The 118,221-nt window shown below is 30.0% G+C and overlaps 7 protein-coding genes and 3 pseudogenes across 9 annotated transcripts; 4 read left to right on the plus strand and 6 right to left on the minus strand.

Moving 5' to 3' along the window:
- Window positions 1-10,566: 10,566 nt before the first annotated feature.
- LOC114425883 (probable protein phosphatase 2C 65) lies at window positions 10,567-14,619 on the plus strand. Its single transcript, XM_028392849.1, has 5 exons — window positions 10,567-11,129; window positions 12,202-12,540; window positions 12,653-12,767; window positions 12,845-13,068; window positions 13,866-14,619. The coding sequence occupies exons 1-5, from the start codon at window positions 10,920-10,922 to the stop codon at window positions 14,280-14,282; spliced, it is 1,305 nt and encodes a 434-aa protein (XP_028248650.1). The 5' UTR covers window positions 10,567-10,919; the 3' UTR covers window positions 14,283-14,619.
- A 488-nt stretch (window positions 14,620-15,107) lies between these two features.
- Window positions 15,108-18,233, minus strand: LOC114425569 (aldose reductase-like). Its single transcript, XM_028392515.1, has 8 exons — window positions 18,055-18,233; window positions 17,404-17,454; window positions 17,197-17,270; window positions 16,955-17,042; window positions 16,652-16,858; window positions 16,138-16,209; window positions 15,802-16,044; window positions 15,108-15,378 (listed from the first exon to the last, which is right to left on the minus strand). The coding sequence occupies exons 1-8, from the start codon at window positions 18,196-18,198 to the stop codon at window positions 15,289-15,291; spliced, it is 969 nt and encodes a 322-aa protein (XP_028248316.1). The 5' UTR covers window positions 18,199-18,233; the 3' UTR covers window positions 15,108-15,288.
- Window positions 18,234-21,709: 3,476 nt separating this feature from the next.
- On the minus strand, window positions 21,710-27,978 carry LOC114425922. The gene is made up of 6 exons (XM_028392903.1): window positions 26,942-27,978; window positions 24,227-24,282; window positions 23,896-24,126; window positions 22,786-23,074; window positions 22,200-22,396; window positions 21,710-22,114 (listed from the first exon to the last, which is right to left on the minus strand). Exons 1-6 carry the CDS (start codon window positions 27,839-27,841, stop codon window positions 21,961-21,963), a joined length of 1,827 nt encoding a protein of 608 aa, XP_028248704.1. The 5' UTR covers window positions 27,842-27,978; the 3' UTR covers window positions 21,710-21,960.
- An 11,301-nt stretch (window positions 27,979-39,279) lies between these two features.
- On the plus strand, window positions 39,280-48,738 carry LOC114425578 (annotated as a pseudogene).
- Window positions 48,739-50,441: 1,703 nt separating this feature from the next.
- On the minus strand, window positions 50,442-53,412 carry LOC114367330 (BTB/POZ domain-containing protein At3g19850-like). 2 transcript variants are annotated; one of them, XM_028324495.1, is made up of 3 exons: window positions 53,280-53,412; window positions 52,013-53,165; window positions 50,442-51,036 (listed from the first exon to the last, which is right to left on the minus strand). In XM_028324495.1, exons 1-3 carry the CDS (start codon window positions 53,306-53,308, stop codon window positions 50,686-50,688), a joined length of 1,533 nt encoding a protein of 510 aa, XP_028180296.1. In that variant the 5' UTR covers window positions 53,309-53,412; the 3' UTR covers window positions 50,442-50,685. The 2 variants fall into 2 exon arrangements, with proteins under 2 accessions (XP_028180296.1, XP_028180295.1); XM_028324494.1 differs by having other exon boundaries at window positions 50,443-51,036; window positions 52,013-53,149; window positions 53,280-53,411.
- A 4,908-nt stretch (window positions 53,413-58,320) lies between these two features.
- Window positions 58,321-66,406, plus strand: LOC114425358 (peroxisomal nicotinamide adenine dinucleotide carrier-like). Of its 2 annotated transcripts, XM_028392253.1 has the most exons (12): window positions 58,321-58,580; window positions 60,767-60,946; window positions 61,014-61,115; window positions 61,200-61,274; window positions 61,591-61,721; window positions 61,857-61,911; window positions 62,794-62,946; window positions 63,401-63,469; window positions 63,558-63,665; window positions 63,802-63,870; window positions 64,316-64,370; window positions 65,573-66,406. In XM_028392253.1, exons 2-12 carry the CDS (start codon window positions 60,860-60,862, stop codon window positions 65,761-65,763), a joined length of 1,095 nt encoding a protein of 364 aa, XP_028248054.1. In that variant the 5' UTR covers window positions 58,321-58,580; window positions 60,767-60,859; the 3' UTR covers window positions 65,764-66,406. The 2 variants fall into 2 exon arrangements, with proteins under 2 accessions (XP_028248054.1, XP_028248053.1); XM_028392252.1 differs by lacking the exon at window positions 58,321-58,580 and having other exon boundaries at window positions 60,729-60,946.
- A 5,998-nt stretch (window positions 66,407-72,404) lies between these two features.
- Window positions 72,405-77,048, plus strand: LOC114425555 (E3 ubiquitin-protein ligase RNF4-like). Its single transcript, XM_028392499.1, has 6 exons — window positions 72,405-72,547; window positions 72,659-72,895; window positions 73,054-73,120; window positions 74,703-74,788; window positions 75,805-76,046; window positions 76,710-77,048. The coding sequence occupies exons 2-5, from the start codon at window positions 72,668-72,670 to the stop codon at window positions 76,042-76,044; spliced, it is 621 nt and encodes a 206-aa protein (XP_028248300.1). The 5' UTR covers window positions 72,405-72,547; window positions 72,659-72,667; the 3' UTR covers window positions 76,045-76,046; window positions 76,710-77,048.
- A 6,271-nt stretch (window positions 77,049-83,319) lies between these two features.
- LOC114425840 lies at window positions 83,320-90,573 on the minus strand (annotated as a pseudogene).
- Window positions 90,574-91,477: 904 nt separating this feature from the next.
- LOC114368570 lies at window positions 91,478-94,457 on the minus strand (annotated as a pseudogene).
- Window positions 94,458-109,782: 15,325 nt separating this feature from the next.
- On the minus strand, window positions 109,783-112,670 carry LOC114367597 (ammonium transporter 3 member 1-like). The gene is made up of 3 exons (XM_028324787.1): window positions 112,036-112,670; window positions 111,019-111,304; window positions 109,783-110,542 (listed from the first exon to the last, which is right to left on the minus strand). Exons 1-3 carry the CDS (start codon window positions 112,630-112,632, stop codon window positions 109,977-109,979), a joined length of 1,449 nt encoding a protein of 482 aa, XP_028180588.1. The 5' UTR covers window positions 112,633-112,670; the 3' UTR covers window positions 109,783-109,976.
- Between the last annotated feature and the right edge of the window lie 5,551 nt (window positions 112,671-118,221).

A 118,221-nucleotide genomic window follows, 5' to 3' on the forward strand; every position in this document is an offset into this window, starting at 1 on the left:
GCTTGTTAGCAAAGGTAAAGCAATATATGAGATTGTCATTAATTAACGCAGCAATGTGAGACTTCACCAGTGCTGTTCTATGTGACATCTATTCCAGTAGTGTGGTTGTTAGAAGGCTATTTTAGGGTAATAACTATTAAGTACTATTAAGGTAGTAAGCACTATCATGATTTTCATGGGACACCACCCACATGGACGACATCAAAGTTGCAACACTGACAAATTATTGTTCAAATGCTCTTTACGACACAATGAAAGGTTAGAAGTGTAGACTTATTATCTATTGAAATGTTGCATTTTAAAAATAAAATAAAAAAAGAAGAAAAGTTTTGTTATCTTGCATTGAACAACCATGCAACTACGATGATTCCAGATTCATTGTATGTTATTATGTTAATGCAGTACTTGAGCTCGCAGATATAATCCCCAATAATATCTTCTTCAACGCTTCCATATTTAGAGATATTTAGGATAGCATCGTAATTAATGGTTTGAATAGAGATATTATAAGAGTTGGTTTGATATCGTTGTGGTGATGGCGGAATGCTATAATGATATTCTTATAATCTAGCAAAGAGTAAATGCTTTTCTTCATTACCCTTTTTTTTTCTTTCCCTTTCTTTATTTTGGATACACTTTCATGGTGGGCATATAGACAGGTTCGATTGGCTTTTGAAATAGCGACACACAACGAGTCTGTGTGGGGTTCTTACTTCTTGCAAAGGCTCTTGGTAGTTGAAGAGAGACTAAATGCACGAGAAAAAAGATCGCAATGTGTGACTCTCCATTATTTATGACAGCGAAAACGATGACCAAAACTCTTAAGTGTGAGTTGCAACTTAGCTGGATGTATATTGATTACAATCAAGATTCCACATTGAAGCGAAGCACATGTTAAGTAAATAAAAAAAGAACACTAGAGACAAAACATCATGGAAAAAAAAATCTTGGAATCCTGTCATCATCTGTTGCGAGAAAGAAAGTTGGGAACATGGTTTTTACAGTGTCTTAGCCATGGAATAATGAGGCGTGTTAAATGGCTTGGTTCGATCTGACCAACTTGGCTACTTGAACCAAATTAAATCACGCTGATTCGATTTTCTTTTTTGAATCAGATTTGACCTAAACCAAATTAACAAGACTCGACCCTTTATTAATTTGAATATTGTATTTATGTTTTACAGCCTGATCGATCACCTTACTTAATCATCCATTTTTTATTTATTTTATTTGTATTATTCCTTTTCTTTTACTATTTTTTAAAATTAAATTGCTTTAAGCTCTAAACTTGGATTTTAAATAAATTTTAGTTTTAGATTGGATTTGAATTATCTGGGGGAAAATATAGGAATTTTAGATTTTTTTAAAAAAAATTATACTATTTCTCATAAACATGCCAAGGGTCATGATTGTATTAGTTCCTTCAAAACGGGTATAAAAGAAAACTGATAGAGCTGATGCTGGGAATTAACCTACTTTTGTTGGTAGATCTCTGGACACTTTGGGTCATCTGTGTTGGACCTAATGGGGGTATATGTGAATGGGGGGATGTGGTTTTTATAGTGAGTGGCCATTTTTTGTGGTTCTCATTTCACAATTCCCTGATTTCCCATGTGTCCTTTGACTTGAGAGGGTTGCATCTATTGCATTTTCTTGTACTGCCCTTCAAATGACAAATGAAATATCAACTAAAATTTTCCTTCTTAGGAGTACTGAATTCATGAACTGATCAAGGAATACCAATCATTTGGAAAGTTATTTACAACTGGCTAATGTTTTTTTTTTCTTCTTCTTATGGTAACAAGCATTAATGCATAAAATGATAAAACTTCTTAACTAATGATGTCACGGGTCGGGTAATAACATGTTACGATTAAATCAAAGTGTAGGTCTTTTCCTGAAAAGGTGATGATAGAGCATCTTGAATGAACTATTGTGACTTGTGATCCATTTTTCCGGTTAAATATCCACCAATCTAATTGCTGGGCGTTGTTTCAACATCACTATCATGAAAGTACGACTCTTCCACTTACCATTCTCTTAACATTGGTTGGTTATTGCGTCTTTCACGGACTTTGCAGCTGTTGATTTTGGATTATAATTGTAGTAATTGTTATCTTCCCAGTGACAATGATCTTTCTTCCTATCAAAACTTGTGTGTGTGTGCATGTGGTCAAGCAATCACGAAGGCCAAATGAAAGAAAAGCAAATTTTAATCATGAAGCTTCGAATCTCGACCAGCAATGTTGAAACACAAGGATAAGTTTGTTTCACAAAATTTTATTAAATTCTCAGAAATGTGAGAACAAAAATATATTTTCTCATTTTTTTTTAAGGTAACAAAAAATATTATTTAGCGTAAATTATTTCCAGTAATTTAATCGTACATATTTTTACATCTTTATTATCACGTAAGAGAATGGGAATCTTACATTCTCATGGAAACATTTAAAATAATTTCTCACTATCTTCTTGCTCAACCCATTTATTTCTATTTTTATTTCACATACCGTTTTGCAATTAATTAAAAAAATTATCTCTCAATCATATCAAATTGCCTTATTCTTTTTACATGTATATTTAATTTTCTTAATTACTTATAGTCGTATACGGTTATACCTTTGATCTATCATCTTTTATTTCTATTTCTAAACTAAACTTCAATATGTTTTTTTAAAAATAAATTATCACTAGTTAAAAACAATTTTTTTTTGGGTAAAATATAACTTTAATTGTTCGTTGTAACGATGACCAAAATATAATCTTTACTTGTTTAGACATCCTTTATTATATACTTTTCTTTCAAAATATATGTTTTCATTATTATTTAAAATTTTATATGTTTTTAAAAACTTATATCATTAATTACTTATAATTTTTTTTTCTAAGTTAGTTCCACTCTTTTTTCATTTCAAATGTCAACAAATTTTAATTTAAATTAATTCCTTTTATAAATTTCTTAAAATTTTGCCTTTTCTTCCCTTAAATTTGATCTACTTAGCTTTTTTTCTTATTTATTTAAATTAATTAAAAACACATCTTCTATGACTCTAAATTGTGATGAAGCGTGTTTCCAGTCCAGGGGCATTACGTCTTGTGTTGGTTTGATCAGAATATGTGATGCTGAGTTCTTTGGAGGTTTTGCATGTAATCTTGGACAAGCCTCTGTTTAATTTTTAATTTATATTTCTAAAATTTCACGTAAATTAAAAAATGACATTGTAATGTATAAAAAACTGACTAGTAGGTTGCTAAAATTTATATTTTGAAAATGAATTTGCTTCTTCTAAGGTAAGAAGTGCACTTCATAGAATAAAATGAATTCTCAATTAACATTTACTCTATATATACTTTCTAAAGAAAATCAAATAGGAATAATGATTGTGAAAAAACTGATTGTGAAAATTATGCTAATGTAATCATGTTTATCCATCTTGCGGATGCACTGATGATAACTTCTTGTGTCCTTTTCCTTGTTTTCATATCTATAATAACCCCAAAGACTAAAACAAAAAAAGTAATGCTAGGTTGTTGACAATTATGTATGAATTTTTTTTATATGTAATTTTTGTTTTGCTTGCCCACCCCACTAAAAAATATTCTAGTGTGAAATACATGAGTTCACTGTTGAGTATTGACTATTGAGAAACTGGCAAGTGGGATTATTAGACCTTTTTCATGAACCCACTATTATGTTGTTGGACCAATATTCATTAAGGCCATAAATGGTCCTACGCTGTTTCTCAAATTCCTTCCATACTATAAGTTGAATTATTTTCTTGGTGATTTCTCCATACGTGAAAAAATAATCAACCTCATGGTTACAATTAAAACAAAAATTTTATTCGCCCAATCATTTCAACTAAAATCTATAGACGTATACTTTGAATTTTTATATTACATTTGTGATACATAAAATATTATCTATATTAGAGATAATTGAATCTAACCAAAATACAAAAAATATTTTATCATAGAATTATTTAGGATTATAAGTTGGACTAACTTATCTTTATTCTAATCCAGTAGGAAATTTTGATAAGAGTAAATATCATATGTATTTACAATATAAAAAATTATATTATTATTCAATTATAAAAATGTTATGTATATCAGTATATGCTACCTCCATTTTAAAATGATTGATGTTTAATATTTTTTTACACATGTTATAAGAACAATAATAAATAAGTTATTTATTGAAACAATTTACTAAAATATTATTATTGAAATAAATTACTTATTGATAGTTAGTTTATTTAATAATTAAATGTAGTCAAAACCACGACAAATTAAGGTTCATAGACAAATATGTAGTGTTGTAAATCTTACTTTGGCTCTTACTTCCGGCTAGGCACAAATACAAAAATGTATTAAGGATGAGAGAATTTTTTTTTTTCCTTCCTTTCCACTTATTTAAATATCTAACTTCTAACAAATAAACTTGCACATAAATAAATATTACTATTTTACACATGAGATTAAAACTATTTTTTAGTTTTAATAATAAAAATGAGGAAACGTAATAAAAAATTGTATCACTGAACAGATTTCTATTTCAAAGGATAAGAAGTTTTATAGTTCTGTAATCATTTATGTATTAACTTCTGTAACCAAACATCAAAATCACATATTTGCAACAACTTTTCATGAGAGGATTATAATTGTACACATGGATGACCACATCACAGATAGAGTTAGAACGAACAGACGATGGACAAGCTTGAACCTTCAAATCTCACACGAGGAGTATGTCTCATGGAATTTGAATTTTATTAATTATATCATGACACAAACAATCTGCGTCACAAGTAGAATAGTGAATCTCTTTGCAGTATGGAACTGGTTCCCTTTCATTATTTTGATCATAACATTGGATAAAGGCCCTAGACAAACGCGTGAGTCTTTCTAAGTTTAACCATTAGGTGGATTTGAGGAGTGATCCTATATTCCTATATATTGACATATTAATCTTGGTCTGTGGAGGGGGATGTATATTATTTGCCATTTCTATCTACTGGCTATTGCTCTATCAAGCACCATCATTATATTAATCATGTAAATGTTAATATGTTAAATATAAGGTTCTGAGTTGAGGGGGGCTAAGCTTGGTTGACTTATCAACCTTTTGTGCTCACTCGTGGAGGCCTCACCAAATTGTGTTTGTATGGTATATGACTAAGACGTAGTTGAAAGTCCTCATGTTCAATTTTATAAAAGATAAACCAATAAGATACTTATTTTGTTTGACAAACATCAAAGGAGTCCTCATATATATGATTGTTAACTTACATATGCATGTCCTTTGAGAGCAACTACCAACCCAATCGTTAGACCTAGGTGGCCAGGAAGAGTTCATCAAGATTAATTTGTAGACCACCTAAGTCTCTCAATCTTGCAAAAAAAGGCAATCAATGTTTAAAAATATCACACCAATATTGATCATAACACCATCATTCCACACCATTGACAATACCTTCAACAACACGTACGTATCACAAATCTCAATATTGCTAAGATAAGTAATTTCATTTCTAATTGTTCTCTCTCAAATTTTATGCTAAATCTGCACCAAGTTGCGAGTCAAAACTTTTAATACAAATTGACCAACTCCTAATTAAGTATAACATCTTTATCCATTATCCATTCAAGCCATAAACCTACAAAAAAATTTGCCAACCATGGTTGAAAGACATCGTTAGGTAATTAGAAGCTCCTAGTATTTTGAGTTGAGTGACAATTCACAATACAAGTACCTAGCTTGAACCAAGATGCGGATTATCATTATCGTACATTGCAAATAACAAAGTATCAGATAAATTTAATAAAAAAAGAAGATATTTTCTTATAAAGGGAACAAAGTATTAGATAAAATTTAATAAAAAAAATAGACAGAACTTTACCTTAAACAAAGGGATACAAAAACTCAGAAGTTGAAGATGTGAAAATTAACAGAAAAAATGATGGATTAAATCGATCACATAATCCTATTGAAAAATTTTACGATGAAAAAATATTGAGATTTTAAAATAGCAAATATTTTATCATGTGGCATATATAAAATAAGTAAGCATATATAAATCACGCGCTTTCTTTAATCCTAGATTTTTTTTAGTTTTGACTTTAGTATTTTAAAAGATTGAAATTAAATCAAACAAATTGAAATATTAGAATTATACATGGATTGCGTTGGATTTAGGAAAAAAACAATTAACTAACAAATACGTTTTCTTATTAGTTATATGAAAATTTGGAGAACATTTTGACCTGAAATAATTTTTTATTTAAATAACCACTTTTTGAAGGCACTCAATTATTTCTATTAAATGCTTTTTTTTTTAAATTCTTTTATCTATTGAGTTAAAAAAAATCTGCTATCTATACTCCATGATATATTCATAAAAACAAAACCAAAATCTCTAAGAGACATTGCAATTAATTAGAATAAGTCACCACTTTAGCATGTAAAATTATAGATAGAATGTTATTAATTTAGTCTTTAAAATTATTAAAATTATTCCTACGAATAAAGACCATCAGTCAATTTAGATCATATTTTTGATAAAACTAATTAAAAATTTAACTAAAAACTAAAAAATTGATTGACAGTTGAAATTTAAAAGCTGAAAAATTAACTTATTAATTTATAAGTTTTTAATAAAATTAATTAATTGTTGAAGTAAATAAAAAATTTAAAACGATATAAAAATAATAAAATCATGATTTATTTTTAAAAAAATTGATAAATATATTAAAAATAAAAATAAAAGAAAATATAAAAAGTTACAAACTAATATTTTAAAAATATTAATTTAAGTAGTGTTTCAAAAAAAATACTAAAAATTACTAATATTATGTTTGACAAAAACATTTTAGCTAACTTTTAAAAAAACATGACATACAGAATAATAAAAAATATTATTTTGAAACTTTTAAAGTTGATTAAAATTAAAACTGATATTTTTTTATGAGATTAAACCCAATATTTACCATAAATTCATAATAACAAGAACAAAAATATCTTAAACTTTAGAAACTAAAATAGTTATTTCCTCCCACCAAACCATTTGCGGAATCCTAACTTTTTTCAACATCATGCGCAGAATGAAGTCCACGCTGACTTTCTTGTGTCAAAAGTAACATCCCATTCAAGTCACAGATAGATGCAGCTCAGTGGACAAGCAATGTGATGTGGCCTCTGCACTTTGAACTCGTCTATGCACTATCAAATTAAACACCCTTTAATTGGAAGTCACCATCTCTACATTTGTATTAATGCTTATGTATTCCTAATTTGGTATTCATTGGTCAAATTTATTAGTGTCAAGAAAGGAGGCGACCAAGGTGGGATAAAGCAACAAACTTGATCGAATTTATAACAGGTTTCAAGTTAAGAAAATAAACATTATACTACCTAAGCATTACACTAACAATTATATTCAAGTAATGATAATTTTACAAGTAGGACATGATTGAAATGTAATATTAATCAACATAAATTATAATAGATTTAAATATCTTATTTGATTCCAAATAAATTTTCTTTTGAGATGGATCCATAATATTTAAAAATTTTGATACAAGATTTCTAGGATTAAAAAAAATTTGTTAACTGATAATCTTCTGAGTGTTAATTTGATATATTTATGATGTCACGTTAAATTAAGTGATATCTAAATTGATTGTTATTTGACATAACATTATATTTTAATTAAATTAAAACAAAAAAAATAAAAGATTAGGATTCTAATGTGTAGTGGTTGGAACAACCACAGTGGTTGAGGAAGCAACCATGGTAATAATGTCAACTTGAGACCGTTGTGTTCACCGTGAATTGGCTGCAACCACTTTTCAGACCCAGAAACAAGTTAAACACTAGATATCTTATGCACTCAAAATCCTCTTGGATAAGAACCCATCTAAACCCCATTGTCAAAATATGATTTTGAATTCAGGGACTGTGTTTCCAATCTCAAAAAACAGACCTTTTTAGAGCAACACCATTCCCCCTCTTTCTCAGCACCACCACCAACCCACCCCTCTTCACCACTCCTTCCAAAATCATCACCCCCTCCTCCAACATTGCCGCCATCCCCACGACACCCCCTTCCATCAACCTCTGGCCGACTCTTCGCCAACACTCAAAGGAACATTAACCTTATCATTATTTTTCTTTCCATTTCCATTTCCCTTGAGCTTGTTGACCAAAAACGATATCGTCATTCGCATGCCTTCTAATGCGGCTTCGTTGGTAACTCTCTTGTTGTGTTTCCCTATAACCCTTTCTGCTTTGAAGGAGATTCTTTGCTCACAACACCACGCTGCTATCATGTTCCCTAGGACGCCATTGGGGATTAGGTCAGTGTGACAGGGTTTCACATCTTACATGTCACGTTTAATTTCAAGTGATATTATAGATAATTTGTTGATGTGTCAAGTTAACACGAAAAATTTATTAAGAATTAAATATAAAATTTAAATATATATTAAGAATAAAAAACATGTTTAAGTTATTATAATATTTAATTTAAGACAAATAAAAAATTATAATATCATTGTCACCTCTACTCATTATTATTGTTATTCTTATCATCATTGTTATTATAATTTACAATTATTTTCAGTGTAACCTTCTTTGTATTATTATCGTTATCATTATTATTATCATTATCACCATCATTTCATCATTGTTATTGCCGTCTTATTTAGATAATTAATATAAAAAAAAATATTATAATAATTTTTTTATTATTAATTTTGTTTGTGTTATCTATAGTGCATCAAATAAAGCACAAGATTAAAAAAAAATTGTCCCGTAGCACTAGTTTGAGCGTTTGTCATATGCTTTTTTGTGTGTGTGTGTGTTGTAACTTAGTGTATATCAAACACACCATATCATGGGAAGATCTACAACTGATGTGAAAAATTTGATAAAAAATTTGGCCCTTATATGTTGGTGAAATTATCTCAAACAAAAGGGGAGAAAATGTATCATCTAATGGTGGACCATGCATGCACAGTCTCATGAGCATAAATTGGGATGATTGTGGTGGTGCATGCTACACTAACAATAGGCGGACCTGTATGATTTTCAATTCCTATAAAGTTCATAAACGATTTGTTTTTGTTAAGATACATGGACATTACTATATCTAAATTTTGATACTCCAATGCCTTTCTGAATAGATATGCTTTCCAACTTTTTCTTTTAGCAAGTGAATTCTTTAACGAGTCTTTTTTTTTTACAGACGTATAGTGTGTTTGAGTGTGCGTTTTGGTTGGACGTGACATGAATCTCCCAAAGCAAAACATATTAGTTACTCCATTAAAAAGAGACTTTGCCATGGAAAATAAAAGATACGTGTGTCGCATACTCTTTTGCAAACACGTAGTTAAATGAGTCTTTTAATCTCAGTTTTTTATGGTTTTTCATTTGAATTTAAGGACCGAGAATGAGATTGATCAATTTATTCCCAAATAAGAAAATGATTCTCAAATAATACGTTCTATATAAAATTATATATTTGAATAGAAATAAGAAAAAAAAATATTTTTTGTTTTGTTAGAAGAGATAAAAAGAAGAAGAAGAAGAAAGACAACAGAAAAACAGAACTGCAAACGAATCAAGTCCTAATAAGAAATTTTGTCTGAGACTCAAATAATTAAATAAAATTCTTCAAAATATTACAAGTTAAAACGATGATGATGATTTTTTTCAAAGCTGTTATAATGTTTTGACTGCTAGCTTCAAAGATGTTACAATAGTTATTTACAAAACCTGTTTTTTTTTTAAGTAAAAAAAAACCATTTTTAAAAGTAGGAGCTTATTTCTAAAATGAGGAATTAATGATATATCTGTCCTGAAATTATCTTAAATTTATTTTATTTTAAAGACAAATGATTTTAAATGAATTTTATTCTGTAATAACCATCTTGGTTATTAAATAAAGTTCCTCAACTGTTTGATCCATATTCTCGCGAGCATTCAATTATTTATATAAGTTTCTAAATCTTTATAAATTTAATTTCGGTCACCATCTATTAATTAAAAAATCATTTAATAAAATTATTAAATTTCAAAATGATTAATTTTAAAGTCACTGTTAAAATAGGAGAAACAGAAAAATAGTCAATGATGAGCACGAATATAGGATTACTTATATAGGTTAATTACATTAATTACACGTGAATAAAAGATATCGTGTTATCTGAATAATAAATAATGTGCCTATAAACCACTATTATTAATAAAATCATAATATTAATCCTATTTTTGACCATTATATAAAATAAATTTTAATTAGTTCACGGTTTAAGAAATATTTATGTTAAAAGCATATAAATAAAATATGTTGCTATGAGGGAATATATATTCAATTTCTTTAAACAAGATCTTATTTTTTATAATCTGTCAAAGATCTTATTCCATATATAATTTTAAAATAATTATTATCAAGTCAATAATTTTATAATATATCAAAATTCATTATTAGACTAAAAGTATTTTCTAATCAAATCTTTCTCTTTTTTATATAATAAAGACTTTGACTTTTGCCTGGGAGGGAAAAAAAACAGACAACAGACGAAACCACCCAAGAAACAGACAATTATATGCATAGTTTCAACTTTTGTCTCAAAATGCCAACCTCTTTTCCCTATCCTTCTTCCATTTGTGTATGTTCCAACTCCTCCCATGCATTTTTGGCCTTTTCCACCTTCTCCTCTCTATGCATTATTTTTCCGTCACCTTTTCACGCCTCTTCATCACTCTGAATTCTGACCCTTCATACCTTCAAAAAAATTCCATTCTTCTTCCATCCCTCGCTTGTTTTCTCCAAAATATCATCTGGGTATTCCCTGGAATTTAGTGGGGTGCCTTTGTTTTCTTCATCGGAAATCGTTGTTGTTGGATTCCAAGCATGGGAGGCTGTTGCAGCCACGATGTTTCGGTTCGAGGGAAGGTGGAGAGCGAGATGGATGATAGAGAATATGAGTATGATTATGAAAATGATGTGTCTTATCAACAAGGTGGAGCATTGGTCAGGTTAAGAGGTTCCTCTAGGTTTGCATCAATGTACTCCCAACAAGGCCAGAAAGGTGTGAACCAAGATGCAATGACAGTTTGGGAGGTATGATTCTTTCTCCATGTAATTGTTTTCATTTTGATTTCGATTTTTCTGGATTTATTTTCATTAATTTTGATGGTTTTTTGTTCTTTTTTGATAATTTGTTTTATTGGCTTTTAAAGTTTTCAATCAACTCTTGTGGCCTGGGTTATAGTTGTCTCTTTCGTCACGGGCTTTTGTTTTCATTTCATTAATCATCGACTTTTTGGTGAATTTAAGGGACATGATTCTCATTATAAGGTTGTTTATTGCAGAAGTAATTACCTGTTTTCACAATTATGGGTTGTTTTTGCTCACCACTTTTTCTCCCTCTTTATTCTTTTGTTTTTCATGTTATTTTTTTTGGGGGAGGTTTCTCTGCCTTAACTATCCTATCAACATGACTTTATTATACCCATGTTCTGTGTCTTCTCATCCTCTGCTTTTTTGTTTTCTTTTTTTATTGAACTAAAAACATGAAAATTCGTTGTCACTAGCCGGATACAGATTTGAAGTTTGTAAAAATTAATATCCTTGTCTGCACTTTGTCCTTGATCCTTAGTTTGTGTACTTTTTGCAAATCTTTAATGGCAGCGTGATAGTTGTCATGATTTGGAAGTTATTCAATTTCGACCATTCATAAGTTTTTTTTTTTCTATAAGCCAAATATTAAGATGATTTATGAAGAAGATTGTTCTGGTACATCAAAAAAGCCTCTCCTCCGTTAACCCACGGAGGCATCTTTTAAAGACAAAACTTTAAGACCCATGTAAGCCAAAGTAGTCAATACTTCGGATGCGATGAACCTAATAATGCAGGGGACTTAAGGTCGAAACAAAGATAAAAAGGTTGAAAAGCAACCTGCATGCACATCTTTGAAGTTGCATTGTTCTTCCCTTGGATCAGGGGAATTGCTACCAAGATTCTTGTTTAATGGCCATTTCTGGCCTTAATTTTTTTTTTAACTTTGTGATTCTAATAATGAAAGAATTGAGTTACTCCATGTCTCTATTCTATGGTCTTTATTATATCATGATGCTTTTTAATTGATGAAACATGTGGCTTGGATTAATGTTTGATATGGTACATTGTTTAGGACTATACTGGAGAAAAAGATGTGATCTTTTGTGGTGTGTTCGATGGTCATGGTCCTCTAGGCCACAAGGTTTCACAATTTATTCGAGACAATCTACCCTCAAAACTGTCTGCAGCAATAGAAATTTCACAACAGAAGACAATCAAATACTATGATGCCAATGATGCAGAAACTGGTAGCTTTGATGATGCCTACGATGACAATAACCACAACATGTCCCTTGCTTCATGGGAGGGATGCTTGCTGAAATCCTTTGATGAGATGGATGAGTACCTTGCTCAGGAAATTAACACTGACAGCTATTGCAGTGGTTGCACAGCTGTGACATTAATTAAACAGGTATAACTAAACTACTGCATGTCCACAATAGCATTACCTACAAGTCAAACACTTTAGTACTATGGAAATAACAACATGCACCACTTTTGACTTTTCCACCTAAAATTTTCAGGGTGACCAGTTGATAGTTGGCAATTTGGGCGATTCTCGTGCAGTACTTTGCACAAGGGATAGGGACCAACTCATTCCTGTTCAACTCACTGTTGACTTGAAACCGGATATTCCAAGTAGGTCTTGGTTTTGGCCTCTTACAAGACCATCAAGCCTTGAGTGTAACCTGATTTTCTTATTCAATTTCTCTCAGGTGAAACCTCAAGAATAGTTAACTGTGAAGGAAGAGTTTTTGCAGCAGAAGAAGAACCAGATGTGTACAGAATATGGATGCCTGATGATGACTGCCCTGGACTAGCCATGTCAAGAGCCTTTGGGGACTTTTGCCTCAAAGATTATGGCCTCATCTCAGTTCCTGATGTGTTCTACAGAAAAATTACCCCTCAAGATGAATTTGTGGTTTTAGCAACTGATGGGGTAAGTAACATTACACTGTCACCTTTGCATACTTGAACTTGAATTCTATTATACAAATCTCCAGTCCTGTACATAAGAGACAAAAGAAAATATTTTTCTTGGTCCTAATTATAAAAAATATAGAACTACTTTCAAGTGTATTTATTTTTTGCCCTTAATTAATTGTGCCGTCTATTATTGATATGCACCCATTTTCCATGAAAGTGGGTGTATTTATTGGACTATCAACAAAACAAGGTATATTCATTGATCAAGAAAATTATCTTTTGAAAAATAACCACCACTAAAATCATTTAATTGTCATGGGTAATTTTTGAATAAAATTATTATTTGACATTATTAATTAAAATTAAACAATCTAATCACTTTTATTGGTTTTGATAAATTAAGTATTTGCTTCTTTTATATATAAGACCTTGATAAATTAAGTATTTGCTTCTTTTATATATAGGACCTATATATTAGGACAAAACTTAGGTACAGTTCCTTAAGTGTTTTTGGTACAGATCTCCAATCAGAATTGGAGATTCACTTCTGTGTTACCTTTAAATGCAAATTGTTATTATACAAATTACCAAGGTGAAAGGCCAATTTTAATTAGAGAACAACACCAAAAATACTTAAAAAACAGTATACAAGTTTTGTCCTGTATATTCCTGATTATTGTTTCACTCAATTCATATATTTCTCTCAATGCAAATATTTTACAAAAATCATGCAAGCAATAAAACAAGCCTTTCACTGAACTAATTTTACAAGCATCAATTTGAGGGACCAAAACTTTCTATTTTCTACAGGTGTGGGATGTGCTCACTAACAGTGAAGTGATAAACATAGTAGCTTCAGCACCAAGGAGGTCCATTGCAGCCAAGTTGTTAGTGAAGCGTGCTGTTAGAGCCTGGAGATACAAGTATCCTGGTTCCAAGGTTGATGACTGTGCTGTCATATGCTTGTTTCTGGATGCACAATCTGCTCTATCACACTCACAATCCTACAGTAATAGAAAGAGTAGACAGCGCAGCAAGCACTTGAATCGCACTAAGTCCACTAGAAATGAAGACAATGAAACTGTATATGGCAAGGTTGGGGTGGAGCTAGATGAAGAATGGAAGGCCCTTGGAGGGTTTGCAAGAGCCAACTCTTTATCAAAACTTCCACGCCTTGCTAGGGGTATGAGTAAACGGCAATCATCTAAATACTATATACCAAGTTGAATTGAAGTTCGCTAACAAAAGGGCCTTCTGAGAAGAAAATAAGGGGTCAAACACTCAAGTTGGACCTCAAGTCTTATATTTAGAAGGAGAAAAAAAAGGGGTTGAAGTTTTTAGGATCACGTGTTTCCCTTGAAATGAGTGAAAAATTTGATGAGCTTTATATGTAAAGTTATGTTTAACATTAATTTCACTCAATTTTTAAGATACCAGACAGCATATACCTCAAAAGATGTAATGGTTGTGCCTTCTCAAAACATTGGCAGGGACACAATTGACTAATTATTTACCATTTATGACTGCATTCAATGGCAATATTTTATGTCTTATCCGTTTTATAGATTGAATTTTTATTGGTAAGACTTAAGAGTAACTTTACCAACTCTAGTGGCAGTTATCTTGGTTTCATATTCTGCCTGTGATCTGAACGTGCCAAATGGTCTTATTAGATACTCTGTATAACAAGTTCCATGAATATTTTTTGCCACAAGAGTTCAAGAAAAACTGAAGGATGTTATTCATTTTATTTATTTGTTTTGTAAATTAAGGTATGTTGATTCCTTTTGTATGGCATGCCCACTAAAGAGTATAAATGATTGTCTTTTGACCATAATTGTGGTGGTTTCATAAAGAGTATTAGAAATTTAGCTTTTTCTTTTAAATTTTGTCCACTTAAATATTGATTTAAGACTCAAAAAAACCTTCTAGTGGATCAAATCACGTACAGAACATTCGAGAAAAACAAGTCATGTCCAAACATAAATTTCCGACTAGTTGATCACACAGAACAGGCATCACAGTTTTAATGTTTTATGGGGTATCACATACTAATAGTTAAGTAATTATAGCGTTTTATGGATAAGAAATTTGTACATAGTGCATGAAATTCATACCTATGTGAACGACCTGAAACCTTTTATAAGAACCACTGGTACATGAATCTAATGCTTAACAGTGCCTTGAAAAAGAGATAAACAAAGTGTGGCTAGGTGCATGTGTGAAGTGTGGACTAATCTTCATGGTCCCAAATATCTTCCACACTCCTTAATGGCCCAGCGCTCTTGTTCACAAAGAGGTCTTCACCATCCAGAACTCTCCTCTGCAATGCATCAGTAACCAAACAAAGATGCACTTAGGTATGATGAGTTCAGGGTCCACATGAAGGATAAAGTGAATAAACGTGTAAATTGCAAAAGAAAAAATATAAAGCAAGTAAATGTCACATTATACATTTACCCACTTTCAAGAATTTAATCTTTGCTTGAGATAATGACAATTTTTTACTTGCAAATTCAAATCCATGTATCACCAATATGTTATATGACCCTAAAAGGAATGAACTGTAGTCTGTATGCATTAAAATTTTGAATAGTGTCAAGTGCCAGGGACCACTCATATCTAATATAATAACAATGATAGGATATTCTGACAAAAATTTTGGGTGTTTGGTGTTTTGCATTTTTGCTACTAGACTAATATGTACTAACCCAATGACGAGAAAACCCAATGTTAAATAGCCTACCTGATCAGGCATGTTGCTAAGGGTCTTAAAGTCTCTTTCTGGAAGTTCCCAATTGAAAACACTGACATTCTCCATGATCCTATCTGGTTTTGTTGATTTGGGGATGACACTTGTCCCTCTCTGGATGGCCCACTTCACCAACACCTGCCCTGGATTCTTGTTCATCTTATTGGCTATCCTATCAACCTTTTGATCATTGATCAGATCCCTTCCACCGTCTGAAGAGCCCAGTGGAGAGTAAGCCTATTCACCAATTTTTGCATTTCAATCATGACCCTTTGTCATAAAAAATCAAAACTAAAATGAAGCAAATTAAACTAGCAATGTGTTGATTACAGTAACATGGATGGCTTTCTTCTTGCAAGCCTGAAGCATCTTATCATTTCTCCATCCAGGATGCATTTCCATCTACAACAAAATAGCAAATACACAACTTTAGAAAGAAAGAAAAACAAGAGGTGGTTGTGTACAATTATCCATACCCAACCTTTGGGATTGTTCCTTCCAAGGAAACAAAATTTTAAGTGACAAAAAAGATTGGCTTAAATATGTTTTTTCCCTCCTCAAATTTAGATCATTTTTGTTTTTCATTTCTCAAACTTAAATTTATTTTTTTAGTTCCTCAATTTTTAAAAATGCTCTCTTTAGTCCCCCAAGTAAAAAAAAATTCTCCACAAATTGCATATTCTAACCGCCACAAATTAGTCATGAAGGACTAAACAGAGCATTTTTCAAAATTCAGGGACTAAAAAAACAAATTTAAATTTGAAGGACCAAAACTAAAAGTAATCCAAATTTGCGGGTCAAAATGTATTTAAGCCAAAAATATTTTTAGATATATAAATTTCACCTGGCAGACAGAAGGCATTATTTGAGCAATGCTCATCAGCTTTTCGAGCTTTGTAAGAGTGAAATTGCATATTCCAATGTCTCTGACAAGGTTTTCCTTGACAAGCTTCTCCATTTCTCTCCACACCCCTTCCATGTCAAACTCTAATACTTCTCCTTCTTTGGGGGGTCTGCTGGCACCATCTTTCAATCTAAATGGCCAATGAATCTGCATTTTATACATTAGAGCCTCTGTGTCTGCTACTACACATATCAAACCACATGCAAAAATAGATGCAATTTAAGCATAATAGAAGTTCATTACCAAGTAAAGATCAAGGTAATCAAGTTGGAGTTCTTGAAGGGTATTGTTGATAGCAGGTCTAACCCTTTCAGGGATCAAGTCTGTGCACCTAGTAGATGCAAAATTTCCCACACACACACACACACAAACAAACTACCATGAGAGTTTCTTTCAAATGTTGAAGCAACATTATTCAAATGAATTTAGCATGATGACCCAAAGAGTTTGTATTAATATGATCTACATCTATTAGGTTAGATTACCATAGTTTGGAGGTGACAAATAGATCCTTCCTTTCCACTCCTGCTTGCATGGCAGCTTGGAGTGCTTGTCCAACCTATAAATTGATAGACGATTAGGACAGGAAAGAATGGTGGCTTAAATTTATTTTTATTTTATCAGCAAAAATGTTAATTGTTAATTTGTCGGTGGTTTAAATTAAAGTAAACTATTAGGAAACACAATCTTACTCCCTCTTGAACTCCATACTGCGAAGCAGTGTCTATGTGTCTATAACCGGCCTGCAAAAGTTCAGATCATACAAGAATCAGCTCTACAAGAATGGGAAAAACTAACTTGATTTGCTTTTTTCATTCTAAAAGTTTTAGGCAGAGACTGCTTTTAATGTTGGGCCTGTGAATGTGGGGTAAAAGGAGTGTTTATCCAAGCAGAACAAAATGAGAAACTCATGATCCACAAGGAGATGTAAAAAATCTGAAGGGAATGTTAAAGTAAAGAATGCTCTTTAAATCTATAATTTCTTTTTTGGAATTTAATTACAGCACTTATCCTGATCTGTTCCACAAAAATATAGTGTTGTTAATGGAAGATACCAACATTTTCCATAGATTGATAGAGAATTTTTATTTGGGTGTTTTTTTTCCTTCTTTTCACATCATAGATTTGTTACATACAATACAACTCCTTAATGAATTATTTCATGGGATAAATAAGCTTTTGTCCACTCAAATAACACCATCAACATATTCTCATTTATACCAAAAGCTTTATTCATTAACCTATGTATAATGATCACACACCATACCCAAAAGTGAACCAGATGTTCCATAAAATGCATATATAAACAAACTTAAAAAAGTGAAACCAGGCAATGTTATTACCTCAACAATGGCAGTGAACACAGAATTGACGGCTTGTGAACCAGCCTTCCATGTGCCCAATCCAACAGCAGGTATGGTATGACCACTCAAAAGGGTAAATGACTGTGTCTTAGGTTCATGTCGCTTAACAACAACCTGTGCCATCTTACAATTCAATGTTTGCTAATAAAAATGGTGTTTGTTTCTTTTGTGACATATTATTATACAAGAGACCATTTCTAAGTTCCCGAACATTTAGGAGCTGAGTGACACATATTGACCAATTTGCATGCAAGACACGTTCACATCACTTGTTCCATTCTAAAATTACTAGGCCAACTCTGTTACACGTTTCCTAATTCCTTTCTCTCTTTGTTTTTCTTCGTCGACACTGGTTGGGAAACCGAACAATGAAAAGTCTATAGTTTATGTTAATAATTATAAAATGTTATCCTATTTTTAATGTTTATGATATTTATGATGATATTAAAGGTGATTTGTGTTTAATTATTTTTATTTAAAATTAATTTTTATGATATAAACTTATGTGTTTGATTAAAGGAAAGAAATATAATTGATGAAAATAGAAGATAAATAATTAGAGAAATAGAAATAAATTAGAAATAAAGTATCAATAAATTATTGGTCTAAATGATAATGATATTGGTTTTCTTTAAGTAAGATCTTATAATAATAATATGATAAAAAAAAATAGAAATAAAGTAAGATGTTGGTTGTTTGATTTAAGAGAAATAGGTAAAAAAAATCATAAAGTTATAAAAATACTAATATACTTTTATAAATGTGTCTTTTTTTATCAAATGTGGGTCAATTTTATTGGTAAAAAGGACAAACGTAAATTTTTTTGCACTAAGAGACATGAAAAATTGATTGGTAATATATATATATATATATATATATATATATATATATATATATATATTCAACTAAATAAGAGAAAATATATTTTTCTTTTCTCGTATTTTTTTTCTTAATTCAAATAGACAATTAACATGAAGATATTAGACATGAAAATATTGCATGATGTAAATTTTGATTTAAATTTGTGACATCCTTTAAGCTAACATACATATAAATAAGAAAAATATATAAAAATACATATAAATAAGAAAAATATATAAAAATATGAAATTTAATTAAATCAATTTTATTCAAATAACTTAAATGAATTCACGTGGAAAAAATGGTCGCATTCGCTTCATTGATATTAAATAAAACTTATTAAAAACATCTCTGGCTCAAAACAAGGTCGTCCAAGTTTACAAAAGAACTGAAGTTAAACAGCGGAATAAAATAAAGTAAAATACATGTTTGGGACATCATACAATTAAAAGAGAAACTCATGCTCGAACGTCACATCCTATCATAACTATGTCTAAGTCTTCTCTTGCACGAAGTTCTTTACAATCATTCATCTGGTCATCTACTCTCACGAACACAAGGTTTCAGACCATCACAAGATCCAAACACAAATAACACATAGAAAGTGAGTTATAACATTTCTAAATAAAATACAGATAAACAAAGACATAATCAAAATACATTATAAAAATATTTATAAATAGCTCAAGTTAATACAATTCACATCACTTCACCACTTTATCACTTAAAATTTGTTTTTCAATCACCAATTACATTACACATGAATCATACACTCAAGTCAAGATGTAACAACACTCACCAATTTCATAATAAACAATTCACAGGCGTTATGTAACAATTATACTAAGACTCAAGCCTATATGCAATGTAGTACCATGTCAGTGAAAAATCACATTGGAGAGCTTAAGAGTACATAACAATACTTGTCACACAATGGATATGTCATATCACTCTCACTAAGTAAAATCACAAGGTGACCGATCAGAATCACTCTATTTTGCGAGAATGCTTCAATCATATGGGATCAACATAGGCTTAAAGAAGCATTCAAATCGAGTATATTTACCCCTAAGACCTAGACTCCGAAGAATTCGTTAGGGTTTCGCAAACATTGTCCATGAATTATACAATACCCACGACTCCCAATTGTTCTCAAACAGGTTTAACATATTACGGTACAACTTAACACATTGGGTTCCTAACTTGGAACCCTACACTTTCCTTTTAACACTTCACGCATAAACATTTTTCTCAAGGTAAACATTAGTCGGGTTATTGTATAATTCACAACTCACAACACAAGTATTGTCACTTCAAGTATTAACCATACACTTATTCACAATCATATCTCATATTCACAATTTAACATCTCACAATGTCATAATTCACCATTGCATGTTTACGTGTATCTCACGAATTAACACATGTTCAACTTTGCACTTATACTCAATCTTAATAATAATGTTATAATCTCAAAGTAACATGTTATCTCACAATTCATCATATATTCAATTTATCAATTACTCACAATTTCATGATTCCAATATAACAATTTATCATGCTAATCTAGTAAATTTTGCCCAAAATACAAACAAATTATACTAAAATGTTTCTCACAACATGGAGAGTAAAACCCCTTAAACAATTTTATATAATCATATCAAAATCAAATGAATAAAAATCATAAGTAAAAAAAAACATGAAAACACCAAGAGCACTCAATTTTATCAACCAATTCGCATCAGGACATCAATTGGTCTGTCAAACACAATAATATTGTAATTATAATCGTAAAGGAAGAAGTATAATTCAATAAACATCCCAAAATAAACTTCAATTTAATCCATTAAGGATTCCTACACATGTTCATTTTAACCCCAATTATGATAAACTTATTCCTTACCTCTAAGCAAGCTCACGTGTGTAGCCCAGAAGCCATAGCGGTGTCTCTAACGGTTTCCTAAGATTTCTCAAGCTTTTCCTCTGATTGCTCTGCTAGGGTTTCCAAGTATTAGAGAGAAGGAAGAGAGATTGAAACCTCCATTTCATTGTTTTCATGCGAGGGACATTTCTCTCACCACAAACATTATTTCACAAATCCCAACGGTGGGGATGCAAAAATGAGTTCTGAACCTGGTGTTCAAATTTTACGACGATCGAACGATTAACGAATTTGGGATCGTAATTTTACTAAGATAAGGTGGTTTGAATGTATACGAGAGAAAAAAAGAGTTTTAGGAGAGGGAAAAGAGAAAATGAATTTAAAAGGAAAAAAACATGTATGTACATGTAAAAATTATGTCTCTATTTATAATAAGGGTATTCTCAACATATTATTTACATTATTTTTTTTTATTTCATTATTTTATAACAAAAAAACTATATTTTACTCTCTATCAATAAAATATATTTTTTGTTTATTTTCTTAGAATATATATTTATTTTATTCACCTTAAAATCATTATTTTAATTAATAAAACTATTTCTCCTTATTTATTTAATTACAAAAATCTCATCATTTTTCTAAAATCCTATTTATTTTTAAATAAATCCTTTTTAATTAAGAAAACCCTTTAAATTCAAATAATACTTTACATTTATCTTATCTTAAAAGAAATAAGTGGGATTCAAAATTAATAACTTTGTGTGAGATTCTTTCTTGTCATCTAGATGTATATATAGCTATTTCCACATCTATAAGAACTCGTCGTATATATAGCTATTTCCACAGCTATATATATCACAAAATTTGTGTTTACTTTGCTCACTTCAATTGTTCCTTTAGACTTACCTTTGCCAAACAATATGATCTACAGTTTCTGCACATCATTGATGTGCATCAGATTTTGGCTTACAAAATAAACGATAGAAAAAGTAATGTCACCTATGTTCTATGTTTTGGCATCACTATCAATCAAAGTCTCTCCTTTATGACTCGTTGACAAATCAAAACCTGGGTTATATACGACAAATATCTGGTAAATTCAGCTGCTAAATGGGGTGGATCATTCGGTTCACAACAATTCAGGAATTTATTGACCAGTCATAACTCATGTAAGAGATATTAACATGACCACCATCACCTAAGAGATGTGTCAAAAGACCTGCTTTATTTGCATCCAAGAAATTTATTATCCACTTCAGTATGTTTCTCTCTTGTCCGAAATCCGCAGAGTACCTGCCAATACGAACATTTCTTCTTAAGCAGATTGCTAGATATTGAAAATCAAAACCAAGACTGCAGAAATTCACAAACTGCTTACCACTTGAAAATCGGAGTGAGATGAATGGTCCTCTTCTCCAAGTCCACTTCAATTCCATCATTCTCAAAAAACTCTCTAGCAGCACTTCTCAATTCTTCAGCAACTCTATAGGGTGAGAAAAACCTCACCTTTGGGCTCGATTTTGTGCCATTACAAAGTCCAAAGTGAACTAACGGATTCATTTTGACAAGAGCATGCTGTAGTTTGGTGGGAATAAGTTAATCTTTCTTAATGACAGGAAGTTATTACTATGAGAAAGGAATTTACTGGGAAAACACACACAAGTTCAGGCTGCAGCATTGGTTTAATTTTAGGACAACATTTAGACCAAGTTCCCTGTATCCTTGCCATCAAGTTCCCTAAATCTAAAAATAATTAATTAATGATATGTAGATACTTTTGTTAATTCTGCAACACATTATATTTAATGTCAGAAAAACAAGATTCCATATGCCATTGTTTAGTTTGAAACTTGATGGAAAGGATATAAGGAACTTGATTTTTAAGTTGTCCTTAATTTTACGTGGTAATTAATAACCAACATGAAATTATCCAAAACTCTATAACATATAGAAAGACAGCTTACCTCTAAGCGCCTATCTCCTGTGCCAAAGGGCTTGATTAAGGAATATGGTGACCTACGATTGCTTCTGAGGATACCATTTTTAATTGCACCAAGAGAATAAGGATGCCCTCCAATCAAATAGTGAAAATCAAAGAAGGATTTCCTATTAATTACACCTTCTTGACACCCTACTCTAATGATAGCATGGACGATCATGGCATTGTACAAATTTATGAAGAAAGCAAGCGTCTCATTTTCTGATAGTTCCAAGAGATTCACCCGCTGAAGATCTTGGGTCATGTTTACATACCTGTGAGTTAGGAAAACAAGAAACTAACTTTAGATATGTAAAAGATGATTACCTTTGGCACTTTGTTCTTATCATGTTCTCTGTAGGTATATATCAGTAGTACATGCACTTGATAAAAAGTTAACTACACATTCTTACCAAGACAATGGATACAGATGCAGGGCAAAAAAAATTTTTTTTGCAGACAAAAGTCATCTTGTTTGAGCTGCTCTATTGGGAAGTATTCCTAATCATACTGTTAACACTGTATCATGCTTTGTAATTATTACTTCATCATCAGGAAAAATATTTTGGCACCACAGTCAGTAAAAAAATCTAGATTCCTTTCATGTTTAAGCAATGTAGAAATTATAAAGTAGTAATGTAGACAGGAAAGAGTTCAAAAGTGGGAAATAGACACCGAGAGTCACATTGCTAGAGCCACAAAATCCAGGCATTTGTCTTAATACATTCTCAAGTTGCTCATTGGAAATTAAATTACCAAGCAAACTAAGTAGTATCAAAATTGATGAATTCAACCATAAAACTTTATTACCAATTTACAGGGTAATAAATAAGTAATACAGCGAAAATCAGTAATTAGATAGCCCAAGAACTTGTCAAGTCCCATGTAATGCATCCATAATTAACTCAGAAAGGTATGTGATCTCTGATAAAATTATATTTCAGCAAGAAATAAACTTAGAATGAGCAAATAAGTGGTACACAGGGATACAAAAGTCATGCAGCCTTGCAACATGCATATTGAATAAAACCACAGAATGTTTTGCATTCACAACATGCACAAAAATATACAACTTAGTGTATTGTATGTGCCATACCTCCGAAGTTCTTCGCTTTTGCTAATGGCCACATAATCAACATGTCGCCTGTCTTCAGAAGCAAAAGACTCAAGAATGGCACACATAATCTTGGTAAGCCTATCACACACTGCAGCTGCAGCCTTCGGTTCACTATCATTTGTGGCACCGCGGAAGTTAAAGCATTTGGAGATAAGCGGTTCGTGCTCAAGGAATCTATAGAAGTGGTTTCCTTCCTCAAAATCATTTTTCCTAGAAAAGAAAGAATAAAATTAAGGAAGGAGTGTGGCTCGTATGTTAAAATGCACTTGGAGTTTCATACTTTCATCAGTTTTAAAAGCTCTTTCCTTACCCGAAAACATGATGGATAAAGTGCTTCTTGCATAACTGTTTTCCAATCTCAACAGCCTAAACATTTGTTTTAGAATGAAAACCATTTAGGGGATACGTTATGGTTAGAGAAACAAAATTGCAACATAAAAAAACAATGTACTATCAAATTCAGAAACTATAAATTATTACAGTCACGTGCCAATTATAAATCAAGCAATAGTAACAATCATTGGCCTTTTTCTATTATGAGATGAATATTGATTAATCCTGCACAGGAAAAAGTAGCTTACTTTACAGATGACTGGTAGGATTTTCTTAGTCAAGAAGTTAAAGAGAAAAAGAGAAAATATAGAAGCGTTTTGAAAATAAAATAATATAACGGCTGAAAATGTAGAAAGTTAAAGAGAAAAAGAGAAAATATGACTACACACTATCTGTTAGAAAATTTAGCAATTAACATAATCCTAGTGACATTTTCAACAATTCAATCATATGCAATGCGCCCAAGCCGAGACAGGGTAGACCGGAACTTGTGCACGTTTGGATTGGAAACATTTAATTTTTCTCACAAGTTAAAAGTAACTTTTAAAAATAATGTTTTCAAAAACTTATCCGAATGAATCCTAATTTTGAGCTGTTAAAAAGTAATTAACATGTATAGGTCGGTCATAGTCTAATAAGAATAAAAAGTTTAGTTACTATTGCAGGACTTAGGATTCAGGATATAGAGTTAAGGTAAGGGTCTGATAAAAATAAAAGACCTTTTTTTTACGCAAAAAATAGATAAATAGACTAGTTGCGGTTATAGATGAACTAAATAAATTAATCAAATCAATCCGTAATAGCAATAGTAGTGATTAAAAGTTTAACCAATAAATAAATAACGAATTTAATTCGAATAATTTTGCAAAACGTTTCACATTATTCTTGGATTATCATATCATTTAATGAATATAATATTTTATATATTACCAAACTATTATGTAATATAAAATATATATATATATATATATATATGTCATAATTAAATCGAAAAAGTAAAGAAGGATTCAAGATATAGAAAAGAAAATTTGAATAGTTTTGAAATGTACAAATTCGTCTTTTTCCATATTTTCTGTTTTCAAAATGGTGATCTATAAATTGCAGTGTACAAATTCGTCATAATTTTTTATGTTAGACGTATGTCCACTACTAAATTTCGAAACAAATTTATAACAATTTAATGACACACGAGGTTGGTTTAGGTTTATAACTATTTATTCCTTAATGGGTATCATAATTTATACTTTAGTTTATGAATAAATTTTCAGTTGACAAAAAATTGTTAACTAAATCGATATTTAAACTTATTTTAAAATATTGTTACCAAAATATAAATTAAAATAAAAAAGACACTTCCTAAAAAAACACTAATAAAAGTCCAAACAAACAGAAAATTCAAATTTATTACCAAATCAATCCTTACTGGTTAAGTAAGATTAATATAATTTCAACAAACACGACCCAAGTGTTGCGGAATAATGTTGACGATTAAGACAAAATGTAAAATATTATTTTAAACGTTAAAAAAATCAGTATCTCAAAGTCAAAATGTCAAATCAAAGCCGTAGGATTCTTTACATCTTAAATGAATTTTAAAATAGTTATTAAAAAGTTAATAAACGTGCTATTGTTTATGAAAAAAAATTATTAGATAAAAATATAGAATTTTTTTAACACCTACGTATTCTAATTAAATTTATTTATTTTTATCTATAAAAATGGTATTAAAAAATTTATAATATTTACCCACTTAGTTGAGCAACTGAGTTAACCCTCATTGATTAATTGAATTTATTATAAATATGAGAGAAGTCATTTTTATATTATTTTCTTACAATAATTTTATACAAAGAAAAGAGGTTAAATAAATGATTTTTTTACAAGAATAAATTATTTTTTTCTTATAGGGTGTTCATGAGCTAATCTAATCCAATGAGAAACAAAAAAATGATCCAAAAGATAAAAAGTTAAACGAATTAAAAATTTAAAAAATCAAAATCTTTAATTATATTGAATCAAATTTTAAATTTAATTTTCAAAGTCTATCCAATCCAAATCAAACTTATATATATATATATATATATATATATATAATTTGATATAAATCAAAAATATTAATATAACAGAAATAGAATTATATTTTCATTTTTATTTCTTATATATTTATAAAAATATAATGTGACTTATATAATTTATAAGTATGTATGACGTATAAATGAAATATCTTATATTTCAAATTATTTTTTTATTTTTTTATTATATTTGTTATATCTTATCATTTATTTACTATTTTCTAAAAAAATGATTAAAACAAAAAATCTATCCAATCGGATTAAAGTTTACTTATCAAGTTGGTACTCAAATTATTTGAAATGATTTTATTTGATCTCAATTTTTTTAAATAATTAATTTGGTTTTTAAATTCTTAAAAACAAATTAATTTGGTACCAGATTTTTAAGAACTCAAATACCAAATTAAATCATTTAAAATAATTTGAGAAACAAAAATAATTCAATTTTAAAATAATTTGAGAAACAAAAATAATTCAATTTTAAAAACTTGAGATGAAATTGAACTTTTAAAAATTTGAAAATAATGGATTCATTTAAAATAATAGGGGCAAATTAATAATTAAGAAAAAAAAACACTCAAACTCAACTTACATTGGAAGGAGCATAGCCATCAACTTACATTGGAAGGAGAATAGCCATGGTGTCGAACGAGAAGCTCCACCAACTCGCTCCCCGCGAAGCAGTTCCTTGCAATTTTCATCTTTATCAACCGATCCTGAATTGGCAACCTCTGCCTCAAAACCCTAACCACCTTCCCAATCTCCTCCTCCGGCATCTCCTCCTCCTCCGCCTCGTCGAATCCGTACGCCGGCGCCGCCGGCCCTTGGCCACCCGCTTCCTTCAGCCGCCTCTCCAACTCCTCGCCGCCGTCCTTCCTCAGCGCGTTCAGCTCCACCAAGCCTCCGATCAGCCTCTCGCCGAAGAAGATCTTCGGCACCGTCGCGCTCCCCGTTCTCTCTCTCAGCTCCTTCTCCCGCTCCGCGAAAACGTCGACGTTTATCTCAACGAACCTCAGCGCTCTCTCTCTGAAGAACCTTCTCACCGCACAACACTCTCTGCAGTTCGAGCGCGAGAAGAAGCTGATTTTCATTCGCGCAAGCGAATTAGACGACGCGTCGTTTTTGTTTTTCACCGTCACGAAGACCTTTAGCCCCGACAGGTTGAACTCCGTCACGCCGTTGTTGTCGTTTTGGTCGTTGATGGAGTGCTTCAGCGTGGAGATCCCCTTGCTGATCGCGGACGACAGGTCGTTGCTGCGCTTGCGGAGGAATTTTCCGAATGTGGTGGAGGAAACGACGACGTCGTTTTGAGTGTAAGTCGTTCTTGGAGGCACTGGCTTTGGGAGAAGTGAATGTGGCTGCACGATTGAGAGCGTGGTGGGAGTAACGGACACGTGACCGTTTTCGGTGGGAGTGTTGGTTTTAATTTTCCGGGGGGAACTCGACGACGTCGTTTCCGGTGTTGTTGTTTGGTTTGGAGTTTTTGGAGTTGGTTCTTCTACTACTTCTTCGGAACCCATTGTGTTGTGGTGTTGGAAAGAGAGAGAATAAAAAACAGAGTATGGGAAACAAAACGTTGTGTTGTGAGTGAAAGATAGCGAGGAAAACGAGGTAGGAGTGAAGACGAGCAAAATGGGATTATGGCGTGGGGTTTTTATTGTGAAGGATTTGATTGGATTTAGTTAGGTGTGTTTTTGGATAAATGTTGGTAAATTAATTTTGTAAAGAACAATGATATAGAAATATTTTATTATTTTAAACTTCAATAATTCTTAACTCTTTTATTTTTTTATAATATCATAAATTTTATTTCATCTATATTTTTTTTGTTTTTTTTTTACTTTTCTTTAGGTGTTAAATAGTATAATCAATGTTGAAGTAATATATTTTATAAAAAAAATTGATTAAATTTAATTTTAAAGTAATATGATTTATTAGATGATTTTGGTTTGAACTAATTTTAAAATAAAATTTAGTACAAATTTTCTGATAAAAACTTTAAAATTACTTTAAAATTCTAGGTTCAAGAATTAATTTCAACATCTTTTCCATCTTATAATTAAACATGTGAAAAATAATCTAAATTAATTATAAAATCACAACCAATTCTACAATGTGAAATCAAATGTCCACTCAGTATAAGAATTTGATAATAAAATGTAAATTGGTGACAGAATTTGGGATGTTGACAAATGTTAGTATGGAGTTTACGAGGAACAAGTCGGATATCAGAGACTGACGTGGTTTCGATGTGTAGAAGGTTTCAAATTAACCAATTTGAATAAATTAATAGAATTTATTAACGGATACTTATTTTTTTAAAAAATAAAATCTTAGTGAACTATGTTTGCAATGTATTTTGAAATAATACAACCCTAATTTTAGAAAATAAGTGCACATATGTTAGAAAAATCTTAAATTAATTGATCAAGAGAATGGGAATTGTAAATGATTTGAGATGTTTTGCATTTAAAGTAGACGATTTTAATAGGTGTTGAATAATTTCTTCAAAGTTCAAATTATAAATGTGTAGAGGTATTTGTGTTTTTAATCGTTATCTTTTTTTATTTTTTCTTTTTGGCACACCTTATTTGGTTGTTGAGTTATTTAAAATCATTAACAACAGTAAAGAAAAAACTTTATCAAGCCGTAAATTTTTCATTAACAAATTTTAATACAGCTATATTTTTTAAAGAATAAAATATTTTTGAGGCCCATTTACATTTACATATTTGAAAAGTATTAATTTGATGCTTATAAAAATAAAATATATTTTTTTATGATTCTCAACAATAACTCCATTAAATAATTTCTTTGCATGACTTACGAATTTTATTATTTTTTTTCTCTACCTTCTCAAACACAAACACACTTAAAAGATACCAAAAACTCACTGTTATTACATATCACCCTAATCTCAACACAAAGTATGAGAAAATCATTCAAGATGTAACAAAAAATTATAATTTTTGGGGATATTTAGCCAAAAAAATGTTTAGTTTATCTTGTGAGGTTTTAACCATCATAAATGATTTAATTCATTTGTAATTAAAATACATGTGTAAGTTTATTAGTCACGTCAGATTACTGTCTAACTGAACTATGACTGGACTATAAGAAATATGTTTTATTACTATAGAAACCAAATTAATACGAAAATTTTTATGATAACCAAATTAATACTTTTTAAATTTTATAGGGACTTCAAACATATTTTACTTTTTTTTTAATTTGAATTCAAGGCTGACAGGTAAGTTATAATTATTCCATTTCAACTTATCCATGATTATAGTAGTTACTATTAATTATTTTTAATTAATATTTGACAAAGTTTTTATTAAATTAATTATTTAATTAATAATTTTTGTTTGTGTTTAATGAAAACATATTTTTAATTAAAAATTAATCAAGCTATAGAGTTGGGAGATCATCATAGGATTCAAACACAAACCACACATCTGGAGTGTGAGCTATCACATCTCTAACTAATAGAGAGAAATGAGACAATATATATATACATATCATATAAATGAAATACAACTTATTTCAACACATCTCACGTCATTCCATTACTTATCACGTAACATCACATTTCCACTATACGTCTCACACATTTTCACATCATTCACGTACTCAATGATTAAAACACAATATCACTCAACCAATCAATATCGATCAATACACAAGCGTTATGCAACAAATATATTAAGACCCAATCTTATATGCAATATGGTATCATGTCACTGAAAAATCTAATTGGGACTTGGGAGTCAGAGTACATGACAAGACAAACCACACACTGGTAAGTCAGGTCAGTCTCACTAGGTAAAATTATAGGAAGACCAATCAGGGTCACGTTATCTAGCGAGAATGATACAATCATGTGGGATCGGCGTAAGCTTAAAGGAACACTCAAACTGGGTGTATTTACCCCCAAGACCTAAACTCCTAAGAGTCCGCAAAGGTCTTTCCCTCCTGATTTAGATCTAACCCATAAAATATTTTAGCACACAGACTATATCTATGAATTGTACAAAACACACGACTCCTCAATTGTTTTCAAAATAATTTTAACTCGTCACGCCTCAAAGTGATTAATCTCGTCGGATTCCCATAATGAATCCCATCACAAATACTCGTCACACATTAACTTGTCACCCTTAAAGGGTCTTACAGTTGTATGATTGCAGAGTTCATAACTCACAAGTCAATATATACAATATCTCAATACACATGTATCTCATAATTCATCACATATTCAATTTATCACTTACACACAATTTCAATCACAATTTCATGATTCCAATATAACAATTTATTATGTTAATCTAGTAAATTTTGTCCAAAACACAAACAAATTATACAAAAATGTTTCTTACAATGAGAAGTAAAACCCTCAAACAAATTCATATAATCATATCAAAATTAAAGGAATCAAAATCCAGGTTCAAAAACACAAAAAAAAAACACCAAGAATACTTAACTTTATCAACCAATTCGCATAAGGACATCAATTGATCCATCAAACACAACAATCTCATAATTATAATTATAAAGGAAGAATTACAATATAATAAACATTTCAAAATAAATATCAATTTGATCCTTTAAGGATTTCTACACATGTTCATTTTAACTCCAATGACAATAAACTTGTCCCTTACTTTTAAGTGGGTTCACGTGTGTAGTTCGGTAGCGATAGTAGGATCTCTAACGGTTATCTAAGATTCATGTTACTCTATTAGAATTTTCAAGTATTAAAGAGAAGGTGAAGGGATTAGAGCCTTAATTTTACTGTCTCCGTGTGAGAATCATTTCTCTTCCTACAGACATTATTTTGCAAATTCTAATGGTCAAAATGTGCGAATATGATTTGTGAATATAGTGTCCAAATTTCACGATAATGCAACGATTAACGAGTTTAATATTATAATTTTATTAAGACAATTTTGGGTGTGTGAAAAAAAAGAGGGTTTTGATCCTTTTAGAAGAGGAAAAAGAGAAAATGAATTTAAAAAGAGAGTATAGAGATGTATCGTATAAGTAAAATATCTTTATTTACAACTAGGATAATTTCAACCTATTTTTTACTTTTATTTTTTATTTTAAAAAAAGAAACTATATTTTATTATTCATCAAATAAATAAAACATGTTTTTTATTTTTTAAAAACACGTATTCATTTTATTTATTTTAAAAAATTTAAAATTGAGTCTTATGGATAATAAAAATATGATTGAAAAAAATCTATAAAAATAATATGCTAAATTCTTTAATAAAAATTAATTAACAATAAAATCAATAAATATTACGTAGAATAGGTTCCTTCTAAAAGGTAATGAACGTACACATCATAACGGAACCACAACCACCAACTGATGCTGGCCGGAGACAGCACCTAACGAGACAACAGAAAGGCCCTTTGGTCTCAAAGGACCAAGATACCCTTTGGGATGATGCATCCAAAATCCAAATGTCCAAAGAAATTGAAAATCGAAATGATCACGTTTTCTTGTTTAATTTAATTTGGTTTCCAGGTTTTATGTTCAAAATGAAATGAAATTAAATCCAACGCCAAGTTATTAATTTTTTTTTTCTATTTCATCCTCGTATAAATTTTAACTTGAAATACGAATTTGTTTTGTTGTAAATCTTTTTGTATTGGAGTTTTACTCTTTCCTTGAATGTGAACTCAAAATATCTTTCTACTGAAATTTAAATACTGATTTCTTTATATGTTGAGATTTATTTCAGGGATTAATTTCAAACAATTTTTTTTTATGATCACCGACATAAGAATGGAATTTCTCACCATATATTAAAGGAAAAATGTTATCTCTTAATCATGTTACATTATTGTAGTCCTTGAAATGTTATTGAATGTACTTTAGAAAACTTAAAATATAATTTTAAGTTGTTTGAAATTTATACCGAATTATGACATATGATAATATTTAATATTATAAACAATTTTTTTATATTTATTATTTTTTTATATTTTATTTAGTAAATATCATTTGTTAAGTAAAGAATTTATTATTAGAAAAATGTATGTAATGTGTATTTCTTTAGAGTTTTAGTCTTTTTTATTGTTGTCAAGTTAAAATATTCTTGATTATTTGAAAGATAAAATTATTTTTTAATCATGTTACATCATATTTTAACTAATGAAATACATTTGTTTGATAAAAAATAAAATATTAATCATTAAAAAATTAAAAAGTATAAGACAAATTAATGAAATAATTAATTCAATTTTGAAATCATGCTCAAAATAATCTAAATTAAACCACAAGTTTTTTAAGATCTTTTATGATTTTATATCACAAATTTGATTTAAACCAGATCGTATGATTTTATATCACAAATTTGATTCAACTTGAAACTAAGACCCAAGCCAAATAACAATGGATGAAAGTATTGCATTCAACAAGGGTGTGTTTGTAATTTTACTATCATGGAATGTGGCGATAATCTAGGGAGATTGGACTGGTTGATTGAGTTCCAGTGTTGACAGGGTCAAAAAGGAAAAATACCCAAATTACTTTGATTTGGGTCCAAGTGGGGACCTTATGTGAAATTAGGACTTCTTCCATTTTAATTCCTTTTTTCTTAAGCCACAATCAAAGGTCAGCACAAAGATTTGGGGGGTCTCAACTCAACCAACAGTATCATAGAAATGGGTTTATGTTGGCCCCATGGATTGAGACTTTGAAAATCCTCATTTAGGTATTGCTATTTTTATTATTTTTTTATAAAAAAAGGAATTATTTTATTTTTTAATGTATTAATTAACCAGAAATGTTAAAAATTAATAAGTAATATAGACCATGTTACACAAAACTAGACAAAAAGTTAACTTAAAACTAAAAAGTTATTTGAAAGTTAAAATTTAAAAAATTAGTTTATTAAATTATAAGTGTTTGGTAAAATTAATTGATAAAGTAATTAAAAAATGTAAAATGTGAGAAAATAATAAAATTATGATTTATTTTAAAAAGGTAACTAAAAATTTAAATAAATATATTGAGGATAAAAATATAAAAAAATTAGAAATTAATTGAAATGTTTTGCAAATATAACCATATAATGGTAAATGTAAAACCTCTGTTATGCATGACTAGTTTTTTTCTTCAAGGAAATAAAAGTGTATTTTAATCGAATAAATTAAGATTAAATAGTGTAAAAATTGTTTATATTGTTAAAATATTTAAATCGAATTCATCTTTCTTTTATTTGATGAGTATATTTTAATTTTAATTGATAATACACATTAAGTTTACGAAGAGAACTAAGTTTGATTCTCATAATATATTTTTGAAAAGAAATAAAATATCTGAAGGTATCACTTACATTGTCACTATGTGTGTAAGTGTATATATAATATATAATTCATAATACATATGCCTGCCTCCGTATCACAATATTTAAACTTGTCTATAATTGATCAATGTTATTAATTACTCCACCAAATATATGTAATATATAATTCATAATACATATGCCTGCCTCTGTGTCACAATATTTAGACTCGTCTATAATTGATATAATTGATCAGTGTTATTAATTACTCCACCAAATCAATTTTAAACCAAAACCAAAGGTACACATTTAGTGGTAATCAATTGAGGGATAAATGCACTAGAAGAATCTTCCCGTAGTTATAAAAAAGAATTTGACATGGAGAGAAATAATACTAACATAAATCTAAAAACAAAATTGAGATAATTTATTTCACTATTTGACTCTTTTTTTACTGCCACTATTTGACTTACGTTCTCCCAATAGTTTAGATTTTAGGTAGCATTTAATTCAAATTTTTCGTTGATTTTTAATCTCCAGGACATATAATATCAAATATAAAAATCTTTTATATTATCAACAGATATAATTTACACTCTTTTTTGTAATAGCCTTTTTATAGATGCATGCTGGTCAAATTATATCATTTAAATTTAGATTGGTTGAATTAGACATATCAGGTTTTTTTTTTTAAAAAAAAAGTCTATAAAAAATGTGACAAACAAACTATTATTGGGACCCAAGTTCGAAACAATACAGTAGTATTATTATTTTTTGACGGAAGCAATATCAAGCCATTTAATTGATTATTAACTGCTAAATAAAGGAGGAATTTGATGATAAAACTTGGGACTAGCAGAATTAGTAGCAATTCTTGCAAGAAAATGAACAATTGCATTGGCTTTTTTCTGCACAAACTCTACTCTAAAGTTAGGATAAAGGAAAAAAAAAAAGTCTAACACATCCACATGCAATCTAATGTAATGGATCATAGACTCAGTTCAAACAAGTTAGACTAAGGGCATTTGATATTGTACACAACTAGTTTGTTATACATCTCAAATATGACGTGTCAAACCTAAATCAGCAGCCCCATTCAGGGATCGAATCAGCCCCAAGGACAAGGCAGTAAGTGGTTAAACATTAGCATTATTAAAATATAATGAAAGAAGGGTTAACACAAATTACAAAAATTTGAAGAAATAAAGTAATAAGTTACGTATCTGATCAAAATAAAACCTTAATCTAAATTTTATCAAACACTTCATCCATTTCCAACCAACTTGTAGTTGTTGCCAACACCGTTTAATGATTCCCTCGCAGTTCGCAATAAAAAAAAAATGTAAAATCTAAACCTTTTTTTTATCAAATTGAAATGGTCATATATAGCACATTTATATCTAACATGATGTGTTTATTTATTTCGAGTATTATACTCATATAATCAAAGGATATACAGAGACTGAGCCTGCTGGTGGGCGATATCCACCATTTTTTGGGGATATGTCCACTAGATTTTTATAAGACTCATTCCTTGTTCTTAAGGTTATAAACCTACTCTTCAACTTAGTGATAAGCATGAACCAACCTTCTACGGTAAGTATATATTACCAAGTTAATGCCATTGTATCTGGTACTAGTATCATTGAGCTTTGTTACTAAAGTAAAAAATAGTATCATTATAAAAGTAATGTTTTTTACTAAGACAGCTTTATTTCATTTTTGTGTAATTTTTTTGTTGATAAGAATGTAAGATAATATTAAAGGATTTATAATAATTCATATATCTTACTTAATCAACTCAACTAAATTTTTTATGTTATATCAATTTAGTACATGTTTGAATTGATAAAATTGAATGGAATTGTAAATAAAATAATAATAATTATCATCATCATTATTATTATTATTATTATTATTATTATTATTATTATTATTATTTGGCTCATTTTAAATGTTTTGGAATGAAATATAGTTAATTTGATAAATATATTTATCACATGTATCTTTATTCAGAAATATGTGAATTTTGAATCTTATACAATTAATAATATTAATTTTAAATTGTTCGAGAGGAATACTGATTAACGTGAGCATCTTTTTTAATCTAAAAAAAATAAATTTTAATTGATCGTATTACGGGAGACTAGCTCCTTATATTAACAAATTATCTTTTATTTCATAAAAATATTTTTTTAAATTTAAATCATAAAATGGCATTAATTTATTATTTATTAACTCGGGTATTGTTTTATTTAAGCTTCAAATAATAGAATAAAAATTTCTTTTATTTGATTTTAAAATAGCGAAGTGATAATATAAAAGTTGTATTTTATTTTATTCCGACGTATAATCACACCTCATTAATCTACTCCATCACATGTTCATATTCTACTTTATTGTGCATGTGAATGTGTGCGAATTGTGACTATCATATCACTTACATACTCATGTGGATTGATAAAAAATCATTTAAAAATATTTTTATTATTATAAAGTAATGTTGATATCAAATACTCATTCAACAGTCAACACCATTAACAGCATGTAAAATATAAAAATCACAGTGTCATCTTTTTATTAAGCTCTACCATTTAAAATTATCCTTAATTTATAAAAAAAAAAGTGCTTCATTGAGTCGGGTTTCACTAAAGGCACAGTCTTTAGCTGCAGGCCTGTGTTGGTGGGCTTGATTTCAAGCCTAGGAGGGAGACTGAACTTAGCCCACGCTACAAAATTTAGAACTCATAATGTTTAGGCAGTTGCTTTTAGCACGCTTATATTACTTTCTACACCCCTTCCCATTTTTCTTTTAATGAATTTTACACAAATAACCTTACTAACATTACACTATGATTATGTTCAGTAAAACTGGCTGGAAGCTGAAGGCTGTGTTCAACAAAATTAACTGAAAAACTAATTTATTAAATTATAAGTGTTTAGTAAAACTAATTGTTTAAGTAATTGAAAAGTGTAAAATGATGAAAAATAATAAAATTTATTTATTTTGAAAAGGGTAATAAGGAAATTGGATAAATATATTGAAGAGAAAAATGAAAAAATATAAAAAGTTAGAAATTAGAAGTTAGTATTTTTAAAAATGCTATTATATTTGGCAGGACAATTCAATTAGCTTCTAGCTTTTTTTACAAGCTAAAAAACTTGTTTGACTGTTCCATAAATAAATTTTTTAGTAGCTTCTAGTATTTTTTGAAATGCTATTTGAAATAGTGTTTTTAAAACGTTAGCTTCTGGCTATGTAATTAGCTAAAAAATTAGCTGGAAGTTGGTAGTTGAAAAATTAATTTATTAAATTATAAGTATTTGATAAAACTAACTGTTGAAGTATTTTCCATTCTTATCCTCAATATCCTTATCCCCTTTCCTGATTACCCTTTTAAAATATAACATGTTTTTTTTTTGTCATTTTACACTTTATAGTTATTTCAATATCTTGTTTTACTGAACGCTTAATTCAATAAGTTAGTTTTTCAACTTTCAGCTACCAACTAGCTTTCTAAATTCCAGTTAGTTTTGTCGAACATAGTCTAAAAAATTAGCTGAAAGTTGAAAAATTATCTTATTAAATTATAAGTGTCAGGTAAAACTATATGCTAAAGTAGTTAAAAAGTATAAAATGACAAAAAAAAATAATAAAACATGATTTATTTTAAAAGGCTAATTGGGGAAATAGATAAATGTATTGAGGGTAAAATAGAAAAAAATATAAAAAGTTAGAAGCTAACATTTCAAAAAACATTAAAAGTTAGTAAAAAAAACTTGTTTATCAAACAGTTAAACAAACTTTTTAGGTAGTAAGAATAGGTAAAAGATAAATTGAAATATTTTGTTAAACATAATTAGAAGTTAGCGTTTTACAAAATACAACTTTAAATAGCTTTTAAAAAACACTACAAATTACTAAAAAAATACTTAAAAAAACTTATTTAATAAACAATCAAACCAATTTTTTAGATAAAAACTAACTTGTACAACATAACCTATAAAACATCGGTTCACCTTCATTCTCTTCTCAGTTTTAGTTCTTTGGAAATATATGCATTTATATGCATTCCAGATTTATATTCTGGATTAATGTTTTTTAGCAATAAAATGTGTTCCGGAAGCTAATATTGAATTAACTCAAGGCATAATACTATGCTATTGCAGTAATATCACTTTAATTGTAATCCGATTGAATTAACTCAAGGCATAATACTATGCTATTATGCCCCAACTGACAAAAATCTTTGATCTTTGCAACAAGGAACAAATATTGTCCTCATCTTTATGGGCTTAAGAACTTAGTCGCACGATTCGGTAGGCTTGTGTTTCTTTGCATATATGTGGTTTAATAAACCCTAAACCTATCCAAACAAACAAACAATCGATTTCAGTTAACGACGAAATTAATAAACCATTAAATTTTGAGTATTTGTTACTGATACTCATAGTTTGGGCAGAATTGTCATCTCAACTTAGGGATTTTATTTAGATGTTTTGTTTGAAATTAGAATTATTCCTCCCTCCATTCGTAAATGAAAGATGTTTTATTGTTAAAAATAAAAAAAGTCAGATAGACTTTTTTTTAATCCACAAAAATCAAAGAAGATAAATTAGAAAATTTATAATAATTCATAATATTTAATGTATCGAGGTAAACTTTTTTAATTTAAATTGACATATGTTGATGAATTTTCTATGAGATATTAACAAAAATATTTCAAAATTTGCCTTAAATAAATTTCATCTAATAGATTTTTTTAGTATCGTGCCTATTAATCTTTTCAACTATTACCATTAATCATTCAATAGTTACAAGTAATATTTTTGAAGAGTAAGGATATTTTAATAAATTTATTTCAACTACTACCATTAATAATAGTATATATTAGTATTTTAACATGTGCAATACACAATATAAACAAAAAAACACGTGCAACGCACCATATAAATTTTATAATAAATAAATAATTTTGAATATATAAATTACATTAAAAACAAATATTTTTGAACATGTAAATTATATTATATTTATAATAAATACTTTATATTATGATACAAGGTTACTTTTTTAGTAAAAATTGAAGATTATTTTTAAATATTGATAATTTATTTTTTAAAATATTTAAAATTAATTTATAAATAAAGATAAAAACGATAGATTAAATGAATAAGATGTTAAGAAACTTTTCTAAAAATATCATGGTTGAAAAAAATTTAAAACAAAAATATGATTTAGAAATGAAATCCTACGGAAAGTAGTTAGTCATGTTCCTGACAAAAGCTGATAAATATTTTTCAGGTACAACGTGGTGACTCAAAAAATTATAAAATATCTCTCATTGAAAAATAATTCATTTAACATGGTTATTCTAATTTATATATGATAGAGATATAAAAGATTCATATGTTAGAAATATTTATTTATTATAAATTTTAACTATAAATTAATTTATATATTAAAAATATTTATTTATTGTATATTTTAATTATATAAAAATAAACATTCATTCTGTTAAAATACTTGTTGTGTTATTATACTATTAAATAGCTAAACTAATGTACAATAATTTTTTTTAAAAAGAAGAATGTTAGGGTGGCATGACATCAATGATTGGCGCATAAATGAAAAAAAATGAAAATGGTTATTGGGATTCGCACTCACGCACTGTTGCCAAATTCCAATAGCCACAACATCCATTCAGTTTCAACCATTTTTCATGGATGAAACACCCCCTTCTGTTTCATGCCTTTCTCTGCTTCCTTGTTGGTTGGAGCTCAAACTCATCTCTCTCTCTGCTTCCTAGAGAGAGAAAGTCAGAATCTGTTGTAACATAGCAAATGCCAACCTGGTTTTGTAGTGGCACTGCCACCACTGCAGCCACAACAACTTCAACAGTGTCTGCACACATTTCCTCTGAGAAAAGGTACCAGCACCACCAAGTGTGCACCAAAAGTTGCTAACTTTTGTACCAATTAAGTTTCCTTCTATCTCCTTTTCTCTCTCCACGTAGACACTGATTTGGGTTTCGTTTGTTGAGGCTTCAGGACTTGTCTTGCACCTTGCCCTCGCCATTTCTTAGCCAAAGTTTGATTTTTTAGCAGTGATGCTTGTAGTTGAACTGGGCAAGATTTCATTTTTTTTGGCTGTGCATTTGGGGATCTGATTCTCTCTGGATTTTCTTTTCCTCCAAGAAATTTGAATGATTTTGGTATTGGATAATAATGGTCAGTGAATTGGTGCATGCTTTGTTTGTTGGAAAAATGCTTCTAGAAACAAACCATTAGGGAAAAGTAGTGATGGCTGCAGGGTCAAACACTGGTTTTCACTGTGATGATATGAGTTCTGCTTTGAACTGGCATTGGGATGGGTATCTTTTCAGTCTGGTGTTGTTAGTAGCCTACCTGAGATGGTTCCAATGGGGAATTATTTTGGGTTGAATAGTAACTCCTCTGGGATGATGATCTATTCTGGGAATTCAAGCATCATTAACAATGTCTATGAACCTGTCACAAGTCTACCTAGCAATGCATTTGGTTCTTCTCTGCTTCTTGATTCAGTCCCTGGACTGAGGCATGAAGAAAGGTTGGCTGCTGAGTGGTCTGTTGATGAACAGTGCAAATTGGAGGAGGGCCTTGCCAAGTAAGTAGTTTACTGTTAGTACTTAGGACTGTTTGGGCAAGCTTCTTTAGAAGTACTTCTAAGAGAAGAAAATAAGAATAAGATAAAATGAGCTCTCCTTTAATTAATTTGTAGAAGCTCTCTCATATAGTTTCTCTAAAAGATGAGAGAATATTTACAAAGTTAATGGTTAGTTAATGGAGAGTTCATTTTAACTTATGGAGAAACTCATTTCATTTTCTTCTCCTATAAGTGTTTCTAGAGAACTCATTTTAGTAGTTGTCCTTAGTTGTTATTATTATTAGAATTTAATTTATGCGCACCGTCAATGTAAAACATTTTTACATTGACATCTGATAAGATTTGATAATTTTACCTAGTCATTATTTGTTAATAAGATGTGATAATATCATGATAAGGTAAATTCTTATCCATTAATACGATGTAACAATGAGGTAAATTCTTATGAGATGTCTGTGTAAAAGTATTTTATAGTGAAAGTGTATGTGACTCTTTGTTTATCTTTTTTACTACTTTACAAATTTGTTTAAGAAAGATGGCATTAATGTTCAGTGAACTTCTCGTTTTGTGGAAAAAGAAAAATTATTAGAGAAAGGAGAAACACAGCTAGAGGGAGGACAAGAAATTGTAAAGGAAAGAAAACATTAGATACAACTAGGAATGTGGAAAAACTCAAGGAATACAGCTATGATACCTCATTTCTATGCATATCAGAAGGAGCCCCTCACCTTAGACTATTGTAGAACACCAAATAGAAGGCACAAGCACAATCATATCCAATTCAGCAAAAAAAAAAAGAAGCACAATCATATCCCGAGTAAAGTATCAAATTAGTCTCTCACTTTTGGAGACACTGTCAATTTGGTCCCTGAGATTTAAAAAATGTCAAAATGATCCTCGACTTTATATTCCGTTTGCCACGTTAGTTCTTGTCGTTAGTAGTCTCTTAACACCATTAGTAAATGTGTGATGTGCCACGTTAAGTGCCACCTGGACGCACACGTGAAACTTCCACATTAGTTTCTTCTACTTGTCACGTAAGGAGGGACTAAATTGACATTAAAGAGACTAAAATGACATAATTTAGGTGATCATTTTTTCTCCTAAAATGTTAAAACCCTTACGGCTACTTTAACATTCACGCTTTCATTCCATTTTTCCTCCTACTCATACTCTCATCCAATTCTTATTCTTCTCCTATTCATCTTTCTCCATCTTTGTAGTTCTTCTTCTATTATTTTATGGTCTACTATGTCTGCTAATTCAAGCACAAAGGGGAATGCCACGTCAAACCGTCTTTGCTATTGTCGTAAAAGAGCTACCATTCGAACAACAAGGACGGAAAGAAATAATGGGAGACTGTTTTATGCTTGTCCATTACCACAAGTAAGTAATGTTAATGGTGTTTTTTGTATTCTCAAATAGAGAACACTTCCTTCTCTCAAAAGCTTCACATCTCACACTACACCATTACCCTATTCTCAATAACCTCTTAAACCAAAATCCCAAACCCTTCATTCTCAAAAACTACTCCAACGGTTTAAACGTAAACAACAACGCGTTTGAATGATATAATGCCGGTTCAACTACGCTGGTTCAACACGAGAAGACCAAATGCAGTGAAAAACAAAACCCTTACCTCTACTTGAAAGCACCGATTGCATCAATCAACACTGGAGGGTGACGATGATCGACGTGGAACACACAAAAGCATTGATTGCGTCAATGAAGGATGACGAAGAACGGCATCCACCACTACTGGGAGAGCGATGATCAACGTGGACCTAGCACAGGAACGCTATCCTTCAACCAAAGGAGGGGGAAAATGGTGAGAGGGAATTCATCATGTTTTCAATTAGACGGAAAACTATTAGGGATCAATTTGACACTATATACAAAAATTGACTCTTCATTTTCCAATATAACATTTAAAATTATGTCATATTAGTCCCTATAATGTTGCATTGCTTATTTTCCAATTACGCTTGCCACGTGTGCGTCCAGGTGGTGGCACTTAACGTGCCACATAGGAGACTACTAACGGCAGGGACTAAACGTGACAAACGGGAAGGATCATTTTGATATTTTTTAAATCTCAGGGACCAAATTGACAGCACCTTCAAAAGTGAGGGATTAATTTGGTACTTTACTCATCATATCCTAACAGGTTTAGGGGCATGAACACATTGCTTTTCTTGCTGTATCTTCATACCTCTGAAGCTATGTTCTATTTTGTTAATAATACTTATACTTATCTAGTTATTTTTTGTGACAGTATTTTCTTTTCTATTTTCAAAAACCAACTTTATATGCCTGCAATGTGTGCTCTATTTTGAACCATAATTTAGAGAATGCTTCAAATACAATAAGTCAACTGCTGACAATTCTGTAAGTCATAGCTTATCTGTCATGTGAACAAGGGGAATTGTGGGGTCGCTGTTCACATTTCAGATCTTAGATCAGCAAAATTTTAAGAGTCCTATTAAGAAATAAGACGGGTGGGTTGTCTGCTAGGCCACCTATTTTGTTTTCTGAAACTGCATGCTTTCCTTATATAATTTCTGATGTGATGTCCCAAAATTATTTTCTCAATTCCTGCTTCAAATTCTGCTATTTTTTCATTTTCTTTTCTCTTGTTTACATTTGGTTAGTCTTATTCTTTTCTCTTCATTTAGAAGTGCTTAGATTAGAATGTTTGTGCTATTGGCACACAGTATATTTATATGCTTGTGCTGATGTATTCTTTCTCTTTTTATAGTTTGTATTGCATAACTCATGTTTTCTTTCCATTTTTCTTCCTCTATCGTGGCTAGATATGACGATGAGCCAAGTTTCATGAAGTATATCAAAATTGCTTCTACATTGCATGATAAAACTGTTCGTGATGTTGCTTTGAGGTGTACGTTTATGACTGTAAGCTCTGTTTCTTTTAACAATACTTTATGTGGAATACTGTATATGGATACTTTTTTTTTTTTGGAAATGACTGTACATGGATGCTTATGTAAGTAGTATATTAAAATCTATATATAGGATCTTAAAATACTGTTTAAATCTTTTTGCAGAGGAAGCGAAGGAAGCCAGAAGAACCCATGGTAAAGATGGTTAACAATAGGAAGGTATGTGAAATTTAGGAAGCTGATGTATGTATATTATGTTTCTTATATTTTAGTGTTTCTTGAAGAATAATCTAGTCAATCTTATAAAAGTATAGTCTCTCTCTCTCTCTCTCTGTTCATCCATTTTGATAAAAGAAGAGTTGATTGGAAGAGGAAAAAAATGTTACAAGGTATATTTACTCAAAGAAACAGCATAGGAAACTATGCATGCACCTCCATTGGAGAAAACTCTATAGAATCCTAAGCAAATATCAATAGGGATGCCATAGAGTTAAAAAAAAAAAGGCCAATAGTTATGCTATTATAGCAAATGCTTCCTTGGATGTTGGTGATAACTTACAAGTTATTATGTTGCAAACCGTAGACTGGACTATTGTTTATATAACATTGAATCAATTAATGTCTTTAGGATTTAGTGTTGATTGATGAACCATTATTCTAAAATCATGCTTCTTCAGGATAAGCTAGTGAAGTCATCTTCAAAGCAATATTGTCAGTCAACTCCAACCCCAAGCATGACCACATATTCTCTTATATCAAACCATATGAACAAAAGTCAAGGGATACCCTGGCAAGATGGTAAGTATATCATAAGTTCTCATCATCGTGAATGCAACACCAGTCTCTTCGATTTTGAAGTTCCCATTCAATTTGGTCAAGGACGAACTAAAAGCATAAACTATTAGGAGGAAGCCCAAAACTGATTTTATAGGTTTAACATGCATTTTCTTGTGAAATCCCTTTGTGCTTGAAGCATCAACAATGCATGAGTCACTCTATTGTTTGATAAAACTTAATTTAATTTTGAAGAATGGGGGTTGAAGGAAACAAATTCTTAAGTACTTGGTCATAGAAACTCTGTTACAATGTCAAGGAATACTTCCCCAAAAGTTTAAGCTATTAGCTCGAAGCTTAGAAATTGTTTTTACATGTTTAACAAGTTTCAAAACTTTAATTTAAATTGTTTGTCTGGCAGTATGAGAATCTATTTATATTTTATAAGCAGTTAACAAATCTTTGCAGAGGAATATGTTTGGTGCATTTTGTGACTTTTTTTTTCTTTATTATTTCAAGCTTGCTGAATTACTGAAAACATGAAAAAGATGGCATAAGATACTGAAATATTAGGATGCACGAAATTGCACATTCAATGTACAAATTTATCTGCACATTTTCTACTAGTGTGTTATTCCCCTTTTGTGTTCAATTTTTTAGGAGGATTGGTACATTGCCTTCCTCTACTATTTAACTCATCATATACTCTTCATTCTATTATAGAAGAAGTGCTGATAACATAGTTGGTAGTTAATATACAATTTGGTCCTTGAAAGTGGCAACTTGTGTCTCTTTGGAGTTTGGTCTTTGAGAGTTTTTATCTATACAAAATCTTTTGAGTTTTGAGGCTGAGATTGTTTACAAGTTGACAACTTTGGAGGGTAAACTTGGTAGAAAGTTGACACTTTTAGGGATCAGTTTATATAGACATGCACTTTTAGGGATCAAAGTTAAACATGCCACTTTCATGGACCAAATTGTATATTGACTCAATAGTTGGAGGAGAACCTACTTGAATGGTAATTTCCCCCTAGAGTATGTGTGATCAGATTGGACATATATAGCTTTTCTGAGGTGGTAAAGAGAGAGTAAGAATAACCTAATGTTTTTCAACTAAGGAGGAGGAAACTATGCACTTATGCAGATTTCTGACTATGAAGAATGCAGGTTTTTCTCCAACAAAATGTTTGATGAAGAAGAAAGAAGTTATCTTGTGGGTTTTGCATTTTAGAATTATATGCCTTGATTGACAGGTGCTTGCCCTATAAACCCTCCTGATGAACTCTGGCTTTACTACCAGATATTATCTTGTATGCATGCATGTTTTTCTTTTATTTTTCTTACAATATAATCTTTTTCGCTAATTGTTATTAATTCTACTATAGTCCATAATTATATATTGGAATTATTGAAAAAATCATGACGTGTTTCTAAAATGAAAATAACTAAATATTTGGTCCAATTTTTTTTCCTATTCACTGGTATTGTGCTCCGCTTGTCACTTTTCAGCATTTGGTATTTGTGGATAGAAAATAAAGCCAATTTTTTTGACAAAATGTTTCTCCTTTTTCATCTTTCTGCATACCTAGTGGTTTTCTATGCTTGTTTGTCTATGTCAACTCACTTTTTTTGGGGGGGGTTCATTTTTTTTTTCTTGTTTTCTTTCTTTCTACTAATTTATTTGTTTTTCTAGAAACTACATATTTTTGAGCTCTTTTCAGTAATATTTTTCTGTTGAAATTAAAACATATACGGAAATTTTGAATGCATATTGGGGCTGTTAGAAATATGAGACACTAAAGTCTGTGAAATACAAATACTTCAATATTAAATATAAAAATTGTAAATCTAACTATAACTATGTCTTTTTGGTAGGCTTGGGTGTAATTCATTATACTTAAAATTCTGTTACAGTTAGATGAATTACTCAGCTTATCTATTCTATTTTTCTTCTTAGTTCCCCAACTCTAGTCACTTTATATACTCAATATCACTCTCTTCCTAGATTTTATTGTCTTTCTTTGTGGCAATTACCTTCTTTTTTCCCCCTCCATTTTTTATTGTCAGGAATTTCTGGTCCTATGAGGCAACTCTTGGAGCAAAATGCTCAAGCATTTAGTCAAATTTCTGCCAATTTATCTACATCGAAGGTGAATATCTCAACTTTAATTATTATTGGTGTTTGTTTGTACGTTCCTAAATACTGGTGCAAAAGATGATTTATAAGCCTTTTAAAATGCTGTAAAATCTACTTCTGTTGCTAACGAATAATTTAATGGTTAAAAATTAACTATATGTGACATTGCACCTGCCTATCAGTTCTCTGCTGATGATTAATTGATGTCTTATATAGGAAAAGAGAAAGTTGTTGGACATAGAAGAAAGGTATCTATTCACCTAGGATATTAAATGGTTATCAGTTACTGTGTCCATGGATACAGGAGATTGGAAAACTGCCTTAATTGCAGTCACCCCTAGCCTATCTTAGTTGTGGTTTCGGTCTCTTTGGGGATTGCCTTAAGTGTAGCCTCAAGGGTGATGGTTTACTCCCACATCGATTAAAAATATGACTTAAATAGAGCTTTTAAAGTTTGGGCAGTCCTCACCGGCTCGCCCTACAAGTCAGTTTTGTAGGGTTGAGTTAGACCCCAAACCCAAATTTTAAGACAGAATGATTGAATTGTCTTTGTAAAGCATTCTTAATGCATGGAAATGCTCTGATTTTTTTTTTATTTTTTTTTTGTAAATTTCCAAGTGTGCCTTTGATTACTGTGGACACTTATAGCATCAATGACCGTCTTTAAACTCACTTTTACATTAACATAACCTTGTTCTGCATTCTATGATCTGAAAGAGTGATTCAACATTCACTTTGTTTAAGGGGTCAAACCATCTGAACCTTGGACAAAATAGTTGTAGCTTGCATTACAACAGCAATATGATAGATAAGCTTCAGTCTGTTATAAGGTACTGGGGGAAAAACATTAAATGTTCATAGTTATTGATAATCTGATTTGATTAACAATTTGTTGGTAAATAAATTCATAATTTCTTCATTTTCCTTTAATGATGTAAGTTCTTTCAGTGCATATTCATGTTCTCATCATATTGTTCATATATAAAATAGTGTTTGGCCTCCAAGCTGTGCTAATGATCACATTCTTTTATAAACAGTTTCAGGATAACATCGACCTCTTTTGTCTGACAAGGCACAATATTAATACCGTTCTTAATGAGTATGTAATGTGAATATTATAATAAGTTAAATATTAATATCATTCAAATCCATTTTGTTTAGAGTTTGATTTGATGTGTATTGCCTTTTGAAGTTTGCTCATTAAGTTTGTGCAGAATGAGAAAGATGCCGGGCATAATGAGCCAAATGCCCCCTTTTCCTGTTTCCGTTAATGAGGACCTTGCAAGTAGTATATTCCCCAATAAAACTGAGGTAAGCTATTGGGTAACTAAACTTGTTTCATGTATTCCTTTATTCAAAGTATAGAATCATGCTTCCATGTGTATTGTTAAACTCATTGTCCATATACAAATAGCAATAGTTTGAACATATAGAAAAATGGAAATAGAGAAAGCAAATAAATCATGAAGGATGAAGTTGCTAACCAAGAATCACAAATTGGGTTGATTTTTTTTACTCATGATCAGAGAGTAACGTTACTTGCTAATATGCGTTTCATAAGGGTTTTTGGTTGGAAAAATTGATTATTACATATTTACATATACCCATCACAATATTTGTATTTTGTAAAGCAAAAGCATTGATCTTTTCTTGTCTTAATGTAACGATATACTTGATCTGTCTGGCTGCAGTAAAATATTTATAAACCACAATAAGATTCAAATTACAGTTTGGTTTAGTTTGGAAATATTGAAGTTTTTCAATATGGAGTAATTGAAAATGGTTGAGTCTTAGTGTGGCCTAATAATCACTGTTTAGTGTTATTGCTGTCACAGCTACATTGCCAGAGCTTCTTTTTTGATGATTCTGGTAATTCTTAGTTTCATTGAAGATGGATAAAATATCCATTATACATTTGAGCTCTACATCCTATACCAGACCTTTTTTCTTGTTCAATTTTGGTTCTTAAAATGCTCTTATTTCAGTTAGATTTGTGAACTGAAGTACAGAAAGTCATGTATAAAAGTTGATTAGTTATTTATTCCCAATTCAAGGCAGAAAATTACTGACCCCATTCAAGATTGCCAATTGAAAGTGCACACTAGTTTGGAGATGTTGACATTTTTGTATGGAAATCTTAGCTGCAATATTTTTGGTGCCACATGCAATTGAGGAGCTGCAGACTAACTGATATCACACTATCTCAGGTCTTTCCAGAGTTTCTCATCCATGTTTGATCTTCTCTCGATAATTTTATTTTGTTTGTTGGTAAATTTGGACTCCTGCTGTAATAAACTAAACATTTCCATTGCCAGAAAAAGAAAAAAAAGGAAAAGGATAGGAAATCAATTGGCAATGGTTTGAGCTTATTTACCATTCATTTGGTTTTGGATTATTGGTAATTGTATCATGGGTAATGAAAACTGATGTAAATCTATGGTGCTAGTTAGCCACGGTTATTAGCTGTTTTGTAATTTGTATGGGAAATCATTATTTACATCCTTGGTTGTACATGAGTGGAACAAAATGAGTCATTTGCATTTTGTTGTACTGCCTGACAGCTAACAGCTTCTGCCTTAAAGGGTCAACAATTTAATTGACACCCATTTTGTTGGATGTTAAATATATGATTTTGACATGCTTATTTATTGTCCTTTTTTTTTCTTTCTCTTTGATGCTAAAATTTTTAACCCTTTGATGAGCATTAAGGAAAGTGGTTAGGAATAAAAGCAAGCAGATTGGTGGTAGTGAATAAATAAAATTGATTCCACCAGAAAGCACCATATCCAACCCTTGTGAAGGAAAATGGGTTAAGTTCTCACGGGACTAGTATAGTTGGTTTTTTGCTGGTGGGATTATGTCCCGAGCATCATTAATATTTTTGTAACTCAAATATTTAACTGGTTAATGAACTATTCTATCAAGACGTTGGGTCTATTTGAAGGGATTAGTTTCTCATATTGTGATAAACCAAGATTTGAATCTTGCTAAGAGATGTGTTTATTTAATGTCAAATCATATCTTGAGTAGGATTACCTCAAGATACATGCGAGAATAATAATAAAAAAATGACAATTTAGGACAAACCCAATGTGGTTCAGGACATATTGGGCCAAATTTAATTCGGAAAATTATTTGTCATTGCTTTTTTAAACATTTTTTGGGTATTGCTATTAGCACTGTCACTTTTTCTAATGTCACCTGATCCGTAAGTGTTTCTTTTTTAAAATTTTGAAAATATTGTGACTTTCACATTATTAGTACAACGCTCTAACCAACTGAACTAATAGATCAATTATATTATAAAATAAATAATGTTGTTATATATAACAGTAAAATTTCTAATGTATATTTAATGCTAATCATACAAGTTATATCAAATTAATTGTCACAAAACTTATTATTATTTTTGGGAATTTTGGGAAAATAGTGTTTCTTTTTTTATTCATGATACCACTGGGCCATTGTTTCATTACGGAAAACTTTGGAAATTTAGTTTTTGAATTATTTAATTAGATTTTAGAAAAAAATTCCTGAATATCAAAAATTGAATTTTAAAATTTAAATTCGAAAATTATGAAAATAAATTGACTTTTTGAAAACTAAAAGTTGCAAAAAGTAACGCTCCTACGAAATTATATAGCCAGCTTAACCCTTTTTGTGTGCCGACCAATCTCTGTGTTTTTTTTGGGTGAACTCAACGATCTATGTGGGCTGACTTATTGAATTGCAATTTCTTTTCACATTCTTACAATAATGAGAAGCTTTTACATCCCTCTCTATTGGATGTTGAATTATGAAAAGTGGAATTTACTTTAAAGGATAAAAATATGAAATTGATTAGAAAATTAAAGGATAAATTTTTTTAGCACTTTATAATTTATTTTACCTATGTATGCTGATCTAACCAAGGTTCCTCAAGGCTCAAGCCAACTAAATTTTTGTACGATGATGAGATAAGTGTTGGTCTTAAGCCTTGGAAAAGGTGTTGGGTGTGTTAAAATACTTTTAAGTTTTAACCCTCAAGTTAGTCACTAGTAAACTAACATAGAGTATATAAAAAGTGTCTACTAGATAATATTCACACTTAAATACAAGTTTGTCATTAGACTCAGTATATGTATTACTGGATTCAATTTCTTTAAATATTGTAAATGAAAAAAATATGATTGGAAGAAAAGAACTTTACTAAAGATGATTAGTTAGGACTAAGATTAGTTATCAACACAATCAATAAGTACTCCGTATCAATAATATGATAACAAAGAAAAATTACAAGTTTGTTACAATTATGACATTAATTAAGTACAGCCATGAGGTAATTCCAATAGAACATATGTTACTTTTACTGCTTGAATATTCTAATGTGAAATTATGTATGAGGTTCCAAATACTTGTATCACAATGTATATTGTGTATGAAGGAAGTTCCATGATGCAATATTGAAGAAATCTTTTCTATTATATGCCATTGAAAATCAAAACAAAAGAATTACATATTTTTACAATCAAAGAAATATCAATGTATTTTGGATATTGATAAATGGTTAAAGAAAAGCACATTTTTTTAAAAATCTTGGCTTGCATAAGAGATTAAGACATTATGGTTAGTGAAACCTTGACATCTGAACCTTCATTTCCTTGCACAATATCTCCAATTCCTTCACTCTCCATTCCATTCTCTCAAGGTTTTGTCGCATATCTTCTTTCTCTTCCAAGAAGCTATCTGTCTTGTCATAGTGCAAAATGATTTGGGAAGGGTTTATGATTTCACTTTCCTCAATGATTAAGTCACTTGATGGAATCTTGGTTTGTTGAGAAATAAGAGCCTGCATTGCTATCATTGGAGGTATTCTGGGGTTCTTTGCAAGATCCTTACACACCTCAAAGCTTAGTTTATTGTAATTAAGACATCTACACAATCTTGACCTCTCCTCAAATGCCAGCATTGGATGCGACTGCAATTCATAATTTGTTCTAAAATGAGAGAATTTTATACGATTGTGGAAGTAAAAACTTGGCAGTATGGAAATGTAACAAAACCTTGCTATGTAAAATTCTATCAAGGACTTTAGCAATGTTTTGGATGTAATTTCTTTTTCTGCTAAGGTCAAGAGATTTTCCTGTATAGTACTAGCTTGGATGGGACACACCTTGTGTTCCAATCATGCTATTTTATTAATAAATTTTTCTTTTGGCCTCTTAAAAAAAATATTCTATCAAGGACATATCTAAGAGTTGGAAGAACCAAAAATAGGGAGAAAATTTGAAAAATTTAAGATGACATTTTATAATTATTAACATCATCAACATGGAATATAGAATCTACATTTTTATATCATTATTATTATTTGGGTAATACAAAAATAAAATTTCCATAGACCACTTTAATAAGAAGAGTTTAATTTCTATATAGTGTCAATGTAACATCACTGACAGTGTAATTCTATAGACAATTTTTGTAAATGAAAAAAAAGAAAGAAAATTCAATACTCTACCCATAATTTTTGTAGCTATCCTGAGGAATTTCATCATCTAGAATTGATTTTGCACTTAAAAAGTTGTGTGGATAGCAAGATACGAACAAAAACACACATACTATAATAATGCCAAAACCTGTCAAAGTTACAGATAATAAGAACAAAAGAAATTATAGTAATGTCAACATTTGGCCGAGGTCACTTCCCATCTGGTCGGGGCACTTCCCCTTATCTATTATTTTTGTTAGTTTTAGAAATTTCACAATTTCACAATTCTTATGGTTCTTTAGAAAGTTAATAATGCATAACAGGTGCAATAGAAAAAGGGAATGCGACCAAGGGGATTACTTAGTTGGTTAGACATGATGTGTGAGTTATTGTAAATCTTCTATACTTTGTCTTTGATTTTTACTAATAGTAAAAAAAGAAAAGAAAAAAGATATGTGACATTCACCTGAAGATAGATGTCAATGGCTCTGTACACCCCGTCAAAGCGATCCCTAGCACAATCAGGCAAACATTCAGCAACTGCAAGAAATTTAGTGACCTTGAGGTTCTGATCAGGGGATATCTCAATCAAATACTTGTCAACTAATCTACCAACTTTTTTCAACTTTTGTACGGACACCCCATCAGAGCCATTTATATCAACAAATTGTTTAATCAGTCTTATCACAAATGTTACATCATAATATAGTCCCATATGATGCCCAGAGACTAATAGATCATCCAAAGTTGCCTGCTCAAGCACCCCCCCAATCAATTTCTCAATTTCAATTCTGTAATCTCTACTCATACCAAATCTTGACACAATCCTTAATACCCAAAAAAGGCCTCTACAAGAAAAACTCTTGTTGCCAACAAATATGACCCCATAAACAGCTGTTTCTGCTAGACCAGCATACTCAACACTGTTGTTGCAATTAACCTCTCTTGTTGGAGTCACAATTTTCAGATAATGAAGCAGAAATATTGTGAGAGTTGAGTTTTTGTTATCTGTCTTGTAAGCTCCAATAGTTTGGAGAATCTTCTCAATGATCTTTGGGGGTAAAGTAGCCAAATCCTCAAACCACCATGCTTTTTTAGGCAAAGTTGACTTTACAGTCTTGGGAGTAGCTTGTGTTGAGTAAGAAAATCTCTTGGCAGAATTGCTTTCAGGAGATGATGGGGATGATGAAGATGAGGAGGTGAAGAGGTTCGCCTCAGGATTTTGATCCATTTTTGCCAAGAGTGCACCAATAATCTTCTCTAATAGACCATAGCTATCAGCATGTGCGTAAAATAACTCACAATTCTTGAGACTTACAAGTATTTCATTCCATGTCCAGTAGTGGATTCCTTCAAGAAATGTTTCTATTTGTTGCAAGAGATTGTTGGTGAAGACCTCCTCAGTCATTCCAAGATAAAGGCCACAGCAATGGAGGATAAGCACATTGGACACATTGATAGGGATTTTGCCGTTGTTGTAGCAGAATCTTGAAACCAGCTCAAACCCTTGTGGCCCTCCAGGGAAATCATTGATTTCAATGCACATTCTCTTTTCATGGCTCAAGATTTTCTTTATTCTTCCACAGTATTTTGATATGAACTTCTGCAAAATAAATGAACTAGATTGATTCACCTGATGAGACATTTGATTCTGCATCATTTTTCCTTTGAATCTAACAAATGTTAGTAGAGGATGAATAAGAAAAGAAGACACTAATGAATTCCTAGAATACCTTGTCCAAAAGGAATACTTCCTCATCATTGATGTGGATTTGCAAGTCACTGTGCTTCGGCATAGCTGCTACTTCTGCATTGAGCAAAGACAGAGGAAATTGTCTTTTGGGAAAAATGGAAATGAATGATTATATATTATATATGTTTACATATGTACGAGTGAGAGGAATATCGGCTTTTAAATCTTATCATGAATACTTAAAACTAAAATATGTATGTGAGTTTTTTTTTTTTTTTTTAAGTTAAATTTTTATGTACAACTAGTGTAAAAAAATGTATTCTATCAACCAATCAGAATGTATAATTGATATAATTATTATAAAAATCATTAATTTTTATCATATATACGATTGTGATTGTGATTAATATAAGTATAAAAACTATTGCACTATTAATACGTGTATTATTTACTCTTTTTAAAATGTCACGCAATTGTTTTAAGTATTTGTAGGACTCTATTCTTTTCTTTTCACTGAATAATAACAACCAATCAAAATCAAACTATGAACAAAGTTTTGGCTACAATTACCCAATACAGAGTTACCTATTCAATAATTTCATTGAACCCCATTTGTTTCTTTTGTCTCTTAATTATTTATTCTCAATATAATATTTTATTTTGGTTTTCTAATGTATGTGCATCTCTACCGTGCGTCCACAGTATGATGTTATATGATTTTGGCTATTTCAAGATAGATTCCATATGAGTGACAAGTTCTGAAGCATTATTTGTAAACTATTGATGATGCAGGGAGTGTGTGTTATTTAATGTTCATGTGGCTAAATTGTCCTCTTGTATGAACAAGTTGTCCTATATTGCCAAATGAGATAGATTATAAAACAAAATGACAATGATTTTTTGCTGTTGAAAACAACATGTTGGGGCAACGAATGGCAATGTAGTATGTGAAGGTTTGTCTGACAGGGTCAGCAGGTCAAGAAGTGTGATTGTTAAATAATTTTCAGTTGTGTGTCACGTATGCATGCCTTGGCTTTGGAGTTTGGATTTACTTGAGTCATATATGTACTTCCTGAACATGTGAAGATGGACATTAAAAGTGGACCCTGGGATCCATTATTGTTTCTTAAAGAAAGTGAAAAGAAAATATTGGTTTAAAAAAAACACTAAGTATGTTTTTGCCTTTTTGGTAGACCAATATTATATTACTACTTACTAAGTTAAAATAACTCTATGATAGTTGATTACGAGTTTGGTGGTTACAAAAAAATATACAACATACAGTTCTTGCCATATATCTAATACTACTATAAGACTAGCAATTTCAGATTATTTCTCAAATTTTGTCCACTAAACTCCACAATGTCATACACTAAGTTTATAGTTGTGATTAGATTAAACGGAATTTCACATACATAAAAATATTTTATCAAGAAAAATAATATTGATTTCAATTTTATACATTATCAGTTTAAAACTTACACGAAAATTTAATCATTGTACCACATTATACTATTTATCAATATGACGTGGTGATATAATAAATTTTTACTAAATGTGTGTATAAAAATATTCATACTACACAGTATCTTATAATATCCATATAGAATATTTATTAATTTTGTAGACAATTTTTTTTAAAGAAATCTAGTCAACTACCTTTAACAACATAGTGTCATTTACCTTACCTTACTAATTAATATCTTTTAAAATTTATGAAAAATATGTTTTAGAATTTTTTTAGTTGCTAGTTTCATGTGAAATAAATCTGTTGAAAAAGAAAAAAATGTAACATATATGGTTTAGTTTTTATACATAATTAATATAAAAAATTTCACTAACAAATAATTAGAAATCCTTTTTTTCATAAAATAAAAGTAAATTTTTTTATTATATATTATAACTTATGATTAAATAATAATATACAAATCTTTTATATTGTTAGAACATAAACTATTGATTCTATAGATAAAATAACTACCTTATTTTTCAGCATGTAAAAGTTTAAATTGGGAGAAGGTTCACCCACATAAGGTAAAAGAAAATTACTAGTTTCAGTGAGGATTTTTAGTAATAATAATTAATATATATATGGCTTGGTTATTGGTTGCCCCGCTTAGCAGCCGTTTTAAAAAATTGGTTTCACATGAATGTCTGCCCACACCAATTGGGGAAGCTATGTTTCCTGTTTGAGCATTGATATTGATATCTAAATTTATTATAAAATTCTTAATACTTGTGAATAGTGATTCCTCTGTATCAAGATTCGAATTGGAATCCTAAATCATCACGAAGATATATTTCAACAATTTTTCTATAAAAAGACATGGTAACTTCTACGGGCTTAGCCCATGAAGATAAACCGTTCGGATCGGTCATGCATCATGGTAATTCCTGTTTTAGCGTAAAGTTCCCCTTGAAATGATTTCTTGTTTCTAGTTTTAATTATTTTTAAAAAATCAAATCAATTTTATTTATTTTTTGTTTTAATATTTAAAAAGATATTACAAATGAAAGATAAATAAAATAAGTCAACCATTTTGTCTTATCAAATAATGACGGTGACAAAAGTAGTGGTATGAGAGTGACAATGACAATAGTGGTGACGATAGTAATAATGGTGGTGATGCCAGTGGTGGAGTGAAATGATAGTGATGATGATGACAATAGTAATGAAATGGTGAAGGTAATAGTAATGGAATGGTGATGGCGGTGTTTTAAAAACCAAACTGACCTGACCGGTTGGACTGGTTTGACTGCGATTCGGAGGTCTGGTTGGGTCAAGTTTCCTATTGGATCGACCTTGCGTTGAACTTGGTGTAATCCGGTTGTGTTTGCAGTTAAACCGATCCACTGGCCCGAGCCGAGTCACACCCAAGGGAAGAAATGCGCTAGATCATGCAGATCAATTAAGGTTGAGTATAAAATTTTAATTTTTTAAATAAAGACTAGGTCATGTGGGTCAATTAGTGATCCACTAGTTCGGCCATTGACCTAGTGACCCAATGCCTTGGCTAGGTCAATCACCAGTTAGATTTTTTAAATTATGGTAGTGGTGGGGTGGAATAGTGACAATGACAACGACCATGACGATGAAGGCGACAAAATGGTGATGGCAATAGCAGTGGCAGCAACGCTGACGATGGTAATAACGATAGTAGTGGTGGTGGCGGCGATGACAATGGTAGTATTATGCAATAGTAGCAGTAGCGACAACAACAGAGATGGAGGCAACAAAATGATGGTAGTGGTAACGACAATGTGTTGGTGGTAGAGGTGGTAAAGACAAGGTGTGATGGTGGTGACGGTGACAATGGTTGTGTTAATGGAATGATGTAGGTGATAGTGGTGGTGGCGACAAATGTGTGATGGTGGTGACAATAATAATAATTGTGGTAATGGAATGGTATAAGTGATAGTGATGGTAGTGATGGTGACGACAAAGGTTTGGTGGTGGAGACAACAATAATGATGAAATGCTGACATTGATGGTGGTGTGTTGTGGTGTAATGATTGTGGTGAAAGCAACAACTACAACAGTGATAGGGGTGCCGGTGGTAGTATGATGATGGTGGTTAAAATATATCTTTTAAAACTAAAATCCAAATTTACAATTTTTTTCTTGGTTTTGATAATGAATATAAAATTGTTTTGAAATTGAGTTAAAAATTATTTTACTTTCATTTTTGCAGAATGTGTTTTGTTTTAAAAATTGTATTTAAAAATAAAAAATAAAAAATTTACAACTACCACGGGGCCTAAATTTATTATAAGATTCCTAATACTTGTAAATAGTGATTCCTTCGGGTCAAAGTTTGAATTGTAATCTTACATTATCTTGAACATATATCCCAACATTTTTTTATATAAAAGGATATAATAACTATTCTTATGTGAGGCTTAACCCATGAAGAATGTGAAGCAACCCAAACCACAACCCAAGAAAATTAATAACCAATAATTACTTCTTGCACTTCTAGAGGACAAAAAGTCGGGTATACAAGGTGGGAAGATAGCATTAGGAGGAGACAAAAGAGAATCCATTTTTCAGCTAATAAATTTATGAGCACTCTGATATTTCTTCTAAATTTTGTTTATGCTAGTTTGAGCGTTACACTTGGGCTCCGACAACATGTTCGGCGGTGTCTGAGGTGTTGTTCATGTATGGAGGAACTCGTGGTAGAGTGTGTCGGAGGAGAGACGGTAGAACTGGGAGAGGAGGGCAACGTTGATGGTGTTGGAGACGATACTGGGCAAGGAACTCACGAGACACTTCACCTTCCAAATTGGTGTGAGGAAGATGAAAACTGAGGGAAGAGATGCAAATCTGGTGTGGTGTGGTTATGTGGAGGTTGGGGGAGGGGGTTCCAACATTCTCCAAGAGTATCATATTCTAGAAGAATAAAAGCACACATGATGGATAAGTAATCTAAAAAATTATTTCAGAATATAAAAAAATTCAGCTAGTAATTAAGAATTAAGATTAAACTTTGGGTCTTGCTAACTAATCAGTATCTTCTTAGACTATTAGTTAAAGAATTAAAAGGAATAAGTATTTATTCTAAAATTTTTAGAAAAGCAAAAAAGATATCAACATCATATTTTTTTGTATTTCAATAAAAGTATTTTTATTTTTTATTTTTTAATTCATGTATTAAGAATACTAATTAACATTTTTGTTAAACTTTTATCAGATGCCTTTTGGATTAATTAATGGGTTATTAAGTAAATCATTTATAAAGAAATTAAGTCAAGAAGACTTCACTCAAAGGATATTAAAGTGAAACCATTGACAAGATAATCAATCTTTTATTATGAGTCTCATACCCAAGATTAATTCTAATCAATGAAAAAAATAAAAATAAAATCTACCTTTCCCAAAATCAATTTTATCCACAAGAAAGTTAATTTAAAGAATACATAATTCTAATCAAACAAATGTGAGCTATAACCAAACACAGATTATTTGACGTGAATTTGTTATAGCTTAACCAGTAGTTTGAAGTTTAAGGTGTGAATGTACAGCTGTACAACTGTGTTAAAAAAGAGTGATTTATTATTTATAATGGTACTATCTGGTTCAAACAATCTCCAATGCAAAATACAAGTAGTTTAGGAAAAAAAAAATCGAGTTATTGTACATCCAATTAAATTAGCCACAAACACGGTTAACATGATTTTATATCGTTTAGAAACATGATGTCACGGCACTAACCATTTTATCAGGAGAAGCAACTGCAATTGCAATACAACAAACCAACAAACGAGAGAGAAGCAATCAATTCAACAAAAGCGCGGGCAACGAGGGTGCTTTAATACTGAGATTTATGCTGCACATTAGGTATCTTAAAATTTGGTTCTATAGATATCATACATGCTCATTGAGTTTAAGCTATAAAATTATATGAATTACTACAGAATAATTAATGAAGGAATAGAATTATCATTTATCAGGCATGATATATTGTGTGGTAATTCTCAGGAATTGAATTATTAATCCAGTTTATCGTGATCATTTAAATTCTGAATAGAAATCTGTTATAAGAAAGTATAAAGGAAGAATATTAGACATGCTATAGGGGTTTCATATTATCTTTCTCTAAAGGAAGGAACCTTGTAAAATCTCTGCTGGGACACTGACTTTTCTTTGCAACACTGTGCGGTATGTTGTGTTGACTTTACATGTATTTGAGTCAAGAAGTTACTTTTGGGATGAAAATTTAGGACTCTGTTCTTGTTGTGTGATCTTTTCTATTTTTGCTTGATGTCGTGGACTCTACTTTTTTCTTTTATATGGTATCTTAATCTGTATTGTGTATTGGTGCACTGGCTATATCATAGGTTATAGAAAGTAACAGAAGGTGTTTTATTCAACTCAAAAGTTACGTCCATCACAAAAACTGAAACAAATGCTATCATCTAAAAGTATTTGAAATAGATGCTATTATCTAAAAGGAAATCAGCAGAATAATAGAATCATAACAGCATGATATGATCTTATGATGTAGCCAGTGCACCAATATTGTGTCCAAACGGTGATGGCAGTATAGTGTGGGTATTGTTGGCTTCATTGTTGACAAAATGAAAGTTCTGGTCATTTGATTAAATAAGTAGTATGTGTGAGGTTTGTTTGATAGATCCAAATTGTTCTTAGATTGAATAAATAAATGCAAGAATTTTCTAATTAATGAATGATTAAGTGCACACCATACCTGAGTGGTGGCTCCAGCAAGTGATGTGAAGCAAAAGAGATTTATGGATAATCCCTTCCTCGCTCTCACATGCTGTCTTTGAAAGGTAAGCTCTTGATTGCAGCAATTATATTTTTCTTATATTTAGTGGTTAAGTGATACGTGATGAAGGAGTTTTGTTGTTCCTGTTAGCCTTGACCAGACCAGTTCATGGACAAATTGTACTGACTAGTTGGTGTAGTCTAGTTCTCAAAGCCACAAGTGTGTGTACATATATTTATACATGTGTAACTATGAATATATTTTATAGACTCAATTCAATTTTAAGCCTACAACAAATTAATCACGATCATCTCTTATGATCACATTTTTTTTATATCACGTTGCTTAGATTTTCTTACATGTTTGAAGATATCATTCACTTGCTCTGTTAAATTTTTGTTGAATCCTGACCACCACTAAAATTATTCAGAACAGAGGTGTATGCTTGCAAACAATGCATATTCGTTTCACCTGAGATGAATTCGTTTCACCACTTGCTTAGATTTTTTTTTTTTTTTTACATATCTTAAGTGGGTCACACTATTAGATATTACTTATTTTTATTTTTTACAACTTAAAACAGTTTTCTCTCCAATTCAACAATTTTAAAAATTTATTCAATAAATTCTTCGAATAACTACATATCATTAACATTAATTACTACTATTTTTTTTTTATTATTATTTAATTAAAAAAGTTTGTCATGTCCCAGATTTTTTTGACACCTGTACTTATATAAACACCTTGTGCTTAACAAGTTCTTAATGAGAAACAGGTCCTGTAGAAGTTCTTATTAAGCACCAGCTAGTTCTCAACCGAGAAAAAAAGAAAATAAGCACCTCCCATTGAAGGTGGCCTTAGAATTCTTACAAGTAGGTCTCTAGTATAAAATACAATTGATGCAAAAATAGCAATATACATCATAAACCATAAATATAATAATACACAAATCATTAGAAACCTAGTGGCACCTCCCCTGGTGATCTCCATGGGATTAATAGATCTCTTACGCTTAGCTTATCCACCAAAAACAAAAAACGAAAATAATAATATAATTTACAAATTTTGTAACATTCTAAGAATGTGTATTAATGCTGTTTTCCTAATTTCTACCTGGCGTCTAACTACCAACCACCATGTCAGCTCGACAGTTAACACCACAAATAATAATAACCGTATTTAACTAACTAGTACTAATAAAAAAATAGTTTCACTGCAAGACATTTTACTATATGAATTGTGAAGTCAAAGTCTTGTCATTTTCTAACTATTTTTCATATCTTCTCTTTAGCAGCAGAAGCATGTGTGAATTGAAGCTCAAATGAATTAAGACTAAGGAAACAATGAAGAATTGAAGAAGAAGAAGAGGAGGAGTTAAAAAACAACCATGTCAGAATCAAACGCAATTGCAAATGGTTTAGCTGGTGCAGGTGGTGGAATTATTGCTCAAATCATAACTTATCCTCTTCAAGCGGTACTCTCTCTTTCTCTCTTTGCTTCTCTCTATGGCTGTGTAACCAATTCAATTGCAATTTTTTCAGGTAAATACGCGCCAGCAAACTGAGAGAACACTCAAGAGGAACAAGCAAAGTTTTACCTCCAACTCAACCACTGCTCCTGGCACTCTTCTTCAGATCTTTCAGGTTCAAATTTTGCTCTTTTCCCCCCTCTTTTTGTTGGTTCTGTTTATGATGGTATCTTGATTATTGCTTGTGACCCTTTATCAGGTCATTGGAACTGAGGGTTGGGGTGGACTCTATAGTGGCCTCAAGCCTTCTCTTCTTGGAACTGCTGCTTCTCAGGTAATCAAGTTTCACTTTTTAACCAAACCCTATAATTGAGTTGGATGCAAAATTCAAGGTTTAAGACATAATAGACAAAATCAATGATGGTTTGGTCTAACCAGAAGGGGCTAGCCTCCTACAACGTGATGAACAAGGTTAAAACCCACCAGTGAGAAGAATATCCACATTTAGTAATCGACTGTGTCTCAAACAATATTGCCTCTGAAAGAGGATTTTCTTGGAAAACCAAAAACAAAAAAAGACATGATATATGATGTGCTTTTCAGTGAGTTGTGGGGTTGTTATCTAAATGCTTATTTTTCAATGCTTTCAGGGCATTTACTACTATTTCTATCAAGTTTTTAAGAATAAGGCAGTGACCATTGCAGCTGCGCAGAAAGTGAAAGGGCGTGGAGATGGTACTGTTGGGATGTTTGGTTGGCTTGTTGTGGCTGCAATTGCTGGGTGATTACATCATCATGCCACTTTTATTTGAATTTTGCATTTCAGAATACTCATGTTTGTGTTGTGTTTGTGATAGTGAACCTAGCTTCTATTTACTTGATTCATATTCTTATTGCAATTGTCCTATTTCTGCAGGTCCCTGAATGTGTTGTTCACAAACCCAATATGGGTTTTGGTGACTCGGATGCAGGTGCTTTCAGATGTTTCCATTTTCTTCTTGGACTATTTTATTTGAAGCTTTGCAGTTTGTAAACACAATTCTGGTTGCTTTTCATTTGAACTTTTTTGTTTGTGCCATGAGTGTGGTCTATTGCGACTGATCCATATTAGGTGTATCGATGAGTTTTACATTGGGTGTCAAGGGCCCAATGAAATCCTTCTCCTTTACCTTGGCTTGGTCTTTAATTGAGTTAAATAGTGTTGTGTGATCCATGTAACCAACCTTACCTCTAAAGATAAGGATTTTGTTGTTTTTATGAGTGTAGTCTGTATAAGTAAACACAGACAAATACAAATTCACATAAAGATTCCTATACTTTGGAGGGTACGTTCATTTACATGGATGCACATGTTTTCAAGCTATTCCATGTACAACCTGGGTTGTGCTACTTAAGTGTAACAAAAGTTCAGTACTTTTCACATGGAAGTGCCAGGTTGTGGCATAAAACCAAAAGGAGGAACGATCCATAGACTTTGAATGTTAGATTTCATCTTAAAACCATATTCTGCTGCACTATAAAATTTAATATGGTATCAGAGCCATATTCTGTTTCTGTCCGGTGGGTGCCGCCAGCCCTCGCTTTGTGGTGACGAGCCCTGGCTCAAGGGGGTGTGTTAAGAATAGTCCCTCATCGGGTAATTCATGAACATGATAAGTGCTTATATAGCTGGGTAGACCATCCCCTTATGAACCGGTTTTTAAGGGGACCTTTCGGATGCCTTTGCTGCACTATAAAATTTGATATTGAATGCTTAAAACTTGTCAGTATCGATTGTCCTGTTGATACACACAAACTATACATCCATGTTTTGGGTCCAGTGTCAATTATGTGTGATTATATTTTGATTCTAGACTCATACTCAAGCACAAAGGAAAATCATGGAGGAAAAGAAAGAAGCTTTAAGGAAGGCTGCTTCTGAAAGCACCATAGCAGACTCAACATTGCAAGACAAATTGGCTGAACTGAACTCTATAAAACCTCGGCCATATGGAACTATACACGCAGTTAGTCTCTTCGATTTTCACTTTAATTCTCTGATAATAACTTATTCTATACATTGGTCAGTGATTCAGTGTAGATTTTCTTCTTGTTCTTGGTCCTTTTCCTCCTCTTAATCACTAGACTTACTGTTGAAACAACAAATTTAAATTATAAGAACATCTTTTGAGCTTTATTTTGCCAAATCTTAGAAAAAATTAGCTTTTTTATTTCGGGAAATGATCTATTGTTTCACATTCTGCATGCTCCATTATCCTTGTCAAACAAAAAATGGTGAGTTACCTCCTGCAATTACTTTCATGTTGAATTTTAGATATGTTATATTGTTTTAAAAAAAAGATTATTAATAGGATTGTCCTGGCAGTTTCATTAATACTATGCCTAAGATTGTCTTGTTTCCTTTTACATAACCACTTACACTTTTGTTCATGCTGATACCAATCTTTGTTTTGGTTAAAGGCTAACGAAGTCTACAATGAAGCGGGTATAGTTGGATTTTGGAAGGGAGTCATCCCTGCCCTTATTATGGTCAGCCTCATCATTTGCTTTATTTGATGTATCAAGTTCATGTGAAATATTTATATAATCTCAATATGTATGGGAATTTTCATTACAGGTATGCAATCCATCAATTCAGTTTATGATTTATGAGAGCTCATTAAAGCATCTAAGGGAAAAACGAGCTGCTAAGAAGCAAGGGAATACAAGTATATCTGCTTTGGAGGTATAAAGTACTTTTAAATGAAATAAGTGGAAAGCATGTTGTAGGAGAACATTTTAATTTGTTTTATGCCACATGTTTGTATATCTTCCCTAGCTGTGCATATCAGTAAATAAGCATCCTCCTGTCCTTTAAAAAGGTCTTTTTGGTGGGAGCAATAGCGAAACTTGGAGCTACTGTCTCAACATATCCATTACTAGTTGTCAAGGTAAATTCTCCAATAGTTCCTTCATTTTCTCCTCACTTATTATTTACTATTAAGAAGATAAAACCTCATCAAGTGGTCATTAGTATAGGGCATACTTCTCAACCACTTCAAAGTAGATATCTCATCAATAATCAAGCATTGGTCCATTTTTGTATTAAATAGCTTTTCATATAAATAGTTCAAAAATGCGAAATTTTCAGCTATCCTGGTATGTGATTATTGTTTTACATTCATTCCATGCAAATGCAATGCCACCATATTTTACTCTCTTCAAGTCTTGCTTGCTGGAATCTGTATGTAGCTAACTATTCAGCATGTAAATGGTCTGGCAACATAGAGTTTGATCTCTTGCAGTTTTCTGCAGTCTCGAGTCTTAAACGCACATGCATCATAACACTGTTGTAAATACCTGATGACTCATACTACTACATGTGTCTTTGAACAGTCAAGGCTTCAAGCAAAACAGGAGATTGGTGGAAGTAGCTCATTAAGATACTCAGGTTTGCATTTAGATAAATGTGGTATAACTTAATTTGCCTTCAGACATTTGAATATATTTTTCTTTTGTTTTATCCTCATACATACAATATCTGGTTGAAGTGATCACTGATCATTAATTTTCTACTATATGGTAAATGTTAAAGCTATGGTACCACTAGCTTTGTAACTTAAACTTCATTAGTTGGTGTCGTAAGTGACCTATATTTCCAGCAACATTAGAGAGGAATAAAAGGGGAGAAAAAGTGCTATTTGTTATTTTACTTAATTGTTGCCTTGCAAGAAGAGTATTGATTGAATTTATCATCGTGACAGAGGTATCTCATTATAAAGAGGATTTTGTTCTTAATTACAACATGGTTCAAGTGATCCTGGTACAGTCACTGACAATCAAGCAATTAGTGATTTGCATTTGATGGTTTCCTAGAATTTCTTTTCTACTACAAGGTCTGATACCTTGATTTCACAATATATCTGCATCGTAAGAACATTGGCAATGCCTTAAGAACCTCTGGATCGTTTTCTGTACTTTCTATGTATCATTTTTTTAAAAAAAAAAAAACTTATATTCGTCTTAGAGTTGACTTCCTTCACTTCTTTTGATCTAGTTATACTTTTGAAAATTTATGGTTGGATTGGATTAGCATTCTTACTGAATAAATAATTATTGACATGATTTGTTAACACCATATTAATGCCTTTAGAACTGAGGTTACAAACCGGGCTGACACAAGGATAAGGCTGTTCAAACTCTAATTTTAAGCTCACCAACAAAAAAAATTATTTTACTATTAGTATTTATACAACTTCAATCATTAGCTAACCTAATGCAGTGGCAACCAGAATGTGTTTTTCCCCTGATTTTTCTGGAGACTGAGTTTCGATTCCTGCTTTAGCAAAAGACATTTATTTTTTTGAAGACCTTGATTTTTCTGTTACTCTCTCAATTAAAAATGTCGTCTCTCAAAATTTGCTTTAGGCTTAAAAATATGTCTTGGTTACAAACTATGCAATTATTTTGATTCATAATCTGCATATTTCACGACAACTATAGTGCACTATTTCTTTATTTTAATCTACGAACTTCTGTGTCTTTATGCCTGTCATTACTATCTTGAAAAATCATACCAAGGAGGAAAACAATTATTCCACTAATTCACTTTGTCAAAGTATGTCTTTCCCTTTTCTAAATCTATAAATGCAGGTACTTTTGATGCGGTACTTAAAATGATCCGCTATGAAGGATTACCTGGCTTTTATAAGGGGATGAGCACGAAGATAGTACAAAGTGTTTTTGCAGCTTCTGTTCTATTCATGGTTAAGGAGGAGCTTGTTAAGGCTTTTATGGTTCTGGCGGATAAGAGCAAAAAAGTTGTATCAAATATAAGTAGTTGACTTTCTTCTTTTGGATAAAGAAAGTAAAACAAGTAGTTGACTTCTTTACCATATCAAAGGGATAACTTCCTCTCGGTCTACCTCTTACTATTGGTTATTCACAGATTGTGGTGAGAGAATTATGAAGTCTTCACCAAATAATGGATGAAGCTAACTCCAGTATTCCACTAGTCTAGATGAGCCATCCTCTCTGGACATATGTTATCTCTTTGAAGTGCTGCAGATCACTTTGGAAACTGTCACATAGTTGGTGTTCAAGATCCAAGGAACTGTCTAACTCTTAAAACATGAAAGTGGCTTCCTCCAACAGCAGATTATTCTTGTTTTCAGTAACTGCAGCCCTTTGTGTTCTGAACTTTCATTACTAAGTTTGCCATATATCAGTGTATTTCTGAGTTTAAAAAGCATTCTTTTCCAAAAAATTAAAAACAAAAAATGCATTTATAGATAATTCTTTAATAAATAAACAGACTACCATTATGCTAAGCCATTGAATTGCATGTATGTTGGTGCAGAGAAGTTACTATGTCATCATACAATATACAGTGGTAGATAAAGTTTTTATTTTTTTTCATTTGCAATGAGTTGTTTATGTAGCTGAATCTTGAGTGAGAGGAAAGTTGGGAGTATGTTTGTTTTAGTTGAATGTGCTTGATTGAGAAGGGTGCAACACACTAGAGGATATTACCTTTTGTCTCCATATATTACTAAAATATAAAAACTTAACATATAAGGATATCTAAGTTAACTATGCAGAATTCTAAAACTATTAATCAATTACATAAATAAATCTAATACAAAGTTCTTGGCACTTACATGTACAAAACATAAGAAAAAGGGATACATGAAACATAATCTAACTCCCACGCATTGAAAGGTACCAATTATACTAATCTTCCTCCAAGCAAGCAGTTCCATGCTCCAAGCTTCTCCCATGAAGCATCCATCTCTTAACCTGTAAAAACATGAAACTAAAATGAGACGCAATGTCTCAGTGAGTGTTCTAAGAACTCTTTGTTGACTCTTTGTTCTAGAGATCCTTTCCTTAACTTTCATTGCTTCTCCTTCCTTTTCTTAAAGCTCACACTTAGGACTATCATCTCATCATAACATCACCAATATCTCCTTGGACCTTACCTCAACCTTTACTTAGGCACCTAGAGTTGACCTCCTTGACCAACACTAAGGCCACTAATCTACTAAAGCACCTAAGCATCACTCTTACTCTTTGACCAACACTAAATAAAATTTTAGCTTTTTCTTCTAATTTTGTGCCTTTATTAGGATTTTTGGAACACCAAGAGAGGAAGAGGAAGTTGTCACAACAAAGAAAACTTGTCTAGAGGGTGAGGTCATTTTGAATAGGATATGTGGCAGCTCAGGAATGGAGGAAGAGTGTCCAAATCATCTTCACAGCCTGCCCAATGAGTGTAACTTGTCCAGCGAGCAGAACAAGCTGAAGAGTGACTTTTGGAATTTACAAAGAACTCTCCCAGTGAGTCTTACTCGCTCAACGAGTATTGTGTTCTCTAAAGTGATGAGACAACGACATTGGGCCCATTATAAAAGGGGCATTCCCTTAGGGATAAAAAAGAATCAACTTAGGGCACATCGAGGTGCGGAAATACAAAGCACTCTAGGCTTCTTCCTTGTTCATCACCATTTTCTCTCCTTTCATTCTTGTATTTCTCCATTTTGTAAGGCCTCTCATGATAATAAGAGACTAAATCACCCATTGTTGGGGGCTTGGTGCACTAAACACTCTGATGTAATTATCTTTACTATATATTCAATGTTATTGTTTTTTTTTTATTATTGTCTTGTTATCGTTTGATTATCCATATGCATGTTTATATAGTGTGAAAGTCATTGGAAAATGCTATCACTACTAAAAACTAAAAGTAGCTTCTAATGAACTCAAGTCTAAGGATAAAATGATATTTATTAGCTATGTTTTAATCCTTGTTTTGATCCAAGTCATTTGGCTTAACTTGCTAAGAGATTAGGAGTTAAGTGATTTAGGCCCTTCTCCTAGAGGAATCTTGATTAGGATTTTTTGTGGATTAGGATAACACTTGAATGAATATTGAGTAGTGGAAAATCATTAATATTGCATCAAGAGTGATTTAATACGGCCAAGCACCCAACGACTTCACATATTCTGCACTTCCCCTATTTTTGCCTTCTAAGTGTTTGTGTTTTTTTTCCTTTGCTTTTGTAGTTGTGCCTTGTTTTGACTTATTATTTAATGCTTGCTGATTTTATGATACTTTTAATTTTTGCACTTTAGTTTCAAAAACCAATCCATCATTTATTTCCATTGCTTAGAATTTGGTTACACAAAGCTATTTTGCACAAACAAAGTCCCTATGAACATGACATTCGGTCTTACTGTGTATTTACTACTTGCGCGATTTGGTTCACTTGTCAATCATTTTAACACTCGATCAAAAGTGGTTGAACTACCTTCTACTATCGAAGGAGTTCCTTTAAAACATTTTTCCTTTATCGAATAATGATTGAGTTTGTCCTTCTTTACGAAGAATTCCTTCTTCCTTTTGAAGAAGGTTGTTTTTCCCCATGGGTGTTTGAGTGACACTCCCTTCACTCACCTCTAGGGGAGCCTTTTAGCACTATCTCTTACAACTTCTCTAGAGTTTTCTAACTTCTCTTTCTTGGAATCATAACTTTCTCTTTGAAAAATCTTTCCTAAAAATAAATTTTTTGCAAACCTTTTAATAAACTCATCTCTCCTTGGTGACCTACATGATCCTTAGCCCTTTTGCACACCATTGTATGTCGAGCGTGCAACTTTTAGACATGACTTGTACTGGGAAGGTTTCACCCTATGTCACTAAGGGGATATCTTTTCTAAAACCTTTCTTGAAACTATAATATCTTAGGGAAAAATCTGTACTTGTTTGTAAGAGAGAGGGGATGCGCAAAATGGATGAAAATAAGAAAATATTGGGAAAAAAACAATTTTGGGATGATAATCAGTGGCCAAAATGTTTAGGGATCAAAAACATAATTATAAAAAAAAATTGATGATTTTCTTTTTTACAATTAAAAAGTTCGATGATTAAAACATATCGTTAACTTAATTTTTATACATTATAGTTAAGAAAAAAAATTTATTCCAACTTAGACGGTTTAATTGAATTTCAGAGCTTAATAAGGACAGTCTTAATTGTATTGATTAAAGAGAATTTAATATATCAAAATTAATTAAAAATTGAACTAAACTGCCTAATTTATAAATTTATATAGTTTTACACATTACAGTTAAGATTTTTTTATTATTCCAAAATACATGATTTAGTTGAATTCTAAAAACTGAATAAGGACCATCTTTAATGTATTGATTAAAGAGAATTTAATATTTAATATATTAATTAAATTATAAAAATGAATTAAACTGCGTAATTTATAAATTTATATAGTTCTACTTCTATATATACATTACAGTTAATCACATGATTTAGTTGAATTGTAAAAGAAGAGTATGGACTGTCTTTAATGTATAAATTAAATAGAATTAAATATATTAAGTTAATTAGAAAAATGAACTAAATTTTCCTATTTATTTATTTTTATGCATTTTAGTAAAATTTTAAATTCTGTAAAAAAAAGTAAAATTTAAAATAAAAATTATATTCAGTAATATGATTTTTTTGCAGCAACAATAATAATAATAGAACTTAACTAAATTGATAGTGTCAAAATTTTGGCAACCATTCAATCACACATTATTATCGATGATAATTTTTTATTTTGCATGATAATTATATATTAAAAATCATGTACAATATATTTTTTTATTAGTTGATAATGGAAAAAAATTTATACCATCAATGAAGAAAAATTAAGTTCATACTAGTAACGTATTATTTATTAAGAAGATAGTAATTAACGTATTCTTTAATCACATTTAATAAATTTGAGGCTTAATTACTAATTTGATTCATTTTTTTTTAACATGTTCAATTAGTTGCCTCTCTTATTAAAAAATTCAATTAAATCCTTTAATTTTAAAATATATCTTACTATGGACCCCTCTTTCCAACTGATCGAGGCTAATGCTATTAAGTTATGAGTTCCGGCAATTTAAATTTAGGAATAGTGATGGTTAAAATTGTTACTATGTTTATTATTATTTTTAAATTAAAAATTACAATAAAATAATTTTTGTTTACTTGATTTTTTTTTAAAAATTAATTATTCTAAAAAATATTTTTTCTTAAAATAAAATTTCCTAAAAAAATACTTTTTTTTCTCAAAATATGATATGTATATCTTTTTCATGGAAAGACACCTTTATAAATTTCCATTAATAACAAGGGAAAATAATGGCTAGATATCCAAATTCTAGTTGGTGACTACTTTTTTTTTCTTTGAATAGAAAAAATAGACACACTTTAAAGATCCTTTTACTTCTTTATAACTAAATGTAATTAATGTCTATAAAATACATTCAATATTTGTTACACAAAATAAATAAAACAGTTAATAGGAAAATGTTATAAAAAATTTAGATACATTCTAATAAAATTATATTGTATTAAGAAGATATTAAAATAAAATAAAATATTTATTATGATATTTTTCGTAAAATATTCCAACAAAAAGATATCAAACATGACTTATAGTTATTAAAATTTCATAAAATTATTATTATCTAAAAATATTTTTTTTCATTTATTTATCATAGTTAATTATTTTTAAAACTATTTATATATATTTTTTTGAAAAATTACAATCTGATTATTTCCATATTTTACTTTTTTCTCTAAGTTGACCTTAAATTTTTTATACTCAATAAATATATATATATATATATATATATACACACACACACCAAAGCTTTATTCACACCTTAGAATTCAAGAAGAATTGTCTTTAATGAATAGATGAAAGAGAATTAGATATATTAATATAATTAAAAATAATTAAATTGTCCATATATATTTTTATACATTTTAGTTAAGAATTTCTTTTATTCCAAATTACATTATTTAGTAAAATGTATAGATTAAATAGAAGAAATTCTAAGAACTACATATGGTCTGTCTTTAATGTATAGAATAAAGAGAATTTAATATATTAAGTTAATTAGAAATAAATTAAAATTTTCAATGTATATAGTTTTTTTATATTTTAGTTAAGAAATTTTTTTATTCAAAATTACATGATTTATTAAATATTTAAAATAAAAATATATTCAGTAAAATTATTTTTTTAGAAAACGGAATTTTTTCTTAAATTTTTAAACTAAAAATGAATGTCTTATATGTATAAATTAAATATGATTTAATATATTAAATGAATTATTTTTAACTGTTTAAGAAAGTAGAATTTAATTATATTTTATATTATTAATTAAAATATGTTTTTATATTTTATTAAATACCTGGTCCTTTTTTTAATTCTCAACATTGAATATTAAATGCTTTTAATAAAACTGAATATGACTTGCAGTTTTAAAATTTTAATAAAATTATTTTTCTCTAAGAGTAAGTTTTTAACTTTGCATTTTGTTTACCACAACTAAGTATTTTTTTAAAAAACTATTTCTAAGAACTTTATTTAGAAAAAAATGCAAAATCTAGTTATCTTCCGATTTTATTTTTCTAAATCCTCCTTAAAAATTTATTTATTTTCCTAATAATGATATATTTTTTTTTCATGACTACATATCCAAATTCTAGTTGGGATATACTTTTTGTTGTTTGAATAAAAAAAGGGGTAAAATCTGGAGTACCTCTAAAATAGGAAAAGTATTAATTTGGTTTTCATAATTTCTTTTGCATTAATTTAGTTCTAGTAAAAATAAAATATATTTTTTATGATCCTTTTGTGATAATTTCGTAATTTGACGTATTTAAAAAAATTATATGTGTAATTTGATTACAAATAAATTATTTTTTTATGGTTAAATCTCCAAAATGAATTAAACAATTTTTTTAACTAATTTTTCTTCACAATTGTATTTTTTTTGTCACTTTTTAGGTAATTTTTTTTTTCATATTTTTCAATGAGAGGAAATATGAAATAATAATATGTTATGGTGTGTTGTGAGCATGTTTGTAAAGATAAAAAAAAAGATTAAGTCTATTACCATTAAGGATCATAAAAAATATGCTTTATTTTTTATAAGGCTTAAATTAATACAAATTTTTTTATGAAAACAAGTTAATATTTTTTAAATTTTAGATGACCCTAAACATATTTTATAAAAAAAATATACACTTAAAAAGATAAAAAATAGAAATGTAAATACAGTAAATTGAACAATAATATATATCTTATAAATTTTCCTACAAATCTTGTCACTACTCTCTATGAATAAAAGTATTTAATGTCTTAAATTTTTTAAATACATTCCATATTTTTTACACAAAAGAAATAAAACGGCTAGCTAATGAAAAAAATGTCAGAAGAAGAATCTAGATAATATACTCTAACAATTAATACAATGTAGTACAAAAGATAAATAAAAAAGCAATAAATAGGAATGAGTAAATATTTAAAAAATATACAAGTATTTTCAAGAAGACTTTTTCATTCATTGAAGAGCAGAGTGGTCCAACGTCACACGCGTGTTTCTCACGAACACAAAGTGCCACGTCATGGCCATCCGTTCGTTCATGTTTGGGTCACAACAACGAGACACTCCGCATCCATTTTCTTTCCCTCTCTTCTTCTTCCTTCTCCTCTCCTCTCTCTCTCTATATATATCTCTCTTCACTCTCCACAATCCCACACCCAAGCCCCTCTCTCCGAAGTACGTTTCTCCTTTCTCCTTTCATTCACCTTTTCGAATTCTCCGTTATGCGTCACCATTTGCATTAGAATCTCTCTCACCTTTCTATGCTTTCTGTTTTTAATTTTCCAGGTTGGGAACATGAGTTGGCGGTCGGTGAGGGGAAGCCGTAAGAGGAAGATGGATTTCGAACTGGACCTCAACCGTGATCCGCCGCTGGTTCGAGAAGAGGAGGAGGAGGAGGAGGAGGGGGGGCCCTCAAGGCATCAGCAGCACCACCACCACCAACAAGAACCTCAAACTCCCATTGTCGATGTCGACGCCATTGACGACGATGTTGTTGAAAGCTCGCCTAGGTCTTTCGCTCAGGTAATTCAATTTCATTCAACTTCTTCAATTCATTTGATTGTAATTTTGTTTTTGTTTTTTAAAATTGTAGTTCTTGTTGCCTACTGAAAATTAAAATCGTTTTCTTTTTTACTGGGAAGTACTAATGTGCTCTGTTTGATTCTGTTTTTTTTTTTTAGGCTAAGAGCAATGCTGATGAGAGGAGGAGAGTTCGCAGGAGGACGACTATTGTTGATTTGGACTCAGGTACCATTTCATTACAATTTTAATCCACAACAATGTTTTTTTTAGTTGTTGTTGGTGCTGCTTTTTACTCTGTTTTTTTTTTCGTGTGTGTGTGTGATTCTGTGTGGATGTTGCTATTTTGATGAGTTTGAATGGCTTGGCTTCCATTTCATTACAAAATTCACATGGTATGTGGTGGTCTACTATTTGTGGCATCACTCTGTTGTTTTGATGAGCAAAATTGTGTTTTTGAAGAAGAAAACTGTTTTTAAGTTTGAGTTGGCTTGATAAACCAGTAGATTGTCCCGATCTGGGGGTCTTGCCTCATCAAGGAAGTAATTAGCCTTAATTGAATTCACTTTTTATTTCGTCACAGGGTCAGTTTGGAATTTATATAACTAGTTTTCTGCCATTGAAAGCAAAACATTGTTGTGATGAAATATTTTGTGTGAATTTATTTTTGAAATGAATCTGAATTTTCAGATTATTGATAATTCTTAAACCCATGTGGATGTGGGTAGCTTGATGAGCTTGAATGAGTTCCATTTCATTACAAAACAATCATAGATTTTGGTGGTCTACTACTCATTATAGTACACTCCACTTTTTCTTCAATGTGTTGTTCTGGTGAGCAAAATTGTGTTTTTGAAAGCAGAGAACTGGTTTTTGGTTGAGTTGGCATTTTAACCAGTGGATTGCATTTGCCCCTGGCTTGGCCTTGCCTCATTGAAGAAGTAATTAATCCTTCTTCTTATTTAAACTGGCTGTTTAATTTGTCACGGGGTCAGTTCAGAAAATAAGTAACTAGTTTTCTGCATTCAAAGTTAAACATTTTCTCTTTTGGCTTTGAAATTGAAGTTCTTGTTGATCCTTTTGTTTTTGGGGATATTCTTGTTCCAGGAAAGATGAGTTAGGTTTTCTTTTACACGGTTTTTAGTTCCCTATTCTCATTTTGAATTTTAAAGTGAAGGGGATTGTATGGTACAATTCATGTTCATAACAATTTAAATAAAAATGTTCCATAAACTACATATATATACATGTGTGTGTGTGATTGGCAAAAGTTTGTTATAGTTGAACCTGGTATTTATCCAATGAAGGCTTCTTGTTGAATTGAGGACAATGAATGATTCAATAATTTATGTTTGTTTTAAGTTCATTTGTCTTAAGTTCATAACTAAATTTTATGTGTGAGGCATGGAGGCCTGAGCTAATCCTAAAACTAACACAGAAGCCGGTTGGGAGCATCAACTTTCATTATGTGACCTGGTTGGCTTGCTGTGAATGGATTGCAAGATGCTCTTTTACTTTCATGAATGTTCTGTGTCATAGATGATGACTGGGAACACTGCATCTCCATTTGAAACATTTTGTGCATTGCATCTCTGAACATGCTGCTTTTTTACTTTCAGGATCAGTGATATTATTTTTCATAGATGTCCATTCTGGCTTATTTAGATCAGGCAAAGTAAAGGAAGCCATATTTATGGCCTCCAAACAGGGAAGAAATGCATTAGGAAACATATAAATGAAGTTATCTATTTCTGATATATTCTTAGTATTATTGTGGTGGTTGAACATCTCTCATTCATGATTATTGCAGAAGATGGGACCAGAGGAGTTCCTCAAAACCAAACAATCATCAATGGCGATCTTTATGTAAATTTGGCCAACAACAGCAGTTCTGCGGTAATAAAATCCCCCAAACCAAACTTTTCCTTTGTTTTGCTATAGATATTCAAATAGATACCAGATGGGAATTATATTATTAATGATGTGGAGTTGAGAATGCTGTGATTGAGGACAATATGATGGAATTTTGCATTAGATGGTCTGGTTATGTCATGTGATTTAAAAACCATAAAAGCCCCTGTTTATATATTTATTACTACACATTAATACCCTGTTTAGCCTTGATCTTTAAGCATCTAGGGATTCAACTTTTATTTTAAATAATTTTGGTTAGAAGAGACAATGACACATACAGTTTAGCCTTGTTGAGATTGTTATATCACAATCTCTAGTTAAGGTTACTGTGACTTATTGCATAGTTGTATATGTAATTGCTTCTGTGGCCGATTAATTTCCCTGTTTTACATCTTTTGGTGATCCCAAAGAACTTGACAATACTAGATAGGGAATGGGGAAATCCAACCTGCATCACCCATCTTGGGGGGTCTCAGGCTTACCTCTTAAGCCTAAGCTGCAGATAAAAGATTTTATGATTGGTTGGTTGGTTGGTTCATTGAAAACTTTTTTACTTGTACATAATGCAAAGTCTGCATCTTGAGATTTCTACATGGTTTCATAATTTTTTTTTTGTAGTACAGCATTTCATACTTTCAATATAATTATGACTTTATGGTTTTTGTTAAAATATAACTGGATTTTGTACATCCTTATGATGTTTTATAAGACCCTCAGGATCAAAATATGCCATTCCTTTTACAATTCCCTCACTTTAATCTTAATGGCTTTGTTTTTGTTTCATTCTCTTTTCTGCTGCATTGCTTGAAATCCACAAATTTTTTTTGTAATTTATCAATTTAAGGTGCATCCTAGTAAATATCTATATCTAGCTTATTTTAGAATACAAATTTTATCAGTCATTGATGTTTTGCCACTGCATCAAACATATAAAGAACTTGCAGTTGATTGCAGACATTTGCTTGAGTTCAAATTGCTGACACTTTTTCCTTTTGCAGAGTGAAAATGCTAAGAAGACACCTGAACCTCCCAAGGAGCCTGAAGCTCCTAAGGAGCCTGTTTTTAATTGCCCAATATGTATGTCCCCTTTGGTTGAAGAAATGTCAACAAGGTGTGGTCATATTTTTTGCAAGAATTGCATCAGGGCTGCTATATCTGCACAGGCTAAATGCCCTACCTGTAGAAAAAAGGTTACAAAGAACTCACTAATAAGGGTGTTTCTTCCTGCAACTAGTTAAAGGTATGACCAAAGTTACTGAATATTTGCTAAGTTAGCTGCAGTGTTTTCATGTCATTGTGACTTTGTAGATTTAAATTGTAATGAAGACTACTACTACAAAAGCTTGCCATTATTTTCCAGTTAACTTTTGGTTCATCCGGTAGGGTATTTTTCTTTGGGAGTGTGTGAAATTTAACCAATATAGGGATTTAAATAGGATATAGGGTATGCAAAATATTTTCAGATGCTGTTAGATAGAGGGTCCGTTTGTTTAAGCTTAGTTTAAAAAAAGAAAGATGTTTTTTTTAATAAAAGTAGTTCTCTGTTTTTTTTTGTGTTTGTCTAAGCTGTTTTTTCTTTTTTTTAAAAAGTGGTTTTCAGCTTTTCCTAATAAACAAATTCTATCTGCTTAAAAAAATACTTTTTTAAAAAATGCTTTTTTTTAAATTGTTTTTTTCAAGTTTAAACAAATTGACCCAGAGTACATAGGATTTATGGGAAGTGACAGGTGAAAGTATAAGGTGGTATATGCAAAGAAGCAGGGGTTTATTTTTCATTATAATTTTGAAATGAATATGCATGCTTCTGTTAGGGTCAGGAAATACCTTCCAAATACTGTTTCATTAAAAGAAATTGAATAGATTCATTAGTCTGTACCCTAAGTGGTTTTTTGTCATTCAACAGGATCTCTATCCAATCATTAATTGAGGAGAATCAGGATTTAGGAATGTGAGAAGAAGCTTCATTGTACTCTGCAGAATGCTGAGTGGCTCTGTTGTTGCTGACATGTTTGTTGTAGCGGATGCTTATTTATTTTCAAGGAGCTGTTTCTCCTCATTAATTTGTCATGTAATACATAGGGATGCTCTGTTTTTTATTTAAATTGTTCATAAACCTCAGTTTTTTTTACTTTTTATATTTATTGGTCAAAGAATAATCTTATAAACAATTTATGAATGTGTAGTTTTTTTTTTTTTGTCATAATATCAATATGAAATATCCATTAGCTGATAACATTCCTTTACTTTATTGTTAGTGGAGCCGAGTTGCCACAATGTATGAGCTATTGAGCGTAGCATGATTAGTTTGGTTTCAACTTATATTTGTTTGTTTGATAAAATGCTCTTTTCTGGTCAACTTGTTGCAAATATTTTGTTGGGTATCTTTCTATCCATAGAAAAAAAGGGTTTTTATCATTTAATGGATATTTAAAAAAAAAACAAGTCTTGATTTTTCACTTTTTGCCCCTACACATTCCTTGTACTTTCTGTACCAAAGACACATCTATCATTTCATTTAATCAAATTTTCTTTCTTTCTAAAACATTTCAAAATACCGTGGACGATTATCATTACTCATTACACAAAGTATTTTCACTTCTATTCTCTTTTCTGGGTATACAATAGTTGAGTGTTGAACATTTTCTTCAATATATTCAGGGTACAAACGAGCTTTTTTTCCTAGGATCCTGAAAATAACGTCTCCAATTTCAGCCTTATAAATAGAAAAAGAAAATGTAATTAGAACGAGAAATCTTCAATTTCACCTTTATAACGTGATTATAATCTTTTTCTTACCAAAATCATATTGGTTTGATTTAGAGCGAGTTGGAATTTTTTAAGCTAAGTTTTAAGTTTGAACATTGTAGATACATAAATATGATTGAGATGAAAAATTATATTAAAGATGGTCAACTAAGATTTTTGGGAGATTAATCATAAAAAAATTAGTAAAATTTATACCTATAATATGGTTGACAAAATAATTTTTGTCTTCTCTTAACATTGTTCATCTATTCAGTTATTCTCGTCCCTTTTTTATCTCTCTTATTTAATAAGATGTATATACTCAAATTGGGAGTGCAAATATCATTTAAGAAAATGTTAATATAAATACTTGATATTTAATTTAAAAATCTAAAACTAAGGTTTTATTAGAAAAAATTATTGTTTTTTTTGTCCCTTTTTACCTCTCCCGTACTAATAAGATGTATATAATTAAAATAGGTATTACAATATCTTTCAAGAAAATGTTAACAAATTCTTAACATTAATTTTGAAAATCTAAAACTAAGGTTTTATTAGAAAAAATATTTATTATGTTTTTTTTCCCTTTTTATCTCTCCGGTACTAATAAGATGTATACAGTTAAAATGGGTGTTAATATTTTTAAGGAAATGTTAACATAAATTGTTAACATTGATAAATCCGTAACATTGATTTTAAAAATCTAAAACTAAGGATTTATTAGAAAAAATTGCTATATTTTTGGTGTATCTTTTTTTTCTCTCTCCCTTATTTACTAAGATGTACACAGTGGAAATGGGTGTTACAATATCTTTTAAGATAATGTTAACACAAATTCTTAACATTGATTTTAAACATATAAAACTATCAAGGTTTAATATTTATTATAATTTTGTGTTTTTAATGTAGTAAATGTTTTCTTTTCAATGGATTTTTTACTCAGTTGGATTGATATTAACAATATCGTTTTTTTAAATTATATTTAATTGAGGGAATAAAAAAGATTTATGCAGAGATGAACTAGGCCTAGCTACTTAAATTCATATTGAACCTGTATGAAACGTCAACATAATTAGAATTAAGTTGATATATTTCCATGCAGATAAATTTATGCACTTCAGTGTTAGAAACCAAGAATTAAGAGTGGGAAATAAAAGACCAAACTTTATTGAATAGGATAAAAAGAATAAAAAATAGGAGAACACTCTCTCCTCCAACATTTTTTTTCCTTCATAGAGTTAATTAAAACTCAATCTACAAATGATAATCCAAAATAAATCACCCCTTTTCCTTTACATCCTCCTATTTATTTAACTCGTGAACCCCCTAACTAACTAATTAATATCTTAATTATTTTAACTAACTTCCCCTTCTCTGTTTTTACTCTGTTTCTACACATTAATTTGCCATGTAATACATAAAGATGCTCTGTTTTTTTAACAACAATGTTCATAAACCTCGGTTTTTTTCTTCCTCCTTTTATATTTATTGGTGTAAGGATATAATCTTATAAGGAATTCATGAATATGTACTTTAGTGACAGCATTCCTTTACTTTATTGTTAGTGGAACCGAGGTGCCAGTATAAATAGCTATATAACATTTTCATGTGTTTCGCAGTGCCATTTCAATGTAGCATGATGCCATTTTTCTAATTTCTGAACAGAAAAAATTCAAGTATGACAGATGTTAGTGTGTGGAGGGAGGGCACGTGATCATGGAATTTCCAGTGGAGGCCACAATGGTTCCTTTGGGAAAGAACCATGGTACTGTTAATTCATCTGAACAGTTTTGTTGAAGAGCATTGTCATTTCAAGGACTTATGGAAGGAGTTTTCGACTCTGACACACCTTGATACTTGTTCGACATTTCTTATTAGGTGTTTGATTTAAAAATTATTTTTGTTAGCTTGAACATTTAAATTATCATTTTTACACAATTAATACACTTGAAAAAACATAAAATGTTAATTTAAAAAATGATTATACCATCAATTTAGATATGTTACTCACTTCATTTAATTAGAAATTTTCTATTTTTATGTATGGAGTATTCTCATATATTGTATTTTAGACCTTAGTGGTGTCAAAATGTGGGTTTGCATGTTATGTCCGCTTCATAGATAAGGAGCAGAAATCTTTATGGAAGATCACTTGGTTCGCTGTCATACATATGGTGGTTGTGGCAGCATCGAAACGCAATTGTCTTCAAGAAAATGAAACTATTGGTGGTATGATTGATCTATGGCACCAGTGTTGTGTTTGAAAGGCTTCAAGTGATCACCTCGAGCTGGTTATTTCTCAGTGTATGTGCATTATTGGCATGCATTTCTTTTGGGGAGGGGTAGAATGTTACTGTTATATATGCTCATTTTGTGTGAGACTAATTTACATGATTTTAAATTGTGCTTGCGACTACTGTGCATCGTGGCGTGAAACTAACAAAGATTTTATATGTTTGCAGTGAATGTAAAAAAGAATTTTATAATTATTGACATAACTTTTATCTATAACATAACTATTCATTTATTTTAAGATTTGGTGTCTCCTAACATCCCATAAAATCAAACTCATTTGACAATTAGAAGAATAAAATCTAAATTTAATTTAATTTTGATAGAAGAAAAAGTGTAATAGAACAGTATTAAGGCTAAGTTGCGGTTTCACTGTGGTTATGTTGCGATTGTGCTATTTTAAAACCATGTTAGAGTTATGTCGGGAAGTTTCCATTTCAGGGGCCCTTCTCTTGGTAACTGAGTGCTCTTTTGTTCAGTGTTCCTCGGTACTCCCTTTTTATCATTTCATTTCTTTTGGTTGACAAAAAATAAAAAAGGATTAGTGTGATTTTAAATTATATTTATTTAATTTGTTTGATAAAATGTTTTATTGTTATCTTGTTTCAAATATTTGTCCAGTCTCTTTCTTTTGAGAAATTATTAGGTGCTTTTAGATTAGATTAAAAACTTAAATATGTGCCACATGATTCATGATTTCGATCCATTTTTACATAACACATAATCAAGTATTGTTAATTAATCTCTTAGATTAAAAATTTAAATATGTGTCACATAAAGATGAGTTATCATAATAGACAAATAATAGTCCATAATTACCTAATAAAATTAGATATTGATTCTATTTGGAATCATTTTATGGATATTTGTTAAGCCTAGTCTAATTCTTCACACCTATTTTTTGTTTGACACATTCCTTATACTTCATTCTTTTTTCCATTCTCTCTTTTTCATCATGCCATCTATTTTCTTTGTTGAATTCATCATGTCATCTATTATACACAAAAAATAATCAATATATGTTTACTTTCTCTTTTATCTCATTTTACTTTTATTCTTTTATTATTCTTTTTCTATCACATTACTTATTACATCTATTATTTTGTCTCTTCAATCTCTCTTTTTTTCTTTCTTCATATATTTCTCTTTTTTTTCTTCAAAATTGGGCTGAGTGATTATCATTATTTGTTACATAAAGTATTTTCTCTCCTATTTTTTTGGGTATATAACAGTTGACTTTTGAACATTTTCTTTGGGTTAAAATATTTTTTTGTCTTTATAAAATATGAAAATTTCAAATTTACCCCTACAAATTTTTTTGTTTATTTTTCGTCTTCCTAAAATTATAATGTGTTAAATTTTTGTTTAGAGCAAGGTTCAAATAAATCCAAACCTAGGTGTAACAATTTGTGGCGATTATAAGTCTTAGGGTTAAAAATCGCCACAAATTGAAAAAAAAATCATCACAAATTGTAGAAACATGGCCACAAATTACATTTTTTAAAATTCTCACATAGGTTTAGATTTATCCAAACCTTGCTTTGGACCAAAATTTGACACATTATAATTTTGCAATGACGAAAAATGAATAAAATTTTTTGTAGGGACAAAATCTAAATTATTCTTATTTTATAAGGACAAAAAATATATTTTAACTTTTTCTTTAATAGATTCAGGGTTAAAACATGCTTTATTTCTAGGGTCTTGATATTAAGTACCCACCTCAGAACCAAACTCAATAATCAACTACATTGACTAATATTTGTTTTTTTATATTTTAAATATGGGTCTTGCTAATCAGTGTCCTTAAACACTGATTAAGGAATTAAAAGAGAAAATATTTTATTTGAAATCATACGGGAGCATATTTTAAAATATAGAAGAACACATTTAGTTGCCTTCCAATAAAATTCTTTTCTCTTTTACTTCTTTAACCAATGCACTAAGATTTTCCTTTAAATATAGTATAGGTTTTTTCATAAAACAAAATTATTACAGCTATGGAAGGTCATGAATGCTTGTATCTTCCCGATTACTAAACATTTCTTTTACAACTTTTAAATAGTCATATCTTATTTCTTTTCACTCAATTCTCTTTCATTTTTGTTACACTTTCAATTATTTTTTCCATCAACATTACTGGCTTGACAAATATGGACTCAAATGTCTCAAGTTTAAGGCTTATAAATAGAAAAAAATATGATTGAGATAAGAGACTTCACAAATCTAGATATTTCACACTTACAAACATGATTATTAAAAAAATTCTTATTTCTATCAAAATTATGTTGGTTTAAGTGAAACTGAGTTCAAACTTCTTAAGCAAAACTTTAAGTTTTAGCATTATAAATAGATAAAATGTGATTGGGAGAAAATATTATATTAAAGGTGGTTAACTAGATTTTTTGGAGAAGATTAGCCACAAACAAAATTGGTAAATGCCTTATATCTATAACATCATGATAACAAAGAGAAATTCTATTTTCTCATCACGTTATTCTTCATATTATTTTTTCTATTCTCTTTTTATCTTTCTCTCGTTTAACAGATGTATATAGTTAATTTGGGTGTCAAAATATCATTTATGAAAATGTTAATATAACTCCTTAACATTGATTTTAAAAATATCCAAACTAAGGTTTTATTAGAATTTATTTATTTATTTTTGGTGCCAAAATATCATTTAAGAAAATGTTAATATAACTCTTTAACATTGATTTTAAAAATATCCAAACTAGGATTTTATTAGATTTTTTTTATATTTTATGTCCTTTTTCATGTCTCCTGTATTTAATAAGATGTTCACAATTGAAATGAGTGTTAGAATATATTTTATGAAAATGATATCATAAATCCTTAACATTTGACTAGTACCACATGTATTTAGAATACATGTTAGCCAAGCATTGAGTTGCATGTGTGTCCATCTGAATGAATATGAATTGTATAAATGTGGTTTGAATGAATGCTATGTATCCAAGTGTGTGTTTCTACTTGACCTTCATTTTCATACTCGTTAACACATAGTGAAATGTATCTCACTCTCTTTTCTTTGTTGTGCTTTACGTTTGTGTTAAATGAAACTTTGCAGGTGAGGTTAAGCTAGATCATGGAAATAATGCAAGAGGAGAGGCATAGGGTTCGTTATGAGTATTTTTACTTTATGTTTTGTTTTATGGGTTATAAGTTCTGATAAAAATTTAAAAACCCAATTTATATAAAAATATATATGAATCATCTTGACAAACTTATTGATGACATAGCAAGTTAATAAATTATTAATATTGTTATTGTATCATTAGTTAACCTTGTTACTTGATACTAAGCACGGAAACAAAACACAAAAATGAATCCTTTCAAAACTAAAACAAAAAATTAAAGGACTAAAATAAAAAACACCATATTTTATAAGGACTAAAAAGTTAGTTAAGCCTAAAAAAATAAGATAAAAAAACTAATATCAAACATCCAATATATTACTAGTCGAAATCAACTCATGAATCATATTCTCAATAGGTTTATACACAAGCACACTATTACCAGCACTGCACAAAAAATACAAATATTGTTTTTAATACATTAGCTATGCTCCTAGGTTTTAAATTGCCTGCACAATGCATTTCTATAATAAAGTGAGACCTTCAGACGTATAAAGCTCAGAAGCCTGAAGTTTATTAAAATTTGGAAGTACTAACACAGTGATAAATCCTTCTCTATTCACAGAAACACCTCTAAAGCTAGAGGACCGAAGTCACCCCCAAAAATTATAGAACACAACCTAATTGATTTTGGTCAGAAACACAAAGTTGAACGTGCCCCTAAAATTTCCCATACCATATTCAGGGCAATCCTAAACACAATTGGAAACTAATCCATCAGCCAACACAAAAGAGACTGGCACTCCTGACACCTCTTGTCAACAATTTATGCTAGTCCACAAGTATATACACGTTGAAGTGATCTTTTTCTGAAAAAATTCCAATCGTACTTTGATACAAATTGTCAAAACGTGCCAAAGTAATTGACTACAAAACACGACTGTTTCATTTGATGTGTCTCTTTCGAGTAACACGGAAGGTTGGCAAAAATCTCGTTACAGAATATTGAAGACCAAAAAATGTAACAAGATTTTGGCAATCTTTCTTTTCTTCTTCATTATCTGTTTGTGAACTCAAGTGACTCAAATAAGTTTTCCCCTGGTATATATAGGAGAGCTGCTGCCATAAAAGAATGCTCAAACCTATCTGCAACGACACACTTGCAATGAAAAGATAAGCAAGAATGAGTCCCCTGGAGGAAAGAAGCAGGGCAGATCTCAGGAATGCAACAACGATTTCATTTATGATTCTCCATGCCAGTTCGCTGCTACTAACCCCGTTTATGTGCCCAAGGGAGTATTTCAACGGTGGCCATGTACGCAAGCCTGCATATGCTGACATGATAGAGACATAGATTGTACTCAACACTGCAGAAATGAGGAAGGCAATGAAGCTTCGGTGATTAGCTGAACCAACACAGTTCCCAATCTGCCAAAGAATTATATGACCAAACTAGCATTAAGACAAAGGAAGTTTGAAATGCTAATACACCATTATACCACCAACAAAGCATCCATTCTAACACAGTTGATAGGTAATGATTACTAATGAGCAAGAACACTCCAAAATGAGTCATCTTCATGCCTGACATGTCAAACAATTGCGTTAAATTAGACACCACACAACATTTCAAATATGAATGGTTAATGATGTTTTTAGTACTTGAAAAATTTCCAAATTTGGGTTTTTGTCCCTGACTTTTAAAACATTAGCTTTTGTCCCTATATTTTTTGAAATATGGATACACAAACTTTGGTTCTTGTATAGGAGAAAAAAGTGTTTAACTTTAGGGAATAAAGTTTGAGTATTTTTAAAAATAAAGAGATGAAAACTATAGGTTTTAAAAGTCAAGGACAAAAACCAAAGTTTGAAATTTTTTGATGGACTAGAAACCATTAACCCTAACAAGAAATTTTAACTTTTGTCCATTTCAGTGCTTGTATCAGTTTGTAATGTTTCTAAACCAATTTATCAAACATCGTTCTATCGAATATATGAGAAAAGGAGAAAGGGTATTCTATGTAAAAACACCTAAAAGTTAGTGCGTTTAATGTTACTGACCCTATTGAAATATATAAATTATACATGAAAAGATTGATGTTTCCTTTCCAAACTGAAAAATCAGTGACCAAAAGTTCTCCAAAAGGATCCCAACTTAACAGAAAATGACTTGAGGCTTCACCCACACAGAGGAAACTATAAGTACGAACATTGTAATATTATGTTTGTAACAGTAAATGAAAACTAAAGATATATTGGAAACTCCAGTCCATGAACGCATTTCATGACAATATAAAGTAGTTATAAAAGAAATACAGGAATAACCACTTAAATAGACGGAACTGCGCAGAATTTGATAGGGACTTGGGTATTATAGGGTTCCTAAGTCACACATCGAGTAGTATGGGATGCTCGGTAGAGTATTAAGTGCTTGGTTCTCTCCCCTTAACAGCTAGCTTTTAAGGAGGGCTCTCCAGGTGCTTACGTGCTTATAAATTGGTATCAGATCTGGTTGTCAATGTTTCAGAAAGGCTACCTATAAAGGATTCTGACCGATGTAAGGTTCTAACGATGAGGAAGTTGAGTGACGTGTCACTGAGTGAAGTGTCATAGAGTGTGAGTTGTCAAGTCATTGTCTCTCATGGACAGTGCTATGATAGAGACTTGGGTAGTATGGGGTGCCTAAGTCTCACATTAAGTAGAATGGGATGCTCAGTGGAGGGTTTAAGTGTTTGGTTCTCCCTCCTTAACAACTAGCTTCTAGGAGAAGGCTCCCCAAGTGCTTAGGTGCTTATCAGAATTATTCAGTCATAATTCTCCCATGCCCTTAACAATTAAATTCTTCCTTAATAAAGCATTCCAAAATTGTTAGAAGGTCTGTTGGCTCTTATTAGGAATTGGTTCAGCAATGCAGAAAAAGAGGACACATTGCAAAGAACAAGACTGTTATTTTTTCAAGAATGTATGGATTACAGAGAAAGAATTGTTTTAGGAACTTTGAGGGACCAAAATCCTCCCACCCACTTATTTTCAATTTCCCGATATCCCTATTTGGCCATTGACTCTCCCTTTTATACTATTTGTACAACAAATTCCCATATTTAACTGCCTGTAACTAACTTTGTTACTCTCTAACTAACTCAGGTGGCTTTATTCCCTTGACCCTTATTTCTTCTCTCATAAACCTTCTTAATAGGAAGGCACAACTCTCCAAAAATGAAACAAGTCTCTCAATAAGCTTAAAATTGGATTTTGGGCCTAACTCAACCTTACAAATCCGACTTGTAATGTGAGGGCTACCTCCCACTTATATACACTACTTTGGTCTTATCACTAGTTAATGTGGGACTAAACTATCACCCTTGAGGCTGCAAATAAGGCAACCCCCAAAGAAGCCGCAACTAAGGCGGGCTAGGGAGCACTGCAATTAAGGCGACTTTCCAACAAAAGTTTCGGTCTTAAATCAAGGCAGCCCCCAAAGAAGAAACAACAATAAAATTGGCTGGAGGTAGGCTCCCTCACAGGATGAAAATGGCAGCACAAAATAAAAGATAGCACCCCTCATTGAGATCAGACCATTCCTCCCTTGGCATAAACCCACTATTCTACTTCAATACTTTTCTCATGCCCCCTCTCTTGGTTCCCACCTCCCAAATACTCCTCACAAAACTGAGATTCATACTGAAGTATACAGCAAAAACTTGATATGCATACAATATACCTAACAATCTATTGTAAAAACTTGTACAGTTAAAGATGGTGAGCATTAATTACTATATAAACCAAAAATTAAAGTGAAGATCGCAACAATGAAATTGATATTTCAATAATTAGAAGATGATGGCAAGTGAAAACTTACAAATGGGCAATGATGATCCATGTCCAGAACACATTTTCTACAAGAACGACAATGATGAGCTCTAGGTGACTTTGGCTTTGAGCAGTAGTGACAGTATGTATAATTTTCAAGGTCATCTTTCCCTACAGCAGGGTAGCTTCCCCATAATATATTTGGTGGAGTGCCAGCACATCTAAATGCTGCAAAGCTGAAAAAGGAAATGGTGGCTATGGACAAGATTGCTGTAACGATTGAGTGAAAAACTCCACAAAGAATACTGATAGAAAAGACAACAGGATAAACTGTCCACACCCCACCAACTGCACAAAAAAACATGTATAAGAAAATAATAAAATAATGCAGTCTATTTTTGGAAGAGGTGATGGATATTAAGGATTATTAGACATCACAATAAAACATTTAATTAAGAAACAATGATAATAGGATGATCTTTTATAGTTTGACATTCATAGAGAGAAAAACAGAAAATCATAAGCCAAAGAACAAATTCTTAAGCACTACAAGATCCTGATGAGCACCAACTACAACTGAAACTATAAATATCAAATCCAAGCCCTCTTTGCATAGCCAATCCAAACTCTAAATAAAATAATGTAATGAAATCATCTTTTCAGATCATCAAGGGCATCTAGTCAACATTGCAAATTAGTGAGTAGATTTGAAGATCAAGAATTAGAATTATAGGATATAGTCTCTACACACCCAAGAAGACTAGATCCATAATCAAAGGTGTTCAGAGTTTACGGATTTAGTAATAAATTCCAAACAAGATTTCTCTCCAAATTCTCAGGGCAGCAAAATAATCTATTTTGTGAGTACTGTAAGATTTCCTACATATTATTCTTGCCTATTCTAAAAGCTGATTTGATTAGACAAAGCACAGAGATTGTTATTTATATAGAGCAAAAATATAGAGGCCTGAATTCCATCTGATAAAGTAATAAATGAAAAAAGAAAAAGCTTCCTTGACTTACAAGAAAACCATCGAATATATAGGAACATTTTTCTTTTCCTTTGTTCAAACAAGAAGTGGAATTCCTAATGAGTAACCACTCAAGTGCCTAATTTTTCTAAATTAAAGATAATTATAAAAAGAATTCATTTCTTCTGATTTTTTCACATACTTTTAATAGAAGGCAATATTTTATTGGAAAGATAAAGAGGCAGACATAATATGATGGCAGAGGAATGCCAAAGCTTTTAGCATATATTTTGTAATTGCATATTGTGTGGGATAGTGTGATTTTGTTGGCTTCTTTAAAGTACTGGCCCAATTTTTATTTAAGAAGGGTTTCAATAGTAGAGATGTAAAAAGGTTAGTTAAATTTGTTTCTGATGTGTCTTTCTTGTATGCTCTGGATTTTCTGAATTATTTTTGTTTTTTTTCTTTTAAATTTTTCTTATCTCATACTCTAAACCTTCTGATCACATATTTACAATAAAGTCGGCTAAACTACTATGACCAAAGCACTGTACAGTAGTAATGGAAGAATTGTACAACATCAATTATCAATTTGAAATTTGCATGTCTCAAACAAACTTCTGACACTAGACAGATGTTTGATAAAATAATATATTGTCAAGAAGAGAAAAACACGGAAAAGGAGGGGAAATTTGAATAACACCTAGACTCCTAAGGAAAATATAAGCAAGTCTGGTCATAAACAATGACAACAAATAAAAGCAGAAACAGCAGGAACAACAGAGACTTACATATTACAAAAAACATAAATACGAGGACAACAGAAACAAAGCATCGATCACGGACTACTCTCCACCTGATGCACTTCTGGTCCCGTTTCATTTTGTTCTGATCTGTAATGGCCCCACACCAGCCACATTTGAAAGCAGATGCACATGATGGAAGCAAAACACGCAGTCCACAACCCCAGCATGTTGTCTCATAATTCTCGGTAACCTCAGTTACAAATTGCTCCTATATGTGACTTACATGAGCAACCAAGGAAGCTACAAAATTTTCAAACTGTAGAGAGAAAAAAAAAAGGCAAGAAATAACAGCCATGAAGTCATCTATTTACTAAATGACTGAGACTGAGAAATCAAAAGGGCAAAGTAATATTGACACCCAAAATCTTATGATTTCCAAAGAAGTTAGAAACTCCATTTACAAGTACAAGAAACAAAAAAAGTAAGTATACTTATTCCTTTTCCCTATGTTAAAGATTCACATTTTCTTTCTGATAAATAATAATTAATGCATTAGGGAGATCCAACCTAACTGCTAAAGGAACTACCTATACATAAGCAAACTCAAATCCCCATAGTTTCATATATTTTCTTCACATGTGCATCTAATTGCAGTGTGCTCTTTATTTGGGGGCGGAGGGTTTGATTATAAGCATGCAACATTATTTGAAATTAAAGGGTTAAATTCAATCTGCCAATTTGCCTCTATACTGACTTAGGGAACTTCTAAGAAAAAATGAGATAGTTTTGTTGGGATGTGTGAAGTTGTCATAACATGCCCTTGCCTTTTTGGTATGAAAGAAAATGGACAATGTGTTTTTCTTTCACCTTTTTCTACGGAAATAACGGCCTTTTCTTAAAAGCTATCTCACACAGCTGCCAAAAGAACAATAGGTTTTCTTTTCCCCTAAATAAGCTAATTGAAACACACAAGGTGTTATACATAAGATCGATATTTCTTTCAATTTAACATTTTGTCATTTCATAGCCAAGGATCCATTATATGTCCTGCAAAGTTGCACATGTTTGTGTAGCAGAAAACTTGGAATGGAAAAAAGAAAAAGAACACCTTCCACTGGTTTTATACAACAAAAACATGGTTTGGTGTAAAGTCAATATGAACTCATTCTGGCCTCTCCTTCCCAAATATGTAAGTTAGCCAAAATCATTTTCCACCCTCTACCAACATTAAAGAACTGAAAACCTAACCTTTCTATACAATCCCACTTTCACCCTGTTATAAGCTCCCTATTCTTCACCTTCTCTAACAACCCTATCCAACGACATTTCATTTCACAAAAAAGGCAATAAACTAACTTCTTGTTCCATGCTTCAAAGGGGCAATTTCCTATTGATCCTGTCCCGTTCCTTTTCTTCATATTCCAAAATCTTTCTCACTCAAAAATTAAAAAAGGGTATTGGAGAGTAAAACAACCAGATTGCCTCCTAACAAACTGATTTTGTCACAGATCAATTTAACACTACAGTTGCAAAAACATATCATAGAGATAAAATAACACAACTTCCACTAAAATAATTGCAAATCAAATCAACATAATAATTTTTTTTTCTTTCTTTCTTCCCATCCAAAATATTATTACATGATACACACTCCAAGAGATAAAACGCAAGCCACTATCTATGTAAAAAGAAAGAAATGAAATCAACAAAATAACATAGCATCGATTCGGGGCTTTAGTTAGAACACTCAGACTCGGATATAACGGAAATAACGGTATGACTTGACAATTGATCCAAAAAGCGATAATAATCGACAAAATAACAAAGTAAAAGAAAAAAAAACAATCCAAATAAATAAATAAAGAGAAAAGGATCGAAATAAGAAAAGGGATATCTGGAACCAACCTGGGTAGAAGAAGAAGAAGAATCCATAACAGTGTAAGAATTGGAAGCTGAGTAAGACCTCAAACTTGAACAGGGAGTTTGCAATTTTGTACTTTCGTTTCGATTAATCGCACGCACGTGATGATGATGCATTTCAAACCAATGCGGTTCGGTTCAAAACCGTTCTCACACTAACGACACTAGGCACGGCTCAAGCGGGTCCACCCCCACTGTAACCATTCATGATTCCATATATGATTTGTATATAATTTTTTTTTCTTAAATAGATTTATTTTTATAATTTAATGTTTTTTTTTAAAAAATCCTTATAAAATATGTATGTTTTATTTTCTCGTTTTCAAAAAGTTTTAGATAATAAATAATAAAAAAATTGCAAGAAAAAAATATTTAAATCATTTTTTATAGTAAAGTTTTTCGATTTGCATCGTATGAAGATTTGTTTAAATAGTGCAAATTAGACCCAATATATTTTGATTATAGATTTGACTTATATTTCAAATCTAGTTTAATCCAAATTTTAATATTATATATATATATATATATATATATATATATATATAACTTTTTATATAAGAGAAATACCAGTGATAATCTTTCTAATCCATTCTTTATAATATATTTTCTCTTATTGGTTAGACTTTGTTGGAAAAAAAAATTATATTGATCTTACACTTTACTTAATAAATTTTATTTGAAATTTTATAGTTTTTAATAAATTTGAACCAATAATAAAATATATGTTAAAAAAATGTATTTGAGAGTATGTTTCTAACATTTTTTTATAAAAATAATCTTATATGATAATACAAATTCTTAACTTAATAGATAATATTTCATATAAAATTATAGAATACTTACGTATTTATATTATTTATTTAGAAATATATATTGTAATATATATTTTAATTGTTGTTATAAAATTTTAATTTTATAATTTAATTATACATAATATTAATATTTTGGGGGATATAGACCAGAAACATCTTCTGCAGATGAAATTTTCTCAGTGGAATAAAATTACTATAGACCATAAAGTTTTCAAAACTCAAGACTACTCCTTAAATTGTATAACAAAAGTTAAAACACACAATATTTGAACTTCAAACGAACATCATCTTCCATGAAAGCAGATTCAATGACCACCACTCAAGAAGGTGTCAACCTTCTTATTCATAGCTCTAGACAAGAACTTCATGCAAATTGGTGGATTGGGTCCAGCAAGAGACAGTATAGCAGCAGGAACACTCCACAATGAATCACCACAGATAAGTCCAGATGCTAAAGCAGGACCATAATCTTTTGCTTTCTGTTTTTTCTTTTTCTCCCATAAAAACAGAATCAAGCTCCCAATGCACATGTCAATAGAAAAGTACCCACCAAGATAGAATGGGATGGTCAAGGCCATGGGGTTTGGAACAAACCTATGTAACCTATACTTGGTCTCATAACGTTCCAACAAATCGCGCACTATGTTAATACACACAGCCAAGAAAAAGAAAATGATAGCTAGTTCAAGACAATGTTTGGGTCACCAAGTGTGTAAGCCTTGTGGAAGAACCAAAACATCAAATGTGAAACAAGACAACCGGTGGCTGTGCCTAAAACTTGGCTCACAAACATGGACCTGGGAGATCCAAGAGTGAGATACCCGGTTTTGAAGTCTTGCATCAAATCAGAAGCTGTGGATACAATGCCCATCATGACACCACATGATGCAAGGCCAGCAATGATGCCTCCATGCTCAAGGCCTACCCATGAACTGAATATAATGATTGCAAGTTTGCCATAGTTTGATGCCGAAGACCCATCAGTGAGGCCACATCCATAGGCATTGCAAAAGGCCAGAATAGGAGCAATGAGGTAAGTGATTAGTACATGATACCATTTCTGTTGAGGAAAGATGCGCGACACAGTTATGATGGAAATAACTGCAAGAACACTGTAGCCAATGATAGCAACCCAAGAGGGAATCTCATCTTTCAAGAAATACTCAGTGCAACGTTGAGCATCAAAATCTTCACTTGAGTTTTGGTCAGCATCTTCAGGGTCTACCGTTGATGACCCTCTTTTCTTTAGGTATTGGGTGGTGAGACTATAGGCAACTCGTATTAGCATGATGATCCAATGGTAAAGAACGTCACCAAGAATCATGGCAATTGCAATGAAGACCTGTTCATGGATATTCTTATAATTAGTACTCCAAAATTTGAAATATTGTAAACTAATTTTAGTTTAAATTATGAACATAGCATGTCACTAAGTGGATGTGCATACCCTATATCCTTGGATGCCACTTAGACTGCCAGAAGGTAGATCTGCGCTATACCAGATTCCTTTCTTGTGCTCAATCAATGGCCATAGAATACCCCATGAAAATATAGCTCCAAGAAGCAAAGATGCATTTATTAAGTATGGGCAAATCATTCCAACTCCAACATAGGTAGATGAGAAATCAAAGTAGAACCTGTAAAAATATTTTAGCCAGATTATTGTCTTCATCAATTGAATACTATACAATCAGAGAGACAAAGAGTTTTGGGAAATATAGATAGTAAGTTTCTTTACTGCTAGCGAAAAGATTTTCATGCTATCAATCAGAAATCACCTTAAGTATGAATTTTAATATAATTATAACAAAAGTCATCAATTTATGACATTTATATTCTAATTAAATTCATATGGTAAATTCATATTTTGTCAAATGAAAAATTCAATAATCTTATTCTAGTTATATTCCAATCAAATGACAATCTTAAATAACAGAAAAAAAGATGCATTTCGATGTAAGATGTATATGCATACCTTTTACTGTAGGCTTGGAGACCAAATGTGGGAAAAGTGATGAACCCACAATCATCTCCTGCAGTGAAAAACCACTGGAAAAAAACCAAAAGCAAAGCTGCCACAAAAGCTTTTAAAGAGCAAAGCAATTTGTTTTCTGTTTACAAAAGAATAATAAGGTTAAGTTTATCACCAGTTTACAGAAACACTTTGTTGTGGTGTAAATGAATTACTATTCCAATCTGTTTCTGCAAATTGCATTAATACTTACTTTGCTAGCTTTGCTCCTTTTGGTGTGTAAGCTATTGATGAGGAGAGCCGTGGCAGTTCCACTCGGGTATGATAGTTTGTATTTCAGAATCATCACCTGTGACATGCCAATTGAAATTTTAAGTTCAATAATCTGCAATCAAATTTACATGAATGAAGGTGCAGTTACAGAATTATGTTCTAGCTAGTTTGTTTCTACCAACCTTTCTCAGAGGCACAATGGGGAAGAGGCCCACAAAGCTAACAAAAAAGAGAAAACCAAACATCCAACCAAGTGAAATGGTCTTTGTATTGATTGGTGTGTTCCCCCCCCATCAACTTGAGAAGCAATGTATGGGCTCATGCCAAGTAGATAACTTCCCATGCCACCTATTCACAAGACACAGATTGGATTTTTTGTAACAAATGAAACATATGAATACTATGTACAACAGAAACTCAACAACTTAGTATTCATCAAAACTTGGGGAAAATAGAAAGAGGAGCAATACACTTTCTAACCCATTCCTTTTAACACTTTTTTTTATTGGTCGAAATTTTTATTAAAAATTATAAAATCAAGATACAAAGTTATTAAATAAGAGGTAGATTCACTAAAGTTTATAAATTTGAACCAATAATAATAGAGTATGTTGTTAGCCTTTCTCAAATTAAAATTTAAGGTGAGATCTTTAAGACAAATAGACACTGGTTAAGGAACTAAACTAAAAGAAAAAAGATTTTTATTAAGATGCATAAAATTGTATTGTATGACAGTGTTTTCTTGACGAGTGAAGGGTTGTTTGAGAAGGCCACAATTGTTGAGGAGTGTAGTGTAGGCCTTGATCACTGCAAACCCCAACAACCCTGCAGCTACATTGAAGGATGGTATGATCCCTGTGGTGAAGTTTAGTTTGCACACAATGAAGATGAAAACTACACTTAGGACAAAGCTTGTTACCACTGATCTCACTGTTATTTGTTCTGTCCATGGTGGCACCCTTGTTTTCCTAAATGCCTCTTCACCCTTCAGCTTGTTACCCTCTTCTTCCATGTCTATGACCGATCCAACTCCCACCAAAAACTACAATTCAATTAATTTTCACAGGACAACTCTTACTCTCACCTCAAGACAACCCACTTATCGTATAGCTCAACTAAAAGCACTTCATATATAGGGATTTACAGAATAGAAAAAGATTTAATTTTGAAATCTCTAATAAAAGATATAGAAGATACCAGATTAAAAAGTGACCTTTCTCATATATTTTCAAAACCTATCTATATAAAGAGTTTTGAATGACAGAAAAAGATTTGATTTTCAAATTCTGCAAGAAGTTTATCTCTGTTATTATTGCTCCATTCTCCGAACTCTTTCCCTCGAACATCTTTTCTCATTTGAGTTCTCTCTCCTCCTTAAAGGGTAAAACTCACACACACTATGTGCATCTAAACTTACAATTTTTTCTAAAATTTTATCAAATTTTATAATTACCCAGTTACTTCTTCATCTAATATCTCTATAACAACCTTGCTAACTGATTTATCTAATGCTACCTTTTTTTCTTCTTCTTCTAAACAGTTCTTTTATCAATTTATGTAAGTCTTATTTTTAACTCTAAGATTTCTCTCTTTCATCAATAATTTCAAATCCATATTTCAATTTAATTTGTAAAATTAATACCAAAAATATTTATCGGGCTGTAGCCCTGACCTTCATAAAAAAAATTCTTTTTAGAATAATATACTTAACTACGAGATATTCTGTTATTGATATTAAAATTTATAAAAAAAAGTCATAATATTTCAAAAATTGTTAAAAGATTTATTTTTTAGTAAAAAAAATAAAATGTAACTTTTATATATATATATATATATATATATATATATATATATATATATATATATATATATATATATATATGCTGATATGTGCGATGCACGAGCCTTCTATTATATTTTAAAATTATAAAGTTGTTACTTTAACGTATGTTTAAGAGTTATAAAATATAAAATTTAAAGTAATGATAACAAATAATTAATCTAAGTCTTATAAAGTTTTTTTTTAAAATTCTAATCTTTTTTATACATACTATGGTTTGTGATTAAATAATAATATTAAATTATATTAACATGTTCTATTTTTTCATAAATTATAATATATATTATTAATTCCTTAATTTTTATTTAATTGATGATTATAAACCAAATGATTAAGAATAAGTGATCAATATGTTAAAATTAAGGTTGAATTGTTTAGATGATATCGAATTTAATTCTTAATAAAAATAATTATTAATTAAACTTTATTAATTTTCTTATTCAATGCTAAATTAATCAAGGTTCATTTTTCTTACTTTTAATCATTTTTTTAATTTAAATTTATTTGTATTGGTTGATTTCTTTTACTTACTCAATCTTCTCTCAGGTTCTCATCATAATTTCTTTTAATGCTTTCAAATTTTTTTCTTTATTATTATTATTATTATTATTATTATTTATGTCAATATTCTCTAATTATGATATGTTACATACTATGAACCTTATTTACATAGTTAAATAATTTTTTTCTTAATTATTTTTTTACATCAATATTGTTAATTTTTTTACACTGTACTGTTGTTCAAAGGTTTTAGTCTCGCTATTTACTGTCTTATCTTTCTCAGTCACACATATTAATAGAATGCTCATATTTATCTATATTGCGCCACATTTTTATTCACATAAGACAACATTCAATACTTGATAATCAATATATAACATAACTCATAATTCAAAAAATGGAATAAAATTTATATAAAGAAATTATAGATAACCATGTGAAACAAAAAAGATCATGTATCTTCAAAAAGTTGAAAGGTGTTAATACTTATTAAATAAAAAATTAAATGCATGATAAAACAACAAAAAATAAATAATAAGTCCCATATGTTAAAGATATGTTTAGAGAAAAAAAAATCAAAATACCTAAATTTGCATACTAAGGAATGCATTGGTATATATAACACCTTTTAAAAATTAGTAAATAATGTGATTAGCCCATAATAAATGAAAAACATAAATTAAAAGATATAACAAAATATAAAGATAATTCAATTACATAACTATTCAAATCAGAATTTAAAAAACGTATTCAGAATTTTTAATTATGCATGTCTTAATTATTCTTGTATAATAATTAATCTAATTATTCAAAATTTCAAATATTTATATTTATAAATTATTTATAGTTAATTTAAAATTATATAATAATATTTAATAATTGATATAATTATTCAAAATTTCAAAAAAAATTGCAGATTGTTTATAGTTAATTTAAAATTATAGAATTATCTTTATATATACATATTGACAATAATTAACTTAATTTTTAAAATTTCAAATATTTATCATAATAACTTGATAATATTTAATTTTTAATTAAATTTTTTATCTAAAAAGTAAAAATTATTTTAAAAAAAATCCGCTCAAATGTGTAAGGATTCCTCCAAGATTTCTTTACTTTTATTAATACTAGTATAGTGATCCGAGCGATCGATTAGTTTATTACTATATTTTAAAAATCCTAAAATTGTTATTTTAATTTAAGTTTATTAAATATACATTAAAAATTATAACACAAAATTTAGATGAATGATTACAAACAATTAATATAATTCAAGTTTAAAAAAATAATACACTATATTTGACGATAAAAAATTCTTAATTAAATTAAAATATAACTTATGTTACTTAACTACAAATGTTAACAACATCCAGACTTCATAAAAATTATAAGTGCTTAAAAAAAATAAGAAAACACTAAGACTTAATTTAAACTTAAATTGATCTAAATCCATGATAACGACAATGAAAATTGGTATCTATTTGTTTGTTTTCGTTTAAACAATTTACTTATTTAATTTTAATTCGTAACTTTTTTATTTATAGTAATTTACTTTCAATGTGTTACCCAACTTTTTAATATTGATTTATTTCTTTTACTTATTGTAATTTTCTCTCATTTGTTTTTTGATTTTTTATCTTTTAAATCCTTTGTTCGTTTAATTTAAATTTAAATTTATGTCTCTGGATTTTGATTTCTTTATATTATTTGCTTTCATGTTAATTAATTTTTAGTCATAATTGGTTAAATTTTAAAATATTTTTTTTCCAATTTTTTTATTATAATAATTCTTTTTTTGGTCATATTTCATTGTTATAATGATTCGTTTATTTTTTTTCAAAAATTTTGTTGATTATTTTAAATTTATTTTAAATTAAATTGAGAGTTCTTTTAATTTGTTAAAAAAAAATTCAATGCTTTCATTTTATATTATGTTAAACATTTGGCATGATATACATCAGCATGTGTTGCATTTATATTTTTGCTCCGTTTAGTTTTTTTTTCTCTTCATATCACCATGTTTGTATGATGAATAACAAAATATTATTTTAAAATTTAAAAAAACATTAAGAATAAGAAACTCGTTGTTCTAATAAATTCTTATTATAATTGTTTAAATTTTTTAATTCACTTTCATTTTTAATTTTCTTTTTACAATAATTATTTTCTTATCATGTATCTAACAATTTTAAAATTAATCCAGTTATAATAAATTTAATTGTTCAAAATTTCAAATCAAATTGATAACAATTTAATGTAATTATTCAAAATTTCACATACTTATTGTAATTACTTGATAATAATTAATTTATAATCATAAAAAAAAATCTAAAAAATTTTCACCTATACAAAGGATCTTCTCTAAGACTTTTTACTTTTATATATATATATATATATATATATATATATATATAAACATAAGATGATCATCTTATGTGAAGAATGAGAATGACAATTTAAACTGTTTGATCAAAATTCAAAATTAAAAGTATAGATTAAAAATATTTTAAATTCAAATTAAAATATCATTTAATTATAAAATTTCTACAAGATTCACAAAATAGACAATCCAATATTTATTGCATAGAATATTTATCATATCCTATAATATCTCAAACATATTATTACCATCCTGATCATCATCACATGCTCACCACCATCTTTATGAGAATATATCATAAGAGAATAATTATCTTACATAAAAATGAGAATGATCAAACTAAAATATTATTATTTTTTATTTATAGATTAATGGTCTTGATTATTTGAGATATTTCCTAGAGAGAAGTGAGAATTGGAATGAATACACCTTTGATGTGCAGATCAAAATTTCTTCAAGCTTTATCAATGATCAACCCATGATGGAGATTCAAAGATCCTTGATATGTTGATCTCTTGAGAGAAATGTAGAAGAACGTCTTTAGTTGACTATTAGAAAATGTTTTTAAAAGAGGCTTTGCAAAAGAGTCACAAAGGAGATAGAACAAGTGTGGATATTTATAAATTTAACTAAGAAAACAACTTTAATTGATTACCAAAACATGTAATCAATTATTTTGATCAAAATATATTTGTTATGCATTTCTAGAATTATGGTAATCAATTACATCATGTGGTAATCGATTATGTCAAGTAGCACAGAGTTTCGATTGTTTCTGTGAGCCAGTGGAATCGATTACTATATCTAGTAATTGATTAATTCATCTTTCAAAGAGCAATTGAAGTCTTTTAGAAGCAACATAATTGATTATAATAAGTGGTAATTGTTAGTTGCTATTCATGAATTAGTTTAGTATTGAATATTTGCAAAGAAATAGTGCTATACCTCCAATTTATGGGTTTTTTTGTAGGAATTGTACATATTTTTCTTTATTGTGTGATTATATAGAGTAGAAACTCTATTTTTATGACTTAATGTTGAATCCAACTCAGTTTCAGGCCAAAGAAAGAGAAGGTTCAAACAGCTGATGACTCGCTTAGCGAGGCAGATCCGCTCAGCGAGCGGCATCCGCTTAGCGAGGCATCCAACTCGCTTAGTGGATGGAAAACCCTAGAAGAGGATAAGCCAGAGATGTGCTCACCCAGTGCCCAGCCAGCCCATCTAGCGAGGACGTTGTCTCTTCTCGCGCTCAGTGCGCCCACTCTCGCTAAGCGAGCCTTCGGAAGCTAAAAGGTCCAAGAGCCTTTAAAATACCGAAGTTGGCGGAAATGGAGAAGCAGTAGAGAGACGAGTTTGGAGCAACAGAGAGAGCTTAGTCCAGGAAAATAGAGAGAGTTAGGGTTTAGAGGTTGGAGGGGACATCCTTCATCATCTTCTACTAAGTTCTTTCACCAAAAATAGCTTTTTTCTTGTAGTTTTGAGTTTTTGCTTGTAATGGAAGGCTAAGCTTCTTTGTTGGGGAGTTCTACTGAACAATCTTAATGTAATATTCTCACTATCTATTTAATATTATTTTTTTGTGTTCATTGCTTCTATCTATGCTTATTTTACATGTTTGTGGCTTTATCACCCATTTGTATGTGTAGTTAGGCTTTTTAGAATTGGAAAATGCTTTAAAATCTTAGAACTTGATAGAGCAAGCTAGAAATCTGTATGTCTAGGAATGGAGTGTAGTGGTCTAATTCATATTATGTTGTAGGCTTAATGCAACTCTTTTAGAATAAGTTTGTTGAGGGATCAAAGACAAAGTCTAAAGAGAGTTAGGCTCATTTATGTGAGGAATCATGATTTGAGTAGTTTCTCAGCATAAGAACAATAGAATAACATTAAATAGGGAAAAATACATTTTAAACTTTAAGAGAAATTCAGTAGAACGCCCCAACGCTCTTAACTTGATAGTTTTCACTTTTTATAGCTTTAGATATTTTGTTTATGTTCAAATAGATTTTCTAGTACAAAACTCACTATTTTCCTTGTTTTAATCCATATAAGTGTTTGCATATTGAATGTACATGGTTTAGGTGAAACAAATTTCCTGAGGATACGATACTCGGTCTTACCGTTTTATATTACTTGTGCGAATCGGTACACTTGCCGACCAACCCAACATTAATCAATTATTGTGTTACACAGAGCCTATCTTTGGCTCGAAGCAAGCTTGGTAATCGATTACTATATTAGGTAAATGATTAATTTGATACTTCTTGGCTAAATTAATCTCAATAGAAAGATGGTTCTTGTGTGCTAGCCTTTTCATCTTGCAATTGATTAAACATCCTGGTAGTTGATTAAACTTGGAAAACTTGCTTAGCTTCCAAACTCTTATGAATCAAACACTTAGTAATCATGAGTGATTAAAACATGTAGAAGATATAAAACTAATTAATCTAAGAATACACATGTCTCTCTAAACAATCAATATAATGTCACACCTATAAAATGTGTTTTGAAATGTAAAACATCAAAATAAAAACTTAGACTATGAGATGCAAGATCCTTCAACCGCATATACATCTTGTGTGTACATTTTTTTTAGAATATTTTCTTTTTCTTTTAGGGGTGATCCTTTAATATAGAAATTTTTGTATATGTGTGTAATTTTTTCAAGGGGATTGAGGAATTAACCTATTTATGACACAACTTTCACTTATAAAAAACACCATAACTAGCAAAATAAAATGAAAAAAAATGTCATATATGTAAAAAGAAATCTTATTGAAATGTCACTATTAAATTTTTTATTATCTATTATTATATAATTAAAAATTATTAATTTTTTTAATGAAAAAATATATTTCATCCTAAATTCTAAAAGTCATTTTTTTATCAGGATATATACTAGTCAATTTTTATTTAATAATATTTCTAGAATGTAAATAAATTAAAATTAAAAGTTAAAAGTTTAATAAACATATCAACTATTATATTAATATAATTTGAACTTATCTATTTTAGAATATAGTTTTCAAAATATTTTAATAGACAACAAAAAATAATAGAATTACCAATGTAAATATGCATCCATGCATACATACATATATAAAAAGTAATATATTGAATTTTTTATATTCACAAATTCATATAAAAAAAAGTCACATGTTTAATAAATATCTAAAATTTTATATTCTTACCATAATTTTTTAAGAAAAAAATCTCTTTATCTGTTTATTTGTATAAATGATACATTTTTCTATTTGTTAAATATATTTATAAAATAATATTTTTAAAAAATAGAAATTTAAAAAATATATATAGGTATTAAATATTATTTTATTAATATTTATTCATATAAATAAATTCATTTGAAAAGTCAAATGATTAATAAGAACATATACTAAATTTAATAAATATATTATATTTAATATATAAATTTAATAATATTATTAAATTTAATAATATACTGTGTTTTATAAATAAATAAGTGAACAAATAATACTATATAAGGACAGAAAATTATTATTTTTCTATATTTTATAAATATTAAATTAATTAAGATTATTAATAATATTGAATTATAATTTATTTTTCTGTTTAATAAACATGTGTGGAATATAATGAATATTACATTAATTACATTCAAATGAATAATGAATATGTATTACATTTAATATACTATATTTTAAAAATAAAATTTTAATAATATTATTAAAGTTAATATTATACTATAATTGTATTGGTCAATAGATAATAAACTTAAAATGTTTTTTATCTCTAATAAAATAACATTTTTTTGCATTTTCTCTCCAATAAATTTTTTTCATTTGAATTATAAATCGGAAGTAAAATAAAATTAATTAATTTATCAAGAGTAAACACTAATTAAATTTAATAAGCATAATGAATATGACATTAATTACATTCAAGTGATTAATGGATATTCATGTATTAAATTTAATAAATATATTATATATTTAAAAAATAAATTTAATAATATTATTAAATTTAATAGTATTCTGTATTTTAGAAATTAATAAATAATATTAGATAAGAATAAAAACTGTTTTCTCTATATTTTATAACTATTACATTAATTACAATAATATTACATTAAAATAAATTTTATGTTTAATAAATATGTATCAAATATAATAAATATTACATTAATTACATTCATGAATGATTAATAAATATGTAATAAATTTAATAAATATATTATATTTTACAAATAAAAATGTAATAATATTATTAAAGTAAATAATATACTTTATTTGCATTGACCAATAGAAAAAAAATCTCTTTATCTGTTTATTTATATAAATGATACATTTTTCTATTTGTCAAATATATTTATAAAATAATATTTTTAAAAAATAGAAATTTAAAAAATATATATAGGTATTAAATATTATTTTTATTATTATTTTATTAATATTTATTCATATAAATAAATTCATATGAAAAGTCAAATGATTAATAAGAACATATACTAAATTTAATAAATATATTATATTTAAAATATAAATATAATAATATTATTAAATTTAATAATATACTGTGTTTTATAAATAAACAAGTGAACAAATAATACTATATAAGGACAGACAATTAATTTTTTCTATATTTTATAAATATTAAATTAATTAAGATTATTAATAATATTGCATTAAAATTTATTTTTCTGTTTAATAAACATGTGTGGAATATAATGAATATTACATTAATTACATTCAAATGACTAATGAATATGTATTACATTTAATATACTATATTTTAAAAATAAAATTTTAATAATATTATTAAAGTTATTATTATACTATAATTGTATTGGTCAATAGATAATAAACTTAAAATTTTTCTATCTCTAATAAAATAACATTTTTTTACATTTTCTCTCCAATAAATTTTTTTCATTTATAATTATAAATCGGAAGTAAAATAAAATTAATTAATTTATCAAGAGTAAACACTAATTAAATTTAATAAGCATAATGAATATGACATTAATTACATTCAAGTGACTAATGGATATTCATGTATTAAATTTAATAAATATATTATATATTTAAAAAATAAATTTAATAATATTATTAAATTTAATAGTATTCTGTATTTTAGAAATTAATAAATAATATTAGATAAGAATAAAAACTGTTTTCTCTATATTTTATAACTATTACATTAATTACAATAATATTACATTAAAATAAATTTTATGTTTATAAATATGTATCAAATATAATCAATATTACATTAATTACATTCATGAATGATTAATAAATATGTAATAAATTTAATAAATATATTATATTTTACAAGTAAAAATGTAATAATATTATTAAAGTAAATAATATACTTTATTTGCATTGACCAATAGAAAAAAAATCTCTTTATCTGTTTATTTATATAAATGATACATTTTTCTATTTGTTAAATATATTTATAAAATAATATTTTTAAAAAATAGAAATTTAAAAAATATATATAGGTATTAAATATTATTTTTATTATTATTTTATTAATATTTCTTCATATAAATAAATTCATATGAAAATTCAAATGATTAATAAGAACATATACTAAATTTAATAAATATATTATATTTAAAATATAAATTTAATAATATTATTAAATTTAATAATATACTGTGTTTTATAAATAAACAAGTGAACAAATAATACTATGTAAGGACAGAAAATTAATTTTTTCTATATTTTATAAATATTAAATTAATTAAGATTATTAATAATATTGCATTAAAATTTATTTTTCTGTTTAATAAACATGTGTGGAATATAATGAATATTACATTAATTACATTCAAATGACTAATGAATATGTATTACATTTAATATACTATATTTTAAAAATAAAATTTTAATAATATTATTAAAGTTATTATTATACTATAATTGTATTGGTCAATAGATAATAAACTTAAAATTTTTCTATCTCTAATAAAATAACATTTTTTTACATTTTCTCTCCAATAAATTTTTTTCATTTATAATTATAAATCGGAAGTAAAATAAAATTAATTAATTTATCAAGAGTAAACACTAATTAAATTTAATAAGCATAATGAATATGACATTAATTACATTCAAGTGACTAATGGATATTCATGTATTAAATTTAATAAATATATTATATATTTAAAAAATAAATTTAATAATATTATTAAATTTAATAGTATTCTGTATTTTAGAAATTAATAAATAATATTAGATAAGAATAAAAACTGTTTTCTCTATATTTTATAACTATTACATTAATTACAATAATATTACATTAAAATAAATTTTATGTTTATAAATATGTATCAAATATAATCAATATTACATTAATTACATTCATGAATGATTAATAAATATGTAATAAATTTAATAAATATATTATATTTTACAAGTAAAAATGTAATAATATTATTAAAGTAAATAATATACTTTATTTGCATTGACCAATAGAAAAAAAATCTCTTTATCTGTTTATTTATATAAATGATACATTTTTCTATTTGTTAAATATATTTATAAAATAATATTTTTAAAAAATAGAAATTTAAAAAATATATATAGGTATTAAATATTATTTTTATTATTATTTTATTAATATTTCTTCATATAAATAAATTCATATGAAAATTCAAATGATTAATAAGAACATATACTAAATTTAATAAATATATTATATTTAAAATATAAATTTAATAATATTATTAAATTTAATAATATACTGTGTTTTATAAATAAACAAGTGAACAAATAATACTATGTAAGGACAGAAAATTAATTTTTTCTATATTTTATAAATATTAAATTAATTAAGATTATTAATAATATTGCATTAAAATTTATTTTTCTGTTTAATAAACATGTGTGGAATATAATGAATATTACATTAATTACATTCAAATGACTAATGAATAAGTATTACATTTAATATACTATATTTTAAAAATAAAATTTTAATAATATTATTAAAGTTAATATTATACTATAATTGTATTGGTCAATAGATAATAAACTTAAAATGTTTTTTATCTCTAATAAAATAACATTTTTTTGCATTTTCTCTCCAATAATTTTTTTTCATTGATAATTATAAATCGAAGTAAAATAAAATTAATTAATTTATCAAGAGTAAACACTAATTAAATTTAATAAGCATAATGAATATGACATTAATTACATTCAAGTGATTAATGGATATTCATGTATTAAATTTAATAAATAAATTTAATAATATTATTAAATTTAATAGTATTCTGTATTTTAGAAATTAATAAATAATATTAGATAAGAATAAAAACTGTTTTCTCTATATTTTATAACTATTACATTAATTACAATAATATTACATTAAAATAAATTTTATGTTTAATAAATATGTATCAAATATAATAAATATTACATTAATTACATTCATGAATGATTAATAAATATGTAATAAATTTAATAAATATATTATATTTTACAAATAAAAATGTAATAATATTATTAAAGTAAATAATATACTTTATTTGCATTGACCAATAGAAAATTCTAGACACACCTTGACCTCACCCATCACGAGACTCAAATTCTTTATATTCATGTATGCCTTGACAGCTCCGGACACAGAAAACCTAGCCATTCTACTCTAATCCAATGTAGTCATAGCTATTGCAAACATGTCCTCTCTTCCATAATGAAGCAATTTTAATTTCTTCTTCATCCATTGATCATATTCCTTCAATTTTTATTTGTTTTTGACTAAATTCTTATGATCTCCAATACAAGCTTGTTGTGCAGTCACCTCCACCAGATCCTAAAGCCAACAAACATCTCAACACCTATGTTGTGCGTTGATCCAGTCCTGAGCAGAATGTCACTGATCGATGAATCTTTCAACGACCATGATTTCCTTGATTAATTACATCATGATCTTGTACCATTGTATTTTGTTGGATGACTCTAAATGAGTTGCTTTCGGGGATTTTAGTTTGAAGATCAAGCAAGCTCTCCGATATCTCGTAGCTCATAGATCTTCAATCAAAATCTACAATCAAGATCTCCGACATCTATACGGTTAAAGAGAATGTTTTGAGGATTAATTTCTCCAAAATATTTGCAAGTGAGCTATCATCACCGTAATCAAACTTGAGTCCACCATTTCTTGAACATTCACAAAGTGGAATAGTCTTATATATTGGAGTTTGAAGACCTTTTACGCAACACGAAGAATATAACCGCAGCAAGAGTTATTGAAGTTTGCTTCACTCTTTGAGTCCACCATTTCTGGAACTGCAGCAATTAATAGCGCTATATGAGAAGCCTCGCATAGTGAAATAGTCTCAATGAAATTTGTGGTAATACGAAAAATAGTCTTGTTATGAATAAGTAAAGTATATAAAAACCATTAGATTAATGTTATATGTACAAGCATTTCATTGAATTTATTGAGCAACAGTTAATTAATTCTTGTATTTATTTCTTCACATGTGCTCTCTGCATGTCTATTACAACCAAATCCCTTATTTTATATAACTCATACCTCGAAAATTTCCGTGTGGCTTTTAAATTCATAATGAGATCATCTTTGTTCCATTTCTAAACAAGTAGATATTATAAATGAGTCATGACTATTGAGATTTGAGACAAGTTGCACTAGTAGACATTGAACTAGTTGTATATAGCTTTGAACACGCCCTGTACGTAATCCAATCTCTTCAGTAGTCAGTGGGCAACGTCCCTGATTTCTCAAGACTTCATCAATATTGAGAGTTCATTAATACCCTTCCCTGGCAAAGCACCTGGTGGTACTTCACTAGACCAAGTTTTCCAGCTCTTTCTCCAACAACCTGGTCTAAATATTGCTGTGTTGCACATAAATTTATTTGGTTCTGTTGCTGATGGGGGAAGGGTAAGGGTACAACAAGGATAGGACGGTTACTTACTAGTGAAATTTGTAATAATTTGGTCTGCACTTATGAAAAATAAAATAGTCCATCAGTTTCGAATTGAGAAGCCAAATAGTGAATTAGTAAAATGATTTTTATTTTTTAGTATTTTGTTAATAACCTTAATTTTGTTTTATAGTTTGTAACACAGATTAAAAATTTTAGTTTAACAAAATTTCCACACCGGGAAAGTTAACTGGTTCAGGGAAAATATAGGGACTATTTGTGAGTCAAGGTGAGAAGTCGTAGCCGTATCCATCAGGATGTAGATACAAAATTTACTTAACTGTTTGTAATATGAACATGCTGGCACCCTTGGTTCCCATCAATAAATATTTCTTTGTTGATTGAAAACAAACGCCTTGTAGATTCATAAAGAAGTAAAGTACTCTAAATGCTTCTCACGAGGCAAAAGCTCGTTACTTTTTAAGCAATGTTATGTCGTTTTCTTTTAGCATGTCTTCTGATTGATTTAAAAAGTTCAATGTACTTTTTATTTGTTTTTCAAACTCTAGTGTGGGAACTAGAGAAAGAATGATCATGGCAAGAAACAAACTTAATGGTAATTTCAGAATGAGGAAAAACGTCATGGAATATCATAAACAAAATGTCTCTATGCAAATCCAAATGCAAAATGGAAGTACTCAGCTCTTTTACACTGCACTGTTATCGGATGTTTCTTATTGCATGAAACGTACTCTTCATATTAAAGTTTTTATGTTTTACATTTTTCTGATTCTTAAATACTAGACAATATAAAAAATACAGAAAACATGATATAAAATTTGCAAGAGATGTGTGTATTCAGTGAGAAAGAAAATGAGAGGTCCTAGAACAAATGTAAGAAAAAGTCTCATTGAATAAGAATACAAAAGTTGAACAATGTATAAGTGATCAAAAGATGCATAAATAACATAACAATGATGTATAGAAAAGATGGAGTGTTGTGACTTGTGAGAGTGCCTGAGTGTACTCTTGGTTTTTTTCAGTGTATGAAGAGTGTGTCTATTTATTATGTAGAGAGGAGAGGATTCAATCAGCGGTGATCCCTTTTGTGAAGGAGAGACTCTGTTGTATGACATCTTTGAAGCCTAATTTTATGTGGTGAAAGAGAGTGGACAAAACAATATTGGTGAGTGGCTGTTGTTTTTGTCTTGACTGAGTACAAAATGAGTCAAATGTGTGTGAGAAGATTATGCTGTGAGCTGCATCCCTAGGTAGTGTGAGATGATGTTGTGATGGTGTGAAAATGAGCGTGTTAATGATGTTTGATATAGATATTAAAATGAGCGTGTATATATGCTATCTTGTGTTATGTACATGTGAAAAAGAGAACACAGCATAAAATGTTACACAGTTATGTAGAATAGTCGCATTGTGTAACTTCCAGTTGTGCCTTCTCAATGTTATTCTATCAATATCTATATCTCGTTCAATTCTCTCTAATCTGTGCCACTTTCTGTCTCTTTGTTGTCAAAAGGGGCTTTTTCGTTAGATGACAGTGAGAACCAAGACGTGGATATTAAGTTATATAAAGACATTTAATTATTTTCATAATACATGTACAACTTACAAAATAGTGTTAACTTTTGTTTTTACTATTTCTTATACTGAAACAAATTTATCAAATTTGAAATTGTTAAATTTGTATTTGAAATCTTGTATATAAGTAGGTAAATTAAATAATCATACTTTTGTTTATATTGCAACGATTTTTTTAAAAATAAAAACTTGATTCTGAACAAATCATTAATAATTTTGCAACAAAAAATGTAAGAACGATGAATTTCAAAAATTTATGAGGGTATAAAGTTCTCAATTTGTCGTGGGCACCAAAATGTCAAGACTGACCCTGGTATGTGCTAGCTGTCTTTGTTCAGTGCATGATGAGTGTGGTTGTAAGCACCCACCAAGTTCATTACTCATTTTCATCGCTAAAAGGAACCGAATCCATGAGATGATGGGGTGAATGTTTTGCAAAGAGCGTGAGAGAAAAATAAATGTTATAGATGGAGAGTTGCTATATATATGCATGGTTGATATTTAAAACCTTATTATTGTGCTTTCCATTCCCCATATATAGATCTTTTGTAATGGAAATAACATGATTGCCATGCAGTGGATTAGGGTTTGCATGTGGGCTGACTCCTCTATGTTCATATTTTTCTCTCCACATCCTGGACAACCACTTATGATGACAAGGGTTGGCATAAACTCTTGATATATATACGAAGATTGGCATAAATTCTTTTATGTATTTCACTTAGGATCGATCGAGTAGCATAACATAACTTATTTCGGTGACACGGCTACCAAAAGCTCTTTAGTAGATTGGGATTTCACTACGAGAAACAAGATTTCTTCGTCAAGTAAATTGGGAAACTCTTCAATTAGTAATTAGTTATTGACACAATTAATTGTATTCGAAAATCAAAATCAACATATACTAATATTTTATTTTATTTTTATCAAGATACAAATGTTTAGAATCTTATATATATTGACTTACAAGTCCACTAGCGTAACCACGACCTTGTGAGCAGATAAAAAAGATGTCATAGAAAGAAGTATCAGCTTAAGGAAACATAATATAAATATTACGTATGCATGAATTAGCCATACCTGAGAACTAACATCAATCGTACTACTAGTAACATGGTCCACAAACAATAATATATACAATCGAAATTTCCGTTAGTGATCTTATTCATTTGTTCTGAAGAATGAACATAGGGAAAGTAAAATAAACAAAGTAGATGTATCCTAGGACCCAAAGAACAATGAGACATTCACGACCTTTTATTTCACATTAATATATGTTTCTGAAAACAAGACCAAGACCAATACAACGACATATCATACTATATATTTAGTTCGACATCATCTCAACCGTGCCGCCACGCTTCTTCTTGGGGCCACCAGCTTCAACATCATCATATAATGAACTTCCATACTTAGAACTTGAGTTTTCAAGCTTATCACCCTGACCCCAGATTGCATAAGCTTCTTCCCCATGAGCAGCCTCATCACCTATCTCCATATCCTCTTCAGACATTCTCAACGGAACAAAAATTCTAATGAAGAGGCAAATCAAACTTGTGCTGATAACATTGACAAAGATAACAAAGATAATCCCAAGGATTTGGACCCCCATTTGCCTGAACCCGGTACTGACCTTCTTCGAACCTAAACCATAAAAGAAACCAACGTATTGACCATCAGTTCCATAGAACAATTTGTTAAGTCTTGGATCAGCAAAGAGTCCAGTGAGGAGTCCTCCTAGGGTTCCTGCAATGGCATGAGTGTGGAACACTGCCATTGTATCATCAACCTTCTGCAGTAGCTTTGATCTCTTATGGACCACCATCATGGTGAACCATGGAATTGAGCCAGATAACACTCCCATTATAAGTGCTGCCCATCCCTCCACAACACCTGAACAAGACAAGGAAGGAACAATTATACCATGAAACATTCTAATTAGTTCCTACTCACTATAGTACACCCAAAAAAAAGAAAGTAAGTTACACTGACACCTTTGCGATTTCTTGAGGTTGCATGCCATCCTACTGGTTTTTTAAAACGTTTATAACAATCTCTCTTATAAGAGTACATGGTTCAATGTTTTCAAGGAGATCATTTAATAATAAATATAAGATTAATATAGTAGTGGTTTAGGAAGAAAGAGGAGAGAGATGGTAGGTTTAAATCCTCTCATTAATAAAAACTAATAAATTAACCTTAACATATATAAGATATTAGTGTAATATTTTTCAAACAATTAAGAGATTATTGTAAGAGTTGAAAAAGAAGGGATATTGAGAAAATTTGACAAATTAATTTCAAAGAATATCGGTATAATTTACTCAAAAAAATTATATAAATAAATATGGAGATTGAAGTTTAGAAACCTGCAGCAGGGGTTATGCAAACCAAGCCAGTGATCATGCCTTGAACAGCTCCAATGACAGAAGGCTTTCGGAAAAAGAGGACATCAAGGATGACCCAAGTGAGCAAGCTGGTAGCAGTGCAAGCATGGGTGTTGAGGACGGCAAGGGAAGCATCCGAGTTTACTGTGTATGGATCTCCTCCGTTGAAGCCCGTCCACCCCATCCACAGCAGCCCTGCCCCTGCCAGCATCAGAAGAATGTTGTTTGGAGGGAACCTTTCCCTGTCCTTGTTTAGCCGTGGCCCAACCTGTCAAATCATTTACATGTGTATGCACTCATCGTTATTCTTTTTCTATGTTACTTTGATTGCTTGGTGCATGCTTAGAGTCATCATATATAGACACTTATGTATAATATTGTACACACCATATATTTTTTCTCTTTCTCTCTCTAGATATCATCTAGTGATGGGTGTCCATGAATTTTATTTTGAAAAATTGTAAATGATGACTACCCCTATTTTGAGATGGAGGGAAAAAATATATAGTAAGAAAAAAAAAACAGAGAGAGAAAAGTGATGAATGTAGCAAGTGATGAAAAGATAATCAAGAAGAAAAATGGGATGAAAGTGAGATAGAAGAAAAATTAAGTGAAAGAATGTGCAATTATTTTTCAAGAAAAGTGATTCTTGAACATCCATATGCTAGTAATAAACACTCAGAGAGAGAGAAACAAATAGAAAATATATATAGAAGTAGTGTAAATATGTTAAGTGATATGACCTAAGGAAAAAAAATAGAGAAAAACTTTGAGTCTCAATGGAGTGTTTTGCAACGTTAGTGTTTCCAACTTTGGTTTTAACTTTATTTGTGTTGTACATGCATTCTAAGAACAAACAAAAGGTTAAATAGGTGAAGATTGTGACAAAGAAAAGACACAATAAACTAAATATTAATCATAGTAAAAGGAATTAATTAAGCCTAGCCTAAAAATATATTGGACGAATTAATCAAAGCATACAAAAATCTTATTGCTTACCCAATATGCAGCCGTGAATCCTGCAACCCCGGAAGACAAATGGATCACATATCCACCTGAGTAGTCTATTATCCCCATTTTGGTCAAAAACCCACTAGAACTCCATATGCTGAAAGCTGTGAAGGTGTATGAGAAAGTGAGCCACAAAGGCACAAACAACATCCAAGCATAGAAGTTCATGCGCCCCAACACAGCCCCAGCAATGAGAATCAAAGTGATGGCAGCAAAGACACACTGGAAATACACCATTGTGGCATTTGGGAATGCCCCCAAAAAGGCCCTCTTGAAAAGGTAAGCATGTTCAAGTGACATAGCAGGCTTTCCCCAGAAAGGAAGAAGCTCATCACCAAAAGACATTCTGTATCCCCACACAACCCAACAGAAAAACACACATGCAAAAGCATAGAGTGACATGAATGCTGAGTTCACTGCCCATTTCTTCTTCACTGCTCCACCGTACAAGATTATGAGCCCTGGAACACTTTGGAGACCAACTAGGGTTGCAGCTATTAGCTGCCATGCATTGTCTGCTCTGCTAAACCATTCAGGGCTTCCATCACCAGGCAGAAGGTTTGAGGGTAATGGCACGCCAGACATTTTTTCCACTTTTTTTTTATTGTTTTGTTTTGTTTGAGTGAATAATGGATTGAGTGTTTTTAAGACTAATAGATGAAGCTATATATATGCATAGAATAATTATTAGATCAAGGGTTAGTGGTGGTACCTTATATGAATTTAATTTGTAGGACCTTGTTTTGATTCTCACGACAAGCTGTAGAAGTGTTGTCATAACTCTTAAATTGTTCTTTCTGTCAAAAAACAACTCTTAAATTGTTCTAGGCCATGTCGCTCATAATATTAATGATTAAACTTAGGCGGGTATTACAAACATTTTTTGCCAACGGGATCAACAAAGCTCGTTGGTGTCTTAGTACGCAACTGTCTTTCAGTAACAAGAAGGCTATTGTAATATATATTCAGAATCTTCTTTGTACTAGAATATAATTAAAACAGCATACATTCACTCTAATCATAGGTGTTTTTTCACGTACCATTTCCCCTACATTATTTTAATGATAAAGAAATATATTACCCACTAGGGTAAGTGACCATTGCATCATGCGATTTTTATACTTGTACTATGCATATAGAAAACTTTTCAATGAAAAATAATAATAAAATACAATAAATAATACTATTTCTAGTCCTATTTATAAGAAATAAGTGATAGTGTAAAATGCATTACACATCACTTAATTCTTATGAACAGAACAAGAGATATCATATTATCACCTGTTTTTTTATAAATAAGACAGGGGAGACATGCAGTAACATTTAGACTATAATTGGTAAAAACTGATGAAATCAAGTACATGTACTGAAGAAATTTTTATTTCAAATGATAAATAAGCTAATTAGATATATAATACTAATAAGAAATAATCAAATCCTCCAACCATAAAACTTATATATAAAGATGTATAATATAATAAAATTAATATAATATGCATATATGTGTGTTTTTAATAATAAATATATGTTTATTCTCTCTCTATATATATATTTTGTGATATATATATATATATATATATATATGAAACAAATTAAAATAAATCAAAATACTCATAATAGAGATAAGTCAAAATAACACGAAACAATATAAAATATGAACCATGAAATGTTACAAAATAAGTGAACCTGAGATGCAAAATAAAATACAATGAAGTAAAAATAATAATAACACTGAAACATGACTACGGGTCTTCCTCCTCCTCTAATATGTACATCTTGTTGCTAGGTCTGATTAAGCGAGAGTCAATGGGCACTCTATGGACGTATAAGCGTCAAGAATAAGGGTAACCATCCTCAGGTCAAGCATGGACTTAAGATCTTAAGCCATCGTCTCAAATAACGCCTATAAAAAATAAATATAAATAAGTACTATGAAAGTTTGATTATTGCTCAATACATAGGGAAGAAAGATACAGACACTTAAATGACAATCATGAGAATTACTCAAAGAAGCTAAATGCTTCAAAGGGAGTTCTAGTCTAATATATGGATGAGAAACAGTAGAACCACTCCAAGTATTCATCCATGCATGCCCGCAAATAAGACCTAAATAAGGCTATGTTTGGGTTGATGATGAATAACGGAACAGAATGGATAAGAGTGGAATGGATCAAAAATATAATTCCATTATTTGGGTAATTCATAAAAGAACAGAACAAATATTTTGTTACATCGTTTGAAAAGAGAACGGAATGAAATAAATTATAACTTTCCATTTTCTGTATTGCCCCTAATTTTAAAGTGACTTCTTTTTTTATCATCATGGCTGCATGAAGTGTGTATTGGCATTTTTTTTTCTTCATTTTTTTAAGTCCATTATATTCTACAATTCGTCAAGCAAATGGTTTCTCCACTCATAAAAAGAGTGTTAGTTGTAATTCACTTAGTTAGTCAGCCTGTTATATTGTTAGTTACAATTGCACAGACTTTCTTACATGAGGGAGTCATTGTTAAGTGCAGTGTTAGAGATATGTGAATAATAAAATTTCTCTTCCTATCTCTTTCTCTATCTGTGTGCGCGCATGTTCTCCATCACTAAGAAACTTTGTGTGTGTAGTTGTGTGTGTGAAAGTGTTTCAATAAATTGGTATTCAGAGCTATCTATATTGTGTGTGTGAGTGTTTCAACAAATTGGTATTTAGAGTTATATATGTTTCCTGGAATCACATGCTTCCGCGCACAAAGGTGACATCTTCCAATGAAATCTTCCGGCTTCTCTATCCATTCTCAATGGCAAGAATTATCATAGGTGGTGTGTCCCAATGAGAGTAATCCTTCACTTCCAAGACATCACATAAATTGTACAGCGACATGTTCAAGAACTTGGAACAAATCCTAGTGAGGCGCAAAGGGCAGCTTATCATGATGCAAACAAGAATGAATCTTGATGAAAAGGTGAAGAGCAAGATCAAATTTTCTTACAATGGTACTGTGACTGCAAAAGGTATTGGCATGATGATCCAGAGAAAAGATGAGCAAGGATCCTTCATTAGTGATGTGTTGTATGTTCCCAACATGAAGAATAATCTTCTCAGTCTCGTACAAGGAGAAAAGCTACTCAATTAACATGGAGCATAGTCAATTAAAAATGTTTGACAGCATAGGAATACTGATCTTGAAGGCTCCTCTTTCAAAAAATAGAACCTTCGAGATTGGGATTCAAATTATGGAGCACCAATTAATGCTTAGCCACAGTAATTAGTGATGAGAGTTGGGTGTGGCATCACAGGCTTGGGCATCTGAATTTCAGAAGCTTAAATCTATTGGGAAACTAGAGTATGGTGCATGGTCTTCCTCCAATTGGAATGCCAAAGCGATTGTGTGTTGAATCCTGTGAGTCCAAGCAACCAAGAAATTCCTTCAAGTTACAAATCAGATCCAACGAAAAGCTTGAGGTGATATTTTCAAATGTTTGTGGCCCCTTAGAAGTCAAAACATTGGAAGGTAACAACTACTTTATGTCTTCTATTGATGAAATTACTAGAAAAATGTGGATTTATCTCAGAGAAAAAGAGTGAAGTGTTTGATATATTCATATATAAGGGAGTCATTGGTAAGTGCAGTGTTAGAGATATGTGAATAATAAAACTTCTCTCCCTATCTCTTTCTCTATCTGTGTGTATGCATATTCTTCATCACTAAAGAATCTGTGAGTGTTTCAACAAAGAAAAGTTGAAATTCTACATTTTCCCAATTTCCCTTTGAACAACAATTGAAACTTGAGAAGAATATAAATGTGGAATTCTATAATTTAAAAAACTGTAACTTATAAAGAAGAGTAAGATAGAGGTTCAGTTAGAAAGAATAAAGCACATAACAAGAATATCTGAGGAAGAGATGCTAACAGTTACAGGATTAAATTAGATATTTTAAAACTTAGCAATAACCGTTCCATCCCTTTCCCCTCCCTTCCATCAATCCAAACAAAACCTTAGGCAAAAGTGCTCATCTAGTCCTATTGTCTATAATGTAGGAGAGATACCGACTAAACCTCTCATCATATACCTCGACAAAGGGCATTTTTGCTTGGTAATGACAAGCACAGAATGAGAAATCCCCTATATGTGTCCAAATTGTCGTAGCACCCTCTCAACTAGATGGATGCGCAATAAAAGGGCCAAATTTAAAGAAGTAAATGTCATGGAAGGTCTACTCTTCTATGTGTAATACCTAGGGCTTATAAATGACCACAACATATCTAGCATTTATCTCGTCACGATCACCTTATCGGAGACCTTCAAAGCCTTCCATCTAAAAGCACCATGAGACCTCTTAGTATATATAGTATTCTTTTCATGATAGTAAATGCTCATATGTTAATGCATGCAAAACCATTAACATATTGATTAATTGTCATCAAACAAATAACACAAGTCATAGGAAAAAAATGGCACCAATAGTAGAGTCATATATCCTCTAATTTGCTGTGTATAAGGCAAGATAGCAATGCTAAATTAACCGTACATGCAACAACACATTTTTTATGTTTTAGTTAAATTCCTACACTTAAAACTCATGTTTTAGTCCCTTTACAATTTTTGTTCAAATGTTTTGGTCCCTATTAAAACCTCTCCATTTTACTTCTTTCTCCCCCTTCTTCTCATTTCCCCTCTCTATTTCCTTATCAACATCTCCTTCCTCATTTAATTTTTGCGGGTTCTGTTTGTTTTAAATCCTCTTACATCAAACTCATTGGCCCTGAATTGGAGAATCTTGAAATTACAAAGTTCGTGAAATGTAATTTAAAATTAATGGTCCAAACAAGAATCAAACCTATAACTTTCAGGTTATTAGCCGAACGCTCTAACCAACTGAGCTAATAAGTCAATTACATTATAAAATAAATAATATTATTATACATAACACTAAAATTTCTATGTATATTTAACGCGCATATAAATTTCAATAATAAATTTTGTGACAATTAATTTTGATATAATTCATACGAATTATTTAATCCGTATATTTTTTTATAAATAAAAAATATTTACTATTACAAAATTATATATAAAGCATATTAATACTTAAAGAAAAATAAAACTTTAAGAAATTAAAAAAAAAAAAAAAAACAGATGAAATTGATCTGTATGCTTTATATGGATGAACTCTATTTGTATAAATCATATGGATCAACTTGATCTGTATGTTTTATACAGATGAATTTCATACTTACGGATCAACTTCATCCGTATAATTCATACGGATCAAATTAATTCGCATGTGAAAAATTTACTTACGGATCACCATTCAGACAGAAAAAGTAACTTTAAAAGGAACAATAAGTCAAAGACATTTTGGACATTAATCAAAAATGCTAGACGCACCTAACAACACCCAAACTAAAATTGATTGTGTAAAACTGCAAAAAAAATATAAATAATTGCTAAATTGACAAGAAATTGAAAACAAAAATGCTTCTACAATGCATCACCACTAAGGTGATTTTTGGCAGTTATGCATGATGGCAGCATTAGATGATCTAGAAAATGAATCAAATGACAACTTTCATGTTCTCAAGTGTTTTATGCAACAAGATTAAAAAGACGCGGAAAGTCCCACCAAGGCAAAAAGTGCCAACACAAATTGCTGCTTGCAAGTTACTTCGTCTTGTCCAAGATTCATATGAACTTTACAACCTCAAGACAATCCAATTTAAGGTCAATTGAAATTAGTTGATGTAAGAGAATTTAAAAACAAATGGAGCCTGCAAAATAAAAGAAGGGAGGTTTTGATGAGGAAAAAGAAAAGAAAAAAACGGAGGGAGAGGAGGCGGACCAAGAAAAGGATAAGGTGTTAATAAGGACAAAACATTTAAAAATGAACATATTCAATCATATTATAAGATAGTATTGAGAGGTCATAACTCTTAAAGATACATCAGAGAGCCAAGTTCCACTCGTAGTGTTTGCGATGCACTTTATTATTTTTTTCTAATGAAATGTCATTCAAAGCAAATATTAATTCTACATGCAATTCGAATTGATTTAATTTGAATGCAACATTAAATTCAAAACAAACCAAATCAATCTTTTATAATTTGATTTCACAGTTAATTTATTAACACAATATAAAATCTAATAACTAAATTTATATAATTATTATGTTATATTACTT

Source organism: Glycine soja, chromosome 9 (genome assembly GCF_004193775.1).
Source record: "Glycine soja cultivar W05 chromosome 9, ASM419377v2, whole genome shotgun sequence".
Taxonomy (NCBI): Eukaryota; Viridiplantae; Streptophyta; class Magnoliopsida; order Fabales; family Fabaceae; genus Glycine; species Glycine soja.

Bases quoted from the DNA above. Each gene is read 5' to 3' on its own strand.
- LOC114425569 (XM_028392515.1), bottom strand. From the start codon at position 18,198: ATGGCACAGGTTGTTGTTAAGCGACATGAACCTAAGACACAGTCATTT. The intron at 17,455-18,054 runs GTAATAACATTG...GAACTTTTGCAG, and splicing joins TGTTCACTGCCATTGTTGAG to GCCGGTTATAGACACATAGA. The intron at 15,379-15,801 runs GTAGGCTATTTA...GATGCATTGCAG, and splicing joins TTAGCAACATGCCTGATCAG to AGGAGAGTTCTGGATGGTGA.
- LOC114425555 (XM_028392499.1), top strand. From the start codon at position 72,668: ATGAGTTGGCGGTCGGTGAGGGGAAGCCGTAAGAGGAAGATGGATTTC. The intron at 72,896-73,053 runs GTAATTCAATTT...TTTTTTTTTTAG, and splicing joins CGCCTAGGTCTTTCGCTCAG to GCTAAGAGCAATGCTGATGA. The intron at 73,121-74,702 runs GTACCATTTCAT...TGATTATTGCAG, and splicing joins TATTGTTGATTTGGACTCAG to AAGATGGGACCAGAGGAGTT.
- LOC114425883 (XM_028392849.1), top strand. From the start codon at position 10,920: ATGGGAGGCTGTTGCAGCCACGATGTTTCGGTTCGAGGGAAGGTGGAG. The intron at 12,768-12,844 runs GTAGGTCTTGGT...AATTTCTCTCAG, and splicing joins CTTGAAACCGGATATTCCAA to GTGAAACCTCAAGAATAGTT. The intron at 13,069-13,865 runs GTAAGTAACATT...TATTTTCTACAG, and splicing joins TGGTTTTAGCAACTGATGGG to GTGTGGGATGTGCTCACTAA.
- LOC114367330 (XM_028324494.1), bottom strand. From the start codon at position 53,342: ATGCCGAAGCACAGTGACTTGCAAATCCACATCAATGATGAGGAAGTA. The intron at 53,150-53,279 runs GTATTCTAGGAA...TTTATTTTGCAG, and splicing joins AAGTATTCCTTTTGGACAAG to AAGTTCATATCAAAATACTG. The intron at 51,037-52,012 runs GTGAATGTCACA...TATGAATTGCAG, and splicing joins CCATTGACATCTATCTTCAG to TCGCATCCAATGCTGGCATT.
- LOC114425358 (XM_028392253.1), top strand. From the start codon at position 60,860: ATGTCAGAATCAAACGCAATTGCAAATGGTTTAGCTGGTGCAGGTGGT. The intron at 60,947-61,013 runs GTACTCTCTCTT...CAATTTTTTCAG, and splicing joins TAACTTATCCTCTTCAAGCG to GTAAATACGCGCCAGCAAAC. The intron at 61,722-61,856 runs GTGATTACATCA...CTATTTCTGCAG, and splicing joins GTTGTGGCTGCAATTGCTGG to GTCCCTGAATGTGTTGTTCA.
- LOC114367597 (XM_028324787.1), bottom strand. From the start codon at position 112,632: ATGTCTGGCGTGCCATTACCCTCAAACCTTCTGCCTGGTGATGGAAGC. The intron at 111,305-112,035 runs GTAAGCAATAAG...ATGATTTGACAG, and splicing joins GATTCACGGCTGCATATTGG to GTTGGGCCACGGCTAAACAA. The intron at 110,543-111,018 runs GTTTCTAAACTT...TGTCTTGTTCAG, and splicing joins TTGCATAACCCCTGCTGCAG to GTGTTGTGGAGGGATGGGCA.
- LOC114425922 (XM_028392903.1), bottom strand. From the start codon at position 27,841: ATGGGTTCCGAAGAAGTAGTAGAAGAACCAACTCCAAAAACTCCAAAC. The intron at 24,283-26,941 runs GTAAGTTGATGG...ACAAATGTTTAG, and splicing joins ATGGCTATTCTCCTTCCAAT to GCTGTTGAGATTGGAAAACA. The intron at 22,397-22,785 runs GTAAGCTGTCTT...ACCAAACTACAG, and splicing joins CAGGAGATAGGCGCTTAGAG to CATGCTCTTGTCAAAATGAA.